The 106,930-nt window shown below is 44.4% G+C and overlaps 1 long non-coding RNA gene across 1 annotated transcript; it reads right to left on the reverse strand.

The window, feature by feature from the left end:
- Positions 1 to 5,235: 5,235 nt before the first annotated feature.
- Positions 5,236 to 96,786, reverse strand: LOC146030671 (uncharacterized). The gene is made up of 3 exons (XR_014456167.1): positions 96,673 to 96,786; positions 41,191 to 41,287; positions 5,236 to 5,320 (listed from the first exon to the last, which is right to left on the reverse strand). It is a non-coding gene; the product is annotated as an uncharacterized LOC146030671 (long non-coding RNA).
- Positions 96,787 to 106,930: the final 10,144 nt, after the last annotated feature.

Here is a 106,930-nt window from a genome sequence, read left to right on the forward strand (position 1 = left end):
CCGGCAGCAAGAGACCAGCGGCAGTGGTGGGGACCAGTGGAGGGGGTGGGGCAGCATCGCGGTCAGCGTCAGTCCCCTACTACACTGAGAACAGAGTCCCAGCTGTTTACTGGGGCAGTACGGATGGTGTTATGGTTAGCATTACTGCCGCACAGCACTGTAATGGGTTAGATTCCCACCATGGCCCTAACTGTGCAGAGTTTGTATATTCTCCCTGTACTTGAGTGGATTTCCTCCGGGTACTCTGGTTTCCATCCACAAATATACTGGTAGGTAATTTGACTCCTAACAAAATTAACCCTAGAATGAATGTGTGTGTGTGTACATGTGGTAGGGAATATAGTTTGTAAGCTCCACTGGGGCATGTTCAAATATCCTCTGAAAAGCGCTGAACAATATATATGCGCTATATAATAAACTGTTTATAATAATAATACATGTTATCCTTCGGTTCAGTTATGTGGTGAGGGATGAGAATGGCAGCCACCATCTCTGGATTTTAATATCATTTGGCCATGGTACACTGTTTGGTAACCACCGGACTAGTGGTTAAAATACAAGTGGTTCATAGTTCTACGGTATTGCACATTAATTAATATGCTAATGCTGCAGGAGGCGCATGAGAAGAAAAGATACCTTCTGCCAGCTTTTCAGATCCATAGACGTAGTATTGGATAACCATTTTCAGCGTAACCGTCACCTGCCCATGGGCGGGCTGGGCAGGGGGCCATGTGCCCCCCGGGCCACTCTAACAGGTAATGGTGCGGGCCGCCTTATCTCTTACCTCCTCCTCCAGTCCTGTCCTCCTGTATGCGGCGCCGCTGCTACAGGAACATGGCCGCCAGCGTCCTGCATGAGGACTTGTCCATCAGCCTCCTATGTGGAGGGCAGGCCCGGCGCCGACACCACCCACCCATGCGTCTAGGGGGGAAGGAGAGGAGGACAGAAATAATCTACTCGGAGGACGGAGGTAGAGCGAGATGCGGCACGGGAAAGCAGGACAGAGTGAGACAGGCGGGAGCCGCAGCATTGTAGCACGGACCTGGCCGGCAAAACTTGAAAGGCACTGAGAGTGTCTGTGACAGGCAGGTGAGGTGACATTTATTGGATGTTTTTATGAGGGGGCGGGGAGCAGTCTGTGGTGTTCTGGTAATAATTATACAGGGGGAGCAGCCCGTGATGTCCTGGTATAATTATACAGGGGGAGCAGCCTGTGGTGTCCTGATATAATTATACCAGGACATCACAGGCTGCTCCCCCTGTATAATTATACCAGGACACCACAGGCTGCTCCCACTGTATAATTATACCAGGAGACCACAGGCTGTATGTGTCCTGGTATTATGCAGGGGGAGCAGCCTGTCAAAGTTATAATAATAAAGTACCTATGGTATAATCAACTCCAGGCTTAATTTTTTTTTTTTTATTAATACATATTTTTTTTAAACGAAAAACCTCAATTTAATGATGCGCTGTTACTTATGGGCCAGTGCTATGGACTTGCCCCCCAGGCTAAAAGTTGCCAGCCAGTCCCTGCTCCTGCCTGCTTGCAAGGCCACAAAATCTGCATCTTCAGTTATAGATTCTGGCCTCAGCACTCTCAGAATCACTCAGGGAACACAGGCCAACCACTCCCCTACTCTGCCCTTAAACACAAACTGCGAGCAACAATGCAGGATCCATTCTACACATGCACTTAAATTGTCCCGCACAAACACATACCTAAACTACCGGGGTAGTGCACAAACCATTGGGTTTGTGTGCTACTGTGAGTAAGGGCCAGTGCTCAATTCCAGTTCTTCCAATAGGACATTTGCTAATAGAGGTCATACAATATTATCACAAATCAGAAAAGCCTGTATTTTCTTTACTATTATTACTTTATATCTCCGTCATTAGAGATTTGCCAATTTATGCGATTTGTGATTTGCCAGGGAAAAGGTAATGAATCTTAGACAGACATACGTTTTATTGGGGAATGTAACTTTAGCCATTATCATTTGGAAACTATAGCAGAAGTAAATCCTTGTATTTAGTTTATAGCCTGCAGCCATTACTCCCCTCATTGACCAAATATTTAAAGTGTCTAAAATATTTAAACCCAGTTTAATCAGTTTAAAATTGCATTGTATATCACCAAGGAACTTCACTTTTAAAATAAAGAAGTAATAAAAGTTTGATGTGAAGCATATTAAATTTTCTCAGTGCTGCCCAGCTCTATTTCTTGATCTTATTCTAAAGCATGTAGGGAAATATGTAGAGCGGCTGTGTAACTGACATTGCTATGTGCATAGATTAAATATTTTAGCTGCAATTCACAAAGCAGACTTTGTGTTCTCTGATACAGAGATAAGTAATTATGTTTAGACATTTCCGATTTAGGCCCTTATTCTAGTTGACTCGGACGGATGCGTATTTTCGGACGACCTCCGAGTGTTCTTAGCCCCGCCTACCGTACCGATCGCAGAGTGAACGGACCGTGAGTTGATGTTTCATGTGATCAACTCCCCCATCTGTGGGAATCTCCCCTTGTCCTCTGATGGTCAGCGATGGTAGTCAATATCTGGTGAGAAGTAACGTATAAATACCTCTGGCTACCCAACCCGTCTCTCTCTTTTTTTGAATTCCAAGGGACCCCTGATGAAGTCTTTTTTTTAAGATGAAACGCATTGGGTTTTGAACCTTCGTTCGTAAAAGAGAAACTCAGATGTGAATCATGGAATTTTATTAAAAACATCCGATTTTTTTTTTTATTATTACCAGTTGTACATTTTGATTCAGCCTAAACTAGCGGGTAAAGTAGATAACTTTAGCGCTCTCTATACACTCCATTTCTACCCTCATTCTGTCTCCCACTAATAGGGGTTATTTATAGAGCAGCTGCTGTACCTTATAGGGGGCACTTGGGGTCATTCTCTGTTATATATACATATATATATAGCATATATATATATAATGTGTAGGTGGTATTTCAATCAAGCAGCGGCACTCAAAAGGACTATCAAAAAAATGATGTATTTAAAGCATAACAAAATGCATGCAATCCTAATGTTTCGGAGCTATTGGTAAAGGTGAAGGTGAACCTTTGATAAAGGAGCACAATAGCTCAGAAACATTAGGATCACATGCATTTTGTTATGCTTTCAATACACCGTTTTTTTTTAAAGTCCTTTTGAGTGCCGCTGCCTGATTGAAATACTTCCTACAAATCTCCGGAAGCTGCTGACGTTAGGAGAGTGCCAGGCCACACAACACAGTGTATATGTGTGTGTATATATATATATATATATATGTGTGTGTGTGTGTGTGTGTGTGTATATATATATACATATACATAGAGCAGGCAGGGTCCGGCACTCCCAGTGACAATGATGCAACTTGTCCGGTGCCCTCACAGAGCAGGGTAGAATGTATAGAAGTGCAATAGGGGGGGTGGGGGGAGGGGAGTTAGGAGTCCGCACACACTTTTTATTTGAAATATCCCCTGTATTTTATTTAGGGGCTTGCCTTTAAATGCTGTTTGTTAGGCAGCGGGTGCTATCCGGGCAATAGGATTGGAGTACAGGTTCAAAAAGAAAAAGAATTGCACTGTGGATGCACACCATGAATGTATAGAAGAAATGGTGCGGCACTCGGAACTTGGAACTATATCCAAAATAACCACGCATATGCTGTGTTATAAATATCTTATTTGATTTTTTTTTAAATAGTTATGAGGTGGGACACTATGGGAGGCTGGGGGGCAGAGGGAGCTGTGCCTCCCGCTGACAATTGAAGACTGTCAGGCAGCGGGGGGGGGGCGGGCATAACCTGCAGTGGGGAAATAGGCTGAGAAGCCCATTGAGAATGTATGGGGAAGCGGCATCTACTCCTCTGCCTCAGTGACTGGGACGCACGCCCCTGTCACTGAGACAGATGTGATAGGACAGCGGAGCAGGCTGTCACTCACTGAGCAGGCTGTCACTCACTGACAGCCTGTACCTGCTGCCCCTGAGCTGCGTATTGTCAGCTCCCGTAACCATACACACTCACACTGATGTTATATAAAATAAAATTTAACCAGGGGGCAGGCAGGAGTAGCAGTTGGAGTAGGGGCAGCGGTGCTGGAAGGAGTAGCGGTCAAAGGCAGTGAGTACCGTCTGCTACTGCCGTTGCCACTGCCGGCCACCACAGCTGTGATAATCGTGGGGGTGGTGGCGTTGGGGGACTTGGCCGCCCGCAGCCCGGCGCCAAAATCCCCCTGTCCGACTGCCCGTGGTCAGGTGCAGGGTGAGCTGTCAGCTCTTTTCCTACAGTTCCCCAGTAGCAGGGGGGGGGGGGGCGGCAGCTCAGCGCTGTATAAACATATACAGTGTGCAGCGGCTGTATCTTCTGACCCCGCCGGGAGGCCTGGCTTTCCTCCACGTGCCGCTGCAGCCTGGGCTGGCTGTATCCCCTCCTCTGGGTCACTGGGCTGCCAATGCTGCTAGTAGACTTAAAAAGTAAGTAATACTTCAGCCCTATGTCCCCACTGTCACTCCCTCCATCCCCCACTGTCACTCTCCCCGCTATCACTCTCCCCCATCTGCTGCTGTCACTCTTCCATATCCCCCACTGTCACTTTCTCCCATCCCCCACTGTCACTCTCCCCCATCCCCCACTGTCACTCTCCCTATTACTCTCCCCCATCCCCCATGGTCACTCTCCCCGATATCACTCTCCTCCCATCCCCCACTGTCACTCTCCCCGCTATCACTCTCCCCCATCCCCCACTGTCACTCTCCCGCTATCACTCTCCCCACTGTCACTCCCCCCATCCCCCACTTTCACTCCCCCCATTCTCCACTGTCACTCCCCCCATCCCCCATTGTCACTCCCTGCTGTCACTCTCCCCCATCCCCCACTGTCACTCTCCCCCATCCCCCACTGTTACTCTCCTCGCTGTCACTGTCCCCAATCCCCCGCTGTGACTCTCCCCCATCCCCTGCTGTTACTCTCCTCACTGTCACTGTCCTCGCTTTCTTACTGTCACTGTCCCAAATAGCACATGCCTCATCTGACACTAACCTCACCGCACGTCACTGGTAATGGTTGACACCTTAGTTGTATTTAGCAACTTTCTTCAAGTCATACATATCCAAAAAACAGTGCAAAACATACCTTTATAATACAAACCACCAATGTGCAGTAAATCGCGGCAGCAGAGATGGAGGCCGGACATCCTCCCGGCGGCCGCGCCGAATGATGATGTCATGGCACTCACAGCGTCCCTACGTCAGTGAAAGGTGCACCATTACAATGGAAACGGATAACAAATGGCAGAGCCGTTGGACGGATGCGGCTGAAAGTAAAACAAATGGCACAAATTAATATGCATGTGAGGCATATGAAGCCACAAGACTGAGTGTACAGCATATCAAGCATGAGCAACAATAATACATTTGAGGCATGTACAAACCATAATGCCATAATAAAATGCAATACTCAATGACAGTGATTATCTAAAGCAGGCAAATGAGAGACTTTCATTGAGACCATTGGGGGCAATGACGTTCAATCGCTGAATCCACAGTGCCTCTCGCTGTTATAATTTTAAAGCATGATTGCCACCACGAACAGAGGGGGGATACAACCAATGATCCTATACCTTAATGAATTAAGAGGATGTGAAGCCTCTACAAAATGTCGAGCTACTGGCTGCTCGCTAATGCCAGTGCTGAGTACCTTCCGGATGGCAGAATGGTGAGCTGACATCTGTTCCTCAAATTTACATTCCGTTTTCCCGATGTAGGATAACCCACACGGCACAGGATCTGGTAAATTACGAAAAGAGGTGTGGACAAAACTGGAGACAGCACAAAAAGAAAGAAGCCCCACTGAGGAAGAATCACTAATTTTCAACCTTTCTTCCTACGAACTGTCCTCCAGCGAATTAAGTCTTTTGAACAAAGGACTTTCCTTTGTTACTACCGTGCAGTTTGATCAGGTTAAATGGAACATCGAATGCTCCAATCTTCACCTTAATCTCAAATTAAAATAATTTTTTTCACATAAGGAGAACCAAAGTATATACTCCATGCCGCCTATACCATCTAAATTGCTGCAGTTCAAACCTCCATCTACTTTCAACCCAGTTTCATATAATCCTAGCATAAAGACTTTTATGCGCATGATTGAACATGATGTGGACAATCTTGTTCATTCATCCAATTTGGTGCACCCCAATCTCACCCCCGATGAGTGATTTGCTCTGAAAGCCCTTTCGGATAACCAAAATCTGATTTTTCACAGTGCTGACAAGGGGAGGGGTGGCATTGTGCTACAGGATATCAGTGACTATCGTAGGGAAGCAGAATCCCAACTGAATGATCATGCTGTATACATGCCACTTACCAAGGATCCGTCACCATTATTCCGTAGTACATTAGCTGCATCGTTGACTAAGGCGGTCACTGTGGAACTTATTACCAAAGAAATGTGTGACATTTTAATTCCTGAATTTCCGTTTGGTCCCTTTATTTTATACCCTCCCCAAGATTCACAAAAGCTTAGTTAATCCACCAGGCCAGCCTATCATTGCCGCACGTGAATCATTCTTTCAACCCACAGCCATCTTTTCGGTTCCATCCTCCAGCCTCTTGTACAATGTGAACAAAGCTTTTTGCTTGATACCAGTACCTATCTTGTAAGATTGAAGGACCTTGGCAATATACCAGAACATAGGGGCTTGTAGGTTTGGACGTTGTAAGCTTGTACACGTCCATTCCTCATGATTTTGGACTCCAAGCCACTAAATGCTTCCTTATTCGGAAAAGCAACTATCCTATTGAACAGATTAATGTGATTGTTGAACTATTAGAACTTGTTCTGTCTAGTTTTACTAGCAGGCTCGGCGCTGCGCTATATGTTCTAGAGCAGCTCAGAGCTATGCCAACATTGTCATGCATGCTATAGAAGATTATGTATTTTATAATAACCAGTCAGTAATGGAGTGCATAACATTTTTAGGGCGGAAAATAGATGATGTATTCATTATTTGGTCCTTTACTCGGGAAGCATTTGTCCAGATGATTAACAACATGCATAATCAATCTTGTGGTCGGTGACCATCGAATGATGGGGGAGGTTCCCACAGATGGAAGAGGTGTTCACTTGAAAAATCCACTCGCGGTCTGTTCGGTCGGCTTCTTACCGCATACTGACGATGTAAGCGATCCATACAAGAACACTCGGTTCCTGTCCGAAAATACGCATCCGACCGAATCAACTAGAATAAGGCCCATTGAGAGAAAGAACGAGGCGTCACTCCGGGACTTAAGTGAAAAAACTTTAGTGTGAGGCGGTCAACGACATTTCGGGAGTTACCCCCGTCGTCAGGACCATAAATCACAAAAACGTTTCTGATTTATGGTCCTGACGACTGGGTAACTCCCGAACCGGCATTGAATGCCTCACACTGAACATCTTATATGCACACTCATATAACCATAACATGACAAACACATGAACGGTACAACTTACTGAGCATAAGGAAGGGATCGCTGTGTCACCAGAATGGACTCAGAAAAAGGGGTTCGAACGGTAAGTTCTTACAAAAATCCCCTTTTCTCTTTCGTCCATCCTGGTGACACAGCTCGACACGGGACGTTCACAAGCCGGTTATTTGGGAGGTACTCTCACACTGACAGTTCTCGTCACTGCCTGCCCAAATGAAGCGTCCTCCGATGCAAACTAATGAAATCTGTAAAATTTGGTAAAGGTGTCAACAGAGCACCAAGTGGCAGCCCTGCACAACTGCTCCGCTGTAGTCCCATGACGCAAAGCCCACGAGGAAGCAACTGACCTGGTGGTATGGGCATTGATCCGTCAAGGAACAGGTCTTCCTACCTTAGTGTAAGCAAAGGCAATCAATGACCTTAACCATCTAGCAATGGTCTGCTTAGAAGCAGGACACCCTATTTTAGGCACATCATAAAGTAGCAGGAGCAAATCAGGTTTGCGAACAACATCCAACTTCTTCAATTTGTCCCTATTTCTTGCCCCCTCAGGCGGGGAAAACACCAGAAGCACAATTTACTGGTTTAAGTGAAAGGAAGATACTACCTTAGGTAGAAACGTAGGCACTGTTCGAAGCACACCCCTATCATCGTGAATGGAGACTTGCAGGACAAGGCTCCCAACTCTGCAACATGCCTAGCCGAAGCAATGGCCAACAAAAAAGCCAGTTTCCACAAAACATATTTAAGATCAGCCGATCTTAATGGTTCAAAAGGAGGATTCTGTAATACAGCCAGAAGCAGAGACAAATCCCAAGACGCCACATGCTGCCTATATGGAGGTTTGGTCATGCCCTGTAAAAAGGTCTGGACTTCAGTTAACAGGGATACCCTCTTCTGAAAGAAAATAGACAATGCAGATAGCTGCACCTTTAAGGAATGTAAACCAAGTTCGGCTGAGAATCCATCTTGCAGGAGTTCCAAAAGTCTAGAAACCTTGAACCTAGAAGTGTGAACTCTCTGACTTTCACACCACCTGATGTAGATTTTCCATACCCGATGGTAATTTGCAGCTGACACAGGCTTACGAGCCCTAAGCATAGTCTGGATAACTGCATCAGAAAACCCCTTATTTTTTAATAGGGAGGTTTCATAAGCCACGCCATCAAATTGAGACGAGCTAGGTCCAGGTGTAGAACCGGTCCTTACTTTAGCAAACCCTGCCAAAGAGGAAGACGCCAAAATTCCGTCGATAATCTCAGTATGTCGGAGTACCACGACCTCCTGGGCCAGTCCGGTGCAATCAGAATAGCCTGCACCTTCTGGGACTTCACTCTTTTCAGTACCCGCGGAATCATTGGAAAGGGGGGGGGGGGACACATATTCCAGGTTGAAATGCCATTCAACTGTCATGGCATCCACTGCCCAAGCTGTCAGGTCCCTTGTCCGAGAACAAAACCTCGGTACCTGACAGTTGTTCCTGGATGCCATTAGGTCCACCTATGGGAGCCCCCAGCGATCCACAATCTCCTGTAAAACCATCTGATGAAGTGCCCATTCTCCCTCCAGCAGATCTGCCCTGCTGAGGAAATCTGCTTTCACATTCCAGATCCCCGGAATGAACACAGCTGATAGATCAGGAATATTGATCTCTGCCCAGCTAAAAATCCACGGGACTTCCTGCATTGCCATTTTGCTGCGAGTCCCGTCCTGATGATTCAGATAAGCCACAGTCGTGGCATTGTCTGACTGCACACGTAGAGGCCACCCCTTCAGAAGATCCTCCGCCTGCAGAAGGGTGTAACAAACTGCCTGAAGCTCCAATATATTGATCGGCAGCCTGGATTCCTTCCTGGACCAAGACCCTGCAATCGTAGGTGAAGGGCTACCGCCCCACAACCCCTGAGACTGGCATCGGTTGTGACCACTAGCCAATCCCATGAGCAAAGGGAGCACCCCAGCTGCAAAGTCTCCATGTCTGTCCACCAGATCAGGGATTCTCTTGACTCCTGATACAAAAACAACCGTTCCTGTTTCATAGTCTTTGCGTTTCCTGACCAACATGATAGGATGTTCCACTGAAAAATCCTCAAGTGAAATCTGTCAAACTGAAGTGTCTCGAAGGTAGCCACCATCTTGCCGAGTAATTTCACTCCCTTCCAAACCATAAGGGCAGGAGCTTGAAAAATCATTGGTACTTGTTTCCTAGCACGGCCCCCACTAAGCAAATAGTTTAGTGGGCTATTTTGCGTAGGAAAATTGCAGATGCGATGCGATGTCCATATTAAGTGCACAGGAGTGCTTATACAATGAAATATCGCATAGGATCACATGGCACCAAATGCGATGTGATATTTCATTGTGTAAGCATTAATGCCATGTCATGTGATGGGTGCTTACTATGCCATTGCGTCACCCCCAGTATCCATGCCACCCCGAAACATGGCAAACGGCAGCGGAACGTGTCCTCCAACCTTTTCATACTCCCAGCGTTGAGTTGATTTTATATAGTGTGGCGAGCCCGAAGCATGGCGAGCGCAGCGAGCCCCGTGAGGGGACGCGGAATACATATAAAGTAATGCACGTCCCCTCACGGGGCTCGCTGCGTTCGCCTCACTGCGCTCGCCACACTATATAAAATCAACTCCACGCCAACGTGGATAGTGGGGGTATGAAAAGGTCGGAGGACACGTTCCGCCGCCCCTCACGGGGCTCGCTGCACTTGCCACGCTTCAGGGTGGCGTGGATAGTGGAGGTGTTTTAGGAACACATTCACACCAGCCATATCATACATCTGAAAATCGCATGTCATGCAAAAAGCGCATGCGATGCGATTTCACTACGTTAGCGTACGTAGAAAATCTGGGCGATGTGCTAGGAAACAAATACCAAATCATCAACACCAGCTGACGAATGTCCACTGCCTTGGATTCCGTCAGAAACACCCTGTGAAGGTGGGTGTCCAAAATCACCCCCAGAAACTGCAGTCTCTGCGTGGGTGTCAAATGAGACTTGGGAATGTTCAGATGTTCCTGAAGCTTTTCCACAGATTCCGCCTTGAACAAAAGGTCATCCAGATAAGGTATAATTAATATTCCTCTCAGTCTGAGGGCCGCATCCATGACAGCCATCACTTTTGTAAAGACCCTCAGGGCCGTAGCCATACCAATGGAAGAGCTTGGAATTGCAAATGAGTCTCCTCTATCGCAAAGTGGAGTAAGGACTGATGTTCCTTGCAGATGGGTACATGTAGGTAAGCATCCTGTATATCCACAGATGCCAGAAATTCTCCTTGCTCTATGCTTAATAGCACTGAACGTAGAGACTCCATGCGAAAATGATCCACCCATAGATGAAGATTTAAAGAATTTAAATGTAGAATAGGTCTGAAAGACCCGTCTGGTTGGGGGATTGAATAAAATTCCTTCTGTCTTTCCTCCTGAGGTACCGGGACCACTACCCCCTTTTCTTTGAGTGAGAATGCTGCCGCCAAGAGGGCAGTCTTCATACTGGCGGCCCGCGGTAAAGGTGTAGGGAGAAATCTCCTTGGGGGAACCCCCTGAGATTTATCTGGTAACCCTTGGAAACAATTGAATAAACCCAAGGATCCGGGGTGGGAGTTTTCCACCTGTCCCGAAACTACAGAAGGCGACCCCCCCACTCTGAGCCCAGAACGGGGAGTCTTAGCCCCGTCATGCAGAGGACTTATCTTCTCCTTTTGACACATGCTTCGTTGTAAAGTGCCCGAACTGGGATTTGGGTGCCTTCCCTTTACTTGCTGGAAACCTACCTCTTCCTGCCTGTCCTCTGGTGGATGCTCCTCCGAAAGGAGGAGCAAAAGGAAGGTTTAAAAACTCCAAATTTAGATCCTGAAGTCTTAGGTGTAGTGGGAAGAAATGTACTCTTCCCTCCCGTAGCCTGTTTTATAATGGCTTCCAGCTCTGTCCCAAAAAGCAACTCACCTTTAAAAGGTAAAGTTTCAAGCGACTTCTTGGACTCGCTGTCTGCTTCCCAGGCTTTTAGCCAAAGTGCTCTTCTAGCTGAAGCAGATGTGGTGGAAACCTTGAACGCCATTCTTGCATCTTCTTCCCCAGCCTCACAAATGTACTCTGCTGCACATCTAAGCTTTTCAGCTAAAGTAAAAGCCTCTGAATCAGGCTGGAGCTGACTGCCTAAGGCTTCTCCCACTTAATCATTGTCTTGGCAACCCAAGCCTCTGCTGCGCTCTCAGTGTGTGTAAACTTCTGTAAGAAGTAACACACTAAAAAACCTGATCTAACTAGTGAGTTAATAAAATAATAAAAAACCTATCTGCTCTTGTTAAAAAATCCAAAGCAAAAAGTCGGCTGCAGCAGCAGCTGAACAGCATAGCACCCACTCCTGTGGGCACCTAAAATTAACTGAAGCATCATGGGATGCATGCAGAAGGGAGGAGCCTGCTCCCAAAGACTTTCAGTATAGGTGCCTTGGCTCCTGCGGACCCTCCTATATCCCAATGTCGAGCTGTGTCACCAGGATGGACGAAAGAGAAATATATATATATATATATATGGGAAAAGTAAGACCAGCAACATCAGATTAGTAAACAAGTAAAAATATTTTATGGCATTTTTAAAGTGCAGAAGTGACAAAAAAGAGGAGACCAAAAAAGAGGTATTATCCAATGGTATAAAGATACTTAGCGGACATGGTTCTCCCCCACAAGCAGGTCATGCACGACGGCCGTTTCGGTGCTGGTATGCACCTTAATCATGTGCTACTGACCAATGGTACACAAAGGTAATTTATACCCAACAAGGACCGCTGTGATTGGTTCAAGGAGAGTTATCCAAACGAGTCTGGCGGCAAAACAGGCGGAAGAAAACACAAACCGGAAGTGCCATGACGCACATCCGGTAGCGGCGTCATGACACGATCATGCCGGAAGACACGGCCCGCATCGGCTGATGCCGGGTCACGTGACAACAAGGCATATGATCGTCACCATGGCAACCAAATTAATGAAGGTCTCTATTTGGGGATTGGTACCAGGCGGATCAAAAGTACTTTTAGGTTTAAACCTAACAGGATCTACAGCCGTAGGCTCCCGTGTACAGAAATAGTCCCTGAGTTTGAGGAGGCGATGAAACCTAAACAACTCGACTTCAAAATTAAAGGGGTCCTGTTTGTGTGTTTTAACAAAGGATAACCCTTTAGACAAAACCGCCATCTCTGTAGCAGTAGGTGTGTACCCAGACAAATTAAAGATGACTACTTCCCTTTGTTCCTGCTCGCGGATTTTCCGGGGTTTGTGTTTAATCCCTCCCCGTCTGCAAGGCTTGGTCCTTTGTATTTGGACCTTGTTACTGTGCCCTTCTGAAAAGGATGTTTCTGAGAGTCAGAATCACTGGCTGATGTGTGTGAGTCAATGTCAGTGTAATTTCTGTTGGCACGACTCCTGCGAGACTTGTTGGCCACCCTCCAGGGAGTTCTGGTATCACCCCCTTGGAGCCAGCTATACACTCTCAGCTCTTTGTAATCGTCTTTCACTGCCCGATATTTGCTTTTCTTAAAAGACAATAAATCGGCGTGAAATTGACTCAAATTAGATTCAATTTTGTTGAGCCAATCCTGAGAGGTATCAGCCCTGAGAGCATCAAGACCTGATATTTCACAAGATTCAATTTCCTTATCTAACAAAACCAAATCAGCATTCACTTGTTCTATTACCAGAATCATCAACTGAAATGAGCAATCGTTGAGAATTTGACACCACTGTGTACACATGATTAAGGTGCATACCAGCACCGAAACGGCCGTCGTGCATGACCTGCTTGTGGGGGAGAACCATGTCCGCTAAGTATCTTTATACCATTGGATAATACCTCTTTTTTGGTCTCCTCTTTTTTGTCACTTCTGCACTTTAAAAATGCCATAAAATATTTTTACTTGTTTACTAATCTGATGTTGCTGGTCTTACTTTTCCCATATCCTAACCTCCATATTGGGACCGGGCACTCAGTGGCTGAGATCTGCTAGTGTGTGCGGTTTATCCTGTCCTCTCTACATGCAACCCTGTATGATAACCGGCACCGCCGCCATTTTTTCTTCTTTTTTTCATATTTTGTTTTTTTTTCTCTTTTTGAATTTTTTTCACTTTTTTCATTTTTTGATACACGCCTGGTTCACACATAGTGTCAACACACTATGAATCCGAATAGTGACTTGACCAATATCAAACGCTTTGATAACAAGGATATTACCAGAATACTTTTTGACGATACGGCATCACTGGCATTCGATGTTGATAGTCCAGCAGAGATCACTTCTGATCTGATTAAGCTCAAAAGAAGAAGGACTGAATTGAGTTTACATGGTCTCACCCTGTCTCAATATTTTAAAGAAAAGCTTATACCTCGCGGTTTCCGCATAAGGAACCAACCAACTGTTGGACGCTCCAACACCACTTTTTGTACACAGTGGTGTCAAATTCTCAACGATTGCTCATTTCAGTTGATGATTCTGGTAATAGAACAAGTGAATGCTGATTTGGTTTTGTTAGATAAGGAAATTGAATCTTGTGAAATATCAGGTCTTGATGCTCTCAGGGCTGATACCTCTCAGGATTGGCTCAACAAAATTGAATCTAATTTGAGTCAATTTCACGCCGATTTATTGTCTTTTAAGAAAAGCAAATATCGGGCAGTGAAAGACGATTACAAAGAGCTGAGAGTGTATAGCTGGCTCCAAGGGGGTGATACCAGAACTCCCTGGAGGGTGGCCAACAAGTCTCGCAGGAGTCGTGCCAACAGAAATTACACTGACATTGACTCACACACATCAGCCAGTGATTCTGACTCTCAGAAACATCCTTTTCAGAAGGGCACAGTAACAAGGTCCAAATACAAAGGACCAAGCCTTGCAGACGGGGAGGGATTAAACACAAACCCCGGAAAATCCGCGAGCAGGAACAAAGGGAAGTAGTCATCTTTAATTTGTCTGGGTACACACCTACTGCTACAGAGATGGCGGTTTTGTCTAAAGGGTTATCCTTTGTTAAAACACACAAACAGGACCCCTTTAATTTTGAAGTCGAGTTGTTTAGGTTTCATCGCCTCCTCAAACTCAGGGACTATTTCTGTACACGGGAGCCTACGGCTGTAGATCCTGTTAGGTTTAAACCTAAAAGTACTTTTGATCCGCCTGGTACCAATCCCCAAATAGAGACCTTCATTAATTTGGTTAGGAGGGACGTTATACCCTTCATGTACCACCAAAAGGTTTCCTTCTCCAACCTTACCAAGGACGAAAATCTGGCCTTGAAATCTCTTAAAAACAACACTGAGATAGTAATCCGCCCCTCTGACAAGGGGGGTGGTATTGTACTACTTAATAAGTTGGACTACGTTGGTGAGATCAACAGGCAGTTGGCAGACAAAGCCTGCTATAAGATGTTGCTATATGATCCCACGTATTCCTATAAAAAGGAGTTGGATGCCATTATACTTTTGGGACTTAACAATGGTTGGATAGATGAACCTACTTCCTTTTTCCTTACCCAGAGTCATCCCAGGCTGCCCCTGATATATGCACTTCCCAAGGTGCACAAAACCCTGGTTAGCCCTCCGGGGCGACCAATAATTTCATCTTGTGGGTCACTGTGTCAGCCGGTGTCTCAATACATCGACTTCTGGTTGCAGCCCATTGTCCAGAACATGAAATATTTTGTTAAGGACACCACTGACTTTATTCTTAAAATCAATGCACTTGGCACTTTACCTGTTGATAGCTTGTTGGTCACCCTAGACATTACGAGCCTGTACACCAACATAATGCATCAAGAGGGCATCGATGCGGTGCGTGCTTCAATCTCCTCCAGTCCACACTACAAGGGTCCTGTTATTGAATTTTTGTTACTGCTTTTGGATTTTATTTTGAGGAAGAATTATTTTCTTTTTCAGAATTCTTTTTATTTGCAGTTAAGGGGTACGGCTATGGGGTCCAACATGGCCCCCTCATATGCCAACCTCTTTATGTACATCTACGAAATTGAACATATCATGTCTCACCCGGTTTTTTCACAGTTTATTCATTTTTACGTTCGATATATCGACGATTTATTTTTAGTGTGGACTGGGGGGGTTGATAGACTCACCGCTTTCATTGATGCATTGAATGCCCTGCCGACCACCATCAGGTTTACACTGTCGTACAGTGAAACCACCATTAATTACTTGGATATGTGTGTTTTTAAGAAATGTGATAAACTGTCTACCAGAATTTACCGTAAAGAAACGGATAAAAATACCCTCCTTTCAGCGGACAGTTTCCATCCTCTCCCTCTCAAACATGGACTCCCTCTATCCCAGCTTTTAAGGGTGGTTCGTGTCACATCAGAAGAAGAAGAACTGTTACCGGCTCTCAAAGAAATGGGAGCTCGCTTTATTGACAGAGGGTATGACCGTAAGGAGATCGATGAAGCCATTATCCATTGCACAGATCTTCCCAGGGAACAATCCCTCACCAAGCGGATTAAGGATACTCAAGGAGAGCGATTGATCTTCTCGAGCACTTTTTCCATCGCCTCTAAACATATCCGCAGGACTGTTTTAAAACACTGGCATATAGTGCAGAGTGACGAACGGATTGGCCCGGTTTGCTCCATTCCACCACTTTTTTGCTACAAAAGGAGCAACAACATCAAAAACATTGTGGCGAAACCTGATATAGGTACCAATAAAAACCAGACCTGGCTGGTAACTAAACCAGGAGTTACAAAATGCCACGGGTGTGTCAACTGCCAGTTCATCCGTTCTGGTAACATCTTTATTGATCCTGCACATGACAAGAAATATGACATCCATTACCATCTGACATGTGAGACCCGCTATGTCGTATATGTCATAATCTGCCCTTGTAAAATGGTCTATGTTGGGAAGACCATCCGTCTCCTGAAAGAACGAATTAACCAACATCGGTCATCGTTGAAAAAAGCTCTTACTGGTATTGACAGCAATACTCCGCCTGTTGCCAGGCATTTTTTTCTTAAGAAACATACTTTGCGTGACTTTTGTTTTATGCCCATAGATCATGTCCCACCATTAAGACGTGGTGGTGATAGGGACAAGCTCCTTCTTCAGAGGGAATGCATGTGGATCCACAGGCTACATTCTGTGGCACCACATGGCCTCAATGAGGAGCTCACGCTTAATTGTTTTCTCTAATATGATGGTGGTCGACACGGTATTTTTTATCATCGATTTATGATTTCATTGACCTGATTTTTTTGATTGTATTTTTTGATTGTATTTTTTTCATATTTTTTTCACATTTTTCCTTATCTTTCAGTGTATTGTCATTATGTGTGTTTTATGCCCCCCTGGCCCTATGTGTTTGGTCTTGGATATCTTGTCCTTACAGGCACACTTGGGATGCATCGTGAGCGCCTCTTGGTTTGTTTACATTTTTTGACGTTTAGCTCGATTCCCCAATATGCCGTCAATGGTCTGGCTTTTGTTTACCTGCGGTTGCCATGGTGACGATCATATGCCTTGTTGTCACGTGACCCGGCATCAGCCGATGCGGGCCGTGTCTTCCGGCATGATCGTGTCATGACGCCGCTACCGGATGTGCGTCATGGCACTTCCGGTTTGTGTTTTCTTCCGCCTGTTTTGCCGCCAGACTCGTTTGGATAACTCTCCTTGAACCAATCACAGCGGTCCTTGTTGGGTATAAATTACCTTTGTGTACCATTGGTCAGTAGCACATGATTAAGGTGCATACCAGCACCGAAACGGCCGTCGTGCATGACCTGCTTGTGGGGGAGAACCATGTCCGCTAAGTATCTTTATACCATTGGATAATACCTCTTTTTTGGTCTCCTCTTTTTTGTCACTTCTGCACTTTAAAAATGCCATAAAATATTTTTACTTGTTTACTAATCTGATGTTGCTGGTCTTACTTTTCCCATATCCTAACCTCCATATTGGGACCGGGCACTCAGTGGCTGAGATCTGCTAGTGTGTGCGGTTTATCCTGTCCTCTCTATATATATATATATATATATATCACTGTAATATGTAAATATGTATTATCCTCTGCAATCAGATTTCATTTATTGCATTCTAAGGGTACAGAAAGATTTTTTAATATTATAGTAGCAAATTAACTACTTTGGTGCTGGGGTGGTGCATTTTACAGCAGAGGTGGGCATATTACAGAGGGGGCAGGGCATTTTGCAGCAGGGGAAGGGCTATGAGTCACATCACCATGGGGATTCAAAGGAAGGATCAAATGAAAACTCACAATGTATACAACATTGAATGAACACTGAATGATATCAGCCTCCAATATCGTTCAGTGACATCACCGGGACCCAATGAACGTGCAGGTCCTTCATATAGAAAAATTGAGCTGCAAGTTCAGTAGACATCAATCACTAACAGTGAGCAGGAGCATGCATTGTTTTTTTTTTTTTTTTAAGAATCCTTCTTTATTTGACGTTTTCTTTTTTTATAACATCAACACATACCATTTAACAATTGTATACAACATTTACACCACTGACTTATTACTTACATTACGTTTAACGTTTACATTATGCCAACAACACTTATACCGAACAAAAAAAAAAAAAGGAAAAATAAACAGAAAAAAAAAAAAAAAACATAATGAATAAAATACAAAAGTACAAGTACACAGAAAAAAAAAAAAAAAAAAAAACACTTCTGCATTTTTATAGATATGTCACGTACCCCCCCCCCCCCCTGATCGTCCCTCATAAATCCTCAGTACCCTCCATCGTCTCCCTCCGTTTTATATTTGTTTAACAGAAATGTGGGGATTATTTATCTTAATCAATGTTCCTGTCTGGTTAATTTAATATGAGAACTATATTTAATTACTATCTAATTCCCTCCCATCATTGCTAATACTACCATGTCTTCGTGTTGTGATTTTTTAATTAGGAAAGTTGTCGTTTATTTGTGAGCCTTAATGTGATATTTTTACTTTTACTTGTGATATTTCCATAAATTTATAATTATATCCTTTTCTATTAAGGTTTTGTGGGAAAAATTTTTTTTTATTTTTTATTTTATATATTTTTTTTTTTAACATTAGGTTTCCTTTGTGGTAATATATCCTAATTGACTATCTATATTTATTATGTGCTTTGTGCTCCTTTAAAGTACTTTGAGTGATACCATTTACCCCACGTTTTGTAAAATGTATGTATATTGTTTCTTGTGATGTGTGCTTCTTTCTCATGTTCAAAAGTATTATTAACCAGATTGGTCCATTCTACAATCCCCGGTGTATTTTTTGCCATCCAGGTACGTGCAATGCAGACCTTGGCTATTGAGCTTAGATTAATGGCCAGCTGTTTTGTTTCTGTGGGCATTCCCATACTGGACCAGACTCCCAGTATCAGGGCAGTAGGGTTGATTTCTTGTTGGGGAATTCCTAAACTAATCATTATTCCCCTGATGTCATACCAGAATTTTTGTACCGGATGACATTGCCAGATGAGATGCCAAAAATTACATCCTCCCTCTCCGCACTTTGGGCATCTATCTGCCGCTTTACCTGAGAACCTACTTATTTTAACCGGGGTTAAATAAATTCGGTGAATAATGTTGTACTGAATTTGTTGGACTCTTAGGGAGTTTGTTGATAGTTTAATATTGGAGAGTGCCTTCTCCCAATCCCCCTTTGATAGTTCCGGGATATCTCCAACCCATTTCGTCACGAGGCCTTCTAAATGATCTATCATTTTTATGGATATTATGTATTTATACAATTTCGAAGTAGTTTTACTTATACCTATTTTTTTTATAAGACTTTTTGTAGGATTGTCCTTCACTTCAATAGGGGAGTTTTTGGCATAATCCTCAAATGCGCTCCTTATCTGAAGATACCGGAAGAACATGGATTTTGACAAACCGTATTCTTCCTGGAGTTGAGTGAATGATTTCATTTTGTTTTGATCCATAATTTGGCCTATTGTTTTAATACCGGCCCCATCCCATGTTAGACTACCCTGCTGTTTTTCTAGTTTTTTAAACGGGGTTAGTGAGAAAATGGTCGTTTCTGGATCTAGTCCTTTATAATCTTGTTCCTTACTAAGCCATCTCCATATTTTTATGGCCTGATTTAGGATCTGGGGATAGATTTTACTACATCTATTTGCAAGGTTGGCTTGTAATGGCGTGAGACCTGGGATGGTCACATTGACCATTATCTTTAATTCAGTTGATTGGCCTGACTCTTTAAGCCATTCCTGCAAATGTGCTAACTGGGCCGCAATATAATACGATTTAAAATCTGGAAAAGCGAGTCCTCCCTGGTCTCTCGGCCTCATAAGTGTGGCAAGCTTGATCCTAGGGGTTTTATTTCTCCAGGTAAATGATATTAACACCCCGTTAAGTCTCCTAAATACGGTATTACTAATATAGGTGGGGGAATGTTGTAATACATAGAGAAGTTTCGGTAAAATTATCATCTTTATTAAGTTAACCCTTCCCATAACTGTCAAAGGCAGTTTCAGCCAATTTTTACATTTTATTTTGATCTCATCAATCAGTGGGGCGATGTTGCTTGTAACATATTCTTTTGGGTCCTTAGAGATCACAACACCCAGATAGTTAAACTTATCTACCCTAGGGATATTCCCATCTCCGTTGGGTATATCCTCCGATCTACCCATCACTTCATCCACCATCAAATGGGATTTGTCCCGGTTTATTATCAGACCCGAATAAGCTCCGAATTCTCTAAGGGTTGCCATTACCTGGGGAAGCTCTTCCTTATAATTGGACATGCCCACCAGAAGGTCATCGGCATACAAAGAGACAAGGTTTCCCACTGCTCCCCCAATCCCCCCTTGTGCGTCTAAAAGTTTTTTCCTAAGGTTACATGCAAGTGGCTCAATGGCCACTGCAAATAGGGTAGGGGAGAGTGGGCAACCCTGTCTTGTGCCCCGATATAAGGGAAACGCTTCTGAGACAAACCCATTGATAGATACTCTGGCAACAGGACTCTGATACATGGAAAAAACCCTATTTATATATCGAGGGCCGAAGCCAAATGCTTCTAGTGTATTTTTCAAATATGGCCATTCCAGTGAATCAAAGGCCTTATTTGCATCGAATGAGGCCACGGCTATCTCAGTTCTAGTGATCTTCCCAGTTTGTAGGTAGGTAAATACCCTGCGCAAGTTTATAGCAGTGGACTTACCCCTCCTAAATCCGGTCTGATCTGGATGTATAATTTCGTCGATTACATTATTTAGCCTATTTGCTAGAACCATTGCAAATATCTTTGCATCCACTGTTAACAAAGATATTGGCCTGTATGATTCTGCCCTTAGTGGATCTTTCCCTTTTTTGAGTATTACCGTTATAACGGCCTCTATCATAGATTTAGATAGGGTGTTCTCATTCTCCATTTCTTGAAAGAAATATAATAGCCTTGATGCCAGAGTACCCTCAAATATCTTGTATATTTCTACTGGCAGGCCGTCTATCCCTGAGGCCTTACCGGCCGAAAGTCCCCTTATTGCACCTGTGATCTCTTCTAACCTGATGGGCTGTTCCAATAGTTCCCTAGCTTCGGGAGATAACCGAGGGAGTTCTAAGTTGTTTAAATATTTATTACAGTCAGCGTTCCCCAGTGTGTTTTTGGATTTGTATGTTTCTGCTAGGTGAGTCACAAAAACCTCTACCACTTTTGATGTCTCAGTGACTATTTCACCTGTGTTTGTGCATATTTTGGGAATAACATTTGAGGGTTTATCCCCTCTAACTATATGGGCCATAAGTTTCCCTGCTCTATCTGAGTTCAGATAGATTTGATGGGAATCCTTTAAAAGCCTACATTTTGCCATTTCTTGCAAATGTGTCACCCAGGCACGTTGTGCCACCAGCCATTCCTGTTTACTAGGTTCAGTTTGTTTTGATAAATATATTTGCTCTAGGTTCATCATTTTTGCTTCTAGTGACAATGCTGTTTTTTGGAGTATACCCTTGGCCTGTGCGATTTTTTTAATAATTATACCCCTGAAAAAAGCTTTAAAGGACTCCCAGACAATTGCTGGTTTAGTAGAATTAATATTTGTTCCGAAGAAGCCGTCAATTTCCGTCCTCAAATCACCCAAATCTCCAATCTGAGGCAGCCATACTGGCTGAAACCTCCAATACTGGTAACCTCGGGAGGGTTCTGGGTCCATTTGTAATACCAGTGGAGAATGGTCCGATATACCACGAGGTTGATACTCAATTTGTGTGATTTTATTAAGTAAATCTCTAGAGGAAAAGATCATGTCAATTCTTGAGAAATTATTAAATGTAGGCGAGTAACACGAAAATTGACGCTTCTCCGGGAACCTCTCTCTCCAGACCTCGTACAAGCCCATTTCATCGATAAATTTGGCAAAATTACTTCTCCCCATAGGGTTTCCCCTTCTGGGGCTCCATATATCCAACCCGTAATTCATCACGTTATTAAAATCGCCTAGGCAGATACAAGAGTTATCAGGCCTGGCAGCAATAAATTCAAGTGCAGCTCTTAATACATCGAATCGAAACGGAGGAGGGACATATACTGAAAGTAGGCTTAACCTAACTGTGTTAACCAGTCCATCCAAGAACACATATTGGCCATTCTGATCGATCTGGACTGAAATGTGCTCATACACCACTGTCTTTTTAAACAAAATAGATACCCCCCGTGAGGATGAGGTAAATGGTGCGTGAAAGGCTCGCGCTATCCAGGGGCGTTTTAAAGACAGCAATTTTTCTCCCCTCAGATGGGTCTCTTGCAGACAAATTATATCGGCCTCTAGGGCCTTACATTGCCTAAGGACTAATGATCTCTTGATCTTGTTGTTCAAACCGCGAACATTCCACGTCATAATTTTAACCATTTTCCACTTTTTTTAACTGTTTGCAGGATATTCCACGCTCTTGTATCCCCCTAAACATCAATTCTTCTGACTTTATATAAAACTTTGGTTTTATGCTAAAAGACATCTATACATTCATTTTTGAACGGAATACTCATTAGGGGATCTGAAAATTCACTTCTCCGGGGGTGTATTTTAGGGTTATGTTTAAACTTGGTACTGCAGACATACAAAAAATAATAACGAACAACATTTAACATGTACCCCCCCTCCTCCCCCCTCCCTGTATAACCTACCCAATGAGGCATACCTTTATCCTTACCCCCCATCTATACCCCCACAATTTCTCTTTCAATTTGGGGCTCTTTACTTAATGACCACGTCTGGGACGGCAGATGCCCCCGGCAGTAAAAAAAACTTATTTATCCTTCAGTTACGTTAACTCCACTTTCTTTTTATATATATATTTTTCTCTTTCCTTTTTCCCTTTCCCCCCTTCCTAGGACTAACAGCGCTATTCAATACTGGCAATCTTTTCCCAGCTACCTCCTCCATAAGCTTTAAATGCTACAACAATATTCATGTAACATTTTGCCAACAATTAGTATCTATTCAGTTGCTATTTGCTTTCTAGCAGGATATGATTTATCCAGCCACACAGCAGCTTCTGATGCTACTGTGAAGAATTTTGATTCTCCATTTGCAATCACTCTGAGTTTCGAGGGATACAGCATTGAATATTTGAGGTCAAGTTCTCTCATCCGGATTTTTATATTGCGGAATTTGGCTCTATCTCTCTGGACCTCTTGTGGGAGATCCGGGAAGGTAGATATCTTCGTACCGTTGTACCCAAAGTCAGTTTTGTCCCGGGTTAGCTTTAGCACTCTATCGCGGTCTTTGAAGTGCAAAAACTTTGCAATAAGGGTACGGGGATATGCTCCTGGGATGGGTGGACGGGCGGGTATACGGTGGGCCCTTTCAATGGAAAATTGAGCAGAGAAGTTCTCCTGCCCAAACTCTTTTTTTAACAGCTCTTCCAAAAATTTTTCAGGCTCTCTTCCCTCTGCCCTTTCCTCTAATCCCACAAATCTGACGTTGTTCCGCCGCAACCGTCCTTCCATATCTGTGAACTTTGAGCGCAGGTCCGTCAATTGACTAGATATTACAGTGACTTGGGCCTGTAAGGGACCCATTGTGTCCTCATTTGTTGACACTCTCTTCTCCAGCTCCGTAACCCTGTCCCTGGTTTTTTGAGCATCGTCTCTGATCAGCATAATATCTGCTTGTAACTTATTGATCTGTTCCGAGAGTCGTACTTCGCAGTTATTCACTGCCTCCAGTACCTGCTGAAGTGTAACTTCTGGGACCGGGGTTTGACTGGTTTGTTTAGAGGGTGTTTTAGAGGGTGTTGTTTGCGGTGTAGCAGGTTGGGAGCTATTTGCCGCTTGTGTTTGTGAGCGGGCAAATTTTTCCAAACGGGCCGCAGCCGTATTCTGGTTGCCCTTCACCATTTTTTCCCTTTTTTTTTTTTCCTTTTTCCCTTATTATTTATTTATCTCTTTCCGGCTGAAAAGCCCTCTAGGTATACCACTCAAAACTAAGCAGCACCTCAGTCAATGCTCCAGTTCACTACTCCTTCCGTGGGAGTTACTCTCTGTCTGCACAGGGTATTACCCCCTTTTTATACTCTTCTTACTGGAGTAGATGGACCACGGAGTGTGCGGACCTGGGCACAACACAGTTCCTTTAGAAATACTGTCCAAATTCCTTAGTATCTCAATTAGACTGAATATCAAAAATAGGAATAGACGGCCCTGGGACGCAGTCCAGTTCTTTTTCAGAAATGCTACTAAATACTGAGTACCTTAGTGTCCGCTCGCACAAAAAAAAAAAAAAAAAAACACAATAATGAAGTGGCGGACTTAGGACACAGCACAGCGTTTATATTTTTAAAGATGTAGGTAGAGTCCTTAGTATCTCAATCAGGCTGGGTTTCAAAATACAAGCCGGGGACACAGCACAGTTTTTTTTTTTGTTTTTTTTTTCTCTTTAAAGATGTTATTAAAGTACCTTAATGTCTTGATCAGAACTAATTTTCAGAAATGGAATGAGCAAACATTAAACACAACACGGTTTTAGAATAATGTTAAGGTACCTCTCTGTCTCAGACCTGACAGAATGGAGAGTGGTTACTGTTGCTGCTGGGTGTAAGTCTGGTCTCCCAATTAACTCCTGCTACCCGCATAGGCACTATGGATCCAGTCCGAGGAAAGATAATATATCTCGGGCTCCCACTATCAATACTGATGTTACTCGCTCTTGCCTCCTGGCAGCCGCACTGGTTCTCTCCCTCCTCAGCTGGATGGATGCAACTCGCCGTCTCTCACACGGCGCAGTCTCGCTTCCAGGTAACTGCCCTCGCTCCCCCCCTTCTCTGCGTGTCGGCACCAGCGGGATCAAGGCACAGAGAGGGTCTTAGCGTAGAGGATATCAGTGGCTAGAATAGCCTCCCTCCGTGATGACCGGGCACCTCCCGCTCCAATGATGAATGTAGTCAGGAGCCGGGTATACAGACGCCGGCAATAATCAACTAAAGTTCCTGGGAGCGGAGGTGTGCAGCCGTGTGTCCTTTGGGTGCAGTCCGCATCAGTCAGCAAAGACCGGCTGTCAGACTCAGAGGGTTGTCAGCTGGTGCGCCCCAAGTCTGCAGGTGTAATCCAGGCACCGACGGGGAAGCAGTGCTCCAAAGCTGCCAGGCTGTGAGTCCGCAAATCAGCGGCAACAGGTCCTCCCGATGGTGCAGAGCACCGTTGCCCACGCCGTGGGCTCCGGCCACCTCCCGCTCACCCCCCGTCCTGTATGCAGGCGCACAGCGGGGAGAGCCGGTCAGACCTCCGTTCAGGTAAGGGCAGTGTCGGCGGGCAGGTATCGCGGAGATGTGGTAGCCTCTGGAGCCTAGTTGCTGGGTTCCAATAAAGGTTATATCGGTGTCAGCCTACATAGGGGTTTCACGTGGAGAGATCATTCGTGTGCCGGAGGCTCCCGCTCACCTGAGCTCACCTGAACTCACGCAACGCCGTGGTGGAGGAGCATGCATTGTTAATGATATTGAGTGTACACACAAGACCGTGGGGGAAATTTACTAAGATGGGAATTGTATTTCAGATGGGAGGTTGCTATGGGCAACCAATCAGATATTATCTATCATCTTCTAGAAGATGCTAAATAAATAAGCAGTAGATTCGGATTCATGTGAAATAGGACTCTCATTTCCCCCAATATAGTGAACAATATCGCTCAGAAAGCCCTTTCTGAGCGATATCTGTCACTATATCCTGCAGTGTATATGGGGCTTTAGTGAAGAATATTTGAAAGACTTCTGGTCTAGTCTCCAGACTGCATCCATCCCCTGATGCAAATATCGGTCAACTGGTGAGAGGCGTAATCACAGGTGCTGGAGACAAATGAATACTAAAAATAAAACAGTGTGGAAAATATTGCTTTAAAGTCACAGTTTCAGTAGTAAGTGATTGTGTAGTGTTAAATTACTCAGTAATCAATAATATGCAATTATTTTTTTTATTACATTTCCAGATTTGAAATTTCCTATATTTTGCTTAAGCATTAGAAAAACCATTCTGGGTAAATAAATGTTATCCTCATCTTTTTTTTATATAATCCTTTCAGCTTTCCATGCTGATTGCAAAGATTGCTGTGTGTGTCCAAAACATTTGATTGATGTACCCAATTTAAGATGTATACAGCCTGCCACATCATTGGCCTCCCCATAGGGGAGCCACTTTCAGCCTGGAGAATAATTTGTGCACATGTAACTCACTTCGGAGACCCCTGTGTGGAAAACTGATGGGTAATCCTGTTAGAGGCAGTGAATACGATTTGTTAGTCTGATGCGGCAGTGTCCCGGAGCTGGGAATTCTCTGCAGTTCTTCATTTTGATAATAGCTCACTTTAACTAAAGCCAGGTCTCTGAAGGGGGAATCATTGTACAAAGCAAATAGATCACCATCTAACAGGGAACTGTGGGGAATAAGAACAGAAAATAGTTTGCTGTTTGTATGAACTGTCTAAATATTGACTATATTTATTAGCAAAATAACTGTGATAATAACGTCTGGGACTTGACAAACGCTTGGGGCGACGGGTAAGAGCACTGTGTAGAATATTTAATAATGTAATAATATGTTTAAAGCACACCTGATTGTCACTTTAGGAAATGTCCTTTAAAAATGATTACACTCCATGTAATTATATATATATGGGTTTGTATTTGCTGCAAGAGACCAATGAATAAACTGGATGGTCACAAAGGACCTGATTCGGCATCAATCGCGCTGCAGCGAATTCCAAAGTTGCGACTCTGCACATGCATATCGATGAATATACGCCGCAGTGCGAATGGCTTCCGCGGCTTTCACAGTTGCTGAGACGCTTGCACACAGGACAGTGGGCGGACAGGGGGCTGGAGCATGGGGATGCCCAGCATTTCCTGGGCGTGCCCACAAAAATTATGGGTGTGCCCATGCAAATGCAGACAGGTTTAAGCTTACACGGGGCCACCCCCTGTTTGGCCATCCCCTGCCCAGATAAGTCAGATCAGTCTGACTTTTATCTGAGAGTGGCCAAAACATTTTTCATCTGTACAACCGCATCCGAATGGATGTGTAAGTGAACAAATGCAGCCATTCGCTCGGCACAGTGGGGTGGTCGTTTGCTCGCCCGGCGGCCGGCATTCATCCGCTCGGTAAGCAGTGAATTTACAATACTTTCTGAGCCAAGCTAGATCACCCCAAAGTAGGATCGGATGTGCACAGAATAATACATAATTGTGTTCAATTGTTCTCAGCCCCCACACGTCTTTCTGCATCTTCACTCACGTTTCAGGAGTGGCTGGTAGATATTAGTATGGGTACCTCTAAATAAATCAAAGGATGGGGGAGCGATGTTTGGTAACACGCATCTCTGCGCATGTGCATACACTAGGTGCAATTTGGACCATCCCGTTCGCACCCACCAGTGCGGGCGGGAGGCTTGGCTTCGGCAGGTGGATGCACCCATGGGAATATCCACCCTGTTCCCGTACAGGGCGCACGCAAAACTAAGACACCTGAGAGTGTCTTACTTTTGTGTGCACGTTCAAAATCATTCGTCGGTCAAATGAGTTGGTCCATGTTCAAACCACACACAGTGCTGTGAGATTCGCAGCACTGCTTGTGAACCAGAATAATCCCCAAAATACATTGCACATAACATTTTTAAATGAAAAAAACAAAAAACAGCATGAAACAGCAAGGGACACAGACTGAGTCGACATATATTAGGTTGACATTGAATAGGTTTGCACAACTTTGTTGTGGGGAAAAGGTTGACACAAGCAAAATGTCTACATGGTAATGGTGGATGCTTGACCATTTTTAATTTTTCATACTTTAGCATCCATGTGGACTACCACTGGGAATGGTGGTGTGTGCTGTGTGCAGCAGTAGCCCAATACATGGTGTGCCAAAATGTACTAATTGACACCCAAATGATGTGGGAAAACTCATGTTGACATTATCATGTGTTGACCATTTCTGTGTCAACCTAGACACTGTTGACCTAATAACTGTTGACGGTATGATTTATACACATGCAGCAATAGTGGACCCAAACCAATGATTTTGTTTAAAGTGATTTGAAAAACACATCCTTTGTTGTGAAGTCATTGAGGGCGGAATTCTCTAATATCCGCGCCCACGGTCCGCCGCACATCGCCGGCTACCGCAGCCATAATTATCGCATATGCAGTAACATATGCGATAATTATGACAAGGACAGCTCTTGCATTAAGAGCGGTCCTTTACGTTGAGCCGGCAATGTGAAGCGGCTCCCCGGCAGCTCCCCCCTCCCTCACCCGGCCAGATGATCTGCTGCTGCAGGCTGCTCTCCTCCTCCTCCCTGCACCCAGAAGAGGATTACAGTGCAGGGAGGAGGAGGTCAAAGGTCCGGGCATCATAGCTCTGTGCTGCCCGGGTACAGGTGAGGGGGAGGTCGGTGGGGGTTGGTGTGGGGGAACAGTGGGTCACGATAAAAGCCCATAGGCTTTTATGGGGCATTAACAGCTTTTGCTGGCAATGCCCCTGTCGCAGTATCTTTAGAGCATCCCAAAATGCGGGAAAAACTCTGAAAATGGGGGTTTTACCGCATTTTTAGTTTATAGAATTCCTCCCCATGTCTTTAGTAGTACCATCCAGCTGACTAAAGGGTCATAGCAAATTAAGTGGTTTTAAATCAAAAATCGTAAGAAAAGTTCCCACTGTGGGTGTTATTTTGGTTCACTCCTTCTGACAAATTCCTTCTTAGATAGACAAAACCATGGGCCTTATTTTGGTTCACTCTTTCTGACAAAATCCTTCTTAGATGGACAAAACCATGTGCACTGCAGGGGGGCAGATGTAAAATGTGCAGAGAGAATTAGATTTGGGTGAGTTATTTTGTTTCTGTGAAGGGAAAATACTGGCTGCTTTATTTTTACACTGCAATATAGATCTCACTTTGAAGTAAAACCCCACCCAAATCTAATTCTCCCTGCACATGTTACATCATACTTGCCTTCTTTAGATTTCACCTCTCCGGGACAACACGTCAGGGGGGCGTGGGCAAGGTTGACATCACTTGGCCCCACTTGGGCTTAAATGACGCAAAATGCAGCGGTCGCATAATTTAAGCCCCACCCCCTCAATGCGGACCCACGATTTATGGTAATTAAATCAGCGGGCAAGGGGGGAGCGGGGGCTATCACCAGAAAGCGGGAGACTTGCCCACCTTCCCAGGGGGCCAGGAGAAGGACACAATTGTCGGGAGGCTCCCGGCCATTCCGGAAGGGTAGGCAAGCCTGTGTTACATCAGCCCCACCTGCAGTGCACATGGTTTTGTCCATCTAAGAAGTAATTTGTCAGAAGGAGTGAACAAGAATAACCCCCTGTGTGAGAAGGATATACTGTAGCATTTTAAAAGATCTTATACAAAGTGAATTTCTTTTTTTTTTAAGTGTAAGTGCACAGTATTGTATCCCAAAGCAGCAGTGGAAAATGCAGTTGCCAGGTGAATAATTATTAGCCAATGGGCTTAAAGAGACACCTTCATTATCATATTAGCAACATCTGATGAATGTTATATTGTAGCTGTAGGGAAAGGCTTCAAGAGCCGTAACTGCAGATATTCACTCAGACAGAACAAGGCCAAATCCGCTCACCAACAGACTTACTTATATGCACACTGGGATAAGAGTCCTGGAGTGACAAATTGCTTATCAGACAATGAGCATAGTAGCAATCTGCAGCCTTGGCAGAGGGTGATGCGGTACTTGTGTATTTTGGCGGCGCCCATCGCATCGCATACCATAACACATACGATGGTATGCGATGCGACGCGATATCGTACGATAGTGCACGATGGCATACAATTTTGAAATTGTATGCCATTGTACATGGCATACGATGCCATACGATGCGATGCGATTAAACATTGTATAAGCACCCTAATGGGTGCTTATACAATGTTAAGCACCCAAATGGGTGCTTACAATGTTAAATGCACCCCCACGCCACCCCCCACTATAAACGTGAACCCGAAGCGTGGCGAGCGCAGCGAGCCCGCGAGGGGCGGCGGTACGCGTCCTACGACCTTTTCATACCCCCACTATCCACGTCGGCGTGGAGTTGAGAATAGAATAGTGTGGCGAGCGCAGCGAGCCACCGAGCCCGAAGCGTGGCGAGCGCAGCGCGCCCCGCGAGGGGACGCGGATACCTTCACAGGTAAATGCGTCCCCTCGCGGGCTTCACAGGTGTCCGCGTCGCAACGGACACCTGTGAAGCCCGCGAGGGGACGCGTATAACTGTGAAGGTATCCGCGTCCCCTCGCGGGGCTCGCTGCGCTCGCCACGCTTCGGGCTCGGTGGCTCGCTGCGCTCGCCACACTATTCTATTCTCAACTCCACGCCGACGTGGATAGTGGGGGTATGAAAAGGTCGTAGGACGCGTACCGCCGCCCCTCGCGGGCTCGCTGCGCTCGCCACGCTTCGGGTTCACGTTTATAGTGGGGGGTGGCGTGGGGGTGCATTTAACATTGTAAGCACCCATTTGGGTGCTCAAAAGCACCCTTTAGGGTGCTTATACGATTTTTGGTCGTATAGGGGGTCAAAATCGCGTCGCATCGCATCGCATGCCATCGGGTGCATGGCATGCGATGCGATGCGATCTGTTCGTCGAACGACGGACATCGGGGGCGCCGCCAAAATACACAAGTACCGGTGATGCTGTCTTATAAGTGTTGTGCTCTTTGTTGAGATTGTATTCAGTAAGGGTCAGCAATCTTCTCAATAAGAACAACACTAGAAAGTTAATATATATGTATTATGCACGTCAGTGCTCAATGCATAATCTCCAGAGATGCTCCTGTAAATAACGCAGACGCGTTTCTGCACATGTGCAGATGCAGGGTGCATGCACCCACGGCGAACATTAGCATATGGGAATGCCCAGCGTTTCACGGGCGTTCCCATGAGGCTGTGACAGATATGAAGGGGGTGGGCAGCTGACATCACTGGATGTGAGCTGCTCGCCCTGTCCTCGCACAGTGCGCCCGCAGTTTAGAGTGACTATATAGGTCTCTATGAAATGTGTGCGCCGGAGAAATGATTAGATGATCGGCGACCATCGAATCATTTCTCCCAGCCTGCAAATGGATGATTATGTGAATTATCCATTCACAGTCACAGTCATGCAGGGAGTCATGCAGCGGACGGCGTCTGAAGGACTCGCAAGGCTGCAAAATCAGAATAAGGTCCAGTGTAAGGTCCACTACTACCTGTTCTAGGTGGCATTCTTAGACGGAGTGGAGACTCCCCGATAAACGGTCCCCCCCCAGGGGACACCCAAGGACTGGGGCTAAAGCCCAAATCAGACTGACCGCAAAGTCAGTTTACGGTATCACCAAGGTTAATAAGGGTCACACACATGGATACCTTCAATTGACTTTGCGGTAAGGTTGGTTTCCCAGTTCCCATTGACTTCAATGGGATGCAGCCAGCCAATCCCCAGCCAGAGTTCCTCTGGAGCTCACAGGCAACTGGCTGAGCGGATTCCCATTGACTTACGTCACTGGGAATTCCAGTCAGTTATGGAGGAGAAGCATGTGTTTGTGGCTCATTTTTTTTAACCCTGTGGATGCCTACATGGACCGAAAAGGACATATCTATACTGTATTATTTTTTTCACAGTATGGATAAGGGAACCGATCTTCGTGTGAACATAGGTAAGTATATGTATGTATGTGTGTTTTCATGTATGTAAATAAACGTGTGTGTACAACAGTGTGTGTGTGTGTGTGTGTATTTATTGTAGTATAGGTTCGGATGTGGAACTACAAGTCTAAGTGGGCCTTTTAAAGCCCCGCATGCTGGTATCTATCTATGAATGCAAGTATCTACAACATACAGATGAAGCCACTCTCATCAGAGCGGCTTCTGGCGTGATAAGCGCCATCCGCACCATGGGAATGTGGCGCGCATGCGTCGGGAGATGCTCATGCTCTCCATTCCCGGGAATGGAGTCATGAGCGTGCAAGATCCTCACGCATTAACATGCACACCATGCTAGATACCAGCGGCTCCATCTGTACATCAGTAGCAGTGTTTGAATTTGTGGGCAGTGAACCAGGTGCAAAAATATACTCAGGAAGAGGGTGACAGGGTCAGCTCTGATCAGAAGCCATAGAGTAATATCTATATATATCAGAAAAAAGATACCCAGCGCACAAGTCCTTTAGTATAAGGCAATGTAGACCACAATGATATCCACCATGTGTGCAGTTTCTTTCAACGGATCCTACCAAAGATCCAAGGATAGGTACTTGCAAAAAAGATAGAGAGAAACGCACCAATGAGCCAAATATAAACAACACTTTTACTTGTCTTTATGCTCACATACATCTTGGTCTCCACGTCGGACCAAGTTAGGCGTGGCTAACTTGGTCCGACGTGGAGACGTCCTTTTGTCCACCGGTGTATCCTGCACTTGCGGTTGTGTCCAGAGAGTGGTGAGCGCTGAGTCCGTGGTCCCTGGTCGGCGGCTGAGCGGCTTCCTTTCCTGCATATTCCGCAGATCATCTTGTGCTGAGATCGGATGTTACATGTGGCTGGCAAGCATATGATTTTAAACTCCTATGTATGTGAGCATAAAAACAAGTAAAAAGTGTTGTTTATATTTGGCTCATTGGTGCGTTTCTCTCTATCTTTTTTGCAAATATCTATATATATATATATTTTTTTTTTTTTTCATTGTGTGTCCGGCACTCCTCACACTACCTTGCCTGGGTGCCCTCCTTGGTGAGCAATGTTTCACCCATAGATAGCAGCAGAAGAATAGGCGTCACTCCAGGTCTTGCATAGCAAACAAACGTGGGTTTATTATGTGCTTAACGATCTATGCCGTTTCGGGCATCCGCCGTTCATCAGGGCCTGACGAAGGGCGGATACCCAAAATGGTTTAGATCGTTAAGCACATAATAAACCCACGTTTGTTTGCTATGCAAGACCCGGAGTGACGCCTATTACTCTGCTGCTATATATATATATATATATATATATATATATATATATATATATATATATATGTAGACCGGCACTTGAGTCTGCAGCCCCCTATAGGGGGGAGGGGGTTAATGGCCGGGTGCCTTCCAAAAGGAGTATATAGCACTGCAGGGGTTCCTATAATAGAAACCAGGCAGTACTCCACGGACTTCGTTCTTGGTATAAATCAGTGTTTATTCTCGCATTATCAACGTTTCAAAACCCCATTGGGTTTTTTCTTTAGGATATACAAACATGTTTAGACCTTTTGGTCTGACTGTGTCCAATTTGGCTATCCACTGAGTCTATTGGCGAGGACAGAGAAAGTGGGTCTTTGGTTGGTGCACCAAAAGAGAATTTAATAATAAAACATGACTATTATTGGTTTCATTACAATCATATGGGGGGAAGGGAAGTGGGGTTTAACACACTAGGTGTGCAGTCAAGCGTACACTTTCCCAAAAGCTTCTTCAGGAGGCCGTGTACACTCCTGTCTGATCTGACACGCAAGAGCGAGGTAATGCACAGCAGCACACCTCAGACACAGCTCTGCGGTCAGCACACAGGCTGTGGAACTAGCGGCTCCAGACAGCCAGTGGTAGCGCTGAAACGGGATCACACCCGTGTTCAGGCGCTTATTGCTACTGCATAGTGAGCCCCAGGAATATATACATTGTATCTGTTAATTGTTACAATTAACCCTCTGACGAAGTGTTACCACGAAACGCGTAGGGGCGTGGCTACGGTGACGCTCGCTGTCTGCTCCAGGCTGTCCTCCCTCCGTCTGCTCCCAGAAGGACCCGGCACGCTGTGTATCCTCCAAGAGAAGCAGCGTGGGCCGCTTGTATCCTGACTGTGCCCCGGACTGGTGTGCTGATACAGCCTGGTAACATTTATAAAATCTTGTGGTATCCAGCCCACTGCCGATGATATATTTGGTACGAGCATTTCTTATGGCTTGTATTCTGTGCTGTGTGCCCTTTTATCATTAAACTGTTTTATGCACTATGGAGCGCCCCTCTGTTCCTCTTTTCCATACAGATATATATATATATATATATATATTAGTTGGAAAACACTCACCAGACTCAAGATGAACTTAAAGATCGCTGTGTATTTTTTAATTGTGAAACATCCTGGTAATCATGGAAAAGTACTCAACGTTTCTGTCCTCTCGGGACCATGTAGCCATTAGTGAATAAAAAATAATAGCTTACATAAGTAAAGTGCTGGAGTGGAAAACAGGCTGCTCTCAATGCGTTTAGTCTCTTATACCCTATAGGTGAGGGTTGGACTTCATGATCTCCTGATGAAGTCCAACCCTCACCTATAGGGTATAAGAGACGAAACGCGTTGAGTGCAGCCTGTTTTCCACTCCAGCACTTTACTTATGTAAGCTATTATTTTTTATTCACTTTGCACTTTAAATAAAACTCCCACTTTTTATCCTAATTGGAGTTTTCTTTCATATGTAACCGCACGGCACCTGTGTTTGGATTACACACCCTGGGTACTCGTGGAGAGACACCTACAGTGTCCAATTTGCAGTCTGGGTAGCAGCCTGGTAAACCCATGATATCAGCAATTCAAATAATTATTTTGATGAGCACTAAAATCATTTATGCATTATGCACATTACTATATTTTGAAATTGTGACCCCCACTTATTACACTAGAGAGCGCTGTTTCTTATCTATTTTTCTAATATATATATATATATATATAGGCTATTTTTCAGCAGTATATTGTCAAAGTTTCAGAGCCCTTTATTCTCTCTCAGCCCTTATTATTGTATATATATATATATATATATATATATATATATATATATATATAATTTATTTATTTGCATATAGGTTCAAACATATGGTATGGGGTTCACACAAGCAGCTCATTCCTTTTTGGCTTTATCTCATTAACGGCAGGTCAGATCTGGTTGGATATATATATATATACAGATCATTTTATCATGGGACACATCATGCTTTTCATAAGTGGAGTAATGTGAATATAAATTGCTGCTACAATATTCATTACCCACATTCTCTTCCAGAGTATACATTTTCAATAACATTAAACTATCACTTGTTATTTACTGGGGTGACACAGTTCAAATCTATATTTCTCAGCGAAAAACAACTGCAAAATTTCAAACTCTATTAATGTGTCACGGTGGCAGGAATAAAACTGACAAATGCAGACGTGCAGAAAAGTAAAATTGGGGTGAGCCAGCCAGGCAGACGTTGCAAGTCAGGGGTTAAAAAGGAGCAGGCTTGTTCAAGCCTGCCCGCCATTTCCGGATGGAATATTTATCAGTTATGATCGGATTGCACAAAGATAAATATTCATGATGTACTATGACATGTATCAGTAACCTTTGCTGACTTCAGTTGTCAACTGCATTAATTCTTTTATACAGTAATTCTATTCCACCCGCAGTCATATTTATTGGAAAAAAATAATTTAACTGCAAAAATATTCTGATGTTTGATGTTTACAACATTATATCAGAACTCAGATGCATTAAACATAGTAATTTGCTTGGGTTTGATGCAACTGTTGCAAATTACTTATAAAATGTGTAATGTGTAATACAAACACACAACATAGCCAACACAAAGGAAAATATATAAATATACGCTGTGGAGAACAGTGACTAGTTTATCTTGGAAGAAGCAGCTGTTTGCGGAGCAGATTGGAACACTTAATTTCTTTTCCGCTGCAGAGTGCGTATGTCACAAAACTGTGGCACATCAGATTATCCTGGCCAAGTGGCAGAGTCCACCATAGCACTACCGCTGTAGGTAAGACACAAACACAAGTTCAGCATTTACTGGGCTGCAGTTTGCTTTAGGCTTCATATTAGAAGCACTTTCAGGGGGGGGGGGGGCGAGAGCCAAGTGGTCGCCCTCCAGTGGCCGGCGCCCTAGGCAAATGCCTAAGGCTGCCTAGTGGTGGCACCGGCCCTGATTGCTCAGTGTCTCCTTTTCTTCAGCGACCAGAGGTGGCTGCTGATGAACAGGTGACTCTGCCAGGGGAGCTGCAGAGGGAAACAGCTGATCGCAGGAGCAAGCTCCTGCGACCAGCGTCCAATCGGAGGTTAAACACTGAAGCGTGCACCTGGCTATTTATTGCTGCAGCACAAACAAATTAATGGCGGGGGGCACCCAATTCATAGTTACGCCACTGGTACTATGTGATGCGCGGGAGCGCGCATCGCATAGTACAGAATGGAGCCGAACACAATGGAGCGTGTATGGGCTCCTTTAGAGTTAGGCTGGGGGTGGGGATTGAGGTTTAGGCAGTAGTGCAGGGAAAGGGGTGGGGGGGAATTCGGGATAAGGTGGGTCAGAAGGTAAGTATACTTATCTGAACACTGTCAGGATTGCCATCACATGCCATTTAAGCAACGATATGGAAGCATCCTCCCAGCAACAGTTTTTCCTTGTTGGAGCCTTCTGACATGTTAGAGATTGTGAAGGAGTACCTCACACCATGTATCATGAAAACGTTATTTTCTGAATTAGTTTATGTTAATATTATTTGAAATACTTTATAAACATTGAGGTTAAAGACATCATTTAATTACACACTCTCATCAGGGGATTTTTTTTTAAAGCTTTGTCTATTCAACCATTAACTTTATTTTATACCTCCAATGACAACCAGATCCAATATTTGTAACTGTAAAGTAAATATTAAGTCCTTAGCATCAGACCAATGTCTTTAGAAGCACATAATAAACTTCCAAAAAAAATCATGGGTTTTAATCAATTGCCTACAATATAAACAACCACAAGCACCTTTTCTAATAAAAGTAGTAAACAATTTTTAAGTTCCCGATGGAAGCTGAACTCTGCTCCATGTACCGTGAAGTGGTCATTACCAGAAAATAAACACTGAGCGTTCACTAGATAGAAATGATGACGATAATTTCAAAATCACATTTGCAGCGGTAAACAGTTCTTAGCTGCATAAATGTAGCTCAAATGTGATCTTCCACCCCCATCCTCGCTAGGCTTCTAATGCCAAGAATTTCTGAACACATTAACTGTGCACACATATTAAAAGACCATTGGGTACTGAGGTTGTCCAAGTAATGTTTATTTGTTACAACTCAGTGTGTGACTAAGTTTTCCACCACTTCCATAAGCCATTAAAACTCAATGGGAAAGTAATATTTCAAGGGATATAGATGTAGATAGATATATATTTAAATATATATATACCTGGATATAAAACCGGGGTGCTAACAATGTCCCAACTGCGTAAACTGTGGCTATCTTGTAGCTAGCAATTATTTTAGAGATTAGATATGTTTTGTCGTGTAATTCCCAGTACGTTTTATATATTATCATATGTCCGTATGGACTTTATTGTGTTGGAAAAAGTCCAGGAAATTTAAGGAGCACATGGCGCTCCACAGATCGGCAATTAAGGCAGCTCTTGCTGGCAAACCAAATGATCTGCCAGTTGCACTACATTTTAAACAGCGAAACCATCCATTGCTCACTTAGATACCCGATTATCGATCATGTGGCGGATAATATCCGTGGTGATCGTAATAAAAAATGACTACGGTTGGAAGCACAGTGGATCCATGGGCTTAATACAGTCTCCCCACGGGGTTTGAACGAGGATTGCATGGAATACATTGATGTAAATTAGTGTCAGTAAATACTCTTACACTGTGATCCCTGTGTGTTTATAAACCTTGCTGACTTAGCTTTTGTTTTTATATAGTTTTTATATTGTTTTAATTACATGTATTGTATTTGTATCTCTCTTTATGTACAGCGCCCAGTTCCCTGCTAACATGACCCCCCCCCCCCCCCCCCCCCGTCTGGATTATTGAGATGATGCTGTGATACTATACCTGAGTAGTGTGTAATCGTTAATTTGGAGTGCCACCATGTACTGTGTTTGTATTGCGGACAACCTGTTTGACCCTTGGATGGCACCCTTTTAAAAGTAATAGGCATTTGGCGGATGTACTGTGGATATATATATATAGTAACGTGTTGCGGCCCGACCCTCACTCTCAATAATACAACCACCTCGGTGCCTTCTGGATAAGACTGGAACAAACAAGCAGGGGCACTCAAACGGATTTTTCTTAGAACTGTATTTGGTCACAAACCGAAAACCGATCCACCGATTGATCACCATCAAACCAGAGGGACTTAATGACAAACTACCATTGAATGTATTTCTTTAAGTACATGCCCATATATTAGAAGAGTTTCCACCTGGAAAAAGCGACGACAGCGGCACAGACCGGGCTGACATCCAATGATGACATTTCCTGCGCTCCTCATGGACACACTCGGACGATACCGATTAAGTCCACGATCCATTCATTCTAGCAGATTGACACGACCACAAAATGATACAGCAGGTTTCCGTTGAATGTGTGTTTTTCTCTTCTCCTCTTTGCTCTCACTATCACTTTATATATCTTCTATTATATTAAGTTTTGACCTATTTTATATGATTTAACTGGTGGACATCATGGACATACTGCTATCCACTGTCAAGATATTATTGAGATACAGATATAGATGTGCATTGTCTGTGGTCAGATACCATCATATTATACTCCATCATAGGGCTCCTTGCAATGTTAGTTTTTATCTTCGTTCACGTTAATTCTATGTTTATAGACATTTTTTGGCACCCAGTGGTCCCTTTAATATATACTGTATAAACTGTGCCACCTTAACACCTAGATACCTCCACATACGTGGGGACACTTTTTAACTGCTTTAGTAATTTTCCAGCAGTACCCCATATACGCACTTCAAAGATGTTGAGATATACACTTTATCACATAAAGATACTGCACAAGATTTAGGTTGCCACTAAAGTAACATGTTATTTGTGTTCATTTACAGTGTGCTCCTTCTGAACGTCCTGTGAACTCTGAGATCCGGCATGCAACAACTGTCTTAGTTACCTAGGAGATGCTTGCGCTCCACACACAGGCAGTTGAAATGCATACACTAGGAGGAAGTCAGCAGAAGAAGCTGATTCCTCATTTCCTGCCACATACTTCCGGGTACGAGTGCACCGGCTCTCGGGGGGCACCACCAAGTCTGCCTATCAAAACATCAAGGATATCTCTTGTTGTACTTAATGCAGGTGTCTGCTCTGGAAATTTCAAAGAACTCGGCTCCATACTTTCCCTTGAGGCATACTTCCCTACTTTGCTGCACCTCCTCCTTGCACTCTGTTGTGTGTGTCAAAGGGAGGCCTCCAGGGAAGCAGGGGACTTGCCCACCATTCCCGGGGTGGGGCTGGGAGGACCACCCAATATTTTGGGAGCCCTTCTGCCATTCCAGAATGTTAGTCAAGTACTACTTTAGGTGTTGGAAAGTGGTTATTGGTGGCAGTGGGGGGGGGGGGGGGGGTGCAGTAGGTTGAAGTTGTGCCTAGGATGCTGAGAAGCCTTATACCATCGGGACGGAACAGCACTGACATGATGGTTTGTGGGCATGACATTCACTCCTATTTAAGGTAAGCACTGTGTGTTGTTCTTGTTCTCGCCCACACCTTGACAAAGGGGCGTGTCAGCCCTGAAATGACCAAATACATTTCTAAGAAAAATCTGTCTGAGTGCCACTGTCATATATATATATATATATATATATAAGAGATGAGTGGGTTAGGTTCCTAGAGAACCAAATTCCCCCTGCACTTACCTGTTCCGAGGCTTGCTCCTTCACGCCATTTTCCGGATCCAGAACGAGGCTTAACGTCATCATCCCACTGTTTTTTTTTTGACTGACAAAAAATTGTGGATTGGTGAATTACTTGCCGATCCATGTGTGCCAGTTGATACAGTTTGGGCTTTTTTACAGAGGGGAAACTGCATCGTCAGAAGAAAAAAAGGTACAAAAATTACCGCAATTGAATAAGGATAAAACGGGGAAATGGAATAACCCATGTTGTAAAGTAAAAGAACCCAAGGTAAGTTGCATCATGCTTTGGAGAGAGATAAGGGTAGTTGTTACCCAAATAAACCAAATCAGCTTCTGTAATTTCAAAGACTGTTCTACATAAATGACTGAAAAAGCTGTCCTTGAAGTGACAGCGAAACGCGTTGGTGTGTTTCCAGGGACCTGTCTGTGATTTGTCAATATCACCCTGCCTAATCATCTGGACTTGCACTTATATCCCCACCTTGGGAATTTATACCTCAAGCACCTTTGCACTTTAGAGAGGATCCCTATTCCGTCTTGGTCCTCACGGACTGGGACACCTCCAGAGAACTATATGAAGTTTTACAAGTGGAGCACCATTTCCTTCATCAATACAGCCGCATCTTAGAGAGGATCCCCCAAGCCACCAAGTCCCCTCACAGGACTGGGACACCTCCAGCAGCCATAAAAAAGGAATACAATTTGGACTCCCTATCTTCTTTCTCCAACAAGTGCCAGGACTTCCTGAGTGACCAGAGCAGGTTATTTATCCACAGACAGGTCTACATGCTATTATTCTCCTTTCAAATTACTTTTATCATGTGTTTTTATTGTCATTTTTTACAATAAATGTGCATTATAATTTGTTTGCATCATTGAAAGAGCGCTGCACACACCCCTTCTTTCTTCTGCATTTTTATTAAGGGGTCTGACTAACCCTGGTTGCAGCAGCTCATATTGAGATAAACAGCCTTGATAGCGCTCTATACAGTTCACTGTATTCTTTGGTCCCACATAAATGATTGAAGCTGATTAGTTTATTTATGCAAGGGTTGATGCATCTCCCCCAGTCACATATTGTTTTTAAGAGTACAATTAAAAATGTTTTTAACTTTTCATCAATGCTGTTTTTGACTAGTAAAGTAGGTTAAAATGTTTTTAAGAAAGAATGAGGAGTACAGAGATATAGGGTTTTTCCCCCTGGAAATAAACCCTAGTCATATCAGAACAGTTTCATTAGTGTGCTATGATTATGCTCTGGTTTATCCAGGGACTTCTGTTTGGCTGATGAATATATGTAAGGTAATGGTTTGTAGGCTAAGCAGATGTTTCATTACTACTTATGATGAAAGTGTAATAGATTCCATTGTTATTATGATGTATGAAATGACAGCACATTGTATTCTGTATGAGTCTTGCCAAAATTTCACTCTTACTAGCGCAAGTTATGTCAAGTTGTCAACAGTCTTAAACTTAGTGCATTTTCCATCATAACTTTCTTCATACCTTTTGCATTTAACAAAGTAGTGACTGAAGTTATTTTTCCATAGATGTATCCAGGTGGACTGTAAATGTCGCAATCTTCTTATTTTTCCATTTCTCTCTATGAGTAAAAAGAGTAGATTTTAATCCATAAATAAACTTTCATAAAGTAGAAAATATTCATAGATGCAAAATGTACTTCCCTCTATTACCACTAAGCATATAACTTTATGAAAGCAAAAATATCACCAAAATATACTGTACAAACAGCCTTCTGCAGGCTGAACCATTTAAATCCACCCTACCTCAAGCATGGCTTTTCGGCAAAATGAGGGTACCATTAATATGAAAAGGAAAGAAAAGACATGTGCTGCCCCTATCATTTAGAATTGTCATTTTATTTATAGTGCAGCATTTAAGGTGGTGAGGACCAGGGTGCAAGGTGACTGAGAGGGCAAAGATTGGCATAAACTGGTGAGTGGGCGAGTAAATGTGATAGAAATGACGGTACAGCATGCCCATCCAGATCCCACCCCCCCCCCCCCCCCGTCATTTTATCCTGGGTCTGCCTCTAGAATGTACTATGTGTTATGTTTATTAAATAATATAATATTCCATTGTTATAAGATTTGATTTAATTTCATTTTAACTGTTGATGGAATTATTAGAACACTCAGGGCCTTATTCAGATCTGCGTGCATTCGCATGCAGTTCCGATGTTGGCCATCTGCGCATGCGCAGATGGGTATCTGTGCATGTGCAGGCATATGGTGCGTGCACCCACGGCGACCTTTCGGGTCGCCGGGTGTACGCACCCATGGCAGCGAGGGGGGGGGGGCGGAGATGGGCGGGGGGCGCCGGGCTGCCCCATTACCATATGGGAACGCCCAGCGTTCCATGGGCGTTCCCATGAGAACGCTGGGCGTTCTCATGGTAATGAGGCAGTGACGCTGGTGTGTGGGCCGGGTAGCTGACATCACCGGATGTCAGCTGCCCGCCCATATCACGCCAGCGTGCACGCAAATGTAAGTAACTCAAAAGTCACATATATCAACGTGCACGCTAAACATCATTCGATGGTCGGTGACCATCGAATGATGTGGGCGGACACCCCAGCAAAGCGAATGGATGTTTATGCAAAACATCCATTCGCTGCTGTGCGGGCGAAGCCGCACTTTGCTGGGGCCGCTGGGGAGCGTGCGTTCGCCGGGCGGGGTTTGGTGGACTCGCAAGGCTGCGAATTCGCAGCCTTGCGAATCAACCTGAATAACCCCCTCAGTGTGCAATTGGAATACAAAATGTATTTTTTCCTAACCACAATTACTCCTCCCTTTTAGCACCTGAGTGACATCACAAACTGATTTCAGCAGCTTGCCAATAAATGTGTTGTGAAATTATTAGTATCAGAGGCAGTTTTGACCATGTCCAAAAAAATCCATGTAGACATTACGGTGTAGACATCAAGACATGCTTGATATTCAGTACATGACCTACCCTTAAACTTTGCTATTAACTATTGTTCATGCTGTTATAAATGAATATTCGATTATTCCACTTATCTCATAGTACCTCTCCTGTGTTGTAGCAGTACTATTTTGCCTTATATTTTCACCACAATAACAAAAGAATCATAATTAGGAGAGGGGGAAAAAAATCCACGAGAGAGAGAAAAAAAAAAAGATTCATTATAACAAACTTCAAGTACTTCAAATGATGGGAGTGAATGGAAATGAGATTGTTAACTGCTGCTGTAATTGGATCTCTGCGTATCTCAGATTACTCATTCATAAGGCGAGACAATGGAATGTTTCCAGATACTTTTATGTACCTTTCGTGTTCTACACATTTTGAGAAGAATTAATATACAAATGTCTTCAGAGTGGTGGTATGTGAGTGCGTACAAAGAGCTTCAGTATCAGAGCGCAGGACCTAGAGGCATGTACCATCTGCTTCTTAACTATCTGAAAAACTCATTTTCTGTGCAGTTTTTTTCCACTGTCAACAAATTTTCTACGATGTTGCCAATCATCTTACATGATGTCTCATCATCATAGCCATCGCTTAATTAAAAAGAATGCAGAAAATTAACTTTTATGACTTTAAGCCATAGCCCATAAGTTACACATTATGTCAGCCAGAGTCTTCATATGCAGTCATTTGTGCAGGAGAGGACTCCCATTACAATGATGTAAAGTACACATGGATGACAGCCATTTAACCTCCAATCATCATGGTGATAGCTGAAAATAATTTTTGTTCTGTATAGTATACTGGAGATTGATGGCTCCATAAAGAGTTACCAGCAGCTTTTGACTAATTACCCTCACAGCGCCTGGTTAGAAACGCCCTTTGTATATATCTGTGCAGCCATTTAACCTACTTGCCCCTATTACAGGAAATGAATTAAATTTGGTCTCACAAACCTCCAACGGGCACCAGTTAATCACATCCTGCATTGGGTTACATTAAAGGTCCTAAATAGTAAAGTGCACCCCTAAACATTTCCACCGGCAATGATAACTGATCTGTTATTTTTTTTTAAATACAATTACACAGTGGGAATGTACAATCTTCAGACTTCATCAGACACTGCAAGGCTTGAAGGACAAATGCTTCTAAATAATTTAATAAAGATATTGTAAAAAAGTTAATTCCTATGAAATAAAAGTATATATATTTCAAAACCAATAAACATTGAAAATATTCTTTATTTGATAAATGTCACATTGAGGCTTGTGGCTACAGAAGTCTAACAGACCCTCGGTCTGTATTGCAATTGACACAAGGAAGTATGAACTTGGTTCAATGTACAGAAGGTGGAACGAGGGCTGTATAAGCCCAAGTGTAGTTAAGAGACTGCGAATTTGAGCTTGTTTTAAATAAAGTTGTTTTAAAATGACTAGGCATAGAAGGAGGGGTTATTCAGGGCGGGAAGCCCCACCAATGGGAGTCCTGGGGGGTGGCACCTTTGAGCAAGGGTATATAACCAGGGTTGTAGGGTATAATATCCCTCTTTGAGTTTTGATCCCCACCCTCCCTTCCCTTACACATTAAGGCGTTAGCCTTCAAAAATTTGATCTAATTGGCAATAACAGAATTGGCGGGTCGGCACCCTCGACCAGGATTCTAGAAGGGCGTCAGGTGGTCCCTGCGCGGTATTACCCCTCTCCTTGCCAGGAGGGCGGACGAGCCTCGACTCAACGCGGTGGGCGATGAACATTTAGGCGGATATGTTCACGTCAGGCCTTAGAGGCGTGGGGATGTCCGCGCAGGGCGGGCTGTGCCTTTGGTAAGGGGTGTTTAAGAGGTTGGGAGCGACCTGGTCGTTGCCCTGGGCAACACCCCTGAACGGTCTTCGGTCTCAGGTGCCTGGTCCTTGCCATCCCCTTTTAAAGGGGTCATACCAGTTTTTTCTTGGTCTTAAATAAATAACTATGACCGTTTAAACTGAGCTATTGGTGTGGCGTCTTTATTTTTAGATAAGTTGTGTCTGCGTGAAGTTATTTCTAGGCCAGTGACTGATAAGGTTAGATTCACAAGCAACATAATTCGCTAGGCTACTTAGGTGGAACGAGGGCTGTATAAGCCCAAGTGTAGTTAAGAGACTGCGAATTTGAGCTTGTTTTAAATAAAGTTGTTTTAAAATGACTAGGCATAGAAGGAGGGGTTATTCAGGGCGGGAAGCCCCACCAATGGGAGTCCTGGGGGGTGGCACCTTTGAGCAAGGGTATATAACCAGGGTTGTAGGGTATAATATCCCTCTTTGAGTTTTGATCCCCACCCTCCCTTCCCTTACACATTAAGGCGTTAGCCTTCAAAAATTTGATCTAATTGGCAATAACAGAATTGGCGGGTCGGCACCCTCGACCAGGATTCTAGAAGGGCGTCAGGTGGTCCCTGCGCGGTATTACCCCTCTCCTTGCCAGGAGGGCGGACGAGCCTCGACTCAACGCGGTGGGCGATGAACATTTAGGCGGATATGTTCACGTCAGGCCTTAGAGGCGTGGGGATGTCCGCGCAGGGCGGGCTGTGCCTTTGGTAAGGGGTGTTTAAGAGGTTGGGAGCGACCTGGTCGTTGCCCTGGGCAACACCCCTGAACGGTCTTCGGTCTCAGGTGCCTGGTCCTTGCCATCCCCTTTTAAAGGGGTCATACCAGTTTTTTCTTGGTCTTAAATAAATAACTATGACCGTTTAAACTGAGCTATTGGTGTGGCGTCTTTATTTTTAGATAAGTTGTGTCTGCGTGAAGTTATTTCTAGGCCAGTGACTGATAAGGTTAGATTCACAAGCAACATAATTCGCTAGGCTACTTATTAGCAAGCAAGAAATCAATGACTGCAGAAAGAGGCATTTGCCAGTTTGAGTTAAGAATGGTTTCCCTCGCTTCTGGTGGGTGGGCCGATGGACACTGCTGCATCTTATAGAACTCCCCAGATTCCCACTGTCTAAAAGCACTTTACCAGGTGTCAACTACTGGACACCTTCAACATTTGCAGGACAGTGAAGGTATAAGGCCGGGCAAGGCGCTGACCATTGCTAGCTCCCTGCTGCCACTGGAAGTTGTCCCAAAGGCTATCTGATATGCTGGAACTGCTACGCGGCTCTCAAAGTCCCTCTGAGGCAGCCTGTACATTGGAATGCCTTACAATATTGTTCTCATTTGAAGTGGGTGAGTCTTCTATCACGGCAAGCAGAATCTCTACATACCTGGCCATGATGCCCTCCCCCAGGTTCCATATTTATGACACACTAGTTATAGTTCAGTTAGTAAACATGTTAGCTTGCTGAGGAGGTTTAAAATGTTGTGGGTTTTGTATTGTGATGGCAGTAAAGCCTTGACTATCAGTGCAGGGCCTACGACAGCACCTCCCCTTCCCCTCTGCTCTGTGAGCATAAGGAGATATGTGTCAGCTCTGCAAAAGGTAATTGAAGCCTTTTTCTGTGAGCATGTTCAGTACACATTGGTATATTTAAAGTTATGAATATGGAAGTACACCCACGTCAACATCAGCCCTATGGTTAAGCATCATGTAGTTCAGCCCAAGTAATTGCAGTATATCTTTAATTCTTAAGATGTTAACTTTGTGTAATTTTGACGGGTTCATGCTGAATGGCCAGTTTACTTACCTACATACACCATTCTCCTCGCCCTTCCTGAGTATGAGCACTCTAAATAGGGGTTGGGGGGTTCTCAACAAGTTTTATCATACACAAGGAGTTTAAAAAAATTTCTATATGACTAATGGTGTTTCAGCCAATTAGCTCATAAATGACAGATAGGAGCTGATTGGCTACAGTACCATGTATTGTATGTAACACGTTTTAAAACACATTGTGTATGATAAAACTTACTGACAAATTAGCCACTCAATTTGATCAAAACTGTATATATTGCCTTTTCCCAAACCTTTATTATGGATGAGAACTTTTCAAAAGTTTGCACCATTCACCAAAATGACTTTTTTAAATTTTTACATACATTATTATAAATATTTCGGCCAAGCATGTCCAAACTATGGCCCTCCAGCTGTTGTGAAACTACACATCCCAGCATGCCTTGCCAAAGTTTTAACATTCCCTAATAGAAAAACTGTGGCAAGGCATGCTGGGATGTGTAGTTTCTCAACAGCTGGAGGGCCATAGTTTGGGCATGCCTGGTTAAGGCTATAGTCCTGTTCTCTTAAACATACAATGTGATTTACTCCCAAAGAGCAATTATTTCAATCTGACAAATTTGGTATCACTGAGAGAAAAATTGAAAGTGCTATAATAAAGATAATCATGAGGGAGATAGTCTCAGGAACATGCAATGAATCCAAATCGATCTCCTCATCCAATCAATAGGGTAACAACATTCAAGGCCAAAGAGACTCCTGTTGTCCTTCACAAATCACTACTTTACATTCACATATCATAGCAGAGCTACTTAAGGTGCATCAATCTCACTCCTGATAGGGCTACAATGAGCAGAGTCTCATCAGAACCATTTTCACTTCACTGGGGAATTTATTTCAAGTTGGAGTTCTCACCAAGCACAACTGATCAATAGGGAAAGTGCAGACGGTCCCGACAGATTACTTCTTTTTCTTGAAGTCCGCCGGTAAAAAATAGATTTCAAGTTACAAAATTAAATAAACTATGTGCATCCAGCAACACTGATTCTCTTGTGCCAAATGTTTAGGATTGAATTGTTAGTTACAATTGGGTTTGAGTACAAGCAGGTTCCTGCCATTGGGACATTATGTGAACTTGCGAAGCAGGTGCACTGGATGTTATACAAGTTCATTTAACCCTTAGTATTAAATGTACGGGATCATAGATGATAGACTACAGGATAATCTGGTAAATATTTATTATACAAAGGCCAAAGGGCATCATCATCAACTCTCAGTAGAAAGTACAGTAACTTCTTGTATTGTCATTCGACATGGATTGTATCTCCTTCAAGGAAAAGAACATAGTGGTGTCTTGTAATATAGAACAAAAACAATACAGTACAGATGTGTGCTCATTTAACTATTTTTCTGGTCGGACATACACATGACTATTTGTAACTAGCGTATTACAAGCGTCACAGTTGAAAAATAGTCTGTAACTCCTTATGACAGTATGGGGGAAATTTACAAAAATGAGAGTTAGGAATTAAGGCCAGTGGGCATTTCTGACTGGTCAGATCAGATGCAACCATGTAAGGGATAGCCCAGCCTGGTGCTGTCGCATCTGTGTGACCACATCAGGCAAGTGGTTAAACACCAAGGTTCTCTACTTTCTTCCCCTTCCAATTGAAAAGATCTTTGAACCACGGAATGTCAGCTATTTCATGCAGCGTGAGTGGTTCCTCATTAATGAATGTGCCACCCCTTCTTGTACTTAAGCCAGGCACCCACTATGGCATCATTAAACACCAGTGGTGCTATGCATCAGAGATCCTGAACTATCACAGCCAAACATCTGACACCACATAAACTAACCTATGTTTAAAGATGTTATGAAGGTGTCCGTGACCCCCTTCCCTAACTCTGTTGCCCAGGCCTAGCGTCCACGGACAAGTGCAGAACTAGGCTTCGCCTGTACCCGTCCCGGCTGTAAGTGCGAATTAGGTCCGCCCAGACTCCGTTACAGGCAGGAGTTACGATTGGACAACCTATCCGTGGAGACGGACCCGGCGCAAGAGGACAGACTACCTGAAAGGATGGTGGGGGCCACCGACACTTCCGCACACCAGAGGGCAGGCTATAGCCCCAGGGGGTGATAACACCTGAGGGTAGTACAGAGGTAACAATACCCAAGGATGTAACAAAAATAATACAATCAGAGCGATACACCGAGGTGTAGGTGTAACAATACACTGCGATGTAATAAACAATACTAACAGAGCAATAACCTGAGGTGTAGGTGTAACAATACACTGGGATGAAATAAACAATACTGACAGAGTAATACACTGAGGTGTAGGTGTAACAATACACTGGGATGTAATAACAATAATGAAAACCACCAGAGATGGAAGCCGAGGGTGATACCCGACTTAGCTGAGAGCCGCGGCTGCCAGGAAGTATGGACGCAGCAGTACAGGCACACAGGGTTGCTTCTCTGGGTGGAACACAGGACTACAAGGAAGGAACCTCTGAATACAAACACCGACAGGCAAGGCAAGTGAGTGAAGACCGGGAACACTCTGAGACACGCTGGGTAAGAACTATAACCGGTGTCTGACCCGGCTTTCTGAGGGGTTTAAATACCATGAGTGACCAATGAGCACCTGCCTGCCTGATGAAACTACTGCTGCAGCTGATCGCTGCACCCCTTCCTTCCCACAGCCGCCTGGCGTCTCCATCACCCAGGCAACCGCTGCGGCAGGGGAGGAAGAGGTGGCGTGCTGCTAGCTGAGAGGTCAGCCCCGCCCGCTAGCGTGATGTCACAGTGGCGTCCCAGTCTCTTAGCAGCGGCCGGGACGCACTGACTGGAGCGTGCCGGAAGATGGCGGAGGTCGCTCGTGCGGCCTCTGACAGAAGAATAATATGGTACCAGAGCAAGTGGCATATTTATGATGGGTGCAAACAAACCCCTGAGTCCCAGGGGGCCCGCACTGCACACGTTGCACACATTTTATAAATATTTGTCCTCCTGAGTCCAGCAATGTCAGAAGAAGGACTTCACTGAGTGCTCAAGTGCTCAGACCCTAATAAGCTGTGATGAGGAGGCCCGGAAAGAGGAGGCTGCACTCAGGCCTCCTTCTCTCTTAAAGTAAGGGATGAGCGAGTTTGGTTCCCATAGAACCGCATAGGCAAACACAGGGGGCGGGGGGATTCTGGTTGCCCGGAAACCCCCCCTCCTCTTGGCAATTGCCTTAAATGATGACAACAACAGCACTGGTATATAATATGATTATTAGAATTGTCGCCACATTATGCAGTTTAAGGGACAGAGCACAGCTGCCAGGGGCATAACTTGATATTCGTAGGCCCCATAGCAAAAGTTTGTAAGGGCCCCTATATGCCAAATAATGGCGATAAATGTACATAGCAAATATAACTTATACCGTAAAAATGGGCCCCCTTCAGCTCTGGGCCCCATAGCCCCCTTGCACCTATGGTAGTTACGCCCTTGGGTGCTGCAGCACCTACCCGGTGTAACAGCTTCTTCTACCACATTTACTGTATGTGTGGATCTGAGCCCTCAAAGATTGCACTGGACCAGAGAGCAGCTACCAGGAGGAAGAGACAGGAGCTGAATTGGGAGATTGTGAGCTTAGGAAAGTGCAGTGCCATTTCTATTATGTTTGTGCATTTATTTATTTATTTATTTATTGTTTAACCTTTTCCTGACCACTTATTTAATGTTTGAAATAGCCTGACCTATAGACCATCTGTACTGTTAAATATTAATACTGTATTCCATACTGTATCCAGTGTATAAAAAGACCAATATTCAGGCCTTTTACCACTCCCCCAGACTCCCGTACTTACTTCTATGCGCTGCAGAGAGGGAGATTTTGGATTACATTTGGAAACCCCCTTCTAAAAATCCTGGGTACTTATGTAGTATCTGGGCTGCCGATTTTTTGATTGTATGCCTTAAGTTAAGGCATACAATCAGATGCGATGCGATGCGATATCGCATCGCATCGCATCCGATATCGGATGCGATATCGGATGCGATGACCCGATTTTTCCATAGGAATCAATGTTAAAATGGACTGAGTCCAAGTGGGCATGGAGTTGGATATAAACCTGTGGCGAGCGTAGCGAGCCACCGAGCCCGAAGCGTGGCGAGCGAAGCGAGCCCCGCGAGGGGACGGTATTCGTCCCCTCGCGGGGCTCGCTTCGCTCGCCACGCTTCGGGCTCGGTGGCTCGCTACGCTCGCCACAGGTTTATATCCAACTCCATGCCCACTTGGATAGTAGGGGTATGAAAAGGACCCATTTTTCCCATTGAATTCCATGTTAAAATGGACTCAGTCCATTTTAACATTGATTCCTATGGAAAAATCGGGTCATCGCATCGCATCGCATCGCATCGAATCGCATGGTCGCATGCGATGCGATGCGATCTCCCGATCCGACCCGATTTAGAAATCGGCAGCCCAGATACTACATAAGTACCAAATCCTGCGTTTGCCACACCCAAATTTACCCGATCCGAGGCATATAATCCAGGTAAAAAACGAGGTCGAACATCTTCTTCCCTCTGTCGGATTCTCGTGAGAACCAGACTCTATTAAAGTCCAGGAGATCGGCGCCATCTTCAGTCCACTTGTGAAATTCAGAATGTACGGATGTGTCCGTGCTGTCTGCAGACAAGGAAAATAGTATGGAGCTACTGATGGGGAAACTAAAGGGTATATCTACTGAGGGGGAACTACTAGGCGGGAAACTAGTAAATTGTACAACTACTAAGGTTGAACTACTGGTAGAGGAACTATGTACAACTACTAAGGGGGAACCACTGTGGGGGAAACTATACTGTGAGGGAAATGATGCTAAAGGGGAACTACTGAAGGCACAACTACTAAGGGGGCATTACTAAGGGTACTATTATGTGGGCACTACTAAAGGGGGCTGCTATATATGGGACTGCTGTGGGGGACAACTAAGGGGCTCTCCTAAAAAAAAGAAGCCTTTTATTTTTACTGCACGGCTGCCCTGTATCAGACCAGCTGTGTTGCCCAGTGTCCCATACAAGTCCAGGGGAGCTTTTTTTTTTACTGCAAATGTCCCATATAATTTCAGGGGAGCTACCCTTTTTTTAATTAAAAGAGAATTTTTATTTATTTTTGTTTTACTGTCAAAGCTGTTAAGTGTGCTGTGTCTGTCTAGGGGAGAGCAAAGTGTGCTGTATAATTCCCAGGGCTGAGCCAAGTGTGTCATTTAATTTCTGGAGTGAGCCAAGTGTGTCATATAATTCCTGGGGTAAAACAAGTGTGACATATAATTTGTGGGGTGAGCCAAGTGTGTCATGTAATTTCTGGGTTGAGGCTAAATCAGCCGTATAGTTCCTGGTGAGCTGCATTTTTTTCATTAGAAGAATAAAAGTTTTTCTCTTTTTTTTTTTACAGCAGGAGTGCCGCCATTTGTGCCGCCATGTATGTCGTATCAGTGCAGGGGGTGCCACCATCTGTACCATATAATTCTTGAGGTTAGCCAAGTCTGCTGTATAATTCCTGGAATCAGCCAAGTCTGCCGTATAATTCATGGGGTGCTGCCAAGTGTGCTGCATCAGTCCAGGGGTGATGCTAAGTGTGCCGTTTCTGTCCAGGGGTGATGCTAAGTGTACCGTATCAGTCCAGGGGTGATGCTAAGTGTGTCGGATCAGTCGAGGGGTGCTACTAAGTGTCAGACAAAAATATTATCTCCAACACTTTTGCGCCTCAACCCTTCCACATGCATATACAGACAGGATATTACCACAAAAAATTCCAAGCATACGCAAGTATACTTGGCCAATAAAGATGATTCTGATTCTGATTCTGAGGATTAGAATATACAAATAACTCTTATCTTATTCCAATTGGTCAAGTGATGCTCCTTGTTCAGATATCTCCAGTTTATATCATGCATAAAAGAGATATATAGAAACAACCATAGCGTAATAGAGTATTTAATACATATAAAACAAATCAGTTGATACAGAGTAAAATCCTTATATGAGGGAAACCAATTACAAGTACCAGAAAAAGTTGAGAACTTAAAGTAAAAAGTTTTCCATTTGAGCATAAGAATATTTAAAAGGGTGATCCACTCCAGAAAGGTCACAAACAGGAGAGAAAAGTCTGCAAATTACCAGATCTTGTAGAGAACTAGTGGGCCACTAGATTCTCAAATAGGCACAATATGCGACTCAGCGCTGGTCCTGGACTTCTGCAGTCAGTCCCTGAGCAGCATCTCCTCCTCCTTACTTCCGCACTGGTAGTGGGTCCCCGTGGTCCTCTAATAGCAGGCCAGCGCGTTTCGACCACGTCTGTGGTCTTTATCAAGGCAATAGAGTGCTACTAAGTGTGTTGGATCAGTCCTGGTGTGCTCTAAGTGTGCCATATCAGTCCAGGGGTGCTACTAAGTGTACTGTATCAGTCCAGTGTTTGTGCCGCCCACTTGTGTCGCTGTGCATAGCCATTCTCGGTGCAACCTATTGGCCTAAAAACAATATTGTGAGGTGTTCAGAATAGACTGGAAATTAGTGAAAATTAATGTTATTGAGGTTAATAGCACATAGGAGAACCCCCCCCCCCCAAATTCTGCTATTTTAGTGGGTTTTATATCCCCCCCCCCCCCCCCCCCAAAAAAAAATAAAAATAAAAATACAGATCCAAAGCACAAAACACAGAAGGGTGGTGTTTCAAAACACATGCAGATCCAAAACTAGTGACCGGTGCACATCCCTACTTAAAATGCCCCTGTCCAGAGCAGTGCAGTGTCTTTACTGGCAGGAGACACTACTGACATGGCCACTGTGATTGAACTTATGCCACCCACATACAACACACATCTATAGTGCTCACTATCTGATAGGTGCACCATCAATGTTCAACAGAGGGGAGGAAAGAGGTAAGTGGAGAGGTGACCAGCGATCACCCCCGTTAAAGATGCTTCCCAAAAGTCTGTGTGCCCTAGGCTGCAGCTTGATCAGTATATAGGTTGAACAGAGCATATAGGTTGAACATGTCTCTATGGGGTCTATTTACTAAGCTGTCGAGAAAGATAAAGTGGAGAGAGTTAAAGTACCAATCAGACCTTACCTGGTTTGTACAAGCTGTGTTTAAAAAATGACTAGAGCGAGTTGGTTGGTTTGTACATTATCTCTCTCCAAGGCTTGTCTCCGTGTTCTATGTTTGTGTTTGTGTCTTTAAAAAAAAAATCCCTCTGTATACCATGGGCCTGATTCAGAGCTGTGATAGCAAGCAGGTAAACACCACCCAGCCAACACCCCCCCCCCCCCGAAAGCCGAATCCGTTCGCTAACATGCGAGCAGATGCGTTTGCATACATATCCACTCACATGCACCCGTACCAGAGAGAAATCGGACAGGTTGGTGAAGGGGTATATAATCAGGGCGCTGAGAGGATTTGAAGTAATGATATGGACTGTACTTATCTTTGGAAAACCTGCATGCAGAGGAGGCAGCAAAGGGGGTCTTGAAGAAGGTCCAAGGAAGGACCGAAACGTTGACCTGTACCCACTGTCACACAATGGTGTTGTTATCGGTATGTGATTAAAATTGCTTCTGCAAGCAAATCCGGTGAGTGCCCCATCATTTTCTTTATTATATATATATATATATATATATATATATATATATATATATATATATATATATATATATATATGTATAGAAGTTATATATATTCAGGCTAAAATACACATGGTAAAAAGCTTCCCATTACAAAACTTTCTAAAAAACCTTTTTGGAGTGCCATTTGTAGTATGATGGCGGTTTGAATCATATAATGTGGTACCAATAATCAATATATAGATGGTACAGTAAATAGCAGATCCTACCTTCCACCAGTGTCCATCCTCACACCAAGATCTCCAGCTGGTAAGACCCTCTCACCAACGCGTTTCGAGATGTCTTTATCAAGGCATGGCCCTTCACCAACCTATCTTTCAGGGATCAAAGGGATTGGTTCCAGGGTATATAAAATAGGCAGCAGAGATCAAGGAGCACCCTATTTTTTTTTCTCCTCAAACCCCAAGGAAAGAAATCATTCGATGGTCGCTCACCATCAAAATGATTTCTCCACTGTTCAGTAAGCAAAAGTCAGCCTGGACTGGCTTTAGTAGCGCCCGATGTCCGCCAAAAGACGTCAGCCACCTACCCCAAGCAGGCATCGACATGACTGAGTCTGCAGGGGTACTCCCAGCAGTTTTATGGCCGGAGAGTGTGAAATTCGCGAAAGCCGTAACCTCCCGGGGTTTGCACATACACTTATTCGCACATGCGCATACTGACAATCGAAGACCGGCCCGAATTTGGCCCTCCACGAGCGGGTCTGAATTGGCTCCCACGTGTGTGTGTGCCTGTCTGATTGTTTCATCTGCACCTGTCTGTCCCTTTGTATATATCTGTCTCTCTCTGTGGGGGAGATTTATCAAATCTTGGAGAGAGACATCTAATGAATCTGCTCTATTTATCACAATTATTATTTCATATATATATGCCTAATGTGTTTCCATTAGTAAAACCACATCTACGGTCTACAATATCTCCATACCTCCATCTCTTGTGTAAACAAATCATTTGCTAGGTCGGCAGCGGATGAGTATTAGCATCTTCCTACACCATCACTACATGACTCCTATAAGTAATGTTTTCTCAGTTTTATTCTGAGACTTCTTTATTGAGAATATCCTTATCAGTTTTGCCTTATTTGTCAATTACTTATTTCACCATTTATACTGCAGCAACTTTTGATGCGTTTGATGCGTGCAGACCAGAGAACGAGACAGAAATGTTCTGTGTGCAGAGAATGAAATAGCTGCTTATTTGCTTCACAAGGAGTTGATTTGCTTAGATAATGATATTTATATGACACTGTGACATTCACGGCAGATGATACATGATGTCATTAACGTGGCCCATTATAGAAATAAATATCTACATATATTAACTGCTAAATGAAATGGAGTGAGTTGAAACTAAATGGATTTTTCACTGAGAAATGAAACTTGGTTGTCTGCTCGTTTCATGCACGTGGGCAGACATACCATGTGGGAAGACAGATTATAACATGGACAATGCAGAGCAGAAAAGGAAATCTACCATTTGTTTTCACCTTCACTCAGTTTACAGCCTACACGATTGGATGATATTAACTTTGAAATATTGTATAATAATATAAGTACTGTGGTGAAACACAGGGTTAGTTTCTCCAGAGAGTGATGTTTTTCCCAGGCCCAGTAAAGGGTTAAGGAGCAGTCCAGCATCAGAGAGAGGGCGGGATGCCCCCTCACCGGCTACCGCACACCATATTATTGCATATGCGATAATTATGGCAAAGGACAGCTCTTGCGTTAAGAGCTGTCCTTTGCGATCTTGCCGGCGTTGTGCAGCGGGTCCCATGGCTCCCCCTCCCTCCATTACCCGGGGCTGCTGCTGCCGTGTGGCCTCTCCTCCTCCTCCCTGCACCCGGAAGAGGATACAGTGCAGGGAGGAGGTCACAGGTCCAGGCAGAACACGTTGTGCTGCCTGGACACAGCAGGTGAGGGGGGGGGTGTCGGCGCGGGGCGGCGGGGGTCCGTTTGGGGCGGCATGGGTCGCGTTAAGAATCCCATAGGCCCCGAAAACCCGCCGTGCAGGTTTTGCTGCAAACCAAAATGCGGTAAAACCCCCAATAACGGGGTTTTTACCGCATAATTGCTTTACAGAATCTCCCCCAAAGTGCTTTGCAGTCAGGTAACAGAACCTGGTTCACTGCAAAGCTAGGAATGGGTTCCTGATGTGTGTGCATACCTTCCATCTGTCCCGCTCATTGCGACAATGTCCCTTTTTTTGGGACGATCCCACATCCCTCCCGCGGCTGGCAGTGTCCTGCGGTGGGAAGGAAGGGGAGGCAGTTGGGAGTCCCCCCTGCACAGTGTCTATTCATGCATCCTATCCTATCCTTAGATCTGCTAGCCATGCCCCCACAGCTGTGAAAATGGGGAGTGGCTTCATGGTAATAGGCCACACCACTGAAATTTTGGACACGCGCCCCTCCTCCCTATTCATCATTGTTGGGATGTATGTGTGTGTTTGGGTGGGCTCCCAAACATACAACTCCAGTCCATGTATTCACACAGCCACAGGTGGGAACTGGGCTGATTGCAGGAGAAAGGAAATGGTGGACATTGCACTGATGCTCGATAGGAGCCAGGGAGCAGGGACAAGTGTTATAGCGCCAGGGACTTGGACTACTAGTGCCCGGAGGCACTGAGGCACCGTGCGCAAGGAGCGCTGCTCGGACAAATACTGTTTGTGTGTAAAAACCTTATGTTGCTGTAAAGTGGAGTTGTGGAATGTATGCCATTAAATACATACATGCCCAAATACTATAAACTGCCTGCTGTGTCCTGTCTGAACAATAACCCAGACAGGACACAGCAGACAATACCCAATGAAAGCGGCTGTGTTCCAGGTGCAGAACTGCAGGCATAGTCAGACAGAAAACTGTACTTGATAGAGCAGTTAATGATGCAATTGATGGTGGTGAATAAGGTGTGTAAATCAGAGTGCTGGGGGAGAATTAGCAAATCTTGGACAGAAATAACATACAGTACCAACGTCATCTCATTATAATTTTATTGAGTGCAAGTAACATTGAATTTCAGTCCGATTTCTAGGAGGGACATACAACCAGGGCCAGATTAAAGCAGGGGTAAATGGGGTCAGTACCCTTGGGCCCCCTCTAGCTAGGGGCCCCCTGTGATTGGCATGTATTTAAAAAAAAAAAATAACTTTATTTTTTTTTAGCTAAAGGTTTTGTGCATGGGAGTGGGGTAGTGCTGCAACTTCACCAATCTGCCAATGTGACAATGATTAATGGTGCCAAGGCACACTGACTGCACAAGTGTGCAGTGTATTTCTGGGAGTTGACTAAGTCCCATGCACAAGAGTGCAGAGACTGAGAGGTTTGTGCAGAGCTCTGATTGGTGGAGCTCATTACATGCTTCTCAGGCCCATGGAGGACAGCAGCAGCAGCCTAGTCATCGGAGGGTTTTTAATCAGAGGCAGCACTTTGTCTCCTACAGTCCTACAGAATAAGGAACAGAGGGACCAACAGGCTTTTCATGTGATAGATATATAGATATATCTATATATCCCCCCTGCAGTTACCCAATGACCAAGTTTATACTGCCTTTACTCTGTGTTTTGACAGTATAATATTCTCCCATGCAGTTTACGGCCAGTAATGACAAGTGCAAGGGGGCCTTTGAAAAAAAGCTCCTTGAAAAAGCTCCAGGAGCGAAACGCATCGGTGTGGCAGAGCCTAGACACCCACTATTGGATTCCTGATTTAACCCCTCACTGTGACCAGACCAGCTTTCAAAAGCAAATCCCAGTAGCCGTACAAAACCAGGACATTGCATCTACAACAAACCAGGTTGAGCCCAAACACCATCCGGTGCTCCCTGGGTTGGAGGATAACATCACTCCTAACTGTCCTTTCACCATCGGCCTAATTCATTTGGGACAATACCAGGAAGCATCTATAGGAACGGACACTGAGACTTATCCTTGGAATAATTGGGTGACTATCTAATCTCAGCCTTTATCAATTTCTTTATCAGCCACTCTATGTATATATGATTTATTTTAAAGTGTATTTTAATAAATGTAATTTTTTATCTTCACCTGTTGCATGTCAATAGATAAAAGCGCGGTTTCACACCCCCTTCTTTCTCATACTTTTGTTTGGGCTTGACTCCCTTACCCACGAAACCGCAGCTCTAGCAAGACAACCCGTTTATAGGCGCCCTCACGGGACACCTAGTGCCCCACCCATCTTTTTCTTAGTAATCAGGAGAGGGCTGCAGTGGATGGATGTGTGAGGAGAGAGTGAGCAGCAGATGGGAACCTGTGTAGGAGGGAGAGGAGGGGGGTGCAGCAGATAAGGAAAGGAGAGAGATACTGAAATAAAGAAGACACTGCATACAGAGCCTACCCTGATATGTGCCTGCTGTGGCTCTGGACATGCTGAGTGGATGCCTCCGGGGACTGGTGACTGGAGGAGCTTCCAGTCCCAGATCAGCAGCACATGCTCCTCCAGCCTATGTAGCTGCCAGCACGCTGCCCTGTCGGAAGAGCAGGGTGAGTGACATGTGATGGGGGCCAAGTCACCTGCCCCCCTAGCCCCTACCCCCATACCTAAGTCCTGCGCTGCCCTGCGGATGGTCCGCCCAGGTAGATGGGGCCCTTGGTGTGCCGCTGTAAAGTAGGCAGATTCCATAATGGGCCAGTCCAGTGCAGGCGGAGGTGGGTGCATTCTTAGCAGCCTCAGCGCTATCCTCAGCAGGCAGGAAGGGAGGGGCGCTGGCGGGCTTTGAGGCTTGAAAAGCAGGCACCAGTCCCTGGGTGCAGGGGGGAGGAAGCAAGGATGCGGCCACTTTCTCTGCGTCTGGTGTCCCTGCACTGACTGTAGCAGCTTTTGTTGACCGTGCTCCCCTCAGACCCTGACAGAGATCTATATAGCAGTGTAGAAATTAAGCAGTCTGTATTTTTCCTGCACATAAACAAAATAACTCACCCAAATTTAATTCTCTCTGCACATGTAAATCTGCCCCCGCAGTGCACATTTGAGAAGGAATTTGCCTCTGAGAGTGAACCAGAATAAGGCCCCAGAAGTCTCTGACGTACACTCATAGTTTCTAATTTAACAATGCATTTTGTGGTATTTTTAGTGCTGTAAGTGCAAGGCATCTACTGCAGAGTATACAAGGATGCAACACCTACTGTATGCCTATTTAACCACTACATACACATAAATAAACCAGGAGATTACAATATATCAAAGGACATTGCTCATGCCTTAAGTGATCAAATAAATTATTTCAATAATAAATCAGGAACTGTGGTACTTAGGTTTATTGCAACAATATGTATTACTGTGTAGTGCTCCTGTACATTAAAAACCATTAATCAGGGCAGTGAATGAGAGCTGTGTTCTACACAGATCAGGCACTTTCCTGTTGATAATCTCATTCTTGGCGATGCATCATGACAGGGAAAAAAATGTACTTTTTGTTTCTTATTAAGCAAGTTCTTAGAAATGTGATATCTCCATATATCATTCAGGTTATGCATTTTGTTTACTCTTTTGCAGCAAAAATATGTTCTATTTTTCAATGAAATTGCATACTAGTTTATCTGTCGCAACATAAACTTACCAGCCTGGGCATGTACAGTAACATGGCATTCTAGTCCACTGGCATTTACAGATGGAGCCTTATCACACCTTTGATAAAGCTGCAGGACGCAGTGAAACGCGTAAGGTGCTTTATACCAGCCTCTGGATCTTACAAAAATATTGCTTCTAAATCGTGGACCATCTGATTTTGCACTTGAAAACCCCCCCATACAGTGGCGGACACCGTGCACAGTCCTGCTTAGGACATTTGCAACCATCATCTCTTGCACACATGTGCTTATCATCTACTGTGCACGGAAGCCGTTTTCTTCATCCCAGCCAGTAATACCCCAGGTGGTGGTTTGCTGAAAAGGACTCCTGTGGTGAATTTCACGATCTCCTTCGTTTCCCTATTTGGGTAATACTACACCAGTGAGTTCCAGCGACTGACATACCCTCCAGCGGCAAAGACAGCCACACCACGTACATCGTGAGGACTTCAGCTCATTCTCCTGGGACCTGGTTTCACGTGTGGTAATATACACCCAGCTACTACAACCAGTGGTTATTTCCACCGATTATTGCATGAATCCATTGAGGCTTGGTTATTCATTTATACCTTCATTCCAATTTACTTTTATTTCCCCCCCTACATTGTTTTATTGTACTGTAATATTGTGTATTTTATTGTGATTTTTATGTGAGTAAAACATTTCATATATTTCCAATCATCTGGTACAATCATTTATAGCGCTGCTCGACTTGCCTTGTGCTTGTCTTCCTTTCTTGTCTTTTTAGTGGGGAGTGACTACCCCCGCATTTTGAGCAACAGCTTACATTGAAGCAACAGCTCGTGTCAAAGCGCCTGTATATTCCCCAGAGAATATTTTCTTCGCCTTCTTCAACTAGCCTTCTCTAGATAGCCATGGTGAGCCATGGCTCACCAAGGCCTATTGTTGTCAGCTGCAAAACAAAAAACATAGAACAATACAGTAGGGGGTTAGCATAAAATTAAGTCTGACAGCTCTGGCTCACTTAATCCTATTAAAGGGCTGGATGAGGATGGCTCTATCTGTAGGGGTTGAGCTTTTGAGGGGAGGAACACGGTGTGAGGGGTGTGCCCATTTGATTGGTTGATGGAATGTCATGGCCTGGTTCTATTCCTAATATATGCTGGTATCTAGAAAGAGTTGTCTCTTTTCAGGCAGATTCATTGGAGGAGATATGTGCAGTCTTTCAGACTCATATTGCCTTTTGCTAATTATCAGCTTTATCTTTACCTTATCATTCTATTCTCTTACCATATTTTTAATCTATCTAGCTTAATTTTCTTTCTGTATTCTCTCTTTATATTCATTCTTCTGCTGTATTATTTTTACCAGGCCTAAGCACGCTGCTGGGAGTCCCTGCGCGTTATAGCGTCGGCGGGATTGGTACAGATAGTCTTCCCGCGGCTATTGGTCCTTTGCCAGTTGATAGGGAACAGGGGGTGTTGGTGGAGGATATGGCCTCTGGTGTCCGTGGTCGCGCTAGGCTCCCTAGCGGCTTGGTCCGGGCACATTCTCCTTTCCCTTTTGTGTCACACAGGCTTTTTCTGAATCACAGGCTCTTTACCTCCCTGTCAGGGTTAGGGCTTCTCCACGTCCTTGCAGTGGTGTGGCACGTGGTCCCTTCTCGTCACACTGGTGGACAGCCAAGTGTTGTGCAGCATCTCGGTACAGCCGTGGAAGGTACTGTACCGGGACCACATGCGAGCTGGTTGTCTGTGCAGAGCGACTGCTCATTAACTATAGGGCACGAGAGCACGCTGAGAGGCATGGCGGTGTTGTGGTTGCTTTGGCCAGAAGGCCTGCTGTTAGGGATTACAGCCGTGTTTCAACAGATCAGCGAGAGGTTATATGGTTCCTTCACCGGGTTGGTTATTGAGCCGGTGGGCTCAGGACCTCAGGTTAATAGAGTTACCTCCTTTTCTCTGGAGAGTGCTTCTTCATCAGTGGTGCGCATTAGGGACGTGCAGTGCCCAAGCCCAATATGGCTGTATATTATGGGACTTCTTCCCCTGTTGGTGTCAGGGGCAGGAATGATGCTCCGACACCTATGGATCTCCATGGCGATACGAGGAGTAGGAGATGGGACTGCCGCCATGGTGTGGCTAGTTTAACTTCGTAGGTTTATGGAATCATTGCCAGTATGGACTTATTGCCAGTAGTTTTGTGCTTGTTGCCAGGGGTTTCATGTTCGTTGCTAAGGGGTTACAGGCTTGTTGCCACGGGTTAGATATGCCCATTGCCTAGGGTTTAGGGAGTTTTATGCTCATTTCCAGGGGCAGGGGTTGTGGTGAGGTGGAACAGGGTGGAACTGAGTTCCACCACCTGTAATTGTAGGTGGAACTAATTCCACCTCCACCACGGCCCGGCGCAGTAACTCCAACTGAAAAGCCTGTCCCAACACCCATATCAATAGCTGATACAGGTGGCAGTAGCATCAATATGAACTGGAAACACCTTCCCCTCCTCAGGACCTAATGACTCCATGGTACTCCTGCACCAGTGGCCCACCACTTCTGGTACTTAAGGTGAAATGAGTTCCACCACCTGTACAGGGCCTTTTAAAGCCCTGGCCCTGGGATACATTCTTTTTCCTGGGTTGGGGGTAAATGCTCTTTGCCAAGGGCATTACATTCTTGTTGTCAGGTGGTTACCTGCTCATTGCCAGGCAGGTTACATGCTCATTGCCAGTGTGTTACTGCTCAGAGTGCTCTTGGAGTCTGCACTTACTAGATGCTGGCACAGGGAGAATCATTCTGATAAGAGGTCAGTTACTTTCTCGGTTTTCCTTCCATCAGGGTACTCTCTCTTCTTTAGTTGGCTGGGTTCACTAGGTTAAGTAAACATGGTTTGATGGTTTTACAGTTCCCCAAGTTAGGTTTTTCCGTTGTATTCTTCAGGGAGGCCACCACCCGTGGAACTATGAGCGCTTGAATTATGAGTGCCTAAATTTGGTGCCTGATCAATACCTTATTCGTCATTTGTTTTGTTTTTTCATCCAAAGTTTTGCTTGACAAAATTATGGAGAAGAATTCAGTCACCAGTGCACCGATCATATAAAGTACGTTTTTGTTCAAAGGGCGTAGAACCATTAATCAGAATTTGCTAAGGCGGTCCCGTCAGGGGTAGATGGTGTGTTTTTGGTTTTTCAACAATCGATTGGTAAAAAGTTATGAGGGAACAGCTCTGGACCTTTGTTGGCTGTTATGATAGGCACTTCGCCTTTACTTACGGGCCTTGCATTGTTTTGGGACTGTTCTCAGCCTGTCCAAAGGGGGAAAGAACTTCATTTCTTTTCTCTCTCGGGGGATCCTTATTTTTTGCGTTTATGTTTTTCGAGATTTTTTCTTTTTGACAATTTCCAGGATTATTAGGAAGGGGCCTATTCACAAATTGCACGGTTTGCATCGGTAGGTGCTTTTACTAATGGGCTTTGAGTAGTTTATTATTCTTGAATATATGCTGGAATGGTTGAGGCCTCAGGGACTGTTATCAGCCTGTCAAAAAGGTTAAGAGCTTGCTTTCACTCCTCTCTTGGGGTATCCTTGTTTTTGTGTTTAGGTTTTCGGAGGTTTTTTGTTTGGCCAGTTTCCTGATTAATTAGGCGAGGGCATAGTGAGAAAATGCAGTTTGCATTATAGGTGTTTTGCACATGACTTGCTTTAGTTCTTCTTTACTTGCGCTGGTGATGGCTGAATTATGCTCAGCAGGCATAACGTCTTTGTTGTTTTAATTTTTACATGTAGGAGTTATACCTGGGGAATGAAGACTTTGGCCAAAGGTTAGAATGAGCATCTGTGGTGCTGGCCAGCATTGAGAATTCCCTGTGCTTTTATCACATGAAATTTGGAGGGACCTTTTCTTTTTTTAACTTCAATAAATTTTTATTGTAACAGATATTTTTTAAATGGGGTACAGAAAACAGAAAGGGGGACATTTGGGGGGGGGAAGGGGTGTCCAGGGGGGGGAACAAAAATTCACATTAGATTTACTTCTTCGCTTCGCAGAGCGAACACTGCAATTAATAACAATCAGACATAAGTAACAATCAATAAAGGATCCAAATGAGGAGGATATAGGCAATCAAATAAATAGGTTAAATAGACATTTCCAAACCAGGGGGTTCCCTTGGTGGGAGCAGGGGCGGGTACCTCCTAGCGCATCAGTTCTCAGGAGATTCAGCCAAGCTAAACCGACTGTGGTCTGATGCGGAGGGTAAGCGGAAGAACTTGGCGCCCTCTCCCTCGGTTACATAGGCATGCCATGGGAGCCAGCGGATGCTGGGGGAGGAATTCGAGGACGAGTAAGGGGTGAAGTTTGTTTCCATATTAAAGTGAAAATTGGTCTTCAGGATTACTGGTAGAAGGGAGGGGGGGGAGGGCTGTTTCCATTGTTGGGCCAGGTTGGCTCGGGCTGCGATAAGAATGTGGCCTAAGACCAGTTTCTTTTCTGTGGGGATGTCTTGTGGGTAGATGTGAAATAAAGCAAGAGAGGGGTCGGGGTCAACTTTCATTTTAAGTACCGATGATATTAGGTCAAAAACTTCTGACCAGTACCGGAGGATTTCGGGGCAGGACCAGAAAATGTGAAATATGGTGCCTATGCCTCCGCATCGTCTCCAGCAACTGTTCGAGCATGTCGGCCAAAAAGTGTGTAGACGGTCTGGGGTCATATATAAACGGTTGATAAGCTTAATATGCATCTCTGTATGATTTAGACATTTTGACATCTTATAAGAGGTGACGAAGATCTGGCGCCATTGGGTTGGGGTAAAGGTTTTGCCCAAGTCTGTTTCCCATTTTATGTGTGCTGTAGATTTAGAGAACTCTGTGGGGGATATGAGAGTTCTATACCAGAAGGTTATGTCACCTCTAGTGTTCAACAGAAAGGGTCTAGAGAGGACCGCCTGGGATAGGGCACTGGGAGGAGGAAATGTGGGAGAGTGGGATCTCCACCAGTGTGAGATTTGCAAGTAGTGCAATGTTTCGGACTCGGGGATCAGGAAGAGGGACTGTAGGGAGGTAAATGGGCGTAGAGTCTGGTCTTCTAGTATGTCTCCCAAGGTCGTAACTCCCAGGGCCTTCCATGTGCCCAGGTTGAGGTTGGGGATCAGTTTTGCTACAGAGGAGATGGAAATGTTGTGAATGGGGTATGTCAGGACAGGTAGTGAGGATAGTAAATGGTCCCAGGCTTGTAAAGTTGCCTTGGTAGAGGGAAGCAGGGGTAGATGAGCTGGTCTCATGTGTTTAGGAATTCTAATCAGGTCGGCTAGGGGTATGTGGAGGGTCTTTGCTTGCTCAATTGTGGCCCAGTTTGTGGGGGGATCAGTTTCAGAGTAATGTTTGATGTGGGCCAGAAGGCATGCTGAGTGGTAGTGAAAAAGATCTGGGAGGTCTAGCCCCCCAAAGGCTTTTGGTAATGACATCTTTGAGCGGGCGATTTTTGGAGGTTTGGTTGACCACACATATTTCGACATCAGGGATGTACATGCCTGGAGGGATTTCCGCGGGAAAATATAGGGGATAGTTCGGAATAGGTACATCAGCTTGGGTAAAAGGGACATTTTAAACGCTGCCATACGGCCCATCCAAGAGACCTCATATGCCATCCAAGATTTGGTTAGGGCCGAGAGGGTTGCGATCATTGGGATAAGATTGACATTAAAGACATTGGATGTACATGAGGGAATGAGAATACCAAGGTATTTTATTGCTTCCTTTTGCCAGTTGTATTTGTATAGTGGTTGCAAAAGGGGCAGGGAGCTGGATAGGTTAATCGGGAGGGCATCCGTCTTGGTAGTGTTTAACTTGTAAAAAGAGGCGGCGCTGTAGGCTTCCAAAATGCTATGCAGGGGGGGCAAGGTGTTGAGAGGGTCAGTCACAAACAACAGTACATCGTCGGCGAAGAGGCTTAGTTTATGTCTAATAGATCCAATTTGTAGTCCTGGGAAGTTAGTGTCATTGCGTATGGTATTGGCCAGGGGTTCTATTGAGAGGACAAAGATAAGGGGAGATAGGGGGCAGCCCTGTCTGGTTCCGTTAGAGATGAGGAACTTTTCGGACAGGAAACCATTGCTGAACACCCGGGCCGAGGGGGAGCTATATAGTGTCAGGATAGAGGTGAGGATTCGGTCTTTAAAGCCAAAGCGCTGTAAAACCTCCCTCATATATTGCCAATTTAGCCTATCAAACGCCTTTTCAGCGTCGAGAGATAGAAGAAGAAGGCCCTGATCTTCTTCTAAAGAGTCGACCAGATTAAACACCCTTCTAGTGTTGTCGGAAGCCTGTCTTCCCGGGACGAACCCCGTCTGGTCCGGGTGTATCAGCAAGGGGAGGAATTGTTTGATACGGAGGGCCAGAGCCTTGGCATATAATTTAATATCACAGTTCAGTAGGGCTATGGGGCGATAATTTTGACATAGGGCGGGGTCCTTTCCAGATTTGGGGATTGTTACTATCCGAGCTTCTAGAAGCTCTGGGGGGGCTGATCCCAGAGAGGACAATTCATTAAATAGGTCTGTTAATTGGGGGGTAAGAAGATCTTTAAAGGTAGTATAGAAATCAGCTATAAAGCCGTCTGGGCCTGGGGCTTTATTTCGGGGGAGGGATTCGATGGCTGTTCTTATTTCCCCCTGCGACCATGGGGCATTGAGAGCATTTTGCTGTTCTATAGTTAAAGATGGGAGTAGGGTCCTGTCTAGGAATGAGTCAATGGTTTCTTTAGATGGCTGGGGGGTGGAGGAGTCTGATGAGAGGTTGTAGAGTTTCGAGTAGTACGAAGCAAACTGGTTCGCAATGTCCTTTGGGTTAATTATCTTCTCATTAGTGGGCGAACGAATATATTTGATTTTATTTCTAGCTTGCTGGGCACGGAGTTTTCGGGCGAGCATTCTGCCCGACCTGTTACTAGAGAGGTAAAATTTGTGGCGAATTTTGTTTAGGGCTGCTTGGGTGCGGGCAAGAAGGAATTTTTGGAGCTGGCTGCGAATGCTTGCAATTTCTTTTTTAAGGATAGTAGATGGGGATTTTTTATTTTGTGCATCTAGTTCTGTCAGTCGAGACTCTAAGGATTGTTGAATCTGCATGTTCCTCCTTTTAAGGTTTGCCCCTGCCTGTATCGCTGCTCCTCTGGTGACCGCTTTTAAGGCGCACCAGTGAGTTATGGTTGATGTGTCTTGTGGGGAGTTGGTAGAAAGGTATGAGGTAATTGAGTTCAATATGGTGGTTTTGGCTGTGGGATCTGTTAATAAGTGGGGGAAGAGTCTCCATGGTTTTGAAGGGATATTTGAGTTATTCATGTGCAATTTCCAGGTGACAGGGGCATGGTCCGACCAGGTGATGGGGAGGATGTCGATGTCTTTAGTATTTTGGAGGGACCATTTGTCGCAGAGGATGTAGTCTATTCTAGAGTATGTGTTGTGTACTGGGGAATAAAACGTGTATTCCCGTCCTGATGGGTAGGTAGACCTCCAAACGTCATATAAGTCAAATTCTGTCAGGAGGCTGCGGAAGGCTAATGAGGGGCCCGAGGTTTGTGTGGAGAGGGATACAGGGGTACGGGATTTGTCAAGCCTAGGGTCAAGGGCTAAGTTGAAATCCCCGAGAATTATCAAGGAGCCTTTCGCAGATTTTTTAATTAGAAGGAGCAGCTTGCGAAGAAAGGTAATTTGATTTGTGTTGGGGGCATATAGCGAAACAATAGTTGTCATCCTGTCCTCCAGTAGGCCCACCAATATTATGTATCTGCCATTCTTGTCCCGCAACTGGGAGTGAGGTACAAAGGAGGTGTTTTTGTTAAACATAATAGCTACTCCGTTGCGCTTGGCTGGACCGTTAGCATAAAAGGCTGTGGGATAATGGGGATCTTTGAACTGGGGGGGGTTTAAGGAGCTGAAGTGAGTTTCCTGAATGGCTACTATATCTGCTTTTTGTTTGTGGAAATAGGAGAGGGCGAGTCGTCTCTTGTTTGGAGAGTTCAGCCCCTTCACATTTAAAGACATTAAGGTAGGCATTGGGAACCTGGGGGAAATGCTAATGTATAGCTAGGTCCTGAGAAGGGGTGCAAGAAAAAGGAGGTTTGCGGACTTGCAATGTCCGTTGCGAACCCTGGAGGGGGGGGGGGGGGGGGAAATGGAGTGGGGAGGGAGACAGAGGCAAGGGAAAGAGCTAGGGTAAAGGGAAAGACAAAACAAAAGGGTCCTGTGTATTGGACCCGCATGACTACTGCAGGGGAGAGAAAGGGTCTTGCAGTAGTGCGTGGAGAGTTGGGGGGCGGCATGGACTCCTGGGGAGGTGAGAGGGGCCGCCACTCACGTGATTTACATTTTAAATGGGTACGGAGAGACATCAGACAAGCTAACTGCAGAATATAGGTCAGAGATAGAATAATTAAAAAGATTAGAGAAACTTAACACCTATAGCATGTTAGGTGCAACAAAAACAAGCTTGTTTAAGCTAACTCATGGCCCGTTAAATAGGGTCAAATTGTAACATATTGAACTGAATAACACATGTCTTGCATGATAAACTAGACAATGGAACTAATACTTATCGTAAATGACCCGTCCCAGTGGAGGGCTCAACAAGAGCATGGGCATCAGCTGTAAAGTTATTTGATTGGTCGCTCTTCAAGGAACGAGGAAACTTCAGGTGGAGGACCAATCGTGCTGTACGGTGTTTGGGTGCTTCGGTTCCTGGTGATCTGCGACGGATATACCCCAGTCCAGCAGGAGTCTAACCCCCGCGTCCAGGGAAGAAATGGTGTAAGACGTGTCTTCGTGGTAGATAATCAGCTTGACCGGGAATCCCCACCGGTACCGGATATCATTGGCTCGTAGTGCTACGGTGATTGGGGCGAATGCTCTCCTGCTGGCAATCGTTGCGGGAGAGAAGTCTTGGTAGATTTGTAGGCCACCAAGTGTGTCGTTGTTCTTCGAGTCCCGGGCAACTCTCAGGATGCGTTCTTTTATTGTGAAAAAGTGCACCCGCAGCAACGTGTCTTTAGGCAGATCAGCGGAGACTGTTCTGGGTCTTGGGAGGCGGTGAATGCGGTCAATTAAGAGGTCTTTAGGATCGGCGGAGGGGAGGAGTCTGCGGAACAGGGTGGTTGCGTAATCTTCCAGCTCTGCGTTTGTCACTGAATCTGGGATACCCCTGATTTTTAAGTTGTTTCGTCTGGATCTGTCCTCCAAATCTGCTAGCTTAGACTTGAATTGATCCATTTCGCGCTGCTGGCGGTCGTAAGAGTTGACCAGATCGTTGTGGGATGTAACTATTTCCTCAAGTTTACGTTCCAATTGGTCGGTCCTGTCGCCAATAGCGACCAGTTCCGTTTTAACCTCTCGAATTGCAGACTTTAGGTCTTTAGACATCTCTGTTTGGAAAGCTGAGAAGACCTGGCACAGGGATTTCACTGTAACTGGGGCATCAGATTCAGTGTCCACTCCTGCCAATCCTCTCAAGGACGACGTGCCGGGCTGTACGCCCTGGGTGGGGGACATTTGGAGTGGTTGGTTGGTTTGGGGTGGTGAGGGTTGGGGTGATTTCCTGGCGGGGAGGGATATCTTGCATGGGGGTGCCTCTTTTGGTCTCTTGGGAGGCATGTTGGGGCGTTGTAGCACAAGGAAACAGAATGTGATAAAACCGGCACCTGTGGGACTCTTATGCAGGTTTACATTAACCTATTGGTCTCTGAGGTCGCAACATTAGTGAGTGGCAGCCAGCGGGCATGTAATTTACATGGGTGGCCCTAGCAGGGGGGCCCCCGGGTCACCTCCCGTCCGTTCAGTTATCAGGATCAGATGGCTCTGATTGTAGGAAAGAGGTTCAGCTGCTGACTGGGGGGTTGTGGGCTGCTGCTGATATCTGGCAGTTGTAGTGGGCTGCCTCTCCACCCTGTTCTTAAATGGTAATGCTTATGAGGGTAGGGAGGTAGAGGAGGGCAGGAGAGTGAGGATTAGAGTCAGTGAGCTGCCAGGCACAAGCAGCTTATATGGCAGTTATACAGCTTGTAGGGGGGCTTTAACCCTGGCCCTTGTGGTTAGTGTGAGGGGTAGGGAAGCTCCAGGTGTGTACTCACTGGTGGATGTGTGGCCCTGGCGTCCGCCCAGCGAGTGGTGGTGAGTTCAACTGCCGGCCTGTAAACGCTGCCGGGGGGTCTGTGGGGTGTCCCCTTATCAGCTGTTGGTGTGGAGTGGGTCAGCGGGGCTTCCAAAGCCGCTCCTGAATAGCTCCAGGCGTTCTTCTGTGACGCCGGGAGTCAGCGCTTCCAAAATTGAGTCCCCGGCTCCAACCCCTCGGCTAGGCCGCAACCCGCGGAAGCGCTTAAAAGCACTTCCCGGCTCAGCGACCGAGGACCGAGGTGTCCGGAGCACTTGCGGACAGCTGGGGAGCAGGTGGGGAGAGTCCCCGAGTTGTGCTGGAGCCGCACTTCGTTCCGGCCGGTAACGAGCGCAGGAGCTCCTGTGGGACACGTCTGTTCCCGTCGGCGTCCAAGCCACGCCCCCTGGAGGGACCTTTTCGAAATGAAATTTGGAGGGACCTTTTCGAAATGTTAAAACTTTGCCTCTAGTTTAATTTGGTGGGTTTGTGCTAGGATTTCGCTAATTCCAGCACTTTTTGTCAGAATGTTTTTGGGGAATAAAGGCTTACGATGGTTTTTTTCTCAAAATTTTTTCCATCATGGTTTGCGCTAGAATCCTGGCATAGTTTAGTGGACACTATTGGTGGAAGTCTACCCCCCTTCCAGGTCTTTTGTATTCCTACACAAATTGTCCTCAAGTGCTTGGTGAACAATATATTGTTGTGAGCCAATGCATGTTCCTGGCTGGTATAATACATTGGCAATACCCTTTTTCATTGCTGTAGAGACAGTTATTGTCTGCAATCCCCTTTTGGGCATAGTAAGGTGTGTTCTTACTATGATGGCCAGGTTTATCTGCCAAAAAATGGAGGAGTTAAGGCATAGGGCCACATGGCCTACCAGTTTGGCAGCCTACATGCTTTTTCAGATTGAGGCATTGCTCCCAATTTAGAGGGACGAGGGGGTGCTTTTTGTGCTGCCGGGTAATTATGCACCTGCTTTTATCAGCACTTAGCGTGCTAAATATTGCTGTCACTAAGGACTGTTTGCCATTCTGTTTATGACATTCGTCTTTCAGAGTGGTCTGCGCTTAGGCCTTCTAGGGTGCATTCAGGATGGGTAAAATGGTGTCGATCTCCACTACAGCAGCGTCGCCCATGTTGGCAGGCCTTATCGACGTATGCCCAATGGATTTTGATGCAGGATACAGCATTCTGGGACTGGCATAGTCAGCTGGGGCGTTGGGTTCGTATGGGTCACTGCCATGGACACCATGTTTGTCTGGTTGTGACAACTGGGGATCATTCGGATTTTGTGTCCTCCTTTGCCTATGGTGGACTCATTCCTTTCGATGGTTCACATTTTGCTATTTATTCCTTACATCGATCTTATTGCGAGGTATCCTGCATTAGGGACTACTACCGGATGACTGAACGATAGACCCTTCATATCGGTGCTGTTTCAGCAGCTGTGGGTTGGGTTGGTCTTAGGTCAATATCCGGACACTGGGCAGACAGTCTGATGCGCTTTGTGCTTCATCAGGCTTTGGCCTGTCAGTGTTCCCCCTTGAGGATTTATCTGATCGCCGTAAATGCTTTTTGCCTTTGCGGGGGCCTTGAGGAATTTTTGTGTTACCGCCAGTTTTAATTACGGCTGGTTGAAGTTTAGAGTTTTTGCCTCAAGTCAAACTGGGCGTCCAACATACATCCCCCTTCCCTTAGTAGCTATGGTTTGGGTTTGGAGTTCTTTTCGGTTTAGTGTTGTGGTGGCGGTGCAGGTTTTGAGGAACCTGGCATTTGGCCGGTCCAGAACGGTTACAGTATATGTTTTGCTTGTGATTAAAGTATTTATTGAAGGATAGTTTAGTCATATAAGTGACTAGGCATGTATATCAGCTCACAAATATGGGCATTAGCAGTCAAGGTGGGTTCACGTGCCACTTTATGATTGGCTGTTGTATCTATATGAATCGTTATGGGGCAGTTGGCCCAATTCGTATACCCGTAGGGTTTGAGTGATCAGCTCTGCCCTTAAGAGTCATGTCGTGGTCAGGGATAGTGGCAGAAGGTCGAACCCTGACCATGGACGAGGAAGTTCGCTCAGTCATAGATTTTACTTTATTTGTTGGTGTTACTTGGTACAACCTCATCTAGAGCACTGTGTTCAGTTCTGGAGGCCATATCTCCAGAAGGATATAAATACATTAGAGACTGTCCAAAGAAGGGCAACTAAAATGGTGCATGGCCTACATCACAAAACGTACCAGGAAATACTTAATATGTATACTTTAGAGCAGAGAAGGGAAATGGAGGACATGATATAAACTTTCAAATATACCAATGGTTTTAACAAGGTACAGGTGGGAGACATTCTTCACAGGAAGAAGGGCAACAGAACACGAGGACATGGACTGAAACTAGAGGGAGGAAGATTCAGGGGAAATTTGAGGAAGATTTACTGTACTTACAGAAAGAGTAGTAGATAAGTTGAATAGCCTCCTATCAGAGGTGGTAGAGGCAAATACAGTAGAACAATTTAAACATGCTTGGGATAGGCATATTGATATCCTTACAAAAAAATAAGGATCAAATATGGTTTGAGGTAACATGTTTAAAAAAGGGGCAGACTAGATGGGTCAAGTGGTCCTGACTAGATGGACCAGATCTGCTGTCAAATTCTATGTTTCTCTGTTTCTTTCTGTTTAGAAAAAGATAGTGGCAGAAGGCCGATCCTTATTTTTCAGGGTGGTCAAGGATACTGGCAGAAGGTAGATCCTTGGCCATCAGGGCAGTTAGCCCTTCCTTATTTTCAATTTATTTTATTTTATTTTTTAATTTTGCATAATTTTTGTGTCCATATTTTCAACCGCTCTCCACCTTAGTTTAGAGGAGGGACCTTTTTATTAAAGAGCTAGTGATACATATGCCTTCCTCTTCAAATAAATAAAAAGTCGACCCCTTTCATATCATAATTCTGTTGTCCGAGTCTTTATTTTTAGATAAGTGGGAATGAGTGACGCGTGCATGCATCTGACTCTGTAACGTTTATTATCATTTTATATAAACACCTGTGGGCCAGATATACTAATCTTGAAAAGTGATAAAATGGAAAGTGACAAACCATCAACCAATCAGCTCCTAGCTACCATGTCACAGGCTGGGTTTGAAAAATGATAGGTAGGAGCTGATTGGTTGGTGGTTTAACGCTCTCCATTTTATCACTTTTCAAGCCTAGTATATCTGGCCCTGTATGAGAAAACCACCCACTGCTAACACCACAATGGACACAGTGCCGAAAATCAGAATACTGGCATACCAACTTGCAATCACAAATCCGGTTGGGGGGGTTAGCGGAAGGAAGGTAAGTATACTGCACTTACTGGGATGCTGGCTTTGGTATTGACCCATAGCCCCTTCAGCTCCTACCATAATCTACCACTCCTGACCCTCATGTGACACCCAGGTTATTCCATCTCGAAACCATGGCCATCTTTCCCATTGGGCTGGGTGGGCTACTGCCTTCCAGAGTGTTGCTGGCATGTCACAAGCATGTTATTGAAACAGCTGCATGCAGTGATGCACATCCACACATAGGAGGCCATACTCACGCAGAGGAACTGTGCAATATGCCGGGTTGCTGACATCAGAAGGGATTGGGGCGGAGATTTATCTCGGGTGGGAGATGAGGCAGTGCCTGGAGCTGACGTTGGCTCCAGGCGCTGCCTCCTCCATAGTGTGAACGGGACCCAGGTCGCTCAACCCAGGTTACTTATTCACACTGCACAGTGACCCGGGTCCCACCCGGGATTAAACCTACTTTTATACTAGTTGGAATGCCGGGTTGCTGGATCTGAGAAATTGAAAAAGGCCTTTCTTACATCGCGCAGGGATCTAGGTCTACCTGGCAACAAACAGGGACCAACCTGGGTTATTTTTGCAATGTGAAAGGGGTTGAAAATCCTGCAGAGAACGGTCAGTATGATGTACCATGGGAAGGTATTAAAATGTTGCTCATCTGTATATTAATCCTAAACTATCACATAGGATACTTGGAATTAAGTACAATGTGGTGTTTATCCTTAAAGCCTTGAAATTTCTATTTAATGAATTTACTGTGGTAGGGTTCACGCATGTAATAAACCCTTGCAGGTATTACCAGGAATAGATAATGTATTTTACTGTATTTGACTGAAATCACAGAATTGGATGAATTAGCATTACTGTAGAGAGAAATGTCACCTTCAATGACTGAGTAATACGCAGCATGCAGCATTATGATATCTTACAACAGGGCACAAAGAGTCCAGGTAAAGCGCACTATACAGTAACATGGCCACTTCCACATTTGTACTTGTTGATAAACACTGGCAGAAATGTAATATAGGGGGTTGGGGTGACAGGAGTTAACCTGCTTTTTCCTGTTGCCTAATTTGCGTAAGCAAAATAATTCACACTGTGCACTTGCCGTAGACTGTAGAGCACTGAATTTCAAGAGTTGGCTATTTGGTATAATACTGAATAATTACCTCCCTGAAGTGATTCCATTAATGTAATCTACATGAGCAGATTCCTCTCCGTTGGCAAAATGAATCATGTTCTACTTGCCATGTGGAATGCGAGTCTAGCTTCTAAATGTGCAGCTGGATTAACCTGTTAATGTCATGGAGACAGATGCTCAGCCATAACCTGCATACTGCACCATATTTATCCATGCTCACACTCAATCTATCTAACACCAGTCCTCACTCAATAGACCCCACTATGAATATACAGTACAAGCTTGGCTAAATAACATTATACTGGCTTTAACAGAATTGTGTGATAACCTACATCAAATAATCAGACATTTGCTGTCATTATATTTGTATATAAAAATCAAATCTAAAAACAAAAAATAAAGCACTGTAATACCCCTGTCAGACCGTTCCTCGGACCTACCCATTGTCGAGTTGCTTGGAGGGTCCGTGACACTAGTTGACGAGTGGAGGGCACTGGCAATCTAAAGGTGGGTGACTTTATAAAGTGGGGAAGCATGCATATCTTTCTATGTTCCAGAAGGATGCCGGAATCACTGAAGATTTAATATTATCAGTTTTAATAAAAGTTCTGGTGATACGCAGAGATGTACAGTATGCAGAGTTCTTGACACACAGAGTCCTGAAGACTCTGAGACTACTGTTAAGTCTAGACATAGGAAATTCAAGCACAACTTAAAATGATACTTGTACAGCATGAGAGGAAACAAACAAGGTGACCTGAGAGCCAAATGTAGATTGCTTAGAAGCCAGATGTGGCCTGGGGAGCGATGTGTCCTAAGAGCCAGAGAGCATTGCGACCTGGAAGTCATGAGTGATAGGGCCTGGAAGTCATATGGCCTTGAGTGATGTGGCCTGGAAGCCAGAAAGTGATGCGGCCTGGAAGCCAAAGAGTGACGCAGCCTGGAAGCCGAAGAGTGATACGGCCTGGAAGCCGAAGAGTGATACGGCCTCAAAGCCGAAGAGTGATGCAGCCTGGAAGCTGGAGGGTGATGTAGCCTGGAAGCTGGAGGGTGATGAGGCCTAGAAACCAGTGATGGATGTGGCTTGGAAGCCGGTAAGCAATGTGGCCTGGAAGCTAGTGAGCGATTCAGCCTTGAAGCCAAAGAGTGATGTAACCTGGAAGCCAGTGAAAGATGCGGCCTAACAACCAAGGACAGATGCAGCTGGGAAACCAGTGCCGGTGTGGCCTGACAGCCGAGGACAGATGCAGCTTTGGCGCTGGTAGCAGATGTGGCTTGAGAGCTGAGGGCAGATGCAGCTTGGGAGTTAGTAGCAGAGATGGCCTGAGAGCTGAGGGCAGATGCGGCTTAGAGGCCGGAGATGGTTGTGGCCTTGAAGCCAAGAACAGATGCGGCTTGGGTGCCAGAGACTGAAGTGGACTTCTGCAGCTGTGACACTGAGACTGCCTTAGAAACAAAACGATCAGTGAGACATACAGGAATAGGTACACACAGGATCAATGTTAGAGCGAGCATCATATAAGTGCAGATAGTTCAGAGTATTCATTAAGGCCGTGCGGCGCTACAGTACCCAGTCTATTGATCCAGCGTGATACACAACTAAGGAGGGCAGGACCACGATCTCCTCCCCGTATGGACCTGGGGATATGATCTATCATTCTATATGTGATGGTGGACAACCCATGTTTATGATTAACAAAATGCCGCGCAACAGGTTGGTCGCTATTACCCGTAGCATGGGATTTTTTGATAGCGGACCTGTGCGTGGCCATGCGTTCCTTAAAGGAACAATCTAAAGTATGCAGATTACTGTAATGTTCGTCTCCGCTGTCTGCTTTAGCTTAGCGTTTTTTTTTTCACATCACGTTATGTTTTTAAGGCTTCCCTGGTTGCCAAAGTAACGCCGCCGGCCGGCTGTTGCATGCGGCGGAGGACGTAGTTCCGATGACGTCACTCACATGCGCGGCTGGGATGTGATCGTGGTGGACAGGGGAGCAAGCACAGGTGCACTCATCTATAAGTAAGTTCATTGTCACTGTATGTGTAGTCTTTGAAAAAGGTTAATAAATAACCAAAACGTCAGACTAAGTTACAGATGTGGTTCTGCCTTATTACTTTACTAAACCCATCGGAGTGCCGCCAGTCTGTATCTTAGGATACACTCCTGTGTATATAAAGTCCTTGAACCGGCACTCCCTGCTTATAAACATGAACTTGCGCCCGGTGCCCGTCCTCCACCATGCTGTGGACATATACCTCAGTAATTGCCGGCACTCTTGGACGACTTCGTCAACATAACCACGGCTGACACAATTTAATGCAGCAACGTTTCAATGATTTAATTCATTGTCATCAGGCTGTGTATATATATATATATATATATATATATATATATATATACAGTCTGTTGTGCGGTCCGGCACTCTCCCCTCCAGGTAATTACCTCGGTGCCTTCCGTGGGTTAAGGGTAATATAGGAAATGAACAGGCGGCACTCCAAGGATTTCTTTTAGAAAATATATTAGAGGTAACAAGACACCAACGTTTTGGGGCACAAACGCCCCTTTGTCAAGGTGGTAGAAAAAACTGTGAATAACAGAGAAGTACAAGGTCTTACCTTAAGTAAGGTGAAACACCGCCCCTCCTCCTCCTCAGTCGGCGCGGGCTTCCCGTTTCTGCCAATGTCGCATGGCACTGGAAATGTCTCTGGAGTATTACTACTTCCTTAGAGATTGCTTGGGACTTAGACAAAAGGAAACGGTGGTCCACAGGTAGTGGGTCACCGTTCACAGAAAGAATTCATTTTTGGAGGCACACATTTGAATGAATAAAGATGGTGTTTAATGAATAAGATAAAACTTAACTTTTAATTCCATTTATTTAAAGTGATGATAACTCTATAATTACATATGTTGCATAATTTGCCATGAATTACATATGTTGCATAATTTGCCAAATTACTTTTAGTGAAACAAGACAAAAGATTGCTTGGGACGCAAGCTAAGTGTATTCCCGGAGGCTGCGTGAAACGCAAGCTGTATGAGGTTGCGGAAGCTGGTGCTGATAGGCTGACATGTCTGGCATTCGGGGGAGACCGGCCGCTGTGAAAGAGGGAGCATTTACATTTTGGTGCACATACATGTAATACATTGTGATATGAAACAACAGATCGTCACCCATTAAATTGACATACCAACAGTCGACTAGTGCCATCAATTTCTTGGACGTATGTGTCAAAATCAATAACAACTCAATCCAGACTGAACTGTTTGTAAAACCTACAGATAGAAACACCACATTGAAATCTAACAGCTTCCATCCATTGTCTCTAAAAAAATCTCTAGCCAAATCTCAAATGATTTGGGCTGCCAGAATCCACTGTATATATATATATATATATATATATATATATATATATATATATATATTACAGTGGTATATATAATATATATATCCTCTGGGTAGGGATGGCACTCACTTCACTTTGGACAAACACCTTGGGTCACAATGTAATGGTCCCTAGACGTAGCCACATATACAAAAAGTCCAAATAAAGATCGGCAGTCACCAGGGCTTCATAATCACGCACCACACCATTTAATCCTTTTTACAGGAAAATGTTAGGTACAAACATCAAAATGTCAGGTCGACCACATCAAACAAAAGACAGACAAAACAGTCTTGATACTGGCACTCAATCCCTCTGATCTAAGTATTGCCTTGGTGTCTTCCTGCGCATTCATGGACTGAATGCTGAAATAAAACAGGGTGTAAAGCGGCTCTCTTCAGAACTTTGTAGAATAATGTGTGTAAGCAGATCCTGACAAAAGTTTTAAATAAATCTGAAACAATGATAGCACGTTGGTGTCCAGCACCTTATTCACATTATTTTACAAAGTGCTGAGAGTCCAATGTCCTGAGTCGCAGTGTCGTCCATCACATCCTTAGTAAAGGGATATGGATAATAAGTCAAGTGTCAATATGTCGACACAGAAGGTCAACATGCACAAGATCAACATTAACAAAATGTCACCATGCATTATGTCAACACTGTCCAAGGTCAACACTGTCAAAGGTTGACATGCAAAAGGAGTTTGACTGGGGTGGTAGACCTGTCAAACCGTAACGCAGTTAGGTGAGCTGCGGGAGGACACAGAAAACCTCTTGTGGAGCAGAAAGGCAGTGTGTGACGAAGCAATGATCAGCACATGAAAAGGTTGACAAAAGTTTTTCCAAAATGTTGTGGAGACTTTTTCATACTTTAACATCCATATGGTCTTTGATTGGGAATGATGTGTGCATGAGGTCAGCGGCCAGTGAGGCACCCAGCCAGGCTCCCACACACCCCCTCTCGCACCAGGCTTTTAGAGCCCTGGTTACCAAATTCAGGGGACAAAATTAGTAGGAGTCCCCCATGTCTTAAGAACCAGCACTGGGCTCTTAAGCTAGCTTTTGGACCCTGGTTCCTAAAATACAGGGGGGCAAAGTTAGTGGGGTCCCCTGTATTTTAGGGACCAGCACCAGGCTTTGGAGCTGGCCCTGGTTACCAAAATATGGGGAACAAAACAAGTTGGGGGTTCCCTGTATTTTAGAGATCAGCACCATTAGCAGGGGGTGTTATGCCATAGCCAGTGGACATGCTTGACGAGGCCCCGTGGCCAAAACATTACCCACCATGACTAGTCAGCCCAGGCCGGGATTTCTTGAGGAAGTGGGTAACTCCAACTTAAGGAGTGCCCCCTCTCCAGGGCACCCCAAGCCTGGGCTGAAGCCCAGGGCTATCCTCCGCACACCTGGGCGGTGGGTGCGGGCGTGATAACTGTTTGATAACTGGTTTAAAAAGTAATATTGTCCTGTACAGTAGGACAACAGGTCCCAGCAAGCCTGTACCAGCATGTGGGGTATTAAAGGCCCGCGGGTACCTATAATCTGGAAAGGAAATATTACAATAAAAACACTGGTTTTAAAATATTTTATTAAACGGAGTCTTCCTTCTTCACCCATGCCCCGCCTACGGCTACCGCCACTGCCAATGAGAATAGTGGGCATCGGCGGTAGTGGCAACGGAATTAGCAGTACTCACTGCCATTGCCCGCTACACCCACCTCCCACTACCACCGCTGCCCACACCTCTGTCTGCTCATCAAACTTATTGTGATGAGCAGGCTGTTAAATTTAGAAAGAGATAAAAATACATGTGAAGCTGATGTGATGGGAACATAAAAATCAGTGTGCGCGGACTCGGGAGGGGGATACATTTTTTTATATAATTAATGTTGTATAACATATGTGTGTGTGTGTGTATGTGTAAGAGCTGTCAGTGCAGCTCTTACACACTGACAGGCCCGGCAACAGAACTCTTGGGGCCCTATACTCTGATATTTCTAGGCTCCCCCCCCTCAAACGCTATAACCCCCCACCTCTATGCTGGAAGATAAGCTTGACGCAATGCAGCCTACACTCTATCAAATTGATGCACTCCCTCACCCTGCAGTCTGCGTTCAATCCCACTGACGTGCTCCCTCACTCTGCGACCTGCGTTCTATCAGTCTGACACACTTCCTCACCCCACAGCCTGCGCTCTATGACACTGACGCCCTCCCTCACTTCGTGTCCTAGGCTCTATCACACTGACGTACTCCCATACCCCACAGCTTGTGCTATAGTACCATGACGCACTCCCTAACCCCGTGGCCTGTCCTCTATCACTCTGACGCACTCCTTGAACCTGCGGCCTGTGCTCTATCACACTAATGTCCTCCCTCACCCTACGTCCCACAGTAATGCCACTTGCACAAAATACCCACAGTATTGCTGCATGTGCACAATTCCAGAGTAATGCTGCTTGTGCATAATGTCCACAGTAATGTCCCTGACCCATAATGAGCCTCACCACGATAGTTACAGACCTCCCAATGGTATACACTTACCCACTCTCCCCTTAAACACAATTGCCCCCCTCTCCATAGCAGTTAAATCCCCTTCCACATATTCCGCAGTTCCCTCCCTCCTCATGGTACAGTTACATGTTACATAGAGAGACTCATAGTTCTGATGACAGGCACCTCTGCTGTAGAGTGCTAAGGGCTCCAGGGGAAGCTCAGACAGTCTCCTTGGGGTCTCAGAGGGGAGTATACACTGACAGACTGATCTGCTGTCCAGTCACATCTGTCTCAGTGAAAGGGGCGTACTGTGATGTGGGCTGAAGGCACTTTCCTGTCACTGAGCCAGAGGAGTTGGTGCCGCTTCCCCATTGTTTTTCAATGGGCATTTCAGCCTCTACTCTCCTTGCTGCTTAGCCCCGCCCCGCGCTGCTGACAGTTTTTAATTGTCAGTGGGAGGCACAGCTCCCGCTGCCTCCCACACAGCGACTTACTCCATAAATAATAATAAAAAAATAAGATATTTATTACACAGTATGTGTTATAAATATCATCTTTGCATTTTTTTATCAGTTATTGACAGGTGAGGCACTGCCTCCCCTGCCTGCACGTCCCTGGCACATTAATTCTAGGGTTAATATGTCTTTTGACCTACCAGTATATTTTTGGATTGTGGGAGGAAACTAGAGTACCCAGAGTAAACCCATGCAAGCATGGGGAGAATATACAAACTCTGCACAGTTAGGACCACGGCAGGAATCAAACCCATGACCTCTGTGCTGTGAGGCAGTAATGATAATCATAACACCGTCTGTGCTGCCCCAAAGAAATCCCACAATAAGCACATTTTTGTTTTGTGTTTTAAAAATGATCTATAAAATATTGGTTTCCATATCATAAGTGCAGGTTAATTCTAAGGAGTACATTTACTAAAGTGTGAGTTTTTAGAAGTGAGAGATGCTGCCCATAGTAAATTTATCCTGTGACTTTATCTAAATGGCACAATATTGAATGATCTATCTAAAATGTTTTGTTAAATTCAATGATTACAGTTATACCAGGGTTTGTAATGTGCTTTTACAGAAGCTTCTATTGGAAATGTGGATATTATGAAGTTTACAGGATGCAGTAACAGCAAATGTTCTGCAGATGGAGAAGTAGTTCCAGCTAAGAGAAAAACAAACACAACTGCAGCTCTAGAGCACAGAGTGCTGTACCAAAAATATCACAGATTACATCTACCGAGCTCTGTACTCCATACTGGAAACATCTATTTATGCTTCTCTTCATATTTATACTTAGTGGCATGAATTGGGATTTATACGGTTACCATAGTTCGTACAGCATTATGCAACGTGTTGGTGAATTCAAAACAAAATCTTATCCTAAGCAGAGCTGAGGTCAGAAGTAGGCGGCCAGGTATTTATTTTCTAGGTAGTATTGTGTCGTTTTTACCATTAGTTACTACAACATTATTAATAATACTCAAGTGATCATGTAAATATTAGCTGTTTATATAAGCACTTATAATCTTTCATTTTTACTTTAAAAATGACTTACTAATTTCATTAATTTCTATGAATCTGTAAAGTTGCCAAGCAAAGTAAATTGATATACAGGTTGAGTATCCCTTATCCGAAATGATCGGGACCACAAGCATTTTGGATAAGGTATTTTACCGGTTTTTAGGATATTTTTTTTAACATACTTACCTGGTACCCTGGTGGTGCCCTGACGGTGTCCACGGCGGCCTTCAGGATCCTCTTCAGTGGTCCCAAGGGTGCATTGCGCTGGTGACATCACCGGTGTGCCCGCGCACGGGCGCAATGCACCCAAGGGACCGGAGATGCAGCTGAAGAGGATCCTGAAGCCCACCGTGAATGCCAGGGGACGTGGTAAATATGAAAAAAGGGGCAACGGGGGAAAAAAATATTCTGATAAACCACAGTTTTTGGAATATTTTGGTGTTTGGATATACGGATACGGGATACTCAACCTGTATTAATATATCATCTACAAAGATATACAGTGAAATAATTTTATCTGAATATTCTCACTTTTGTCATAGAACTTTCACTGGCAAGAACAATTCATTTTGTGCCTGTCTAATATTGAAAAGGGCATATTTAGAGGAAAAGAGCAATGGATTATTTGTCTACGCTGATCATGTCAGTGCTTTTCATTCAGGGAAGAACAAAACCTTTCCTGGATTTCCGATTTACTGGTACATCTTCACCTTTGTTGTCACACACCATGCAATTGTGCAGCATCATACTATACTTATTGCCACTAATATTTAAAGGTCTGTCAGGGATTTCCAAAAATTGGTTACTGGAACTCGTGCTGCTGGGAGCTGACGCACTGCTTACCCCTCACAGAGTCTCACCCCTTTCTGCCAGACTGATTCACCTTCTTTCTCTGCCGGTAAGTGGCCAAACGTGTCCCCGTTGCCTCCTCTTTGAGTCCTGATGGGTCGCTTGGTGGACCCTGCATATGTTTCCTGCTTCTATTTGTTGGCAAGTCCCCGAATGGCAAGAAAACTGAGGGTGCAGCATATAGTATATGGACTGAAGAAAGACTGCAGAGCATGTGGTATATGGTAGGAGCATTGTATGGAAGAAAAGGTGACCTGTATGTAGAGTAGAGATGAGCGGTCCAGATTCCAAGGTATCCAAACCACTCCGAACATTGCCCCCGAGCCGTCCGCGTCATGAGTTTCCGGCTTTGTTTGGAAACTGGAGTGCCGCCGACCGGCAAAGTCCCGCATTGGATTCTCGCGAGACGGCAAGTCTTTAAAGTCTCTGCGTCTCATGTATTTGGCACCATTTCTCCCACGCTTCCGAACAGTACATAGCTTTGTGGGTGTTGTGCTGGGTCAGTCACTCTTGTGCTGGGTCCCTCTTGTGCTGGGTCCCTCTTGTGCTGGGTCACTCACTCTTGCGCTTTGCTCTTTTTTATTGTTTGTGTGCACTGCACCCCAATAGTACACCATAGTGCGATACTGTCAGATGTTCCGTGTGTGTTTGTCCTCCCTCCACGCAGTGTTGGACAAGCTGCGTCCTCAAAAAAATAAAAAATATTTTGTTCTTGTTTATTGTTTGTGTGCACTGCACCCCAATACACCATAGTGAGATACTGTTAGAAGTTCCGTGCGTGATTGTTCTGCCTCCACGCAGTGTTGGACCACTGAAATGATTGGTTTGTGTTCAAGTGTGCATTTTGCATGTCCTTTTTTTTACAAGCAAAGGGTGGATGAGCCCAGGGACAATTCCACCTTGCTCCTCTTCATTTTTCTTGATATTCTTCTTGTTATTATTATGCGCTATTTTAAGCATTGCTTCTTTTACTGTGGGGGCCAAAACGAACCAGTCATTTCAGTCACAGTTTTGGCAGTCCCTCTGACTGAAATGACTGATTTGTGTTCAAGTGTGCAAGGTGCATGTAAGAGTGGGTGAGTGAGCCCAGGGACAATTCCATCTTGCATCACCGTTCAGTAATCCCACTGCTGTGAGGCAGTGTTTCATTGATACAGTATGTAACAAACTACCAACAACCTTGTGCCGAGGTTCTGTAGCCTAGTATAATAACCAGCCAGCTTGATGCAGACCCTGGCCTAAATTGAATGAAAACAACATTGTGAGCTGTAAAGTGATCAAAATTGTCTAGAAAGGGCCGGAAATTAATGTTATTGAGGTTAATATTACTCTAGGGACAAAAAAAACAAAACGCAAAAATTACGTGATTTGGGCTTTTTTTTACCATTTCTGAAAAAAATCCAAATCCAAAGCCTTTCACTGCTACTTGACAAATCTAAATACAAATACCAGCGACAAATCCAAATACAATCTTCGGCCCCGGAGCCCATCTCTAATATAGAGGGCACTATATGGATAGGTATGGAGGTGCAGTGTGTATATACAGGGGCAGTATATGGTGGGGTGTGCAGAATATGGAAGGGAATTGGGTTACAGTTTATATAGGGGCAGTGTATGGTGGAGAGGGGATGCTATTGCACCTACACAGGTGTGTATCTGTCCCACAAATGGAGCTCCATCAGCTGCTCACCAGTGGCCACCGGCAGGACCACAGAGATGAGGAGCAGTGTTACCCTTAGATGGATAGATAGATAGATAGATAGGGCGCCAGCTACTGGAGGGCAGTAGTGAGCAGCAGAAGCAGCAGCAGCAACAAAGCTCCCGCCAGCGCCTGAGGTGAGCAAGAAGGAGAGCAAGAAGAAAGTAGCTGGGACTGGAGCAGGTGAGTGAGCCATACCCCCACATCTGGATTGCGCCTGCACTCCACTGACCCCCCTGGAGCCCAGCCGGAGCTGCGGCTGTCGCCGCATCTGTAACCGCCCCGTGGAGCAGGACGCTGCTCCCTCACTCTCTCCCCCCCCCCCTGGGAAGTGATGCTGCGCCATCTCCGGCAACATCCTGCCTGAAGCAAAATGGCGGCCACGTCAGCCGCATCAACACCACCCCCCCCCCCCATGCAGAGATGCCTCACACCGGCCCTGCCTGCTTCAACTACCATAGGTGCAGTTAATGCAGCTGTTATGGGACCAAGAGCTGAATATATGGCTAACCTTCCCTGTCAAAGATACGTGTCATATATATTTTTCACCATTTGGTGGTACATGGGGTCCCTTACAAACTTTTGGTATGGGTCCTACAAATATCTAATGCCACTGCCTGCAATAAAATCATGAAATTATTATCTCTGCACCAGTTACATTAGTATATAGAATTTTAATCTACAGTCATAACTACAAAGGGTGCAGGGTGTGTTATGCAAATGGGGGCCCTATAGTGCATAACCTGCATCTATATCGTTATGCCTGTAACAAGTTCCACAGTGCTATCTTTTGAGTGAGATATCCAGGAAAATAGTGCAGGTTACAGAAACACTTCGGCACAGTGACAAAGCCCTTTGTATCTTCTGCACAAGCGCCGTTTAGAAAGAGTATTACATGGGAAAAAGGAGAGAGTGTGTGTGTGTGTGTGTGTGTGTGTGTGTGTGTGGGTGTGGGTGTGGGTGCCGGGTGACCTCCTGACAGCGGGGATTCCGATGGTCAGTATATCGATATTTGAGTCCTGATTGTTTAAAGCCTGATATTCGGGATCCTGACTTACAGGGAATATTCTCCTAGTTATCAATGACTTCTAAATAGCAATGATTGACATTTTTGTACAGAAAATATATACATGAGAATTAGTCAATGTACAGAATTAATCTTTTCTCTACAGTGTATGTATAGAGGTAGAAAACGCATGCTTGGCTTCCCACCTAACTGCAACGTGAGCTTATTATAGTGCTGTCCAAAGGGAACCCATTATGACATTGTGCCACATTGTGACTGATGCAAGGGACAGGTGTTAAACTGTTGCTGATGCTATCTTTCCTACGGAGAAGCTGCTCAGTTTCATTAGGGGAAAATGTCAGCCCTAACAGGCTCAAATTCCTGGGATTTATTAGCTGAAATCACCAATGTTTATTACCTATTGGCTCAGCACGCTAGCAGGGATCTTTGCCCCAGCAGGTGCATAATAGTACTAGACAATTTATCAATCTGTGATAACAGCACAGACATAGTAATAATGTGGATGATCTAAATATAACTTGTAAGTGATCAATAGTAACATCCATGAGAGGGGGTATATGGGCGCACAAAGCAAAGAATTGTGGGTGTCACAGGAATCTGAGCAGCTGGCGCACAAGCAACCAAATACAGAACTCTAAAGCATTTCTGTCGGCCCCTCCTTTTATTATACACTCCATCTTTATAAGTCTAATGTTCCTCTATGAATCCTCATCATGCAGATACATGGATAACACCGTAGGATCTTGCAAAGTTATAATTACTGGGTTAAAAGCACATTTAAATAAAAGGCATCAGAGATAAACAGTGCACAGGAAAATAAAAGTAGATTAAAGAAAAGTAAGATACATAGTTGTAAAAAAAGAAAACAACAAGGGGGAAGAAATATCAAGTGACATCGAATTGCTTTGTATATGGGTCAAATAATACCCACAGTTCCTATCAAAACCTAATTCAGACGTGGGCAGACAGTGAGTGACCACAATTGGACAGTAATATACAGATGGCACGGGTCTCTTCTTTGCAGGGGATGGCGACGCCAGCCGCCATCCCCCGCCACCCACCATCTGTATCTGCGAAAGGGGACGCGCGCGCACGAGATGCGTGCGCATCCCCTTTTGCGCGGTTCCCCCGGGTCCCCGTCGGCTTGTCGGCGGTCACCCGGGGTCCCCACCACCTCCCCGGCACCCCCCCTGACCCTGTCCGTCTCCCTGAAGCGGAGACGGACAGGGTTCCCGTCGCCCTGCCGTCCGGAAACTGAGGTGCGCGTGAGACGCACGCGCGTCTCAGTCAGATGAGAGCCGGGCTGCTGGCGGATTGCCAGCGGTGACATTCTGGCGATTCGCCAGCAAGATGGAGCCCAGCTCCATCTGTAGTAATAATTTGCTCTAATTCAGTTGCAAAACTTCATCTTAATGAGCAAAACACCTTCATCTTAATGAGCAAAAAGCTTAGTACATCAGGTCTGGGACCGGATGTACTAAGCTTCAAAACTGATAAAATGGCAGAGGGCGTGGAAGTCACGCCACGCGGGTCGGTGCAGGCAGGAGAGAACCAGCAAGAGGAACTCGTGCCTCAGCTGCCCAGAATTAGGTGCAGAGATAGACGCATTACCTTCCCCTAGCAGACTTGATTGTGAGATGGCAACAGAGACTTGATGCGGCTAAGACCCCGCGAAAAGGAGGCGAAGAGGACTGGAAGTGAGTGCAGGTGCTGGATGGCACAGGGAAACGCAGTGCACGTTGTGCACAGAACGCCCAGAGAGACCAGGACGGGAGCGGTGTAGACCTCGCAGAAATCAGCCCCAGACCCCTGCAGTAACAGGCGGGGAAAGACTGGAACAGCTGCCAGCGGGAGAAATGAGTGCGTGCAGCTGGAGAGGTGAGACGCTGAGCCCCCCATCCCCTACCTCATCCACACTGAGGGACACCACACTGAGGGACAGTGGAAAGAGGAGGAGAGAACAAGAGATAGAAGAAGGGTGCATACAGACCGAAAATAGGTCATAAACCCAGGCGTGCACTAGTACTTATACAATAACAGACTGTATTACAACCGCCCGCAACCCCATATGTGCATAATCCCCACTCGCTTTCCTGCTTTCCTTACTAATATAAGAAAAATGGAGAGACCCCAGAGGATTATAAATAAATTAGATGCCATAGTCTGGGGATAAAATAAATAAAACATCCAAGCCGTGGGAGATAAGCTTCATTTAAACTGAGACACTGGGGAAGAATAGACCTCAACCACAGCACCAAAATAAAAAGTTTGAAAAATGGCTAAAATAATATGGAAATAAAGTCAACCAACGCCACCAGAATGAATATTTGAAAAAAAAATAAGAAAGGGGAAAGAAAAGAGAGAGAAGAAATGTATAATGATATAATTTATATCTCTTACAGAGGAAGAACAGAAATATGTCCCCAAAAAGAGCTAACCCCCTCTAGACACTTCAGCTAACTTTTTTAAAACCCTCTACCCTGAAAGGAAAAGAAAATGAGAAAGGAAGACAGTCTTTTTCTTCCATAACTGCCCAATCAAATTATTCCTCCCAACAAAAATCAAATCCAACATCGCCAGAAAATGAGAGAAAGGATGAAATGTATGAACCGATTACATTGCGAAAGATGCTCCAATTGATATCAGAATTTAAAAAAGATATCACCACCAACTCTCATCCACAATACATGAAAAAAAAAGGAGATCGTTGAATTAGGAAGTAGAACCGACCAACTGGAGAATAAAATCACAGAGATAGTAAAATCTCACAACAAACTTTTAAATAGACAACAGAGTACTCAAGAAGAACTAAGAGCTTTGAGGGATAAGACAATGAATTTAGAAGACCGATTGAGGAGAAATAACCTTAAGATAAGAGGAATACCAGAGTATATACAAAAAAAGGATCTAGAACATCATGTCCAGAAAGAATTCCAAAAGTTACTTCCAGATATACCGGCCTCAAAAATATTGATAGACCGGATACATACATTACCCAAAGTTAAAAGGGCCCCCCAAGATGCGCCCAGAGATGTGATCATGAAAATACATTATCCACAAGTAAAAGACCAAATCTTGAGAGCTACGAGAGATAAAGCTATGACAGAGCCTTTGGGTACATTGCAGATGCATAATGCTTGATCAGCTGAAACCCTGATGAAAAGAAGATCCCTAAGCAAGATCACAGCAGCATTAAGAGATGCAGGGATTGCGTACAAATGGGGTTTCCCAAAGAAGAAGGACTTAATGTGCTCAAGGATTGGGGAATTAGATATCCAGAGAGAAGAGTGGAGGACTCCCGACCAATCTGGGAGGAATGGATCAGAGTTGGGCAGTAAAGCAAAAATCATGTAAAACTTTAGTAACTAAATTGGATTGGAAGAAATATAGTCCCCTCCACCCCCCTCCACTCCCCTCCATAAAAGTTATGTGGAGGGAGAGAGAGGGGAAGAAAAGGAAGGGGAAAGTTCTTAATCAAGCCCTTTTTTGTATAAGAATATAAAAATGCGACATATAAAGTCACGGTTGGAGAGAGGAATACATGTTTCAGTATGCACATTACATCTTTTTATAGGAGAATGATACCACTATCACTGTCACGAATTATATAGAAATATGTCTAGATCGTGAGCTGATGCGACATGTCGACATTTTAACTGCGTTGGTATTTTAATATGTTGGAATTGTGGGGGTGTCGACATGGCGCATTGGTGTACCAAGGTGCACTTGATAGATATATATTTAATTGTGTATTGATTTATTTGAGGAGGTGGGAGGGAGAGAGAAGAAGGGAGGAGAGGGAGACTTAAGATAGGGGCAGAGGTGGAGGGCAGGAAAAAGAACGATAATATGGCAAAACATATTCTGGTTTAGATAAAATGGATGGAAACACAAAGACGTTAAATATATAATATAGGCGTTGGGTTAGTAAACCACTACCCCCTGAAAACATAAGGAGTCTCAATGCATAGAGACCAAAAAGGCTCTAAGAACAACAATAGAGCACAAAATATGTGTCAATGTAAGTGTAGATGTAAATGTTGCATGTATCAGATTTTAGAGTGTGTTGAAATGTCAGGTACAGATGTTAAGAAGAGAAACTCAGGGAGTGGTATCAGGAAGAAAGCTGAAAAGCCCAGATAAGGAAGATAAGGAAGAGAGACAGAAGCAAAAGTAAAAGAAAGAATGATGGTTAAGATATTGACGATTAACGCAAAAGGTCTAAACTCACCTCAAAAAAGGAAAAGAGTTCTCCAATATTTACATATGCATTAAATAGAGATAGCAGCAATGCAAGAGACTAATTTTTCAGGATTAAGGCACCCAAAATGGGAGATCATAATTATACTAAAGCATACTTTGCAAGTGAGAAGAGAGGAGTGGCAATAAAATATGTTGAAATTTCAACATATGTTATCATTTTGTTTATTAGCAAAAGTTTTTACTTATCATTTTCACATATACTTATAATAAACACAAATATACATATCAAGGTATAATAATCCATATAAAACAGATATACATACATCCTGAATTATACGGGTATATAACCCCCTATTTTTGTAAACCTTTGTTAATATCCAAAATTTGGTTATAAAAAAGGAAAAACAAAACAGTATAGGGACCAGGGTACCAACACATCGTATCCCTACCCCTATTCGTAGTCGATACTGCTAATATGTGTATAATCTTCAGGATACCTCAGTCCACTACTCAGATAGACATATTTAAATGTGCCCTAATCAATATTAAATATACAGTTAGTACAGTATAAATGTGGAGAAGAAAGAAGAGAGAAAATAAAAAAAAAACTAAAGTATAGAAGAAAAGAAGAGGTCTAGTATAAGTCGACAAAGAAATAAATAAATACAGAAATATAAATAAATAAATAAATACCTAAAGGACCATTTCAACTTTCAAATAAACTTAAGGTATATTAGGTTATAGACTATGTTAATTCAACAGATCTGAAAAACCCGTTGGGATGGATCTATACGGAGTCAGGTTATTAAAAGTATACCATGGGCTCCATAGAGCAAAAATTTTGAGGGTAACAAAGCATCCAAATTATTTGCCAATAAAATAAAAGGGAGGCAGGTGAGAAAACGAATAAAAGAAATATATAATAAAAATGGAGCAAAAAATCTAAAAGAAAAATATACGGTACTTATGTAATATCTGGGCTCCCGTTTTTCTTATGAGACCGCGTCCCCTCGCGGGTCTCGCTGCGCTCGCCACGCTTCGGGCACGGTGGCTCGCTGCGCTCGCCACACTATATAAAATCAACTTCATGCGTAGTTGGATAGTAGGGGTATGAAAAAATGGGATGCATTTAACATGGGAGCCCAGATAATACATAAGTACCAAATATACTGATGCTAATATTCCTAAATTTAGTTATTATCAATTAAGAAGTTACGTAACTAGCATAATGAATAAATTAACAATTAAAGAAACAACAGGGGGGTTAGAGAAGATGACAGGTCATGCTAAGAATAGAAGATGTACCACCTCATCTTTATATTCACAGATTAAAATTAGAAAATGTACAGTCAGGGTTAGTTAACTGGAATATAGACCTCCCTGAACTGTCTCTACAATCAATATTGTCTGCATTTGTTCGTATAATTTTTTTTTAGTAGCAGCATCTTATATGGAAATGCAATACAAATTACTACACAGGGCATATTATACCCCTAAAAGAAGGTTTCAGATGGGAGCATCAGAGGATACAAATTGCTTTAAATGTACAAACCCAGGAGCAGACCTATACCACTGTATGTGGAGTTGTCTGGAAGTACAAAAATATTGGAAAGAGGTAGCTATATTTATACAAAATACCTATAACATCAGAGTAGAGCTAACACCAGAATGGGCCTTATTTATAGCTAAAATAGCTGCAGCAACATGCAAAACTATTCTATCACAATGGACAGCTACTGATACATTAGCAATTGCCTTATTATCACCTAGAACAGGCATTCCCAACCACGGTCCTCAAGGCACACCAAACAGTGCAGGTTTTAGTGATATCCAGGCTTCAGGACAGATGGTTTCATCAGAATCCCTTAGAACTAATTAAGTCACCTGTGCTCAAGCCTGGATATCTAAAAAACCTGCACTGTTGGTGTGCCTTGAGGACCGTGGGTGACCTAGAATACCTAGAATACCAATTCTATTCCAGATGGACTGGATAGAAATGTCATGGATTTCTAGAGGTATAAAAACCTTAGAAAATGTAATGGGAGAACATGGAGTAATTACATTCATGCAGATCCAACAAAATTATGGAATACCAATGGTAGAATTATATATATACAAATGAGAAGTTGGATAAATAAACATCAAATAAGAGAAGGTGACCTAAAGCAATTATCAAATAATGTAATTAATAGAATAAGGGAAGGATACCAGGCAGGGGGAATAACTTTTTGGTATATAAACCTGATAAGTATTAATATGGAAAATAAATGAAGGGGCAGCTTAAATAGGAGAGAGCGCTAGATAGATGAAGAGCAGTGGGAGAAGACCTTTTTGATAATACATAAGATGACCAAATCCATATCACACATAGAAAGATATATGGTACTTGTTTCCTAGCACGGCCACAAATCTTGGCCATCAGGGGTAATTTTAGTGGCCTGCGACGCGACCGACGCGATGCCCCCGATTTTTCCATTGAAATGCATTGAAAACAGTGAAAAATCGGGTCGGTCGCGTCGTGTGCGCCTAAAAATGCTTAAATGGTCCACCCGCGATGGGCGCGATTTCCCCATAGGGAACAATGTTAAATGCTTCAATTTACCCGCGATGATCCGATTTCCCATAGGAAACAATGTTAAATGGGTCAATTTACCCAAATCATCATAGGGAAGAATGGTAAATGGGCCAGAAACCCCAAAAAACCCCCCTGACCAGTGAAATGTACCCCCAAAAGTAGTTTACGCCACCCCGCGATCAACGTGAACCCGAAGCGTGGCGAGCGCAGCGAGCCCGCGAGGGGCGGCGGTACGCGTCCTCCGACCTTTTCATACCCCCACTATCCACGTCGGCGTGGAGTTGAGAATAGAATAGTGTGGCGAGCGCAGTGAGCCACTGAGCCCAAAGCGTGGCGAGCGCAGCGAGCCCCGCGAGGGGACGCGGATACCTTCACAGGTAAACGCGTCCCTTCGCGGGCTTCACAGGTGTCCGCGTCGCCATGGACACCTGGGAAGCCCGCGAGGGGACGCGTATAACTGTGAAGGTATCCGCGTGCCCTCGCGGGGCTCGCTGCGCTCGCCACGCTTCGGGCTCGGTGGCTCGCTGCGCTCGCCACACTATTCTATTCTCAACTCCACGCCGACGTGGATAGTGGGGGTATGAAAAGGTTGGAGGACGCGTACCGCCGCCCCTCGCGGGCTCGCTGCGCTCGCCACGCTTCGGGTTCACGTTGATCGCGGGGTGGCGTCTAGTACTTTTGGGGGGACATTTTAATGTTCAGGGGTGCTTATTGGCCCATTTACCATTGTTCTTTATGATAATTTGGGTAAATTGATCCATTTCACATTGTTTCCTATGGAAAATCAGGGTCATCGCGGGTAAATTGAGGCATTTAACATTGTTCTCTATGGGGAAATTGCGGGCATCGCGTCTGGCCCATCGCACCCGATTTTTTTGCACATGCGATGCCCGCGATGGCCCCGATTTTACCCCCGATGACCGCGATTATGATCGTTGTGGCCGTGCTAGGAAACAAGTACCAGATATATGAAATTATTACACATAGCTTATTATAAACCAGATAAAATAAACAAAATCTGCCCAACACAGGTAAATACTTGCTGGAGATGTGCGGAAGGGAATGCAGATTTATTGCATATTTTTTGGACTGTAATAAAGTAAGAGAAGTTTGGAGAGAGGTAGGAAGATTGATGAGTTTGAAAAAACTCAGGAGCCCGAGGTGTGCTCCCCACCACCAGTGCTGTGCCTAAACACGTGCAAAGGAGGCCGTGCGATCGAATGGGTCCGTCTCCGAAGAGACAGGGCCCCGTTTTTCCCCTAACCCCTCTCAACCATAAGGCCGAAGAGGGGAAAATAGGGAACGGTGGGTCCTCTTCGCCGAAGCTTAGAGAGACCCTCATTCCTCAACCCCCGAAAGGGTTAGGACGGTGGGTCCTCCGCACCCCGTGGTTTGGAGAGACCCGCTGTGGACTTCCCTCCGCCTTGCAGCTCGGGGTCGTCCTCGGGGGGGGCACCAAGCTCTCCCCAAAAGGCGAGAGCTTCGGCACATTGGGGAAATGGAAGGCCCGAAAGGGTCGACCACACTGCCCAAAAAAACGTGACAAACTACAAAAAAACAAGGAACGTGAAAAGTGACAAACGTGAGAGGGGGAAGAGAAATAAATAATAAAGGACCCTAGCCAGAAGGCCAGGGTGGGGGTGTGAAAAATTGTCCTACCCCATCCAAAAGGACGAGGTAAGGACGTGAAGCGCATACCTAGAGGGAAAGTGCGCAGTGCTAGTGCTTACTAGTGCATGGTGATTTTGGGATCACCCGTGCATGTTCGGCACCCCGAGTTTCCCCGGGGGCACAGTGCAGCCTCGGACTCCAAGCAGCCAGCCAGTCAGCGTCCGACCAAGTGTTTCTCCGTCTCAACAGCAGGCACTTTCCAGCCCCTTCTGGGAGGTCATAAATAAACAATAATGTATTTGAATAGGTGCTAAAGATATGCTTTGAATAATTTGCTTCTTAAATAAGCTATGGAAATCATGTGGAAAAATATCAAACTCTGAGTTGGTAAGATTATAAAGGTATGAATGTAGATATAATGTTAGATATTAGTTATGTGAGAGATAACGATGTGTAGGTGTAAATGTCAGGATCCCATAAAGTACAAATGGAGACACACTGGCGCTGATAATAAATATGTTACTTCCCTTTTCCACAGGGTGTTTCCAGAGGTTCCTCCCAGAAATCCCGATATATACTCAAATGCAGGTTTTCAGGTTTTTAACAAAGTCCATGCAAAGAAGAATACATAAAATACATATGGTGAGGTACGTCACAAATACAATTCTTCTTTTCCACCCGTGTTTTAAAGGATAGGTGTTGATTGCCCTTCCACCAGAGTTGCTAGGGAAACGTGATGTGTACCCCAACTCACATCAAAGATAAGTAGGAAAAACCTATCAAGGTATCTTTTGGTGATATCGTACCCCAATTCACAATAGGGATCCGTTTTCTCTCACAAAAAGGTATCTTTTATATGCCCCACAGGAATAGAGATATGGTGCATACCGCAACTCACATAGAAACAAATATAAAGGTTTCTTTAACTTGTCACACAGCGTGGTTTCAAAACAGGGGTCTTTATTACACTTTTTCACCAAACAGGATGACAGATAAAAACACAAGTGAGGATATCGCCAGAGCTCCTAGATTTTTCGATAGGTCAGATATAAAACAAAGTCTACAACCTGGTAGAAAATCCGGATCCAGGGTGTGTATGACAGAGAGCCACAATCGTCGAATCTGGTTCTGGTTACTCCTTGTCTGCTCCAACGCGTTTCGATCCAAAGAACTAGGATCTTTTTCAAGGATACTAGTTCTTTGGATCTAAACGCGTACCCCAACTCAATAGGTATGAGTCATTAGGTCAACAATATCTAGATTGGCAGTAATTAGGTCGACCACTATTGGTAGGCAGTCAATGGTTTTACATATGAAAATGTTCAATATGGTCTATTTTGTTATTGACAAAAGGTTGACACAACCAAAACTCCAAAACGTATATGGAAAGTATTTGCCCGCTGGGATGGTACAATATGAACAAATCAAAAAATCATTAAAAACTTTTATCGACCTTTTGCTTGTGGTGACCTTTTGTCAATGCCCAACTAGTAAGTCAGTAAGTAAGTTAAATTTATAGAGACCATGTGTCAATATATTGTTACTCGACAAATAGTGGTTGACCTAACAAATGCATACCATTCAGAAGTGTATGTATCATTGGATAGACATGAACTAGGTCGACAAGAATTAGGTCGACACCAATCGGTCGACATGCATGAATGTCAACATGACTGATGGTCGACATGATGCAGCTGCCGCGTCGCTCCATGGGGGTGGGGGATTTGCAACCAGCCCCCACCGCTCAACCACTCTATGGCGGGGGGGGGGGGGGGGATTGTCGTTTTTACATGGTCTAATAAGTTTACTTTCCAATAACAACACTTTTAATGCAATTAATCTACTGACTTTCTATGACGACATGACCTAAAAAAATGGCATGACCTAAAAAAATTATCTAATTCTTTCTCCCCTGTGCTCAGCTGATGCAGGTTTAAGAACTGATCACCTACACAGGATTTACATGTGATTACTATAGCACAGTGGTGTCAAACTCATGGCCCTCCAGCTGTTGTAAAACTACACATCCCAGCATGCCCTGCCACAGATTTGCTATAATTGGTATACATTCAGATGTCACCATGAACAGAAGGCCTACATTCACTATGGTCGACAATGACGGAATTCTGAATATAAACATACTGAATGTAAACATTTTGTGCCACAACCAATTAATTTAGTTGTGAATGTATAGATCATTGCATTTTACGAATATCTTGTGCCCACAAAGGAAAGATATATCTTCAGAAGTTATTCATGACTGCAAATAAATGGTTATAGTTTAATCTCCAACATGTTGGCAGGTACTGAAGACAATGAACAGTACTGTCATTTCATATGAGAAATTCACAATATGAGCAAATGCAATATTATTTATTCGACTATACATTATCCTCTGCTATGTGAGAAATCCTGAGATATCAATGGATAAAGGAAAGCCCTGTGTTGTTGGGGAATAACAATATGTCAGCTTTCTGTAATTCCAGAATGACAGATCCACATTCCAACATTGTATGTATATATATATATATATATATATATATATATATATATATATATATATATATATATATATATATACACTAGAGGGCCTTTTTCAAGACACCACAGCATTGACATCCTGACCTCTAAGCTGTGTGGATGTCAATGCTGTGGTGTCTTGAGACCTACATAAAACCAAATCTGGTAATGGATTACCAAGAAAGAAGCTGTCATTACTACATGTTTCCCCAGGGGGGCACCCGGGTAGCTGTTTTTCCTCCATTGAGTGCCAGACCGACTGGTTGGTATAAATACATATATTTATACTGGTCCAATCCCCGCAGGGAAAATAACGTCACTCAGGAGACGTTTAAATGCGGTAAAAGATTGTAATGGGTAACAGGGGAACGTTTCGGGGGTTTAGTCCCGTCTTCAGCCCCACACCTACAGCAAGAAACATTACAACTAGTACACACTTTATATCCCAGGTGTTCCGTTCAGACGCCGGCTGCACGCATCCCGCTACCGGAAGTGAACCGCGCACTGCTTCCGGGGAGTGACGTCGCCGGCTGGCTGCCTAGCAACCTCGCGTGCGTCTCATCCACCCGGAAGGTGTGCGCTCCATACACCTCACGGAGCTTGAGTACTGTGCGTCGGCGGTAAGCGGCACCCGGGTCTGGCATTACAAAACAAAAAAAGACCACATACCTCATTGATCCAGCTCCAGCGGCCTCCAAGGATAATGGATGGCCATATGTTCAGAAGGTCCTACCAGGAACACAGCCTTAGGTCATGCTTCCAACTGCAGGACACCTCCATCACGTGACGACCACATCCCTCAGTGGCATGCCGGGCCATTCGACCAATTGGTAGAGTCTACAGACAAAAAATACAAAACAGTATAAATACATAAACATACAAAAGCAGCATGTGAACACCAGATACAAATAATGCATGCAGACTAGAGAGCAATCTATTCTGAGACAGAGAAAAACCAGATAATAATGGATAAACTGGAAGCCTAACACTATTAGCTAAGTGAGGCTATTCCAGTTGATCTTCTCATTCAGGCCGTCAGGGTGAATGGTCCCCAGCCGGAAGATCCATTCAGATTCCCTGATAAACAGTTTCTTGGCCCTATTGCCCCATGTAGGGATTCTGCCACATGATCCAACATAAAATATTTAAGAGATGAGATAGAATGACCAAATTTCACACCCGAAACGTCGGGAAATTAAAAGCACCTTTTGAAAAAACCCACGGAGTGCCGCTGCCTGTGTATGCGCCAGCAACTACATGTTTCCCCAGGGGGGCACCGGGGTAGCTGTTTTTCCTCCATTGAGTGCCAGACCGACTGGTTGGTATATATACATATATTTATATATATAAACAGAATTAGAAACAAACAGCGTCACTCAGCAGGATTTTCCAATAAATGTATATTCCAAGTGACCAAAACCAACGTTTCAGGGGTGGCACGCCCCTTTGTCAAGGTGTGGGTGAGAACAAGGTGACAATAAGTGCTTTCCTTAAATAAGATTGAGTGAAACAATCATACCAGTCAGCGTTGCCCCATGCCGCCAGGGAGCTCATCGCCGGAAGTACCAGGACTGGAAGTACCAGGACTGGAAGTGCATATTGAAATGCAAGCTGTCTGAGGTCTCTATAGTAACCATCATTGGTTTACCGGTGGTGATTTTCCGGCAGTCACTCCAGGACTTGTGAAAAAAACGCAAAATTTACTGCTGTTGGTCTACGCCATTTCGAGCATATAGCAGTGTCCTGAAGATGAGCTATAGGCTCGAAACGGCATAGACCGACAGCAGTAAATTTTGCGTTTTTTTTCACAAGTCTTGGCATGACGTTTCTCTTTTTCCTGTGTCTCCTATATAATTAGCCACATGTGTTAATCATCCCCTGTGTGTATAACACTGGGCGGAGTTGTGTATAACGCTGGGCAGAGTTACATGGTTGATTGACAGGCCCCCCGGCCAGCATTATACACACAAAGTTACCACCCCCTGCCCAGTGTTATACACAGTGTGTGTATAACGCTCGGCGGAGTCAAGGCTAATAGCCAATGAGAGCCTCTTTTACTCTGCCCACACACAGTCCCAGAATGACAGACAGGAATCCATGTGGCAGCTTCCTCCAAGCTAGCCTGCAGAGGCCGGGTATCAATTTGCACCCCACTTCCTGCAGGCAGATAAACTACTGTGCGGAGGTTGCACCCACCATACCTGTGGCAGGGGACACTTACAATCAGAGTCCCGCTGCCACTCCCTGCCCAGAACTGACCCCGCCTCCCCCTCCTTCCCCATCCGCATCATGCCGCAGGGGCACTTGCTATGGCTTTTGAACACATAGCTGCCGGAGCTGACCCATCCCTACAATCCCCCTAAGCTCAGCAAGTCCACCCCCCCCCCGCCACCGCCCTTTGCCACCCCACCCCTCTCTCCCACCACCGCTAAACAGTTTGCGCGGGTAGAGATGGGCATTCGCGCGCGAATCGGTTCTTTTGGATGGATACGATAAACGAGTGAGTGAGCCGCCGATCCCAAACAGGTGATCCGTCATTCTTTCAGTTTTGTTTTTCCTTACAATGCATTTGCCTGAGCTCAGCACTGCCACCTGTGGCAGCTGAGATGTACTAACTCTGGAGATTGAGTACAGTGCTGTAGGTATGGCCATCGTTGCCTTTGCTATCGATGGTTGCCATTGATGGCAAAAGTGCAACTGGCCATCAAAAGTGTATAACTATTCAGTGGATGACCATCAATGTTTTTGGATATCGATGGACATCCATTTTCTGTGATTGAGTGGCCTGTGGGCCAATCAAAATGCGGGGCGGGGCTTCACAGGTGTCAGGGCCGGGGCTATGCTCCATGTCCGGGCACTTTAGGGAAAAATCAAAAAATGAAACTATTCGTTTAAGCTTTACATCGATGGTGGGCAACCATCTGGTTCTCCCCCATTGATGGCAAAACTATTCGAAATCAGCCATAAACCATTGATGCCCTATTACAAAACTCCTTTTTACTTTTTCTGGATATACAATTATGTATCAATGTATCTGGTCCACATAAATATAATGTAATAGGGAAGGAACATTGGAGTAGCCCATAAACTCCTTAGGTCATTTTTGCTAACTAATATCAATACACTATTAATTTGGATCAGTCCCCCTGAAGACACAGGGAGCTAGGAGGTTTTCCTTGCATGAGAATAGGTGCGTGTACAGCGCTAGGTTTGGATCTGAAAAAGTATACACTACCACATGTGAATAGTCTAATAACATTTATTAATTATTACAAGAAGTATATAATTCAATGAGAGCTCTCATAGTAAACCATAAATAATAAAAGAATATATATTAAAAACAATTAATATATGGGACAGAGGCTCTCTGATGTAGATAGGCTCCACAATATATTGCACCAGCACGTGATATTTACCAGAGGGAGACTGGAAGATTTTGGATTGTCTCCTGAATGATATAGCTGCATAGGTTGTGTTACCCAAGCAGAAGAAAGGAACCAACCAAGGTTGGTATGGAGCTCCTGCCAGGAGTGGTTTAATCAGGACAGCAGCTGCTTAAGGGAGTATTCAGCTCCCAAATGAAAGAAAAAATGAATAAATAAAAATAAAGCAGCGCTGAATTACAATGTAACAATATTTATTACACACAATAATAAAAACAATAATATGACATTAAAATGAACCATATGGTGTAAAAGAATTTTGAATGGACCCAATTATATAGTCACCAGTATTGGATGGTGTTGAGACCTGCTCTGATCCTGGGAAGTATGGGATAGTCCTTATTGGCCACTTGGTGGTATCCTGAAGCTGTTATTATGGACTACAACCGATGGCATAGATGGAATTAGCCTGATCGGGAGTCCCACTGCTGCGAGTGGTCAGGTGTCCAACGATGTTTGTGGCTTGGGACTTCCAAGATGGTGGGCATCCTGAGACCTTGACAGAGCAGTCAGCAGCACTGCGAAACGCGTTGGTGATACATTTGTCTGGACCCCCATTGCTTCAAGGACTCTCACCTTTTTTTCAAAGGACTATCCTACCTGCCCAATTTTCTGATCGGATGCCCACCATCTTGGAAGTCCCAAGCCACAAACATCGTTGGACACCTCACCACTCGCAGCAGTGGGACTCCCGATCAGGCTAATTCCATCTATGCCATCGGTTTTAGTCCATAATAACAGCTTCAGGATACCACCAAGTGGCCAATAAGGACTATCCCATACTCCCCAGGATCAGAGCAGGTCTCAACACCATCCAATACTGGTGACTATATAATTGGGTCCATTCAAAATTCTTTTACACCATATGGTTCATTTTAATGTCATATTATTGTTTTTATTATTGTGTGTAATTAATATTGTTACATTGTAATTCAGCGCTGCTTTATTTTAATTTATTCATTTTTATTTATTCATGTGTTACCCAAGCTCCTTATGAAGACGCAAGTTAGCGTCGAAACGCGTTGAGCAGCACCCAGCATCTCTCCACCGCACCTAACTGCCATTTTGCACAATACCAGGACTGCATTATACTCTGCACTTTATTCCGGACCAGTTTCACCATCGCTTCCAGGACCCCCCCATTTCAGCAGTAACCAGCAGTGTCGTGCAAGGTATGCATATACCAAAAGGACTGCCTCCAACAAATCTGCTTTGATTACCTGGACTTACTGGGCACTTATCCGGATCAGGGCACAACCTATGCAGCTATATCATTCAGGAGACAATCCAAAATCTTCCAGTCTCCCTCTGGTAAATATCACGTGCTAGTGCAATATATTGTGGAGCCTATCTACATCAGAGAGCCTCTGTCCCATATATTAATTGTTTTTAATATATATTCTTTTATTATTTATGGTTTACTATGAGAGCTCTCATTGAATTATATACTTCTTGTAATAATTAATAAATGTTATTAGACTATTCACATGTGGTAGTGTATACTTTTTCAGATCCAAACCTAGCACTGTACACCCACCTATTCTTTTGCCTTTTTATATAATTGGGAGAATGACACACTCCCTGTAAAGCAGCTTTGGCCGTGCCTGTGGTTCCTTCTTTTTTTCCTTCTAGGTTTTCCTTGCATGTCTAAAGAAACAAGGACACACTGATAATAAGTTTTCCTTAAAGATATATTGCACCTTCCTGAAATTGAGGATTTCTCCCTTAAATTTTTGGAGATATTAGCCCTTTAGATTTATACGATTTATACGATTTTCCCCCTGATGAAGTCATTGTAGATGAAACGCGTTGGATATTATCGTTTCTGTTTCATCCGAGATAACGTGCTGAAGATCTTAATAAAATAATATTGGATGAACTCTGGTTTGCTTCACTAGTACTGGATCACCTGAATTATAGACATTAAGTTTATGTTTTAGGAGCCATATCGCATATATATATATATATATATATATATATATATATATATATATATATATATATATATATATATATATATAGACAATCCAAAGGAATGGCACTCAGGAGGCAAAATTTTAATTTTAAAAGGATGTGTATTCAATGCTTGACTATCCAGAGTGCCAAACAACATCTGAACCTATATGTATATATATATATATATATATATATATATATATAAAGTGGGGGGTTGTTAGGAGTGCGCTCTAATGGTACCACCTAGCAAATGAGTGTAAAAATAAGCATGATATAACAAACATTCATTTTTATGAAGTGGAATTCAAATATTCAGCAATGCAATGTAGACTTCGTTCAAAGCGTAATTCTTTATTTAAGAATCCCAACGCGTTTCGTCAACACGACTTCATCAGGGGCATTGCTAAAAGTGGTACAGAAAGAAAGAGTGGGCAAACTATAAGTAAACCGCACAAAAAATAACTTACAAAGAATGTAGAAGACTATTTAAAATACATACCAAGATAAGGGGTTATTTAACATGGAAGGTATTCCTTATATCGGGCAAAGTTATACAATCTGTGAATATATACATCAAATCAAAATACATTCTAAAAATTCATATATTTTTACAGTAGTAAGGAAAACAACCAAGAGAAACTATAGGAGAAAATGAGCAGGCAAAAAAGGGGGGACTATCTGTTCCCAGAAGTTTTTAGAACGTGAGCTATTTGTAAGCTGTATACTGTTGATGAAGAGCTTGAGGAACCGTTCGTCAAGGGTACAGTACCAGGGTTGCCTACCCTTCTGGAAAAGGGCAGGAGGCTCCCGAAAATGGGGTCCTCCAGGAAAGGCTGACAACCCTCCCGGATACTGCCAAACCCACACCCCCCCCTCACATCTCCTATGTGGTAGCAGTAATTTCCCACGATTCGCAGCTTTGTGTGGGAGGCTTAAGATGCAAATCGTGTAATTTAGCTCCACCTCTCCTCGAAGACCAGGGAATTGCGGGATTTGCAGTACTGGGGGCGGGGTTGGCTGACGTCTACGTCAAGCCCCGCCTCCCAAAGTGCTGCTGACAGTCTACTCTGCGGGCATCTCCCGAAGAGGAGACTTTAAAAGTAGGCAACATTGTAGTAAACTCATTTTAGGTCTAGTGATTGCTTGTACAGTATTTGCAGGATTTTTATTCTTTTTCTGTTTCTATGTATTTTTGCATGCTCTACTTCACTAGGAAATGATTAATGCCCATGAACTATAAACAAAATTCAGCCTCCTTAACAGCGTCCATAAAATGTGCCTGTTTTTGTTAAGCCAGTGTTTCAAATTTATTTCCCAGTATCCCCTGCTAAAAATAAATATTATTGGTTTTATGTGAATTTTCACTTATCTGTTCCCTGGAAATTCTGTTTATTAACTTCTGACAGCAAAAATGAAGAGAGAAATTAAGTTTCAATAAATATTAATATACTTTCTGCTTAAGCTTCCTATTGCATATTATTCTGCTGAATATTTCAGGAAGGAAGGACTATACTACAGACTAAGCCGCCTCTCAGTGACAGACACACACATGAAAACCGCAAGTTGTGTGGCAAGGAAGAAGTCAATGTAATGTGAGACTCAAAGCAGCAGACCGGAAAGTAACAGTTGTGATTACAGGTATACAGTGAGTGTGGGGGTTTCTGCTGGCAGCATTCCTTTAACTACTGTGCTAACTCCAAATAATCCGGATAATAATATTAATTACCTGTATGTAACTTTTAGTGAAATTCACCATGCTCCAGCTCATTTCAATGCACATAAAACATTTTTTTATGAAGCGTGAATAATTTTTTATTTTTTTAAAGCATCTTAGAAACTACAGTATACAGTATGAATACAAACTTATATTATACCCTATGTCTTAAGGCCAGTTGGCTCTGATTTTAGAGAAAATCCATTTATTGTCTGCACACTATGCATGGTATTAATGTGTACAATAAGGGCATGGAGAAACAATTAACCATGCTCTAGAGATGCGTCCAAATGTGACACAGCCATAGCCTTAAGTTATTTATTTTAGAAATTGTATCTCTGAAGATACCATTGTCATGGTGCAAGTTGCGGAGTTAATAATTAAAGTGGTCAAGATTGTAATACAGTAGAGTTACAATGATACATATTTTAAGATACAGTACATGCATATAAAACTTAAACGCCAGGGGCCTCTTTTCTACGTGTATGTTTAGTGCACATATGGGTACTCTTTACCTAGAACGGCGCCCGCGATTAGCATTGCGGGCGTCGGATGTAAAAAATCGTGGGCATCGCGGGTACAAAATAAAAACGGGTGCGACGCGATGCCCGCGATTTTCCCATAGGGATCAATGTTAAAAGTCAGATTGGACGCGATTTTAGTGTTAAATGCCTCAATGCCCGCGATTTTTACATAGGAAACAATGTTAAATGGGCCACAGAGCCCTAATAGTCCCCCTGAAGTCTTAAATGGCCCCCACAATTTTTCACGCCACCCCACGATCAACGTGAACCTGAAGCGTGGCGAGCGCAGCGAGCCCGCGAGGGGCGGCGGTACGCGTCCTCCGAACTTTTCATACCCCCACTATCCACGTCGGCGTGGAGTTGAGAATAGAATAGTGTGGCGAGCGCAGCGAGCCACCGAGCCCGAAGCGTGGCGAGCGCAGTGAGCCCCGCGAGGGGCCGCAGGTACCTTCACAGTTATACGCGTCCCCTCGCGGGCTTCACAGGTGTCCGTGGCGACGCGGACACCTGTGAAGTCCGCGAGGGTACGCGTTTACCTGTGAAGGTATCCGCGTCCGCTCGCCACGCTTCGGGCTCGGTGGCTCGCTGCGCTCGCCACACTATTCTATTCTTGACTCCACGCCGACGTGGATAGTGGGGGTATGAAAAGGTCGGAGGACGCGTACCACCGCCCCTCGCGGGCTCGCTGCGCTCGCCACGCTTCGGGTTGACGTTGATCGTGGGGTGCCGTTAAAAATTGTGGGGGCCATTTCAGACTTCAGGGGGACTATTAGGGCTCTGTGGCCCATTTAACATTGTTTCCTATGGAAAAATCGCGGGCATTGAGGCATTTAACACTAAAATCGCGTCCAATCTGACTTTTAACATTGATCCCTATGGGAAATCGCGGGCATCGCGGGCATCGCATCGCACCCGGTTTTTAGTGCATTCGATGGTCGCGATGGTCTCGATAGGCGCCGTTCTAGGTAAAGAGTACCCACATATGTATATCCACTCTAATTTTGGTTCCATTGTGCGAATCCAAATTTAAATTACTTCATATAAAATTTAAACCCTATTTAAACCCTATAAAAACCCTAAGCCTATACATTTGCCTTTATTCACTCCACAAGTTTTCTACTAGATTGTAAGCTCCTCCGAGCAGGGCTCTCTTCCCTCCTGTTGTCAAAGCCCTCTTCTCTTCACATTTCACTCACAGCTCTCCTATACTCCAACACTCAGTGACCATCTTCGTCTGCATACTCATCTCCATCATTGGCCACAAGCCTCTAGTATTATGTTGATTGAGTCCTCACTACTTACATTTAAGCTGTAATGTGTGTTGAACTGTGGCGCTCTTTATTTGTACTCTATTTTTGTTATTTATTCAATATTATGCCAAGCTTTGTCTTCCTGTATTGTTCCTTTGTACGGCGCTGCGAAACACTTGTGGCGCCTTATAAATAAAATAATAATAATATTCCTATATAAACATACCATATTTGTTGTTTCATATACAACATGTATCCTATAGGATTGTGGATGAGTCAGGCCAGGGTTTTTTAAGGTCAAACCCATTACAGGCCAAATTACTTTATGACTCTCACAAAACAAAGCCATGTATCCTCCTGCCTCAACCCACCTGCATCTCTCCAGCCTCAGCTCACCTACATCTTTCCTGCCTCATCCCCCCTGCTTCTCTCATGCCCGATCCCACCATCTTCTCTCATACCCCATTCTGCTATTGCCTCTCCTGCTGCATCCCCATTATGTATCTCTAGTGCCATCCATTCTTCGTCTCTCCAGTGGCACAACAGCCTTATACCTCTTCCACCACTGCCATTACCAAGTCCTGTGTCCCTCTAGTGCCATTATCCAGCCCTATGCCTATCTTCCAATTATCCTGACTTGTGTCCTTCCAGTTCCATCATCCATACTTTTTATTGTTTATTTATTCTGGCTGGCTGAGGGCATCCACCAAATTGGTTCTCCACACTTCAGCATCTGGTTTGAACTGAATTCTTAGCATAAGAGTTGCTGGGATATGTTGTTCAACAGATGATAGCAACATACAAATCATCTGACGTTCTGTGTGGCACACAGCAGGAAGAGTAACTTTCATAAATAAATCATAGTCAATGCGGGCAGACACTATGCATGGCTGCGGCAGGGGGTGACCTAGTCCACCTAACACCTGGGCAGTGGCCCTGCCACCATAGCTGTGGTGCAGAGTGTGGCTTATTTTCATGGAGAACCTAGAGCTGCTGCTCCACCCATCCCATTATTAATCTGGACCTGAGAATACCTAAATATTAGCTCTCACCCCCAGAAATAGTAATTTACCAGCAGTGATTTTTATTGCGGTACTCAGTACTCTTGCACCTTTGTGTTTGGTCACATTTTTAATTCTTATAACAAAGTACAAAGACCAGATGAAAAAAATAAAACAGTGAAATCATTTTAAAAACTAATGAAATACACATTTCATTTTCAAACTTTCTTAAATCATAGAACCCTAGAGTCAGCATTTTTCACCCTTAGGCCAAAAGTTTCATAATGAGACAATCAGCAAAAAAACTCAAAAAACATAAAATTAAGAATCGTGGTTACCTATCATCCTACAGTTCGAATAAGTGGTGGCAAACATAGCTGCACTTTTGTTATTTTCACATAGCCTCTCATATACAAAGTCATTTCTGGTGAATGCCAATCACACTGACCAGAAGAAAGAAAACCCTGAAGAAGGAGAAAGTGGAAGATGAACAGTAGAAAGAAAAATAAGACTAAACAAATGGAATGGAGTGATGTGCACACAAATGGGGCCTGTCAGAGGGGTCTACATGTTAGGAGACAGATGGGGAAATGTAATATAAATCCAAGGTTATCCGAAATTACTGGAGGTTTGGGATGCCGGCCGATCTCACATGTTTATGCAGCTGGTCGTTTATGGGGGGAATGGTTGAAGGTGTGTACACACAGTGCGATTTTTGATAAAAATTTTGACTATATAGTCAAAATCAATGGCAAGTTAGTCAAAATCTCACCATATTTAGCCCCATTCGGTCTCAATGCATGGCCCCACAATGCTGGAAACAAAAATATATGACTTTGCAACACAGTCTATTTCTACATGGTGCTCAAAGGCCCTCTCCACCACCCATCCCCCACACCCCACACACCATCCCTCCCTGCCTGCCTTACAGCCAATGCCGGCACCTTTATATCGGAGGCTGCCACATCGCACCACGTGTGCACAGCAAAACCACTTCTATTCATTAGGCTATGACCCCTCATTGCATAATGCTGTGAAA

Source organism: Crinia signifera, chromosome 1 (assembly GCF_055691185.1).
Source record: "Crinia signifera chromosome 1, ASM5569118v1, whole genome shotgun sequence".
NCBI classification, from domain to species: domain Eukaryota; kingdom Metazoa; phylum Chordata; class Amphibia; order Anura; family Myobatrachidae; genus Crinia; species Crinia signifera.